Source organism: Erinaceus europaeus, chromosome 19 (assembly GCF_950295315.1).
Source record: "Erinaceus europaeus chromosome 19, mEriEur2.1, whole genome shotgun sequence".
NCBI lineage: Eukaryota > Metazoa > Chordata > Mammalia > Eulipotyphla > Erinaceidae > Erinaceus > Erinaceus europaeus.
Genome location: NC_080180.1, coordinates 36815400 through 36959578, shown reverse-complemented (window position 1 = coordinate 36959578; position 144179 = coordinate 36815400). Strand labels below are relative to the sequence as shown.

Below are 144179 nucleotides of genomic sequence, written 5' to 3'. Positions count from 1 at the left end.
CCTTCCTTCCTTCCTCCCTCCCTCCCTCCCTCCCTCCCTCCCTCCCTCCCTCCTTTCTTTCTTTCTTTCTTTCTTTCTTTCTTTCTTTCTTTCTCTTTCTCTTTCTTCCTTCCTTCCTTTCCCTTCTTCCTTTCATCTGTTGCATTGGTGGAGAGATTGCACATGCATAATTCCACCATTTCTGGGCCATGTTCTTTATTCATTTTCAGTTATATATAGATGGGGGGGGGGGAACAGGCACAAGGGAAGGAATAGAATGAGCGAGAAACATCACAGCTCTGCTTTACCAACCTTGCTGCTATGGTGAGCACATATGGTGCCTGAGTTTGAGCCCTGGCTTTAACTCATACTGAGGGACAAGCCCTGCAGGGTAAGCTGTCTCTCAGCCCCTGGTCTGTGACTTGTAACCACCCTCCTTCTTGTCTCTTCTGAGCTGCCTTCAATTCCAACTGTTTAATCTAGGAAATACCTTGGTTTATTTTTGATCTTGTGTTTTGTTCCAGACACATGTGCTGGGTAAGTTGATGAGGGAGGCCCTGACTCTTTGGGCTGGGCGGGCTGCTATCAACTTCTGCCATGGCTGCCTCCAAGGCGTACTCCTCCCTGTCAGCTGGCATCTGGATCAGGAGATGGCCTCCGCCTTGAAATCTAGAGACGCCCACTTGTAGTGTGTCACAGCTGAGTGCTGGTTTCCACCCCTCCAGATGGCCAAGATGATGTCTCTCAGGTGCCAAGTACTCCCATCCTCTCCCCAAACACCACCACCCCCACACACATGTCCAGTCTGTTTCTCTCCTCCTGTGGTTTCTTCTCACTGTCCTGTCATTCAGCCTGGGAGGAGAAGCAGAAAGACTGTATCTTCTTCATCTGTGATGGTAACTTACAGTCTGGAGTCTTCAGTCAAGGCTCTTGGTTGAAACTGAACCTCCCCAACTTATCTCTGGGGAGGATGGGCCACACCTTCTCTCCATCAGGGAGGGAGCCAGAAAGCGACCTCTTTCTTTTCTAGGCCTCATTTTCCCTATCTGAACCATCGCATCCCAAATAAAGTGCTGTTCTAGGGGTAGAACATTTGAAAAGATCTGAAAAATAAAAGAAAAATCTCACAGTTCTCTCAGCGACAGCTTGTTCTTGTGTAATTTTTATGTAAAAGAATCCACACATACACAGTTATGTGTCCTGCTTTTAAAAAAGATTTAATTATTTTTAAAGATGTATTTATTTATGAGACGTGTGGAAAGAGAGTCAGAACACTACTTTAGCACTTGTGATGCTGGGGCCTCAACTCAGGACTTCAGCTTTATGCCATGTTGAAGAAATTTTCTGATCCAAGACTTCTTGATATTTTCTGTTAGTAGAAATTCTATTGATTTTACCTAAGGCCTCCATATTTATAGAACATTTCTGGTTGATTGTTAATAGGTGTCCAGTAAGTAAGGCTTCAGATGCTGTTTTTTTGCCACAACTCCCCCGAAGGCAGAGGTATGATGAGTGTCAGACAGTTATAAGGACAGCTCATAGGCCTTGAGATTATGCAAATGTATATCTGTAACTCTGACCTCTGGCTACTCCCCTGTAGGATTTTGGGTTTGTGCATAGTAGAGTGGCCTGATATTTCTTGAGGCATCAGAGAATTGCACCTGACTCGTGACATTCAGACAAATTGTAATGAAGGCTTAACACATTCTTTTTTTTTAATTTTTACTTATAAAATAGAAATATTGACAAGACTATAGGATAAGAGAGGTACATTTCCATACAATGCCCACCCTCAGGGCTCCATATACAACCCCCTCCCTTGATAGTTTCTCTATTTTTTTATCCCTCTGGGAATATGGACCCAGGATCATTATGTGGTACAGAGGTGGAGGATCTGACTTTGGTAATTGCTTCTCCGCTGAGTATGAGCATTGGCAGGTCGATTCATACTCCCAGCCTGCCTCTCTTTCCCTAGTGGGGCAGGGATCTGGGGAAGCGGGTCTCCAAGATACATGGTGGGGTCCTCTGCCCAAGGAAGTTGGGTTGACATCATGGTATCAGGTATAATCTGGAACCTGCTGGCTTAACACATTCTTGATGTCTCCCATGCCTTGAAATGTATAGTGGATAAATAGATACTTTTAATGTTCCCCAGTGGCTTGTTTGTTTATTTGTTTGTTTTCCTAGCATACTACTTACTTGTGGCTTATTGTGAGACTGGAAATTGAACTTGGAACCTCTGGTCTTTTTGCATAATTGTTGTGCTGTCTCCTTCCCCTCCCCTCATCCACAGTTTTGTTTTATTATGTAATTTGTGCTTTGACAATTGCTCCTGAATTGTTTTTACCTAAAAGCATCTTTGATCTTCCTCTTCCTTTTGATATGAAACATGATTTTTATTAATATATATGCTACCAAGTGTTTTTGCTGAGCACTGACACATATAACATTCTCCCATTTTGAGGTGTCCAGGTGCTGTCCTTCCAGACTCTTCGGATCAACTATGAAGTGACAGAAGTTATTTTCTCTCCACCCTGGGACATGTTGGATCTCAGGGTTTTGGCATCTGGCTAAGGTTCTTTTACCCATGGATAATCCATAGTGTTAACTCTTGGACCAAATTTTTGTTTGTTTAGATTTACTTTATTTACTTCACAAGAATAGATGGGTAGGAAGAGATGGGGCAATATGGGGGCAGGAGTGACAAGGGGACAGACTAAAGATACTCTCTGATATATTTGGTGCCAGGAATTGAACTCATGCCTGCAAGTCCATAGACCTACCCAAGGGTGACTCTATTCTGGGCTGCTATAGGTCTTGTTTTTAAATAGTTGCCTGCCTTTGTTTTAAAAGTCACACATGGTCATTGCATGCAGAAAACTCAAACAAAGAAAAGAAACATGATTTCTCTTGTTCCCTGGAGGAATAACAAGCATTAACATATATATATATATATATTTTTTTTTTTTCCTCCAGGGTTATCCATGGTGCCTGCACTACAAATCCACTGCTCCTGGAGGCTATTTTTTCCCCTTTTGTTGCACTTGTTGTTTATCATTGGTTTTGTTATTATTATTGTTGTTATTGCTGTCATTTTTGTTGGACAGGACAGAGAGAAATGGAGAGAGGAGGGGAAGACAGAGAGGAGGAAAGATAGACACCTGCAGACCTGCTTCACCACCTATGAAGCGACATACACTGTAGGTAGGGAGCCGGGGGCTTGAACCAGGATCTTTAACGCTGGTTCTTGCGTTTTGTGCCATGTGTAAAATTGTTCAGTTTTCCACATATCAATTCAACTCCCTTTAGGTCTTCTGACATCATGTTCCAGGACCTGAACCCTCTCCCTGAACCCAGAGTCTTTTACTTTGGTGCAATACAATAAACCCTGTCCATGTTCTGCTTTGTGTTTTCTTATTTTTCAACTTATTTATTATTATTATTATTATTATTGACTTAATAATGATCAATAAGATTGTGGGGTAAAGGGTACAATTTATACAATTCCCACCACCGGAATGCCATATCCCATCCCCTCCATTGGAATGCTCCTTCCCTTCCTTCCTTCCTTCCTTCCTTCCTTCTTTCCTTTTTTCCTTCCTTCCTTCCCTCCTTCCTTTTTTCCTTTTTTCTCAGTAGTACTTAAATCAATCTTTAGAGGAAAAAAAAAACCAAAAAAACATATGTCACTGTGTCCACAAGAAGGGCCATTGTTGTTTCTCAATTAATTCAGGGAGTGGGTGATGGCGGAAATAGTGTCTGTTCTAAGAATGATCACTCAAACAAATACTCATATAGTACTCCCTATGTGCCTAGTGCTGTACCAAGAGCTTCATGTACTTTTGAACAGCTTATAACAGACCTCTTAATTAGTTTGACCTTAGATGAAGAAACTGAGGCACAGAATCGCCGAAATTGCTCAGTTGGGAGGGCGTTAGACTGAAGAACTTGAGGCACAGGACAGTTAAATCTCTTACTCAAGCTAGGAGGTGGAGGAGCACGAGTTCTAAACTTGTTAATTCATGTAAGACTTTCTCCTTTCTTCCTTGATCCCTCCCTCCCTTTCCCTCTCTCTTTTTTTCTTTTTTTCTTTCTTATAGAAACAGAGAGACAAAGTGAAAGAAAGACCACAGTACTGAAACTTCCTTCAATGAAGTGGAGGTTGGGCTTGAACCTGGGTCACACATACAGCAGAACAGAATACTATTCAAGTGAGTTATCTGGCTGGCCCTCAGGCTGCTGGGGAAAGGGGTGTATGTTAGGATGTTTGTGAAGCAAGATTTTGGGGTGCCCATGACATCTCATGTGATAGTAATGAATGCCTGTATTTTCCCTACTTATTTATTTATTTATTTATTTATTTTGCCACCAGGATTATTGCTGGGGCTCCATGCCTGCACAGCTGCACTGCTCCTTGCAACAATTTCCTGCCTTTATTCTTCCTTTCTTTCTTTCTTTCTTTCTTTCTTTCTTTCTTTCTTTCTTTCTTCCTTTCTTTCTCTCTTTCCTCCTTCCTTCCTTTCTTTCTTTCCTTCTTTCTTCTTAAAAGTCATTTCTTACTTTTTGATTAATAATGGTTTACAAGATTGTAAGATTACAATTCACACCCACCATCAAAGTTTGATGCCCCCTCCCAACAATAATCACCATAGTTCTCACAGTCTAAGAGACTGTTTCCTTTATTATTTTTTACAAGTTCATGCGTTTCAGTTCTTTAGATTCCACATGTGAGTGAAACAGTCCCATACTTGTTTTTCATTTCTTTTCTTTTTAATTTTTATTTATAAAAAGGAAACACTGACAAAATTGTTTTTCATTTCTTAACTTATTTCATCATTCACAGTCACTTTTAATTTCTTCTTTTTTGTCCCAAAGGACACAATATTATCTTTTTGATTGCAGAGTAGTATACCATAGATACCATATATCCAGTAACTTTTTTTTTTTTTTTTGAATCTAATCATCTGTCAATGGGCATTTAGGCTGCTTCCATTATTTGGCTATTGAGATTAATGAAACTATGAACATAGGGGCGTATATGTTCTGTTGTTGTGTGCCGTGGAGAAGAGAGAGAGGAGGTCCAGAGCGAAGAGGGAACACAAATCTTTATTTGCGCTGGCACCTCAGAGTTGGGTGCTAGAGAAGCAGGTTGGGCCACATGGAGGTAGCGAAAATGGCTGCCTCATGCAGTAACCTTTCCTGTGTCTGAACACTGAAACGGAGCGCTGGCAAGAGAGTGAGGTCAGCTTTCCCGAGAATGGGAAGGGGGAGGAGTAACCATAGCACTCCAGGATAGGATAATAACTCTCGTGAGAATGGGAGGGGGGAGGAGTAACCAAAGCATTTCAACTATGGCGGGGAAATAGACAATGCCCTGAGGGCACAACATGGTGGAACAGGTGCTCCGAGAATGTCCCAACTCTTGCGCAGGAACTAGCAGTAGCCTGAGGGGACAACATGGCAGATGTGACTGCATCTGCACAATTTCCCAGCACTGTCCCATCAAACTACTCATTCTATGTCCTTTGGTTAAATGCCTAAGAGTGGTATCCCTGGATCATAAGGTAATTCCATTTTTACTTGATTAAGGACTCTCCATAGTTTTCCAAAGGGACTGCAATTTGCATTCCCACTACTTGTGTAACAGAGCTCCTTTTCCCCACAACGCTGCCAACACCTGTTATTTCCTGGTTTGCTGATGTAGGCCATTCTCACAGGTGTAAATGTTGGAAATTTAGTGCAGTTTTAATCTGCATTTCTCTAATGAAAAAGGAAGTGGGCATATCTTCATATGCCTGTGGGCCATGTGCATCTCTTCTTCTTCTTTTTTTTTTCAAGACTTCATTTATTCATGAGAAAGCTAGGAGAGAGAGAGAGAAAGAACCAGACATCACTTTGATACTCTGTTGCCGGGTATTGAACTCAAGACCTCATGCTTGAAAGTCCAGTGCTTTATTTCTGCTCCACCCTCCTCCCCAACCACTGTGCATCTCTTCTTTAGACAAGTGTCTTCATTTCTTTGACTCACATACATATATATATATATATTTTTTGAGATGTACAAGTTCTTTATATATATTTACTATCAATAGGTTTTCGGATGTGCAAATATCTTCTCCCAGGGTTAGCCTGGTTATTCTTGTGTAGGTTGTTTTTGATGTGTAGGAGGTTTTTAGTTTCTGGTGGGTTTTGTTTGTTTGCTTTTTTACCAGAACATTGCTCATCTCTGGCATATGATGGTACTGGGCATTGAACTGGACCTATGGTGCCTCAGGCATGAAAGCCTTTTTGCCTAACCTTTACACTATCTCCACAGCCCACTTTTTAGTTTCTGGAATCCCTTTTTTTTTTTTTTTTTTTGCCTCCAGGGTTATTGCTGGGGCTCAGTGCCTGCATCATGGATCCACTACTCCTAGAGGCCATTTTTCCCCCTTTTGTTGTCCTTATTGTTGTAGCCTTGTTGTGGTTATTATTATTGTTATTGTTGATGTCGTTCGTTGTTGGATAGGACAGAGAGAAATGGAGAGATCAGGGGAAGACAGAGAGGGGGAGAGAAGAACAGACACCTGCAGACCTGCTTTACCACCTGTGAGGCGACTCCCCCGCAGGTGGGGAGCTGGGGGCTTGAACTGGGATCCTTATGCCAGTCCTTGCGCTTTGTGCCACATGTGCTCAACCCACTGTGCTACCTCCCAACCCCCTGTAATCCTATTTATTTACTCTTGTTTTCATTTCACATGCCTATGGGGTTGAGTCTCTAAGTACATCTTTGGGGCTGAGTCTCTAAGTACATCTTTGAGGTTAAGGTCCTTCAGTGTTTCACTGATGTGTTTTTTTTTCTTTCTACACATTAAATATTTTAGAAGTTGTGTTCTAAATCTAATATCCATCCAGGTCTTTGATTTTGTTTTGATCTGATTTTGGTGCATGGTATTAAGTAGTGGTCTTGTTTCACTTTTCTACATATGATTATCCAGTTTCCCCAGCACCATTTGTTGAAGTCATTTTCATTGAACAGTTTTTGCCACTTTACCATGTATTCGGTGGCTATGTGTGTGTGGGTCCTCTTTTTAAAAATTTCTCTATTGGGGGATTAATGTTTAACAGTCAACAGTAAATACAATAGATTGTACATGCATAACATTTCTCATTTTTCCACACAACAATACGACCCCCACTAGGTGCTCTGCCATCCTGTTCTAGGACCTGAACTTCCCCCACCTTCACCCACCCACCCCAGAGTCTTTTACTTTGGTGAAATGCAGCAACTCCAGTCCAAGTTCACTTAGTGTTTTCTCTTCTGATCTTGTTTTTCAACTTCTGCCTGTGAATGAGATCATCCCATATTCATCCTTCTGTTTCTGACTTATTTCACTTCACATGATGTCTTCAAGCTCCATCCAAGATGGGCTGAAAATGGTGAAATCACCATTTTTACTCTGAAAATGTCCAATAGTTCTAATTTATCTAGCTCTTCATTTAGCTCCCTCATTTCTTTATGTTTTTTTTTTAACCTAGATATCTGTCAAGTTGAGAGAGTGGGTTGTTTAAGTCTCCTACTATTACTATTACTGTGTTGCTATTAATATATTGCTGGAGATGTTTGATGTATTTAGATGGCCTCTCCTTGTTGATAATCATACTTAGTGCTCAAAGGATTAATCAATCAAGTAGGCCCTCTGTCTTTTACTTCTCTCTCTTTTGAGAGAGACCTACAAGGACAGACAGAGATAAAGAGACACCTGCTGCATTACTCCAGTGCTCATGAAGCTTCCTGCCTGCAGCTGGACACAGGAGCTTGGACCTGGGCTTTCACACATGATTATCTATGCGTTCTACCTGTAGCATACCACCCCACCCCTACTCTCAAGCTTGTGTTTGAAGGGAGGGGATTAGCCTTCAGGCTCTCTGCCTCAAAGTTCAGTTCACCTTGATAAGAGAACAGAGGTGATTATAGAAAACAGGAATCCACAGCTCCTGGCAGCCATTTTTTTCCCCCTTTCTATCTTATTGGATAGAACAGAGATAGAAACTTGCAAAACTGCTTCACTGTTTGTGAAATGTCCTTCTGCAGGTGGGAAGCAGAGGCTCAACCTTGGGTCCTACATGGTGATAAGTATGCATGATCAGATATGCCACCACCCAGCCACTGGAGTCCATTATCTTTTAGAGACATGCACTGTAGATTTGGGAGTTCAATGACACTTATGTTTTGTTTGTTACTAAATAATCCTTGGGTGTAGGGACTCCATTTGGATAGATGGAGTATGAGAGGTGTACAGTTAGTAAGTCCTGAGTTGCATCTGCTAAAGCTGAGCTGTGGGTATAGGGAAATCTCTCCTCTAGTGCATTTGCTTGAAATTAGACTAACACTTAAACAATTTTTTTTACATTTTTATTAACTTTATTTATTTCTTGGATAGAGATAGCCAGAAATCAGGAGGGTAGGGAGAGAGAGAGACATCTACAGCCCTGATTCACCACTCACAAAGCTTGCCCCCTGAAAGTGGGGCCTGAGGCCTTAAACCTGGGTCCTTGTACACTGTTACACATGCACTCAACCAGGTGTGCCACAACCAGCCCATTTAAGTATGTATGTATGTATGTATGTATGTATGTGTCTACTATTGGAGAGAGACAGAAAGAGATTGAGAAGGGTGGGGAGAGGAGATAGAGAGGGAAAGAGACAAATACCTACAACCCTGCTTAACCACTCTTTTTCCTTAGGGGTTTGAACCCGGGTTCTTGTGTACTATAATGTGTGTGCTTAACCAGGCACACCACTGCCTGGCTCCTAGTGCAACTCTCTAAAAATCCCTGGGTGGCCTTGTGAAGTGATGCAGTGACTAAAACTGAAGTCCCAAGTCCCATTCATTGCATCACATATGCCAGCATTGATCTCCAGTTTTCTCTTTCTCTCCTCTTACTCACTCACTCACTCACTCACTCACTTATAAGTAAATACATAAATCCCCCCCCCTTTTTTGCCTCCAGGGTTATTGCTGGTGTTCAGTGCCTGCATCATGAATCCACTGCTCTTGAAGGTCATTTTTTTTCTCCTTTTGTTGCCCTTGTTGTTGTAGCCTTGTTGTGGTTCTTATTGTTGTTGACGTCGTTCATTGTTGGATAGGACAGAGAGAAATGGAGAGAGGAGGGTAAGACAGAGAGGGGGAAAGAAAGACACCTGCAGACCTGCTTCATCACCTGTGAAGCGACTCCCCTGCAGGTGGGGAGCGGGGCTCGAACCGGGTTCCTTACGCTGGTCCTTGCGCTTTGCGCCAAGTGTGCCTAACCCGCTGTGCTACCGCCCTACCCCCCACCCCCGACAAATCCCTTTTAAAAAGAAAAAAAGCTTCCCTGGTTTTCAGTCTGCAGGAATATCCCTCCCAGCTCCACCTCTTGAATCTGTGGAATGAGCTTTATACATTTTTCATGCAAGAACTATCTTGTCAGAAAGAGTTGAGAAGGAGGAAACTGTAGAGTATGGGAGGTAAAAGCCATTAGCCACACAAAATTACATTCCCGGGAAATGTCCAGAACCTAGTAAGCTGGAGGGACCCAAATCAGGCCACAGTTCCCGAGTAAGGTGTGTGTGTGGCACAGAACATTGTCCTCTTCCTGTCATATCCTTGGCATCTGGGAGTGCTGGATCTCTGCTCAGCAGAGTTGGGATGCCGGAAGCTGCCAACTTTCCTTCTTGAGCTCCCCACGCCCACGCCTGCCCCCGTGTTTATAGCCACTGGCCTTGGGCTCAGTTGTACACTTCGCAAAAGGTCACCTACTGCCCAGCTGGCTGAACCAGAGAGTAAGCATCTCTCTTAAAGCAGAGCCTGTCTGCTTTGGTGGCTGACTAAGACAGATCAGGCTACTCCTCTTCATTGCTCCAGTGTCAAACTGCTAGGAAGACTAAGTGTAAGGGGATTTAGTTAATTTACGCCAAAATGGAGTTGACATCCTAAGAGATAGAGTGATGGGAAACAACCCCGCCCCCAGCCTCATCACCACCACCACCCCACGGCTCCCTCCACCCCCCACCCCCCAACCACACCCAAGAGTTGCAGCAGCCCGGACCCAATGACTTTGAACTAGCTGGGGAAGATCCAATACCCTTAGGATCTCAGGCTTCTCTTCCATCCCTTAGGCGCTCAGCAGCTTCCGCCCTGCTTCTACCCTCCCTTTCCTGCCGCCTCCCTCCTTTGAAAGCCAGTGTTAGTCCCTGGAGTTGTTCGTTGTGGTTCATGCAGGATTTGAGGGAATGGAAAATCGAGATCGCCAGCGCTGTAACTACCCCACCCCCCCGCCCTTGGAATGAGAGCACCCCGCCTTGTGAATTTGCTTGTGGTTTCCGGTGTGGGGACAGAGCCGGGTCTCCACTTTCTGATCTGCCCTCACTGTGTGCTGGTGTCCTTCCTGCAGGAGCCTGCGCAGTTGTCCAGACTGCTGCTGACCTTGTCCCGGTCCTGGTGTGGGAGGGAAAAGGAAAGAGGTGGGAGCTGGACACCCAAGGAGTTGGGTTCCCTGTGGATTAGAGAGCAGGAGGGACAGAAAGGCCGAATGGTGTTGGCCAGAACCGCCCCCCCCCCCCCCCCCCCCGGGAGTACTAGGTACAGAGTAATTGGGATCCTCAGTATTGCTTTTCCTCCTATAGTGCAAGCACTTTGGCACAGAGACAGCATGGAAGCTCTCTCTCTGATTCCAACCAAGCCTGAAGATCAGGGGGCAGGTGTGGGAGGGCAGAAGCAGGGTTAGCAACTGCTGTGTGTCCCCACAGAGACCTGAGCCTGGAAAGAGCACCCTAAAAGTGAGGAGAAACCCACACTCCATTCCTGGGTTATCACCATTTATTTTATTTTATTATTTACAATTTTTTATTATCTTTACTGATTGGATAGAAACAGCCAGAAATTGAGAGGAAGGGAGAGACAGAGACAAAGAGACACCTGCAGTCCTGCTTCAGCACTTGTGACACTTCCCCTTGCAGGTGGGCACTGGAGTCTTAAACTCAGGTCCTTGTGCATGGTAACATGTACATTCAACCAGGTATGCCACCACCAGGCCCCATTATTAATTTTTTTACATGGGAAACTCCCCTTTTGTTTTCCTCTCCACCTTCCCCTCCCTTTGCTCTCTACCTCCTTTCCTTCCTTCTTTCTGTCCTGTCCTTTCTTCCTTTCCCCTTGCCCTTGTTTTTTTGTTTGTTTGTTTGCTTGCTTGTTTGTTTGCTTTTTTCCACCAGGGTTATCACTGGGGCTCAGTGCCTTCACCACAGCACTGCTGCACTTTTTTTTTTTTTTTAATTTATTGGGGGATTAATGGTTTACAGCTGACAGTAAAATACAATAGTTTGTATGTAAGTAACATTTCCAGTTTTTCCATATAACAATTCAACCCCCACTAGGTCCTCCTCTGCCGTCATGTTCCAGGACCTGAACCCGCCCCTGCACCACCCCAGAGTCTTTTACTTAGTGCAATACACCTACTCCACTCCAAGTTGTGCTCAATTTTTCTCTTCTGATCTGGTTTTTCTTTTTCTTTCTTTCTTTCTTTTTTTAAATTTCTTTATTGGGGAATTAATGTTTTAAATTCGACAGTAAATACAATAGTTTGTACATGCGTAATATTTCCTAATTTTCCATATAATAATACAACCCTCACTAGGTCCTCTGTCACCCTTCTTGGACCTGTATTCTCCACCCCCCCACCCCCTGCCACAAACACACTACAGAGTCTTTTACTTTGGTGCAGTATGCCAATTCCAGTTCAGGTTCTACTTGTGTTTTCTCCCCTTATCTTGTTTTTCAACTTCTGTCTATGAGTGATAACTGTTCCACCTTTGAGAAAGCCTCCCTCCCCCTGCAGGTGCTCTCAAATGGAGACTGGGAGCTCCAACCCAGGTCCTCATGCCTAGTAGTGCGTGCACTCTACCCCACCTCCCCCATACATATCTATTCTTATTGTTATCCTTAGTCTTTTAAGACTCCTTCTAAATGATGCTGCAGTCATTTATCTTCACCTGTGAGAATGGAGATTCCACTAGCCATGCTGGTGGAAGGAGGGTCTGAGCACCAGCCTACAGTGAAAAGTCCACAGCTTCTAGCTTAGGTGTGAGCATTTCAAAACTGCCCAGGAAGGAATGAGGTTCTCCAATCTACTATACTGGTCAGCCAGAATCTGGGAGAATTCTGTGAACTTCTGCATTTCATCTCCCAAAGCAGTGTTGGCCATTGCATTACACCCTCAGAGAACAGACAAGGAGGCTGAGGGATCTGGAAGCATCTGCTGAAGGGTCTAGTTTGAGGAATCAGAAATTACAAGGCTTCCAGAGATAGAACTAAAGGGACATGCGGGCCACTCTGAAAGCAGGAAAGGCCTGTGATGGTTCTAAAAGGCAGGACTAGGACTAAGGCCTGTGGGCAGGTGCTGAGAGATAGGTTTCTGTCTTATAGAGGCAAGAACTTTCCAGTAATTATGATATTTAAACAAGGGAAGGACTCCATGAAGCCCGTGAGTCAGAACTGGGTGGTGTGGGGGGCCAAGCAGAGGCTGGGAACTCACTTTTAGGAATTCCTGCTTTGGGAGGAGAGAACTTTAAAAGTTTTGTCATTCCCCACTTCCTGCACCGTGAATCCCATATACCACACAGCAGATAAGGGATCATACTAACCACGTTCCCTGACTTCTGAGGAGCATTTAGACGAGTGGTTACTGTGAACATCTTTTTTAAAAAATTTTTTTAAAAATTATTATTTATTGGATAAGAACAGCCAGAAATCAAGAGGGAAGGGGGTGGTAGAGAGGGAGAGAGACAGAGAGACACCTGCAACACTGCTTCACCACTCACAAAGCTTTCCCTCTGCAGGTGGGGACCAGGGACTCAAACCCGCGTCCTTGCACATTGTAATACGTGTGCTCAACCAGATGCGCCACCACCCGGCCCTGTGAACATCTTTTAAGATTATTTTCTGTCTTAGATTTTGTGTATTTGTATTCTTCATAATTTTATGTTTCATTTTCTTTATCTTACTTCTATTCTTGTATCATTTATATATTCTTTTTTATTTTCCTTTTATCTTGCTTTGTTTTATTTTTCTTATATTTGATAGGACAGAGAAAAATTGGGAGAGGAGGGTGAAATAAGAAGGAGAGAGGAAGAAAGACACCTGCAGCACTGTTTCATTGCTCATGAAGCTTCTCTCCTGCAGGTGGGGACAGGGAGCTTGAACCCAGGTCCTTGTGTGTGATAATGTGTGTGCTCAACCAAATGAAACAATACCCAACCCCTATATTCTTTTTTTGTTTGTTTGTTTTTATTTAGAAGGTTTTAATCAAATTCTTGTGTACTAGAGCTTTGGGACATGTGAGAGGAGTTTATGGTCTGGCTATTTATAAAGTCACTAAACTAAAGAAAAATAAAAGAATCCATAATGTCTTATGTAATATGGTATTTCTTTATAGTTTTCTTTTTTTTTCTACAGTCATTATCTTTTGGTCAGGATAACATTTGGGTTGAATGGGGAAAAAAAAATCACTGAAGCTCCTCACAATACAAATAAACACACACACACACACACACACACACACACACACACACACACGCAGAATGGTCAGAATGATTCTGGAAGAATAAATATGTCAGGACAACCAAACAAAAGTTGAGTCAAGAGAAAGAGAAAGAAAGAGAAAGGAGAGAATTTTCCACCATGCTAGAAATGACACATTATAATTACAATAATTAACACAATTCTGGCAAAAGAAGATACTATTATATTGCAATTGAAACAAGTATAGAATTAGGCCTAATTCAATATAATTAATGTCTCCTTTAAAATCAAAGAAAAAAACTTTATTCATGAAATGACTAATACTTTAGGGGAGGGAGAGAAAGTCTCATCTCTATTTTTTTTTCAAAACTAAAACCATGAGCTATTGGTGGAAAGTAAAGGTGAACATCTGTAAAATGTCTAGAAAACTTTTTCTGAAAACATTCTGAAAGCAGAGACAGCAATGAAAAATACTGATATAATTGATTTAAAAAACATCTGTATGTCAGAAATAAAATAAATGAAATAGGCAAAAGGGCAAGTATTGACAACATACGTGAGAGAAGAACTTTCTTTTTAGAAATAAACAGCAAGAGGGCTGGCAAGACAGCTCACTGGGAGGGTTCCTGCTTCGATATGTGTGAGACCCATATTTGATCCTGACTCTCACAGCTCTGGAGGGAGCTTTGGTGCTGTGGTGTCTTTCTCTTTCCATCTTTAAAAGTCGCTCTGGAGTGGCAAAACCCCAAAACAAAAAGAAAAGGAGAAGGAAGGAAAGAAAGAAAGAAAGAAAGAAAGAAAGAAAGAAAGAAAGAAAGAAAGGAGAGAAAGGAAGGAAGGAAGGAAGGAAGGAAGGAAGGAAGGAAGGAAGGAAGGAAGGAAGGAAGGAAACAAGAGAGGCCAGAGCACCAATCCAGCACATGTGGGATCAGGGATGGATCTGCAGAGTCAGGTATGCAAGTCCTATGCTCTTCCTACTTGGCTGTAAAAGTTAATATCTGAATGTAGAAGAAATTCTTACTAATTGGTGAGAAGAGGAATGCCTTAATAGAAGGTAAAATGAAGACCATAAATGGTAAATCAACCCAAAAGAAACTAAAGAATATATAGCAACTGAAACTTGATAATTGATGCAAATTAAAAGCCTTGAGATTTTTTTTCTTTAATCATTTCACGGCTTTTATTTACTTATTTATTTTGCTGCTAGGCCTTATGCCTGCATGATTCTACTGATCTGGATATATCAGTAGAATATATAGGGAGAGATAGAAGAGAAGGAGAGGTAGGGAGAGAAGGAGAGAAGGTAAGAGGAAGACAGAGAGAAGAGGTGAGGAGAGGAGAGGAGAGGAGAGGAGAGGAGAGGAGAGGAGAGGAGAGGAGAGGAGAGGAGAGGAGAGGAGAGGAGAGGAGAGGAGAGGAGGAGTGGAGAGGAGAGAAGAGAAGGAGGGGAGTGGAGAGGAAGGGAAAGGAGAGGGAAAGGGAGGGGTAGGACACATGGCACCACTCTACCATTTCTCACTGATTTCGTGTATGGTTCTCCCATGTGGTGCTGGGGACTAGAACTGGCCTCAGAGGAACATATTTTTGTTTAATGAAAAACAGTACTGGCTTCAGTTTGGAGAAAGAGACACTCCCATAAACTGTGCATTAATTAACTGGTGCAGACTTTTTGATGGGGTATTTGGCAACATGTCTCAAAAGTCTTGAAAATATTCACAATTTTTGGTAAAGGAAGTCCATTTTCTTCCCCCTACAGGAATAATTAGGAATAATAAATAAATAATAATATTTGCCGGGGGGGGGGATGTAGGAATGTTTGCTGAAACAAAATTAGAGACAGTCTAAATGTCAAATCTTAGTGATTGGGTCAATCAGTTTTGACATATCCTATGCAGGCACTGAACATGTAGAGGAGGCTAGGAGAGAGCAAATCTGGTAGAGTGGTGCTTTAGTCTGTGTGAGGTTCTGGATTTGAGCTCCAGTACCACATGGGAGCATCATGACTCAGTGGGAGCTCCATGAATGATATAGTGGCACCACCCTCCCCCTTCCTCTTCTCTTTCTCTGTCTCCATTGCTCTGCAATGAAGAGAATGAAAAAGCCAGTCTGGGAGCAGTAGAATTGCAAATGGGCAAGACCTGGGTGGCAAAACAAGCCCCTAAAATAAGATTCCAACATATGGGAAAATGTTCATATTGTAATCTATTATTACTCTTGAAAGAACTCATTTATTTATTTTGTTTTTGTTGCTTCATTTAAAAAAAAATTTCTTGTTATTTTATTTAATTGATGTAAATCCCCTCCCCCCTGCCTCTATAATTATGGCTGGCACTTTCTCCCCTTGCCTTTCCCTTTATTTAATTTATTTTTTTTTTTAAGTTTTATTTATAAAAGGGAAACACTGACAAAAAACATAATATAAGAGGGGCACAACTCCACACAATTCCCACCACCAGAATTCCATATCCTATCCCCTCCCCTGATAGCTTTCCTATTCTTTATCCCTCTGGGAGTATGGACCCAGGGTCATTATTGGGGTGCAGAAGGTGGAAGGTTTGGCTTCTGTAATTGCTTCCTCGCTGACCATGGGTGTTGACAGGTCAATCCATACTCCCAGCCTGCCTCTCTCTTTCCCTAGTGAGGCAGGGCTCTGGAAAAGCGGGGCTCAAATACACATTGGTGGGGTCATGTGCCCAGGAAAGTCCAGTTGGCATCATGGTGGCATATGAAATTTGGTGGCACCAATGGGTCAGAAATCCTTCCCTTTCCTGAGAATCCCAGGTTGAAAGCTGCTTTTTTTCTGGAGCTCACACCAGGTGTTGTCTCCAAGTTGCCATCTTGGCTCTGCTCTCCTTGGTTCATTTTTAAAAAATTGTTAGTTATGAGTCAAAGAAGTGAGATATTTCCTAGAAGTTAAGGAGCTGGAGTGAAATTGTGGCCCCAGAAAACCTCTCTTCATAAGTTGTTCTCCTGGACACAGCCCCAAGGCATTTATTCAGTTCCTGGCCTGGAGAATTTCTCTTGGACATGGTAAGGGTGTTAAAAGTTTGGTGTTGGTGTGAATAAAGCATCAGAGCTGAGAGTGAGGACAGAGGTATATGGTGGAGCAGGTGATTCTTGGGGCCTCCTCCCCACTGTCAAGTAGCTTCTCTCTCCTTTCTTATTTTATTAGTGATTTAATGATTGATTTACAAAATTAAAAGATAAAAGGGATATAATTTCGTATCATTTCCACCACCAAAGTTCTGTGTCCCTCTCCTTTCCATCATAAACTGCAGTTTGGTCCTTTCTATGTCATACTCACATCTATTGCTACTTCTCAGTGTCCTTCCTTTTTCCCTTTTCTCTCTCAAAATAGAGAAACAGTGGCTGGCTTCCTCTGATGTTTTTCAGATTCGCTTCCCTTTCAGTGATGGTACAAAAACAGATTTATGATGACCAATACTTCAGAGCCTGGCAGAATTGGAGTTCAGAGCCCTCTGGTTATCTTCCCCTATGCTTGACCCTCTGGGAATATGGACCAAAGTTCTTTTTTTGGGGTGTGGAGTACAGAAGGTGAGAGTTCTGGCTCCTGTAATTGCTTCTCTGATGGACAAGGACACTGGCAGGCTGATTCATACCCCCAGCTTTTTTCTATCTTTCCCTATTGGGGGAGGGCTCTGGAAGGGTGTCTCTATTTGTTGAGAGGGACAGGGGGGAGAGAGAGCCTCCATAGTGCCAGGCTTGCTCTAGTGCATTGGGAGCTATGCCCAATCTTGGGTTGCACTCACGACAAAGCAATGCACTATCCAGAAGAGCTATTTTGCCAGTCCAGGTGACTTCTCTTAAATCTCTTCTGGGTCTGGTGCTGTACAAGGGAACTGGCAATAAACCAAATCAGACCCAATGACCATTCCCTCTCTTGTTTACTGTAAACATGCCTTCGGGTTCTGGTGTCCAGAAGTTGGTTAAGAACACCCAGAGCAGGCAGTGAAGGGCAGCTTTTCTGTTGGGAGAGACTCTTTGTTTCTCTTTCTTCCACTCTCCCCTTCTCCTTCCCCTTTCCTTCTGCTCCACAGATAAGTCTGAAGCTAATACGCTTTGGAAGAGAAGTGTCCCTTGAAGAAAAACAAGTACAAAATTATGAAATTCATTTAAGTACAGGGACTCAAAAACGGTTCATATAAGTGAAGGTTCTGAAATTTGAGCTTCAAGAGCATCATAGATATTCCACCAGGTGGTGGGGAGTGTTAGCCGGTCAATGGCACACCTGGTTAAACACACCTAGTACCATTCACAAAAACTGTGTAAGGATTCAGGTTTGAGCCCCTGCTCCCCACCTTCAGCAGGGACACTTTGCAAGCTGTGAATAAAGTCTGCAAGTGTCTATTTCTTTGTCTTTCTCCCCCTCTCTATCACCTCCTCCCCTCTCAATTTCTCTGTCCTATCCAATAAAATGGGAAGAAAAAGAAACCAAATCAGACCCAATGACCATTCCCTCTCTTGTTTACTGTAAACATGCCTTCGGGTTCTGGTGTCCAGAAGTTGGTTAAGAACACCCAGAGCAGGCAGTGAAGGGCAGCTTTTCTGTTGGGAGAGACTCTTTGTTTCTCTTTCTTCCACTCTCCCCTTCTCTTTCCCCTTTCCTTCTGCTCCACAGATAAGTCTGAAGCTAATACGCTTTGGAAGAGAAGTGTCCCTTGAAGAAAAACAAGTACAAAATTATGAAATTCATTTAAGTACAGGGACTCAAAAACGGTTCATATAAGTGAAGGTTCTGAAATTTGAGCTTCAAGAGCATCATAGATATTCCACCAGGTGGTGGGGAGTGTTAGCCGGTCAATGGCACACCTGGTTAAACACACCTAGTACCATTCACAAAAACTGTGTAAGGATTCAGGTTTGAGCCCCTGCTCCCCACCTTCAGCAGGGACACTTTGCAAGCTGTGAAGAAAGTCTGCAAGTGTCTATTTCTTTGTCTTTGTCCCCCTCTCTATCACCTCCTCCCCTCTCAATTTCTCTGTCCTATCCAATAAAATGGGAAGAAAAAGAAAAAATAAGTACATAAAAGGAAAAAAATGGCTCTAGGAGCAGTGGATACATAGTGCCAGCACTGAGCCCCAGTGACTGGGGTGGATGGGTGGGAATCCAACAGCAAAAAACACTTTTAAAAAAAAGAAAATCCACCTGGACCTGTGAAGACGTTCACTTGGACAGAGTGAAACTTTGCCATGTATGCAACCAAGGTTTGAGCCCAGTCCCTACATCATTGAAGGAAGCTTTGGTGATGTGGTCTCTTTTACTCTCTTTGTCTTGCTATTTCTATGGTTGGAGAGAGAGAGAGAGAGAGAGAGAGAGAGAGAGAGAGAGAGAGAGATCTTTAATCCTAAATTGATGTTGCTCACTCATATGAATTCCTTTTTATGTATTTATTTTTTGTTTTATCTGTGTTCCTAATTTATGTGTTCATTGTATGTAGCTTAAGTTTTATAAAAGCGGTAGCCTCCATGGAAGTTTCATGCAGTTTGCTCTTTCTGTGATTGTTGGATAGAACAATTTGGAAATCCATTCAGATTGATAATCATAGTTTTCATTGTTCTCAATTGTTATAGAGTTTTCAGTTTTGTCATGATCAGAATGCATCCATTTCCTGTTGTAATTTTCCAGGTGAAAGGAAAGTGGATTGTAAGCACACATATGCATACTGGAAGACAGGTAAATCAGCATCATTGAGTTGTAAAAGTGGGGGGCGGGGGGGCTGTGTGATGGTGCATCCAATAGTACACACAGGTTACAATGCACCTTTGTGGGTTCAAGTTCCTATCTGTCACAAGTGGTGAAGCAGTGTTGCAGGTCTCTCTCTCTTTCTCTCTCTCTCCTTATTTTGCCCTTCCATCTTGGCTTCTCTCTGTCTCTATTCAATAAACAAGTACATAATAAAATGTTGTTGGTTATTATGCCAGGCCCCTTGCATCGCTTAACGTTGTGGTCTATTTACATACTCATTGTTTTGTCTGAGACCCGCCCTGCCTGCAGGGCATTGGTTTAATCCCCACTGGTTGGATGGAATTTGCACTCTTTTCCTTCTCTCCACCTACTCTCCTACCCACTTCCTTTTCCAGCCAGCCACTTCCACCTCGGAAGATATAAAGGCAGATTCTTTTCTGATCAATAAACACATTGCTTTGTGTTCTGCTCAGCCATGAGAGTTCCTGGTTCCTCTCCCGTGTTGCTGAGTAAGCAACAGCCTAGGCTGGCTCCGGTTGAATTCTCTCCAACCTGGAGAGCACATACCCAGGAAGAAATACCTTCAGGCTAGCCCGGCAAAATGTGTCTTTTTAAGTGGGGAAAAAACCCTAAGTCAGTAAGACCCAGTTTAAAAGGATTTTTAAAAATAAATTGGCATATGAAACAGATGTGCATCAGTAAAGTGCACAGATTACAATGTGCAGGGAACCCCCAGTCTCCACCTGCCAGGGCAGGGGGAGTTTCACAAGCAATGAAGCAATGCTGCAGGTGTCTCACTTTCTCCCCCCCCACCTCTATCTTCTTCTTCCTCCTCGATTTCTCTGTCTCACCCAATTAGTAAACAAATGAACAGATATAGCAAGTAAAAAAAAATCTATAAAAAAATGGTCAGTTTAAAAAGTAAATAAAATCAGCAGGGGATGAAAGACTTTGTAATAATTGAGAGAATTGGCTGTATGTAAGCAACATAAACAAAAGAAAATTTCCACCTTACATTATGAGACCTCTCACATATATATTATTGGGGAGCAAAAGGGCTGGGTTTCTATTTAAAAACTTTCCTGCTCTGCCCTTTCTAAAGTGCATGTTACACTGCTAGATATTATCCATGGTGTTCTCTTTCCTGCTAATCCATGGTGGATTCAGAAAGTAAGTCCTTGGAATCATCTGTAAAATAATTACTTTAAGGGTTCACACTAAGAGGTATCACTACAGTAAAAGAACATACAAATTCTATGACTTATTATTACTATTATTATTATTACTATTACTTTTGGTTTCCAATGGCTTGGTTGATGCTGGCTTCAGATCTAATGGGTGGAACAGGTATCAGGTAGTGAGGAGGGAGTGGCTTCACTTTCTGTTAAAGCAGGGTCTCTATTTAAGCTAAAAGTTGCCTGTGACACAGGGTTTGTGCCACAGAAATGAGTTGCCGAGATATGAAAAAAAAAAGAAAGTTGTGAATAGGGTGAAGGAGATAGCGTAATGGTTGTGCTGAGAGACTCTAATGCCTGAGGTTCCAAAGTCCCAGGTTCAGTTCCTTACACCACCATAAGCCAGAGCTGAGCAGTGCTCTAGTAAAAAAAAAAAAAAAGAAAGAAAGAAAAAAAAAAGAACAAAGAAAAAAAAAGAGAAAGAAAAGAAAAAAGAAAGAGAGAAGAAAGAAAAAAAGAAAGCTCTGAATAATCCCTCATTGATACAGAAACTGGAGTCATACAGTGTCTGGTAGAAGATTTTGTGGTTTATTACAAGCATTTCCCAAGAACAGACAAGACACTATTAATGAAAGCTTTGTAAGTAACAACCTTTCATAACTGAGAACCATGGGTTGCCCTTGGGCGAGGGATGGGGTAGGGGGAAGACATGGGGAGACGTTGTACAAAGCTGGGCTATAATCTCAGGCTCACCCTTTGCCAGTCCAGAAGAGGGGAAGGAAAGGAAAGTACAAACTGAGCCAAGCCATAGAGTTTAAGTTTTACAGATCAGGGATTTTGTCACTGCTGTGTCATTGTTCTTTGCTCTTCTTACCACAGTAACCAGGCAGTAATGCAAATGGATGATTCATGCCCAACTTCCAAGTTTGCACACAGGAAGTTAGGGCTAATTAGATGTTATCATTCCATTTAACTGATGGTATTGACCAGAGCTAATAAAACACACAGAATGGAAGTTGCAGATTCCTCTGAAGGAGCACAGCCACTCTAACCAGCTCACGGCCTGGGCTAATTGCTCCTGCCTTGTGTTCATGCAACATATATCCAGAGAAACACTACAGAAGAAAGATGGCCCATTCATCATAGGTATGGTCCTAGCCTTGACCTTCATTTTTGGCTGATGTGGAATAGATGACAGCTCTCAGTGAATCAGTGTGCTTGCACTGAAGGTTCAAGGAGGATGGAGACTCCAGCAAAAAACATCGGAATCCAGAAGGGAAGGGCTGCCCATGTCTCTTACTCTTCACTTTGTCTTAGTTTTCCCTCAGGAAATGCCTAGTTTCACTCTGCCTGCAGTCTGGCCGTACAAGCCGGCTTAACTGATGCCCATGGCTGAGTGTTATCTGGGGATAGGGCATTGTGCTAGATGGAAGCACTGGCTCTCCTGAAAGGCCTACTTCCTGAGAAGAGAGGGTTCTGTGAGGCCAGAAAAATAGCTCACAAGGATAGTGCACAGCTTTGCCATGTGAGTGAATGCACTGAAGGAAGCATCTGTGGGTGTGTTTCTTAACCCTCATTCTTTGTCTTTCTGTTTTCCTCTTATCTTAAAAAGTCAGTCTGGGGAGTCGGTGGGTTAAGAGTGCAAGGACTGGCGTAAGGATCCTGGTTCGAGCCCCCAGCTCCCCACCTGCAGGGGAGTCGCTTCACAAGAGGTAAAGCAGGTCTGCAGGTGTCTCTCTTTCTCTCCCCCTCCCTGTCTTCCCCTCCTCTCTCCATTTCTCACTGTCCTATCCAACAATGACAACATAAGTAACAACAACAATAATAACTACAACAATAAAACAAGGGCTACAAAAGGGAAAGTAAATAAATATTTAAAAAAAATTTTAAAAGTCAGGCCCCCAGCTCCCCACCTGCAGGGGAGTCACTTCACAGGCGGTGAAACAGGTCTGCAGGTGTCTATCTTTCTCTCCCCCTCTCTGTCTTCCCCTCCTCTCTCCCCATTTCTGTCTGTCCTATCTAACAACAATGACAACAATAATAACTACAAAAACAGCAAGGGCAACAAAAGGGAAAATAAATAAATAAAATTTTTTTTAAAAAAGTCAGTCTGGAGTGGTAAGACCCTGCTAACGACAAAAGAAAAGAAGAAAAGAGTAGAGAGAAAGAGAGAGTTGAGAGTTCTGTGATATATTTTCTTACATTCTTTAAAAAAATCTCTTTATTAGTGATTTAATAATGATTAATAAGATTGTAAGAAAATGGGTATAATTCCACACAGTTCCCACCACCAGAGTTCTGTGTCCTATCCTCTCCATTGGAAGATTCCCTATTCTTTATCCCTCTCTGGGAGTATGGACCAAAACTGTTTATGTGGTGCAAGGAGTTCTGGCTTCTGTAATTGCTTCTTTGCTGGACGTGGACATTTGCAGGTTGATCCATACCCCCAACCTGTTTCTATATTTCCCTAGTTGGGTAGGGCTCTGGAGAGGTGAGATTCCAGAACACATTGTTCTCACCCTCTTGAAGGTAAAGCTTAATCTGAGGTTTGGTTACTAGTCTAAGAGACAGGGAATATCTGTAGTTTTAGGAGGGCATTCTAAGTTTGCCTAAATTCCTAGAGTACTTGGTCTTCAGTACACTCACTTTACAAAGTCTGAAATGGATACTCAGAAGAGTGAAGGAATTCCACATTCCTCCATCTAATCCCACAGCCAGAACTGTAGTTTTCAAGCCTAGTACCCTTTACATGAATTTTCTCTAAGTGGATGCTCTGATATCACTTATTTACATCATCATGTATGTGTGTGTGTGTGTGGGTGGGGGTATATAAGGAAGATGGTGGCAGTAGTAAAATGAAGATTCCTGGGTTCTACCTCAGACTTACTAAATTGAACTCTCTAGGGTGGCACCTGGGAAGCTGTGTTTTGGTACCTTGTAATCTCTAGGCAATCCTACCTGATTTCAAGAACTCTTTGAAGGGTTGCTTCCAAATAATGAGTAGAGGAGCTACCACTTGCAAAGCTGCCATCCAGAGCAGCTGGGGCAGTAGCTCAACTAGCAGAGCATTAGACTTGCATACCTGGGGCTCTTGGTTCAATCCCCAGCGTTGCATGCATGCATCAGAGTGGTGCTCTGCCTTCTTTCTTTTTCTGTCCTTCTCTTTCCCTTATGTGAAACTCTCTCTTTCTTTCACACATAGTAAATAAAGGGAACCCTCAGATAAATAAATAAGTGAATGGACGAATAAATAAATAAATAAATAAATAAGTTTGAGAATCAATAAAGAACATGACATGCCACATACTGCGAGTTGCCAATGGGTCATGCCTTGTCCTCGACTGACTGCAATGTGACAGTGAGCTTAAGGTCTCCAGGCCACTGGAAAAGGATGGCAAAGGACCTAGTGGGGGTTGTATTATTATATGGAAAACTGAGAAATGTTATGCATATACAAACTATTGTGTTTACTGTCAACTGTAAAACATTAATCCTCTAATAAAGGGAAAAATGTTGAAAAAATAAAAAAGATCTCTAGGCCACAACCCCACACAGCAGAGTGTGGTGAATAATCAAAAGTGTGCCAGGGAGACACACAAAGCTCATGTGACTCCCTCAGAAGCCTGGTCTCCACAGGACTCTGGGCTGCATGCACTTGCCATGCAAGGTCACTCCCAGTTTATCTTTTCTTACCCACCACCTCTCTGAAACAACTTGCTTCATCCATCCAAGTGTTCTTCAGAGCCTGAAAGCAGATGGTTTCTGATACAGGGTTGACACACCCTTTTCCTAATCAGCCACAAAGGACCTGGCAAGGCCACAAGAGATAAAAATAGCAGATTCTCCCAGGGAGGAGCCTCTTGGGAGGTAAACTCTGGTATATGACTAAGTGATGGATAGGCCAGACGCTGACATTTCATGCCAGCTCAGGGCCCTTTGCATAGTGTCATATTCTGTGCATTCCCTGGCTCCCCACTTGCAGGGGAGTAGCTTCACAAACAGTGAAGCAGGTCTGTAGGTGTCTATCTTTCTCTCCTCCCTCTGTCTTCCCCTCCTCTCTCCATTTCTCTCTGTCCTGTCCAACAAGAACAACATCAATAACAACAACAATAATAATAAAACAATAAAACAACAATAAAACAACAAGGGCAACTAAAAGTAAATAAATAAATATTAAAAAAGAAATTATAAAAAGGGTGTTAAATTCTCAGGAAATTGTAGTAGAAATCAAAGCCAAAGTCCCCAAGAGAATAGCGGTATGGTGTCCTCCCAACACCAACTGAGGATCTCACACTAAAATGTTGCTCAAAAACAATGTGTTAAACTAATATTCCACCATGATGCATGGCCTTCAGAGTGTGTGGTCCTTCCCACTGGGTGGCATTCATCAATGCTCTGGTGACTGACTTCTTGTTCCAGTGTGAGATACAAACCTCTGGATTCAGAAGCCTGCTTTTTGTTAGCAATCCAAGAATACCTTTACTTTCCTGGAAACTGGCTTCTATTCATCAAACCCAGGAGGATAAATTATGGGATGAGAAGGCCCAACTCCTTGAGAGTTTATAGATGTCATACCACCCCTCTTGGTGGGCAACCTTCATGGAGCCAAAGGGTAGCCCACAGGTGGCATGAGGCCCACACAGCCAGAGGCAGGGAAAAGAGGGATTCAGAGTAATCTTGGCATCAAAATGCACACTGCACCTTCTTGCTCTCTGTCTCACTGGCCAAGCCACTAGGACACAGGGAAGCCATGTGTCCACTTAGTCTTGAGATTAAGGAAATGCTTTGGGTTATTGGTGAGGAGGAGTTCTGAGTGAACACAGCTTGGTACTCCTATGAGAAACTCCTCCCTTTTTCATCTTCTCATGGAACCATCAGAGCCTGAGGTGTCATTTGGGAATAAAGGTGTTTAGCCCCAGAGACCCTGCATATAGCAACAGACACAAAATGACAGAATCGGAAAGAAGTCAGAATAAAAAAAAAAAAATACCTAGATGGACCACCTTTCCATCTCTCTCTCTCTTCCTCCCTCCCTACTTCTCTGTCTCTGAAAAATATATCACCTAGAAGAGTGTTTAGTGTATTTAGACACTCAATATTGAATGAATGAATAAATGAATGAATGAGTGAATGAATGAATATATGAAGAGTCTGACCACCTCCATGGGGACATGTGGGGGCACTGTTATGTTCTGAGTGCCATAGCTAAGTAGTGGCATTGGGAACAGGTTCATGGTAGACTGGAGTCTCACCTCTATGCTGTGCTGTCACGGAGATGACAATTGTCAAAGGTGGGGGGAGGAGGGAGAAATAAGGGTGAAAATTAGGAATCTGGAAAAGTCAGATGATTTCAATCATCATAGAAGAACCAAATGCCCATTACCCTCAGAGCTTGCTTATGTCTTAAGTCTTGAGCACATCACATGTGAGTACCACTGCGTCATGGAAAACTTGAATGCTGAGGTGTCTCTCCCTCTTTCTGTTTCTATTTGTCTGTCTGCTTTTCTATCTGGAAAAATAAAGAGCCTGGGGCAGTGAAGTCACACATGCACAAGGCCCTGAAGACAATAGACAAAAAAAAAAAAATCCATCTTGTCCCCTCAAAGCATGACCTTATTTTTCTTTCTCTTTTAACCATCATATTTCTTTTATTTATTCACTTCTCATTTAGTCATTTTTATCCTTTTAAATGTATTTATTTGTATATGTGGGAGTCAGAGCATCACTATGGCACAAACAACACTGGGGATCAAACTCAGGATCGCATGCTTTAGAGTTTGCTCCCTTATCCATTGTATCACTTCCTATGCGACTATCTTTGTTCTTTTGACCAGATATCTGCTCAGATCTGGCTTATGGTGGTGGTGGGGACTGAACCTGGTACCTCCAGGCCTCAGGCATGAAAAACTGTTGCATAAATTGCTTTGCTAACTTCCTAGCCCTCACCATCATATTTCGTGGAGAGAGACCAGACCTGCTCTGTTCAATATGTGGTCACCAGTTCCATGTAATTATTCACTGTTTTAGCAATAGAGTACATGCCTTGAATGCTTGAGGTCCTGAGTTTGATCCCTGGCACTGCACAGCAAGTATTTTGCATAAACTGGGAATGAATGTGATATCTTACACCAATTTCATTTGCTTCTTTCTGCATTTAAAATTTTTTTTGATGTTTATTTATTTCCTTTTGTTGCCCTTGCTGTGTTGTTTTTATTGTTATAGTTATTACTGTTGTTGTCATTGCTGTTGGATGGGACAGAGAGAAATGGAGAGAGGAGGGGAAGACAGAGAGGGGGAGAGAAAGATAGACACCTGCAGACCTGCTTCACTGCCTGTGAAGTGACTCCCCTGCAGGTGGGGAGCCAGAGTCTTGAACCGGGATCCTTACGCTGGTCCTTGTGCTTTGCACCACCTCCTGCTGCGCTACTGCACAACTCCCTTCTTTCTGCATTTTTAATGTGGCTGCCAGAATATCTTAAATTATAAATATGTGACATGCATTGTCTTCTTATTGGGCCACTCTGGTCTAGATTCTAAGCATTTCTAGACCATATGATATATAAAGCCTAGTGCTCATAACATGAAAGTGAGCTTTGAGTGTGTGAAAGAGTGTGTGTTCTCAAGCCATCATTTATGATCACATTACAAAGGAGGGAACTTGGAGGGTGTGACCCAGGAAATCATGATGGACATGATGACGGTACTTGCTAACTACAGGCAAATTGATCCTGAAAGGACAGTAATGATAAAGTCCATGCTGGTGACAGCTTTATGTCTCTCATAAGTCACAATGACAGTGTCAGAAGCTGTCTGAAGATCTGTCTTCCTTGATGATGTCTTTGAGTCCTCTGGAACTGAATGGAAGCTTGCCCATGGGGGCAACTAGAGTCCAGAGTAGAACAGAAAGGTTGGGGAAATATGGGAGAAGCAGCAGTTACTGGAGGAGTCCTGGATGGTATCAAAGGACCTGGGTCCTGATGCTTGTTCAGTGTGACTTTCTGCAAATCAATATGGGTACCACTGTGTATAATCATAGCACAACACTGTCTCTGGAACTCCAGCTTTTGCTTCCATTTAGTACCTGGGAGGCTTCCAGCAAATTGCCCAAGATTACTAAGCCTCAGTTTTCTCTTTTGTAAAATGGTTTTGTATGGGGCTGGATGGTGATGTACATGTTATCATGTACAAGGATTTGGGTTCAAGAGTCTACTCCCCACCTACATGGTGGATGCTTCACAAATGGTGAAGCAGGTCTGCAGGTGTCTCCCTCACTTGTTCTGTACCTTGCTGTTTCTACTCAATTTCTCTCTGTCCTATCAAATAAAATAATATATATAAAAAAGGAGGGAGTCAGGCGGTAGTACAGCAGGTTAAGCGCACGTGACTCAAAGTGCAAGGACCGGCTTAAGGATCCCGGTTCAAGCCCCTGGCTTCCCACCTTCACAAGCAGTGAAGCAGATCTGCAGGTGTCTATCTTTCTATTCCCCTCTCTGTCTTCCCTTCCTCTCTCCATTTCTCTCTGTCCTATCCTGCAACAACAACATCAATAACAATAATAACTACAGCAATAAAACAACAAGGGCAACAAAAGGGAATAAATAAGTAAACAAATATTTTTAAAAAGGAAAAAATGCCTTCTGGGAGTGGTGAATTCATCATGTAGACGCCTTGCCCCAGCAATAACACTGGCAAAAATAAAATAAATTCATTAGTTAATTAAATGGGTATTAGTAATATCTTATGGAGTGGTAGGGAGCCAGTGACATTCTACCAGTTCAGTGAGTGTTCAATGAGCACTAATAAAAGCCAGAAACTTAAAATCTGAAGAGGGCTTTAAGGACCCAGCTGAATGTCCACCCAGACTCAGCTTCTGCTGTGCACATCGGGGGTGAGTTCATCAACTCCCAGTCTAGATCTCTGTCATATGCATTTTTTTCCTTTTTGTGATGCACGTATTTCCCTTCAATTAGTGCCTTCAGGCTTTATCTACATGGCAATCTGGGCAGAATCCTCTTATTTTAATATTAGTATATTAGTATGCTGTTGCCTGGGTATGCCACAGTTTATTATTTTTTTGATTTATTCACCCACTAAAGGACCCTCAGCTTTGGAATATTTCTAACAGTTTCAATACACAGTGTGTTGAAACCTGCTTGACATCCATCCATCCACCCATTCATTTTACCAGAGCATTGCTCAGATCTGGCTTATGTTGGTATTAGGGCTTGAACCTGGAACTTCAGAGCCTCAGGCATGAAATTCCTTTATACTACCTGTGATTTATATACCAGAGGCCAGCTCTGTCCTTCTCATACAAAGGGATTCGAGTGACGTTACTAAATCCTACTATACTTTCCAAGGCCCTTTGTCATTGTGGTTAAAGTCTTTAGACTTACTTCAATTTGATCTTATTTTTTATTTATATTTTGTTTTTATTGAGAGAGTGTGTGGCTAGAGCACCACCCTGAAACCTTATACGTTGCGGTATTGAATTCAAAGTCTCACTACAACAGGGCCTGTTTTCAACACTGAGTCTCTTCCCTAGCCCTGTATCTTGTTTGTTTTGTTTCAGATGAGTCTAAACTGTGCTCTACTCTGGGGCTACAAACTCTCTTATCTTGACCTGCCACTAATGTATCGGTATAAGAATGCATTGCCATTTATTTTCTTTGGCAGCCATTTTTTTATTGATTCGTTTATTGAGCAGCTTTTATTGGGCACCTCATAAAGACAAGGCAGTTAGGTGTCGTAGTTACTAGAGTCTGAGTTCTGGAGCCAGATTCCTTGGGTCAGAATCCAAGACCCACTTCTTGGTAAGTGCTGTTGGGCATGTTTCTTTTCTTAACTTCTCACTGTACCAGATTCCTTATCTACAAAAGGGGAAGAATAATGGAATCTGCCCGCTGGGTTATTGAGGAATAAATGAATTAGTGCAGGTAAAACATTAGAAGAGCCTGATATCTAATCACTGTATAGGGCACCAGGCCATCTGCTGGGGCACAGCAGGCAGTCAGACCAGTTATGGCTTCTTGTGGTTTGTAGTCTAGTGAAATAGGCAGACACACAAGCTTATTTATTTACTTGCCTCCAGGGTTATTGCTGCTCCTGGAGGCTATTCCTTCCCCTTTTGTTGCCCTTGTTTATTGTTGTTGTTATTGTTGTTGTTGTTATTTCTGTTTTTGTTGTTGGATAGGACAGAGAGAAATAGAGGAGGGGAAGACAGAGAGGGGGAGAGAAAGATAGATACCCGCAGACCTGCTTCACTGCTTGTGACGTGACCCCACCCCCACCCCACCTTGCAGGTGGGGATCCTGGGCTCAAACTGGGATCCTTCCTCCAGTCCTTGTGCTTTGTGCCACATGTGCTTAATCCACTATGCTACCACCCACCCACCCCCACTTGCTTTATTTGTTTACCTTTATGGGTTAGATCACTCTGTATTTTCACTATATGCAAGGCCCTTCCAGTATTTCTTGTAGGGTTGACTCAGTGGTAATGATTACTTTTTGTTTGCCATAAAACTCTTCATTACTTCTTCAAGCCAGCTGGTAACCTACTGAGATAGAATATTCTTGGGTGGAGGTCTTTTCCATTCAAAACTCTGAATATATCCTGCCAGTCTTTTCTATTTTCTAGCCTTTAGAGCTTTTGTTGAGAAATCAGATGATGGACCTACAGGATTTCCCTTGTAAGAGACTGCTTTTTTTCTCACAGCTTTCAGAATTCTCTTTTGTTTTTGATCTTTGCTGTTATAGTTATTATGTGCCTTGGTGAGTTTAGGTGTGGATTGCTTTTTCATAAAGGTGCACATTGAGAGACATATGTGACTAAAGGTCTAGAGAGACATGTCATGCATATGGGGATGCTGTGTGCAGAGAAAATAAGGCAGAAACCCAAATGGGAATTTACAGGGTTAGGGGGCTGGACAGTAGTGCATCAGGTTAACTGCACATAGTACCAAGCTCAAGGACCTGCATAAGGATCCCAATTCGAGCCCCAGCTCCCCACCTGTGTGTGTGGGGGGGAGGGGAGTGTTTCACAAGTGGTGAAGCAGGTCTGCAGGTGTCTATCCTTCTTTTCCCCTCTCTATCTTTCCCTCCCCTCTCAATTTCTCTCTGCCCTATCCAATTTTTTTAAAATGGAGAAAGCAGCATCCAGGAGCAGTGGATTTGTAGTGCAGGCACTGAGCTCCAGTGATAAGCCTGGAGGCAATAAGATAAGATAAAATAAAATAAAATATATGACAGGGCTGAGGCTCCAAATAACACTGGAGCTGTTTCTCTGCTCATTTAAGAAGCCACAGGGGTTTACTGTACAGAAAGTTCTAATCTTTCTCCTAAGTACTCTTTCTTTCTTTCCATTTTTCTTTCTTTCTTTCTTTCTTTCTTTCTTTCTTTCTTTCTTTCCATCTTTCTTTCTTTCTGTCTTTCTTTCTTTCTTTCTTTCTTTCTTTCTTTCTTTCCTTATTAGAGCAGAAAACTTGAACATATGTGATTTCCCTGCTCCAGCCACTTTTTCATGCAAATAGGAAGACAGAGATAAATAGAGGAGAGACTCTAACACTGGAGTTACCTCTGGTGCTATAGTGGCTTCCCAGATGATGCCAGGACTTCAACATGAGCCTCATCATGGCAAGACATGTGCCCTACCTGGTGATTTTGGTACCATAGAGATTTTGGTTTTAAATACATACTTTTAATTTTTTTTAATTTTTAAAATGGAAATATTGACAAGACCATAGAATGAGAGGGTTAAATTTCACACAATTCCCACAACCAGAATTCCCTATCCCAACCCCTCCCTTGATAGCTTTCCTATTCTTTATCCCTCTGGGAGTATGGACCCAGGATCATTATGGGGTGTAGAAGGTGGAAGGTCTGATTTCTGTAATTGCTTCCCCGCTGAACATGGGCATTGGCAGGTTGATTCATACTCCTAGCCTGTCTCTCTCTTCCCTAGTGGGGCAGGAATCTGGGGAGGCGGGGCTCCAGGACACATTGGTGGGGTCATCTGCCCAGGCAAGTTAGGTTGGCATCATGGTAGTATCTGGAACCTGGTGGCTGAAGAAGAGTTAAGATATAAAGCAGAACAAATTGTTGACTAATCATGAACCTAAAGGCAAGAGTATTGTAGATGAAGATTTGGGGTTTTTGTTTTGGCAAAAGCTAGTAGGTCTATTTTAGGTATATTCCAAGGGGCCCATGACTTTAGCTTTTGCCTGAGCCTGACGTCTAATATGCAGGTGGACCCAAGTTATTGTCTGGGGAGATTGTATCATAGTTAGAAAGTGGGCTAGAAAGCTGGATCAGGGGAAAGAGTAAGTCCCAAATATGGGGAAAGTGGATAAATATTGTTGACTGTAAACCCCATCAAGTTGATCTGGGACCTGTATTCAGCACAGGAGCCTATGTAACCTCTGCATCCTTGTAGGTTTGAGCATACTTTTAGTTTCTGTGCTCTAATCATCATCACTGTCTTCAAGAGCACCTCATTTATACACAGTTATATATTTGAGACATTGGAAAGGTGGCAACTGTGCTTCCTGGAGGCACATGATCAAGGAATTCACATTAATGATACCTGTGACTTGGTGTAAAATCCACCTATGGAACTTGGCAGAGGTGGCTGTAAGCTAATGTTCTGTGTTAGGCAAGGCTAACCAGCATGGAGATTTAACGGCTATTGATTTTTGGAGAGCAGATAGTGGAGATAGACTAATGACATCAATAAAGAAGTCTTATCAGCTTCCAGGCTGATTTCAAGGGTGGGTGGTTGAAAAAGCACTGAATGAAAAGGTCTCGGGGTGGACTCTAACTCTACCACCAGCCAATTTTGTGTCCTTGGGCAAGTAAGTCTGCCTCTTGAACTTCTTTTCCCTGTCTATGAGGTGGAACTTAAGTTCTATGTCATCACCGAGGTCTCTTCCAGTTCCTGGACTTTGCAACTCCATGATATTAAGACTGGTCCTCTTAAAATTCTGCCTTTTGCAACAATATGGATGACCCTAGACTAGTAAAGTTAGTAAACTAAACCAGAGACAGAGGCTGCATGATTTCACTCATATATGGCTCATAGAGAAAGGAAACAAAATGAGGAACTAAATAAAACAAAAATATCCCTTGGACCTCTAAGTAAAGGTTACCAGGAAGAAAGGGAATTGTGCCGTAGGTGGACAAAGTGAAGTCAAATTGAACTTTTGGTAGTATTGTGTAGAGATGTTGATTTTCAATGATGAACAACTAAATGCATGTTATGATACATTATTACTTCATGGAAACAAACAAAAAATAGTAGCACCCTAGCTTAGCATCTAGGACATGTACTTTTTAAAAAGTCTCACTTATTTTATGAGACAGACAGAGAAAACACCAGACCACTATATTGATATATCTGGTGCCAGAGATCAGGCCTAGGACATCCTCACACATGCAAGCTCTGTGCTCTACCACTGATCCTCCCAGGGCTCATGAAGAAAGAAAATGCCTCTCAATCTTTCTCTTTCTCTCTTTCTCCCACCCCCATAAACTATCTATGCTTAGATTCTCTGGATCTAGAGTGTAACAGGGTCTAACACGTTGTACAACATGAATGATATTTCTATGCTGTAATGTAGGAATATGGAGCTCTTTTGATGGTAACTCTTACTCTTTTAATAAATATTTGTGACTTTAATTCACAGTCTGCAAGAATGGAGAACACTCAGGCTTAATTTGGAGACATAGTTAGCAGAACCTATGTGCAAAATAGAGGGTGGGGGTGGGTGGCAGGAAGGAGCAATGGCTGAGTGACCGGGATAAGTCCACTTCTCAAGAGAAGAGAAACTTCCTGGAAGACTGAGATGTGAACACCCATTTCAACAGGGGGAGACATGGCGAGCCTTCCCTCAGAAGAGCTGTGTGGGAAGGGGAAGCACATAGGTTTGGGATGGAAAGCAAAGGCTGGCTTTAAGCAGGTTGACCGTATGTCTTAGATTTCCCAGAAAAGCTCTGCCTTCTGTTCTGGTGTAATTATTAACACACCCCTGTTTAGACTTTGGAAGTATCCCAGTTCGAATGATAAATTATATAGTCACTGTAGCTGTAACTAAGGCTGTTGTAGAGGTCAGATCTACACATGGAAAATAGGACCTGAAAGTCAAAGCTAGAGAAGAGTCAAGAATGCCTCTAAGCCAGACAGTGGGCTATCTGGAAAAACAGGAAAAGTCGAAATGCCATCAGAAGGAGCTGTCTCCTGGGAGGAAAGATGATGACTCTGCTTTGGATAGGAAAGATAGAAGTGGAAGTGGTCTACACACCACACAACCCTCTTTTAGTGGGTAAGAAAATGGTGAGGGGGAGACATTACCCAAGCTCAGAATACAGGCCTTCTGACCTCTGCTTTGGAGTTTGTCCCTCTCTAACTATGGGCAAATAGCTGAATAATATATCTTCGGATTCCATATCCTTTGGGACCTATGAATCTGACCTTATTTGGAAATAGGATTCTTGCGGACATACAAGATGAGAATACACTACCACCATGTGGACTTGTAATCCAGCACAACTGCAGACACAGATACAGAGACAGTCAGGTTCATGTGAAGACAAGAGATTGGAGATAAGCATCTACAAGTCAAGAAAAAAAAAAAAGATTACTAGGAACAACCAGAAGCTAGAAAGCAGTGAGGAAATATTTTTTTAGAGCTTTTGGAGAAAACACAGCTTCTTGACTTTGATCTTCTAGAGAACTAGTCTTCCAGAATTGCACGGGAGTCTGTTGTTTTAGGCATCTAACATGTAGTATTTGGTTATGGCAGCCTGGTGGTTTGCTTTCTGAGCTGTAGGCTCAGGTAGTACCTTCAGGAGGTTCTGTGAGGGAGGCATGGAAGACATGGAACTGAAGTGCAGAAGAGGGTGCATCATGGGAAAACCCAGTGAAGGGTGGTAGTGGAAACATGGGCATAGAGAAGAAGAAAGGGAAGAGAAAAAGAAACAAGTCCTGAGGACAGGGTATGTACTGGAAGGAGAGAAGTTGAGGCAGAGAGCTTTTTCAGAAGGGCTGGAGAAACTGAAGGAGGAATTACAAAGGAGGTTGCGGTTAAAAGATTCCTCTTGGCGGTAGCACAGCGGGTTAAGCACATGTGGCACAAAGTGCAAGGACCGGCATAAGGATCGTGGTTCGAGCCCCTGGCTCCCCACATCCAGGGGAGTTGCTTCACAAGTGGTGAAGCAGGTCTGCAGGTATTTATCTTTCTCTCCCCCCCTCTGTCATCCCTTCCTCTCTCCATTTCTCTCTGTCCTATCCAACAATGACAACGTCAACAACAACAACAATAATAACTACAACAACAATAAAAAAACATTCTTTAACAAAAAAAAAGCTTCCTGTTGGCAGGGTCAGTCCATTTTGCAATGGAGATAATTTTGGTGACCTAATCAAGAGTTCCTTTAAAACAGCACGAGGCCTGGTTATCCTTATGTAGCTTGCTTTCGATGTGTAAAAGCTTTTCAGTTTAATGTAGTCCCATTTATTCACTTTTGTTTTCATTTCACATGCCTCTGAGTCTCCAAATATACCTTTGATGTAAAGATCCTGAAATGTCTCACCAATATTTTCTTCTGTCCAGATCTTTGATTCATTTTAATTTGGTGCATAGTGTTAGGTGGTGGTCTGGTTTCACTTTTCTACATGTCCCTGTCCAATTTTCCCAGCATCATTCATTGAAGAGACTTTTTTTTTTTTTTTGCCTCTAGGGTTATCACTGGGCTTGGTGCCAGCACTACAAATCCACTGCTCTTGGGGACTATTTTCCCTCATTTATTAGATAGGACAGAGAGAATTTCACAGGGGATGGGGAGATAGAGAGGGAGCAAAAGATAGACACCTACAGACCTGCTTCACCACTTGTGATGCTCCCCCTTGCAGGTGGGGATCTGGGGCCTTGAACCTGGATCCTTATGTAGGTCCTTGCACTTCATACTATATGCACTTAACCCAGTGCACCATCACCTGGCCCTGAAGAGATCTTTACCCCATTAAACCATTTTGACAATGCTGTTATTTATAGTAGGTGGCTGTATAGGTGTGAGATCATTTGTGATAGGTGTGAGATCATTTGTGAGTTCTCAGTTTATTCAATTGATCTAGGTATTCATCTTTATTCCAGTACTAAGCTATTTTAATTATTGTTGCTTTGTAGTATAAACTATTTATAAGACTTTGTGAGAATTATGTTGGTTATCTTTGGAAGGTGTGAGGGTGTGAACATAGAACTTTGGTGGTGGGTGCAGTGTGCAACTATACCCTGTAATCTTACAATCTTATAACCACTATTAATCACACAAAAATGGAAATAAAATAAAGAAGACCAAGAAGTGGTGCGCCTAGTTGAGTGCACACATCATAATGCAAAAATGCCCAGTCAGGATGGGAGTATGAATCGATCTGTCAACGCCCCAGGTTCAGTGGGGAAGCAATTTCAGAAGCCAGACCTTCCACCTTTTGCATCCCACAATGATCTTGGGTCCATACTCCCAGAGGGATAAAGAATAGAAAATCTATCAGGGGAGGGGGTGGGATACGGAGTTCTGATGGTAGGAATTGTGTGGAGTTGTACCCCTCTTATCCTATGATTTTGTCAATGTTTCCTTTTTATAAAGAAAAACAAAATGAATAAATTTCCCAGTCCTCCACCTGCAAGAGGGAAGCTTCACGGGAGTTGAATCACTGCTGAAGGTATCTCTCTATCTCTCTTTCTATCTCCCTATTTCCCCTTTCCCTCCCAATTTATTGTCATCATATCAAATTAATTAATTAAAAAATAAATTTAAAAGTGCCAGGCTTGAAACCACCATGCAAAGGCCCCAGGAGCAAGTATACTGATGAAGGAGAGATTGTAAGGAGGCCTTATTCTTCCTGGGACTTCAGAATTGAGGGGAGAAATATTCGAGGGCAGGTCATGGTTCATCCAGTAGAGTGCACACTTTACCATGTGTAAAGATGTGGGTTCAAGTTCCCAGATTCTACCTGCAAGGGGGAGGTTTCACAGGTGTTGGAGCAGTGCTGTTATTTCTCCTGTCTCCCTCTTTCTCTGCTTCTCACCCTTTCTCTCTCTCTCTCTCAAAAAAAAAAAAAAAAAGGCTGCCAGGATCAATGGAGTTGTGTAGCCACTGAACCCTTGCAATCACTCTGGTGGCAAAAAATAAAATAAAACAAATAAGGAAATAGGGCAATAGTTTATGGTGAGAAACTTGGAGGAGGGGGTTTAATAGGCAAGGAAAACATGAGATATATTTGTGGAAACAGATCAGAAAAAGGGAACATTACAGATAGTGTTGGTGAGTAGACCACCAATAGGAACATAGAAACATGGCTTACCCTACCTAGAACTTAGTCAATGCTTTGGTGCTACCTACTCTGCCCACCTTGGGACCTTGAGTTGTTTCTCTACAGCATAGGCTGTTGAGTAAGAGTGAGCACAACTGGGTAGAAACAAGGTGGCTTGATGGTGAGTTGATATCATGGGAACATAACAGCAGATGTACTAGGGGCACTGACTTTGGGTGACGGATGGTGGCTTAAGCATCTGTAGGAGTCAGAGGACTGGCTTACAGTTTCATGACAGCAGACATGAGGTAAACCTGGTGGCTAAGTGAACATGATGGGTTTCTAGAAGGTTCTCTTTCCATCTGTTGATTGACACACAGCTCAGACATTTGCCTATCACTGCCCTTGGTAATGTCTGTGTTCTACTGAGTGAGCCACTGACTGTTTCCCCTCATTGCCCTTTGCAAAAGAAAATCTGAAAGAAGAAGAAAGGAAGAGAGGGAGGAAGAGAAGGAACAGAGAGAGAAAGTATGGAAAGGGAAGAGAGGGAAACAAAGGGATAGGAGAAGGGGAAGGGAAAAAAGAAGGGAAAAGGGAAACAGACACTTGTTTTCTTCATCCCTGGCAGCTCTCTTCACTCCTTCCAAACTTGACATGGGGTTTTAGAGACAAGATTTTTACCTCCATTTCTGCTCCTGTCTCATGGGAGACACCCTTAAGTATTCACCACAGACAGCACTTTCAAGAATCACAGTTCTGGGATGGGAGTCCTGCGGTAGCACAGCAGGTTAAGTGCACATGGTGCAAAGCACAAGGACTGGCCTAAGGATCCTGGTTCCAGCCTCCGGCTGCCCACTTGCAGGGGAGTCGCTTCACAGGTGGTGAAGCAGGTCTGCAGGTGCCTATCTTTCTCTCACCCTCTCTGTCTCCCCATCCTCTCTCCATTTCTCTCTGTCCTATCTAACAATGATGACAACAACAACAATAATAATAAAAAACAAGGGCAACAAAAGGGAAAATAAATAAAATTAAAAAAAAAAAAAGAAAAGCCAGGGATTCTGAGTTTAGGACCAGGCATAGGTAGGACAGAGGGACCTCACATACCCAGAGGCCCTCCAAGCCCTCCCTCCCCAAAGCTTGACTTACAGTGAATGAAGCACCACCCACCTCAGCCCTTGGTCCACAACACATGTCATGGTGCCATCACACACCCCATTATACAGGTCCTCCCCTCTGGTGGAGGATGCCAGGATTCCGGATGGAAATTCTGTATAGGGGAAAGTTCTGGATGTAGTGTTAAGTGATCTTGTATGGGTGAGCAGGCAGATGTGAGAACAGGCTAAATTTTTTAAGAGAGAGAGAGAGAGAGAGAGAGAGAGAGAGGAGAGAGAGAGAGAGAGAGAGGAGAGAACAGGCAGCATTGAAACTATTCTTTCACTATAGTGAAGACTGGATTTGAGCCTGAGTCTCACACATGGCAAAGCAATACACTATCCAAGTGAGCTACTTTGCCAGCCCAGGGCACATATTTGAGAGGTCTGGGAGTTGGCAGAACGCCTACAGTTTTGGACTTAAAATCATGATCCAAATTCTGTTCCTGGCACCACATGTGCCAGAGTGATCCTCTGGTTCTTTCTTTTTTCTCATCTTTCTCTCTCACATTAATAAAAAAATAACCTTTTAAAATAATTTAAGAGGGGGGAATGGCAGATAGTTCACCTGGCAGAGTACACACATGTTCTAGGATTTGGGTTCAAGTCCTGGGCTATCCCACCGGAGTGCCTTTGGGGACTGAGGGAAAGGTTAATGAATGGTAGAGTGGTACTTCTTTGTCTCCCTTTATCTCTGTGTATTCTTCTTCCTGTTTGTCTCTCACCTTCTGTATTAAAAAAAAAAAATTGCCACTGGGAATGGTGGAGTCATGTGGGAACCAAGCCTGATCAATAAAAGCCTGATGACAAAAATACACTGAATGGTAAGCATACTAAAAATCAGGATTTGGGAATAAGGGGGCTATCATAATCATTATGTGAAAAGGCCTTTTTGTCTGGGGCTACAAAGTCACAGGCTCAATATCCTGTATAATTATAAGTCAGAGCTGTGTAGAGCTCAGGTTTCTCACTGTGTGTCTTTCTCTCTGTGTCTCTTTTGCACTTATTAAAATAAAAACATTAAAAGGTAGTATTTGAGAGAAACTCTTATACTCCTTCACCCTTAACTCTACTGGTCTCTTTCCTCCCAACATCCCAAAGATATATATACTTCACCATCTGGATGACTTTATTTTATTTTTATTAGAAATATATTAATAATTTGAGCCCACTGTTAAAATTCAATCTGATTGCCAATTTGAGGTCCTAAGTGCTTAGACTGAAGGAACATATACTCAGAGCTATGGTCTGCGCATCAAAAAGTTTGAGATATTCAATCCATTTTTCCCCTCTCATATTAGTGCTTTGTGAGACTGTATAGGAGTGTATATTAACACTATTTCCACCATCAAAGGTCTGTGACCCTCCCCCCTCCCCCTTTATTTTGTTTTTATCAGAGCACTGCTCATCTTTGTCTTATGGTGGTATGGGGGATTGAACCTGAGACTTTGAAGCCTCAGGTAAAACTGAATGACTTTTAATTTAATTCTACTTTGTTTCCAGTTTCATTCACCATGTGTTATTGATGTTGATAATGCTGGCACAGGCCCTTAGCCCCAAGTCAGTTGCTCCTTACCCTACACACTCTGTTACTTCCCCTTTCTAAGTGGAGCTCAACTTCTAGTGGGTGAAGACAGTCTGATGACATCCTCAGAACTTCAACATTCAGGAACTTTACATAAGATCCTGGTGAGGCTTGTGAAGCGACTCCCCTGCAGGTGGGGAGCTGGGGACTCGAACTGGGATCCTTACGCCAGTCCTTGTGCTTTGCACCACCTGCGCTTAACTCACTGCCTGACTCCCTGTTGTTTGGTTTTTCTACATATGATTTTGTTCACATATGTGATATAAATAGCCAAAGCAGGCCGGCAGTCAGCACTTGGATAGTGTACTTGCTTTGTCATGTATACTACCCAGGTTTGAATTCGGCCCTCACCAATCTACAGGAAACTTTGGTGCTTTGGTGTTTTTCTAGCTCTCTATCTTTATTTCTTTTTCAATCTGAAAATGGTCAGCTGGAACTGTGAATTCCCAGTGACAAAAAAAAAAAAAAAAAAAAAAAGAAGAAAGAGTGAAAAAATAAACCACCACCATCACAACAAATTATACACAGAGATACACATCCAAAGCAAGCAAACTAACAAAATACAGTAAGAATAATTCTTAGGGGCAGGGGTAGATAGCATAAAAAAAAAAAAATCCTGGTGAGAACTGGCACGCCATTCTAAGTCCCTACAATTCTCCTTCTTCCTCTGCAGGAGAGGTTCTGCCTCTCCTCCCATGTTCCCATGCTATTCTTTCTTGGTCAACAGTGTGACCAAAATGTTGGGTTATGGTGTCTGGGATGTCACTCCTCTCTAAGCAAGCTATCTAGAAAAGTCTAAGTCCAGGGTTGACTGTTGACTGTTGTATTATGACATCCAGGAATCTCCTTCATTACTGCTTTTTTTTGTTTTGTTTTGTTACTATATACAAGATTGAGAGAAGAATTGGAGAAATCAGTTGGAATCTCAGATCTGTTCTCTGATTTGCATCAGATCCATTGCCAATCTAGCTTCCAGAGGTCCAGGTCACCTACTGGAGTTATAGCACAGAAATCAAGAGGTTGCTACCATCCCTGTTGCTGTGATTTCCTCTCTGGATCCATGAATCTGGTGACTAGAAGCAGCAATTTGGTTATAATAGTAATACTGCCCATGCCAAGTGCTCCTAACCCAAGTTATGGCTTTCTTAGGCAGCAGAGGAAGGTGTTTTTTTTTTTCTCTCTCCCAACTTTCAGATCTCTCCAGTACATCAAACTGGCAGAATGTCACTCACACCTAGTTCCCTAGTTGCAAGAGAATCCAGGAAATGGGGTTTAAATTTTCTGACAGTTGTAGTCCAAGAGGGAGTTTATGATAAGATTTAAGTGCCCGTTTAAGCACATACATTATCATGTGAAGGGACCTAGATTCAAGCACCCAGTCCCCATCTGAAGGTAGAGGAAGTTTCTTCATGAGTGATAAAGTAGTTCTACAAAGTATTTTTCTTCCTCTTTCCTGCCCTAGCTCCCTTTCCCTTCTCAATTTCTTTCTGATTCTATACAATAAAATAAAATACTTTAAAAATTTGAAAAAAAAAAGATTTAAGTGCCACACTATGTATCTATCATTTATAGGAAGGAAAAAAATGCATATTTATACTAAATATTCCAAAGGTTTTCTAACTGGTTCTGGCTTTAATGCTTATTAAAATATTTAAAACCATAGTATGTTTCTGAACTATGGGCATGTTCACGTTTGTCAAGAATCTTCTTAATCAACTCAAAGGTGACTTCTTTATACTAGCCTCACCATTACAATGTTTCTCATCCAATGAGAGATTATATCCTAAACAGAATGGGTCATTCTTACTTCTTAAATTAAAGAGTATAAGGATGACTCAAGTCTGAGGAATAGAATAAAAACAATTCTTATAATCCTGCCACACTCAGCATTTCACACTTTTCATGTGTATATTTACATCTTTGTATACTGGTAAAAAAAAAAAAAACAACCTTTGATTTTTTTTTTTTTTAACCTAACATTACATCATGAAAAGTCCCTATGGTGTTATAACTACAATTTTTAATGACCTTTATATATTTCATTGTACAGCTACCATAATTTAGTCAGTCATTCCTTTCTAAATAAACACATCACCTATTTGTCACTATAAAGAAATGCTTCGAAGAAGAGCTTAAGGCATATTCAGATATTTTTTTGTGTGTGTGTTAACAGATTAGTACATACTGGTTAAAGAGTCCCCCCCCCCCCCAGTGTAGAAAACAGCACTGGATCAGTGTTCTTAAGCCCCCCCCCTTTGGTAAAAGTAGGGGAGTTCTTCTCTAGCAGTAATCAAATACTAGGCTTGTTTCTAGCTATCACCTCCTCACACTCTTCTCAAGCCCTATGCACTATTGGCAGCTACCTACCAAACATGGGGAAACAACTGTGCTTGACCTTGAAGTCTCTATTCACAATGCTCACCTCATTGTCTCTGAAATTCTTGAAAGCTACCTGGGTTGCTATGATGTGACCCTTGGAACCAGGGTGAGGGGCAGAGCATGGGTGTGTACTTTCAGGGTCCCACCTTTCGCTATCTCAAAGTCCAGCTTTCCAGACCAGAACCTTTGCTGGATATGGTATCTGAAGCAGCAGTAGTTGATCAGCTAGAGCCAAATCTTCAGCTTTGGAACATACAGATAGTTTGCTTTCATGGGAACTTACCCAAACAAGTCACTCCCTTTATGTGTGTGTGTGTGTGTGTGTGTGTGTGTGTGTGTGTGTATTTGTTATTTTTATTCCCTCAGTCGGAGCATAATGATCTTAGGTTAAAGTAGACTGCACTTTGTCTAAGGTTGCACTGATCTGTACACACACACACATACACACACACATACACACACACACACACACACATACACACAATCTGAACATGTCTCAAGCTCTTCTTTCTTTATAGTGACAAATGGTGAGTTTATTTAGAAAGGAATGACTGAGTAAATTATGGTGTTTGTACAACTGCAATATATAAAGTTGATTAAAAATTATAGTTACAGAAAAAAAATTGTAGTTATAATACAACACCATAGGAACTGACATGATGTAATGTTAGGTTAAAAAAATCAAGGATTTTACAAACGTTTAAAGATGTAAATATGTACATGAAAAGCATAAAATGCTGGGTGTGAGAGGATTATAAGAATTATTTTTTTATTCTATGCCTCATTTGGGGGTGATTTTAAGAACTAGGAAGCTCGAGTATTAAAAAGACAACAAAGGGGGCCAGGCGGTAGCTCAGTGGGTTAAGTGCACATGGCGTGAAGCTGAAGGATACGGGTTCGAACCTCTGGCTCCCCACCTGCTGGGGGGGGGAGTGTCTTTTCACAAGCGGTGAAGCAAGCCTGCAGGTGTCCTTCTCTCCCTCTATCTTCCCTCCTCTCTCCATTTCTCTCTGTCCTATCCAACAACGACAGCAAAAACAACAATAAACAACAACAACGGTAAACAACAAGGACAACAAAAAGGAAAAATTAGCCTCCAGGAGCAGTGGATTCATCGTGCAGGCACGGAGCCCCGGTGGCAAAAACAAACAAACAACCCCCCCCCCCCAAAAAAAAAAAAAAAAACAACGAAAAATCAGAGATACAATGTTCCCAGACTTCATCCTCAGTGACTGCACCTTACCCGGCTGTAGACCTGTAAAGCTAGGCACAGCACCTGGGTCTCTGCACAAAAGGTGGAGCATCTCTGACGCTGTCCTCCGTTCTATAACTCTGCTTCCAACCCAACCACCATAACTGTCCCCAATGAGTGACACCCTCGCGCGGTAACTTCCCGTTTCCAAGGCCTTAGGAATGCCAAAGGTTGCTGAGCAATTTGCTTGCAACACCCAGGGATCTGGAAGGGTTTTTCCCTGAGCCGCCCTTCCCGATCGCCCTCCAGCTCCCCAGCGTGCGCCCCGGGGGACCCTGCCAGGGGACCGCTCCCCTGCAGCACCCTCCCGGAGGCAGCACAACTTCCCGGGACACCAGGTCGTCTTGGCTCGGCCCAGTCCGGTTGCTTGGAAATGTGCAGCGGACAGTGACGTCACACAGGGAGGCGGGTCCCCCGGGACGCCCACCAATGGCGCGGCGCCGCCGGCCTCCGCTTCTCCCACGATTGGTGTCTCGACCCCTCGGCTCCACCCCAACCCGCCATGGCGTCAGGCGCCGCGGCTCCGGGGAGGTGGGTCCCACTTTAAGAAGTGAAGTTTGTCGCCCCCTCCCCCTCCCCGGCCACCTCCTGCGGCCTCCCGCGCCCCGCCGGCGGGGCGGATGGAGCTGCGCTGCGGCGGAGTGGGGAGCCAGGCGGTGGGGCGCAGAATGGATGGGGACGGCCGAGATGGCGGCGGCTGCAAGGACGCGGGGTCGGAGGACTACGAGAACCTGCCGACCAGCGTCTCCTTATCCACCCACATGACAGCCGGGGCGATGGCCGGGATCCTGGAGCACTCGGTCATGTACCCGATCGACTCGGTGAAGGTGAGGCCGGGAGGCTGGCGGGGCGCAGCGAGCCGAATGGAGCGCGTGCGTTTGCATCCCGCGCCGGGAGCCTCCAGGGCTGTGCTCCGCAACCACGTTCTCCCGGGGCCGCGTCTTCCTGCTGAGCTGGCGGGCGCTGCCAGGACTCCAGGGAGCGCGCCGCGCCGCGCCTTCCGCCTGGGGCGCCTGGGGAGCCCACGAGGTGCTGCTGCGGCGCCCCGCACCGCGCTTCCCGCCGCGTGCCCGGCTCGGTTGCTGGCGCCACGGCGCCGCCCCCAGGGAGGGATCGGAGCAGACCCGCCGGCTCACGCCCGCCTGCCCGCGCGATCCTGGGTTCGGGGCCCCTGCTGGTGGCGGCTCCTGCGGGGGCTCCGGGCCGTCCGCAGCGACCTGCGGGAGCAGGAGAGGGGGTCAGGCTGCCACACGTGCCGGGTTCCCGGGCGCTCGCATTCGCGCTGCCGCTGACAAACGCGCTCTCCAGCCCGCCACGCGCCCTCCCCTGGCGCGCCCATGTGTGCGTGTGTGTGTGTGTGTGTGTGTGTGTGTGTGCGTGTGCGTGCATGTGTGTGCTCACGCTGGTGACTTCCCGAAGGGACTTCTCTTGGCTCTTCACACAGCTCTTAGGAGTACCTGTTCAGCGACTTCCTGCGCGATTCCCCCCTTTCCCAAGGTCTCTGCACCTCTGCCCGGAGTTGGGACAGACCCTTAGCCTTCAGCGATTTTACTGGAAGGGAGGCAGGCCGGCATGCAGAGCCAGTGAGGCGCCACCTCAGTGGCGTGGGCTGTTTCGCAGTCTGCCTGTCACTTTCCTTGGTGGTTTGAGAGATGCACTTCTGACCTCTATCAGCCAGGTGACCCGGGGACAGTGCTGCCAGGCGATCACACTCCCGCTGACACATCTGGAGGCAGAACTGTACTCATTCGCAGCCCTGGGGATCCGCAGGCCAAGGAGCAGTGGTCTGAGTAGCTCATCCAGGCTCATTGGCATCTGTGGTTTGGAAGACTTGGGGAGCAGTTTTCTTGAGGTCTCTCAGAGACACACAGCAGTGTGTTGCAGCAGGTGTTGGTCCCACATGAGCTGTGGTGCAGGCCAGAATGTGGCACTCAGAGCTCAGAGTGCTGGCCTTGCCCTGGGCAGTTCTGTGCCTAGGTGGGCACAGGTGCATTGAGAGAAAGTATTTGCGAGAGTGCTTTCTGGTAAGGCAAGGCCTGTGATGATGTTGTCAGGCCATCACTCCTGTCTTTCCTGCCTGCCAGTAGGGAATGAGAAAAATGTCCCTGCCTGACACCTTTACTGAGGGCTTGGGGGGAGATCTTGTCTGTCAGGTCTCCAGAGCTTCTCCAAGACAGAACCCAATGTTAGTGTAGGAAAGAACCCTCCAGATGTACTACAATTCCTCATGTTTGAAGCTCTTGTCTTCAGTGCCCTGGACAGAATGTGGGGACTGTTAGGAGCAGGGAGCTGTCCTCTGGGCAGGCATCAAGCCCACTGGATTTGGATGTACCCTCAATGAACTAACTACACCACTTCGGAGGCTCTTGGCCCCTTTGCCAAGACTTGGTGGTTCAGAGCTTTGTTTCTGGGTTCTCTTAGAGATTTAGCAATAGTATTTGGTCATGGTGGCTTGAACTGCATTTGACTCTGTAAAGAGCCATTCTACTCATATACTTGAGTGATCTTTGCTGGTTTTCTTTCTGCCCTTTCTCCTGCCCCACGCTGGTATGTTTTCACCCTGACATCTCCTATGTGCTTATTATTCTTTTTCTCTGTCTCTCTGAAATTTTTTGATATTTTATTTATGCACTTAGTGAGAGAGAGAGAGAGAAAGAAGGAGAGAGAGAAGGGGAGACAAGTAATACTTCTCAGCTCTGGTTTATGGTGGTGCTGGGGACTGAACCTGGGACCTTGGAGTCTTAGGCATGAGAGTCATTTTGCATGATCATTATACTATCTCCCCAGCCCTTAGTATTCTTTTCCATAGCCGCTTTTACCTGTGGGCAGGTTAGCACAGTTTGAGGGAGGAGGAGTAGGAGGAGGCAGTCAGACTGTTCTAGACATGTCATCTGCCTCACTGTGGAAATGTAGGCTGACCAGGGAAAATCTGTAAGGTCTTTGGTCCTATGCCCCTGAGGTTCTTCTGGTTCTTAGCATGTGGGTGTGCTGGTAAAGCTCCTGCCATTTATTGCTCTTTTTCAGAAGGGGTACCAAGCATGATCCTTTGTACTTTGGCGACATAAAAAAAATGTGGCAAGGAGAAGGTTAAGTGGTGTGAGCCCCACTGCATGATCCTGTGGAGGCTGTGGCTGAGGCCAGTCTCTGTCATAGTCAGCACAATTGCCTTTGCCCAACATGAGCTGTTGGGTACACAGCCAAGCTTTGGTCACGACGAGACCTTGACTTAGTCCCACTGAGGTTCGCAGGGTGATGGACTCTCTGAGTGATTGAGTCAGGCACCTTGGGTGGGGTTTTCAGTCCTGTCTCTTCCCTTCACACTACAGGTTCACTTCTGTGCCTCCTAAAATGAATGCTGTGGGCCAGTTCAGTGTCTCTCCCCATCTGTAATCCTCTCTGTGAACACGGAATGCGCATTCTCTTTGGTGTTACTTGAGACTTAAATAATTAGCTGAAGCTAAGCCCAGATAGTTCAGACCTTAAGAAGGGGGAAGAAAAAAAGGTGCTCTTTGATTTTTAGGAAGCATGCTTTTAAAGCTCTGCTCTTGCCAACTGACATGATTGTGTTGTTTGGGCCTGCTTTTTGTAGTTTGTCTGTCCTAGCTAGCTAGCTACTGTGGCCCTCAGAGCCCAACATTGGTGCCTTTTATTTTTATTTGTTTGCTACTAGCATTATTGATGAAGTTTGGTTGCCTGCATCATGACTCCACCACTCCTGGAAGCCCCCCTTTTTTATTCTCTACCCCCCCATTCTTATAGACACAAAGAGAAATAGAGAATGTGTGTGTGTGTGTCTGTGTGTGTGTGTAAGAGAGAGAAAGAGAAAGAAAAAGAGACACCTGCAGCACTGCTCCACTGCTTATGAAGCCTCCCCTACTGCAGGTGGGGACCAGGGCCTTGAAAATTGTGTCCTTTCACTTAATAGCACATGCACTCTACCAGGTGTGCCACCACCTGGCCCATACACTGGCAACTTTTAACACTGTGCCTGGTGGACTGTGAGGATCTGGGGTTCTGGGTGCAGAAAGCCAACCTTGCTAGTACTTAAAATGAATATGGAACACACCTTCCCCACCTTGGAGTCAGTTACATGGCTTGCTTTTTTTCAAGTACTGGATTGTGACCTGCTAGTGGGACCAACATTAAAAAAAGAGAGAAGGAAAAAAAAGAGGAAAGAAGTGAACAGGTGAAAATAGAATAAGACATACATTAAGGGCTGTGTGTGGCTCTGTAGAATCTTGGTTGGGGTTTGTGTGTGAGTGATGCCTAAGCCATAAAGGGCCAGGCTCTGTGTACCTTGGGATATAGGCTTTCTTCTCAGTTCCAATCCCTAAGGAGGGAGGGAAGGAGTGAGCCTGGGGCCCTGTAGGCCTGTCACCAAATGGTAACAGTGATGGCCTGTTCCTTTTCCTGCTCGGCCCCTGCCGCAGGTTGCCCTCAAGCCTCTTCCTCGCACTCCAGAGTGGCCAGTGTGGTCACCTAGCTGGTGTGCTTGGGGTGGATGTGAGAACCCCTGATTAGGAGCAAAACTGTGGGGAGCTTGCCAGGTGGGTGGAGGAGGAAATTCCAACCAGATTAGGCACACCGCTCTTAGACTGTGCCTGCCTGCCTGCCTGCCTGCCTGCCTGCCTGAGCCCCATGATGGTGAAGGCAGGGCCAGAAGGAAACAGGAAAGATTCTCTGTTTGTAGTCAGGCTGCAAGGAACTGAGTGCTAGGGGTGTCCAGGGCTTAAAGCTTTAAGGCTCAGCACCCCTGGGAACTAGTCACTAGGCTGAGGGATGGCCCTGGGCTCTACATTGCCAGCCCCCTGCTGGGCTGGGCAGGCTTGGCATCACACAGTTTCTAAGCTTGCACCTGGTAGGCCTAGCATGGGAGGTGGAATGGTAAGAGGGGTGGGCACGGCAGGTGAGAGCAGCTGTCGGAGGCCCTTCTGCTCCCTTCAGTGACTTGGAAATACAACCCAGTGTGGCAGCTGCATTCAGGTGGTGGTGTTCCCCATCCCCCCACCCCCATCTCTGTCCACTGGATTCAGTGAATTTTCTGTCTCTCCTCCCCCATCTTGTCTCTATTGGGGTTGTCCCTCTTCTTCTGGCCTTCAATGCTTCACTAAAAGGAGGAATTGGAAATGGTGTGGGGTCAAAATAAATAACAGAGAGTACTCATGAAGGTTCCTGTTGTTTCTTTATGATTCCTCCCCCCCCCAGCCACCTGACACTTAGAATGGGGGTTTGGTGACAAACAGCATGGGGGGTGGTGGTGCTTGGCAGTAGGGAGCTCATGCAGCCCAAGAGCCAGCACGTGGCTCTTACTAGAGAGGCAACCCTCTTGAAACTGAGTCTCTTTCTCTCAATTCTAATTTTATTTATTTATTTTTCTGTTAGGACTTTGTACCCATATGATTCCCTACTGTTCCTGGTAGGCTTTTTTTTTTTTTTAATTTCATAAAGAGATAAGAGATAGATGGAGAGAGAGAGAGAGAGAGAGAGAGAGGGAGAGATGGAGACTATAGTGCCATTCCACCTTTCATGAAGATACTACTCATGCCATAGTGTAAATTGCTTCCATGTGGTGATTAGCGCTTGAACCCTGGGTCTTTATGCATAGTCAATTGTATAATCTATCAGGTGAGCTGGCTCCTAGAAGTTTCTTCTGACCCTAGGACTAACTTTCTTTCTTTCTTCCTTTCTTCCTTTCTTTCTTTCTTTCTTTCTTCCCTTCTTTCTTTCTTTCTTTCTTTCTTTCTTTCTTTCTTCCCTTCTTTCTTTCTTCCCTTCTTTCTTTCTTTCTTCCCTTCTTTCTTTCTCTCTCTCTCTCTCTCTCTCTGTCTCTGTCTCTTTCTTTTTTTCCTTTCTTTTTTGCCACCAGGGACTACATGACAACTCTGGCACTCCCAGTGGCCGTTTTTCCTCTTATTCTTCCCTTTTACTTCATTGGGCAGAGAGAAATTGAGAAGGGAGGGGAGAGATAGAGAAATAAACCTGCAGCCCTGTTTCATTGCTTGTGAAACTTCCTGCCTATAGGTGGAGACAGGTGCTTTGAACCTGGATCCTTGCACATGGCAACTGAGTTTTGGTTCTTTTCATATCTCCCTTGGTATGAAACCTTTCCTTCTCAAATAATTTCCTTCTTCTTTATTTTTAGTCTGACAGTAGCTGGTATCAGACTCAGCTTCCCAGCTGTGGTGTTTGTAGGTTCATCCTTGGTCTGGGCCTTAAATCCCCCTGTCCCCCTTCCGCAAAGGTCCGCAGCTGACATTTTTCATAGGAGAGATGTAGCTAGTCACTTCCTCTTTCATTTTTGTTTTTTATTACTTCTGGGGCTTTTGTAGCTGCACAATTCCATTAGTCCCAGCAGATTTTTTTTTCTTTTCAATTTGAGATAGAAAGAGACAGAGAAGCAGTCAGTGATGGCTCACCCAGTAGAGCACACACACTGTCATGCACAAGGACATGAGTTCAAATCCCTGGTCCCCACCTTTGGTGGGGGGACATCACGAGTGGTGGGGCAGTTTTGTAGGTATCTCTTTTTATATCTCTCTCTCCTTTTATGTTTCTCTCTCTTTCACTGTTATTAAAACATATATAAAAAGAAAAAAATGACTGTTAGTCCCTTTGGTGCTATCCAAGGCTCCCCTCATGTGGTGCCAGGGTTTGAATCTGGGTCCTGGCACATGATAAAATATGCCCTCTATCATGTGAGTCATCTTCTGACCCCTTCCCCTTCTCTTTATTTATTATTTTTGAAAGGAGTTTTTGGGAGTCGGGCGATAATGCAGTGGGTTAAGCGCAGGTGGCGCAAAGCGCAAGGACCCGCGGGAGGATCCCAGTTCGAGCCCCTGGCTCCCCACCTGCAGGGGAGTCGCTTCATAGGTGGTGAAACAGGTCTGCAGGTGTCTTTCTCTCCTCCTCTCTGTCTTCCCCTCCTCTCTCCATTTCTCTCTGTCCTACCCAACAACAACATCAATAGCAACAATAATAATAACTACAATAATAAAACAAGGGCAACAAAAAGGGAACATATATATATATATATATGAGTTTTTATTTATTCATTATTGAGAAAGATAGGAGGAGAGAGAGAGAAAGAACCAGATCTCACTCGGTTACATGTTCTGCCAGGGATAGAACTCAGGACCTCCTGCTTGAAAGTCCAATACTTGATCTACCACCCCAACTCCTGGACCCTTCTCTTCATTGAACTGTTACCTATGACCCTCTCCTCAAGATCCTCCTGAACTGAGATTTTCATCCTCAAATAACTATTTTGGGGAGACTTGGCTGTTGGTTTTTTACTTACTGGGTGGGCAGGACACTTGGCTTCTCTGAGTTTTCATTCCCTTCTCTGAAAACTCAGGTCTCCATTGTCTTCCTGCCAGCACTCTCCAGACCTGGCCTTCCATGGTGTCCCCATTACAAGCTCCCTCCCTTCCATATATATTTAAGATTTTATTTATTTATTAATGAGAAAGATTGGGGAGAGAGGAGAGAGGAGGGAGGAGGGAGGGGGTGGGGGAGGGGGAGAGGGAGACCGACCCCCAGATATCACTCTGGTACATGTGCTGGCAGGGATTGAACTTGGGACCTAATGCTTGAGGGTCTGATGCTTTATCCACTGTGCCACCTCCTGGACCACACAAGCTCCCTTCCATCTTTACTGAATGTTCCCTCTAACCTCCCTGCCTCATTTTTCCCTGGACTGTCATCTTTCCTGAAGCCCTTCAGATGAAGCCCATTCCTGTCAGAGCCTACCCAGTGCCCCTTTTGGACCCAGTGTGGATTGGGGTGCAGCTTTCACTGCTGCTCAGCCACCCTTCCCACTCCCCTTCCACCTTCTCCAGCACCAGCCCCTCTTCTCTTTGTCATTCACTCCACTCAGCCCTCCTCCTCTTCCTCTTCTTTAGAGAGACAGAGAGAGGAAGAGAGAAAGAGTGAAAGAGACCACAACACCAAAGCCTCCTTCAATGTAGTAGAGGTTGGGCTCGAACCTGGGTCATGCACATGGCAAATAATCACACTATCCAGTCTGTCACTGCCTTCATTGTCAGTACCACCATCATCATTTACCTCATCCCAGCAGGGTTTGACATCTGGCTTGAGAACTGCTTCTCCACATGTCGTGTCATCATCCTGAGCATGTTCTTTGTGGGCCAGCGTTGGACCAACATTGAAAGCCCTCTGTTCTCTGTGTCTCCAGAGTCCATGACCTTTATTTCTCCAGACCTTTCTGCCTCTGGAGTCTTTTTCATTTTCTTTTTCTCCAGCAGGGCTTCATTGGGACTTCATGCCTCTCTGATTCCACCACTCTTGCCCTCCCCCCTCTTTCTTCAGCTAGACAGACAGATAGATAGACAGACAGACAGATAGATAGATAGGAAGAAGTACCACAGCTCTGCTCAGCTGCTTATGAAGCATCCCCTTTGCATGGTCCTTCCATGTGGTGCCAGGGCTCCAGCCTGGGGTTTTTGTGCATTTTACCAGGTGAGCCTTCTGCTTCTGAACTCTAAATTCTGGTGTCTCATAGCCTAGCCCCAGTCATCTTACACTGTGCTGGTCTTTCCCTCTTTCATTTAATTAATTAATTAGTTTTCCCATCAGTGATGAATCCACCACTGCCATGGGCCTTACTTATTTATTTATTTATTGTGTTTTTTTTTTTCTTTTCTTTCTTTTTTTTTTTGCCTCCAGGGTTATTGCTGGGGCTTGGTGCACCACGAATCCACTGCTCCTGGAGGCCATTTTTTCCCTTTTGTTACCCTGGCTGTTTTACCATTGTTGTGGTTATTATTGTTGTTGTTATTGATGTCGTTGTTGTTATTGATGTTGTCGTTGTTGGATAGAACAGAGAGAAATGGAGAGAGGAGGGGAAGACAGGGAGGGGGAGAGAAAGATAGACACCTGCAGACCTGCTTCACCACCTGTGAAGCGACTCCCCTGCAGGTGGAGCGCCGGGGACTGTAACCGGGATCCTTACGCCGGTCCTTGCGCTTTGTGCCACGTTCGCTTAACCTGCTGTGCTACCGCCCGACCCCCTATTTATATTTTTTAACGATAGAAGCAGAAATAGGGAGAGGAGAAAGAGAAGAGGAGAGAGATGCAGACCTGATCTACCGCTTATGAAGCTCCCTCCCTGCAGTTGTCGACCCCACCCGTACCCCCCACCCCCACCCCAGGTCGTTGTGCATGGTAATATGGGTGCGTACTTTCTCTCTTGTACCATTGCCTGGCCACCAGTTTTGTCTCTTCTCTCATGCTCCTTGGCCCAGTGCTGGCTGCCTTATCTGACTTCAACCTTGGAATCATCACTGTAGTTTCTCTTGAACCCTTAGCTTTTCTGCCCTTGGTCCTTCCAACTCCTTTTCTGGACAGCCCTGTGGCCCACTAGACAGCCAGTCCTCTCAGAAGGAGGTCACTCGCTGCCTCTGCGACTGTACCCTGTGCTTCTGGTTCCCTTGCCTCTGGCTCAGCCTCTGGCCCTTACATTCAGTCCACTTCTGTCTCCCCAGCTGCTGCTTCCCAACATCTTTCTCCTCACACCCGCCCACTGCTTCTCACACCAGCCTCACTGGCTGCTATTCCAGTTCATAGAGAAGCCAGGACTCCAAACCAGTCTCACACCAATGTGGTAGCTTTGTGGACCTTTCTCCTGGGTACCATCCCCTCTCCTTTTGGAAAACAGACACATAGCTTGGTTTTACTGATAAGATTTTGTCCTTGAAAGAACAAGTATAGCAAACAGCCTAAGAGTAGCATAGTGGATAATATGATCTCAGACATGAGATCCTGAGTTCTAATCCTGGCACTGAATGTACCAGAGTTATGCTCTTAATTGTCTCTTCCTCTTTCTCTCATTAATTTAAAAATCTTTAAAAAAGAAAGATAGTAGCAAATGTTATAAAACCATCCTTGACACTTGTCCCTACTACCTAGCTTTGTCATTCTCACCACTCTAACCCTAAAGTTGATGGGGGGGGGTGGTTGGTGATAAACATTGAATTAACTTTCCTGGCCCTTCAGCCCTCTGTCCCCTGCAGAAGGCATCTTCAGATTCTGCCTTCACCCTGACCCCTACCTCTTTTCCCCAGAACTCGGGTCTCAGTTCTTCTTGGGCCCCTAGCAGGTTGGTGTTTCTGGTCCAATCTTGCTAGGAGGAGCTTGGCACTGATGTGTGCACTTGGCTGCCTTAGTGTCCAGTGTGGACATCCTGGCTTCCCCTGGGACCTGCCCTTTGACTTGGGCCCCTTAGAAACTTCAAATCCCTCCTCATTTGCTCCTGGAATCTTGCATTTCTTTTTATTTTTAATATAACCCCTATGCATGTGTGATTTCTCCATTCCCAGGCTGCTGCTTCATTCAGCTAGTAGGAGAGGGAGAGATACCACAGTACTAGAGCTTCCTCCAGTGATGTGGAGGGCCTCATGGTGTCAGATCTCAAACCTGAGCTGTGTGCATAGCGAGGCACATGTCCTACCGGGTGAGCTATTTTCCCAGCCCCAGGCCTGTGCTTTTCTGCATCTGCCAGGATGCTTGAACTTACTCTCTTGTACTTCTTTCAATCTACCTTGGTTCAAGAGCCTTGTTCTGTGAGTTCCCAAGGACAGGGACTGAGAATTCTTTTGTGCTTTGGTTGTGCTCCCATTCCAGAAACCATGCCCTGCACATAGTAGGTGCTCATGAAGGTATTTGTTGAGGGTGGGGGAGACAGTAAAATGGTTATGCAAAAAAACTTTCATGCCTGAAGCTCTGAGGTCTCAGGTTCAATCCCTTGCACCGGCATAAGTCTGACTCTGGCAGTACTCTGGTAAAATAAATAAATATAATACAATCAATAATAAAACAATAATGCTAATCAAATACATTAAAAATATTTGGCCTGGGGAAATATCATAATGATTCTGTAGAAGTCTTTCATGCCTGAGGCTCTGAGGTCTCAGGTTCAAGTCACAGCACCATTATAAACCAGAGCCTAGCAATGTGCTCTGGCCTTTTTTTCTCCTCATTAAAATCAGTTAATAACATATCTAAAAAATAAATTTAAAAAAGTTTAAATTTATTTAAAAAGTAGATAAGTGAGCCAGCCGATGGGGCTCGAAAGTCCAGCCCATTCTCCATGATGCAGTAGGGGGCTGTGGCTTTGAACCTGTGTCCTTGTGCTGGGTAACATTTTCTCTTCACCAGGGTGTACTGCCACTGGACCCTGGAGGGGTAAAATTGCTTTAGAACTTGCCATTCTGTAGATGCTACTTTTTAAAATTTTAAATCCTTTTCAGGATTGTACCAGATATGAGATATTTTGCAATTTCTGAAATAGTCAGCATAATGAGTCTAGTTCAGATATAAACATTTCCTCTCATCCCTGCCCCGTGATGAAAACTTCTAAGATTTGCTCTTGGCCTTCAGATAGGCAATCTGACTATGTGAACTGCAGCTACCTTACTACACACTACAACCCCAAACTTGTTTCTTATGACCTCATTCACCCGTTCCATCCACCCCTCTGCCTTTGGCAGCCACCAATCTGTATTTTGCATCTATGAACTTTTCTTCTTTCTTAGATCCCACATATATAAGAGATGACACAATCTTCGTCTCTGACTTAGTTCATTTGGCAAAACGCCCTCAGGTTTGTCTATATTGCAAATGGCAAGATTATCTGCTGCTGCTGTTTTTCCTCCTTCTCCTCCCTTTCCCTCTCCCTGCCCCTCTTTCACTCTCTTTCTGTTTCATCCTCCTCTTTCTTCCTCCTCCCCCTCTTCTTTTAATATTCTTTAGTTCCTTATTATTTTAAAATATTTTATTAGGGAAATAATGATTTATAAGATAGTCATTGTCACATTCTTCTTTTTTTGACATTTTAAAAATTATTTTTATTCATTTCTTGGACAGAAATTGAGAAGAAGGGAGTGGTGGAGAGAGGGAGAGGCAGAGAGACACCAGCAGCACTACCTCATCATTTGCAAAACTTTCCCCTTGCAGGTGGGGACTGGGGGCTCGAACTCAGGTCCTTATGCACCGTAACATATGCGCTCAACCATGTGTGCCACCACCTGGCCCCTTTATTTTCTTTTTAACTCCAGGCTCTAATCAGCTTTGGCTTACAGTGGTGCTGGGGACTGAACCTGAGACCGCTGGTCCTTAAAACATGAAAGTCTATTGTACTACTGTTGGTGCTATTTCCTCAGCCTATTTCCTTCTTTTTTCAAAAAATATTTCATTTCATTTATTTATTTGATAGAGACACAGAAATCAAGAAGGAAGGGGAAGATAGAGAGGGAGAGAGGTAGAGAGATACTTGCAGCACTGGTTCACTGCTTGCTAGGCTTTCCCTCTGCACATTGGGGACTGGGGGCTTGAACCCAGCTCCATGTGCATTCTAACATGTGTACTCAACCAGGTGTGCCACTGCCCAGCCCCTCCCTCCCTTCCTTCCTTCCTTCCTTCCTTCCTTCCTTCCTTCCTTCCTTCCTTCCTTCCTTCTTCTCTTTCTTTCTTTCTCTTTCTTTCTTTCTTTCCTTTTTTTTTTTAATGGCTGAATAATACTTGACCTTCCTTGTGTCTACATACACCCCCCCATACACATATATGCATGCACTACATTTATGGCATCCTCTTTATTCATCCACTGATGGAATCTGAGATCATTTCCATATTGTGGCTTTTGTAAATAATGCTACACAAGGACTCATAAATCTTTTTAAGGTAGTGTTTTCATTTTCTGTGGATAAACAGCCAGAAGATCATATGGTGATGGTAATAAGGATGAAAGCTACAAACTCCAGGTCCCTGCAGAAAGTTGCTATTTCTTATTTGTTTGTGGTTTTTAAAGATGACCATCCTAACAGGTACAAGGTAACATCCCATGGTGGCTTGTGTTTGCTTTTCTCTGATGAGTCTTGGCATTGAGAACCTTCTCCTGTATCTTTTTGCCTTTGAAACAATGTCTGTGCTGATCTTCTGCTCGTGTTTTAATTGGTTAGTGTTTCTTGGTACTGCTATTTTAGCTTTGGATTTATTTATATTTGCTGTTATTTTCAAGTCTGTAATGTATCTTGACCACAAATAAAAGACTTTCTCTGTCCTTTGGTTTGTCTTTTTTTTTTTTTTTTTTTTCTTTCTCTTTTTTGGTGGTAGGACCTCTTCAGTTCACAGTTTTACCTGGATGAAACTGAATTCATCTGGCCACCTTTTTCATCCATTCCACACTTACTGAGCACTAGGTACCATGCTAGACACAAGGTAACAAAAATAAGTCCTGAGCCTGTTCCCCAAGTATGTTCCCTGTAATTAGATCCTGAACTTCAGCCACCAGCCTGCTCCCTCTGAAGAAAACTGACCCAACTTTATTTTCAGATGGGCTCTGAGTCTGGGGTGTCTGGATGCTGAGTGGAAGAACTACCCTCTGAAAGGCCTGGAGCCTGTGGGGGACTCTTTCTGTGCTGCTCAGCACGGACACGTTGAGTTGGCTCTTTGCTCTGCAGATACTGGTGGTCCCCTGGTATATAATATCTCTCCCTCTCTGCCCTCCCCTTTTAGCCCCTTCTCCCCCTCTTCTCCCCTCCTCCACTGAGTGGTTGCTAGTCCTTCTAGAAGCTGAAATGGACTAACAGAAAGTGCCTGTTAAAAACACCCCTTCCCCTCCAAGTGATGCCAGATAGCCTGGAAGGGCTGCTGTCTGCACTACAAAGGTGCAGACTCACTGTAAAGAGAAAACAAAACATGTTGAAATAGAGAAAATCCCAGCTGCTGGGCTGAAGCAAGAGTTGCATAACAGGTTCAGGAAGCGCTTGGCCCTTATGGGTCAAATTGCAGAATTCTTACCATAGGACGTCTGCTGGGTCTGTTGGAGACACAGCCAGAGAGAGGAGGGTGGGGAAAGAAAAGGAGAGAGAGAGATTCAAGCCATGACACCTTGATGTCTGGCTGGCATGACGGAAGTCCCTGGCCCAGGCTTTTCTTGTACTTAGGGTTTCTGCCCCTTAGCATGACCATAAAGGCTTCACTTGAGATAGGTATTGGCGAGAGGTATAGGGGTGTCAGACTAGGGCTGGTGTTGAAGCTCCTAGACAAGGCTTCAGGGGCTACAAAGATAGCTCACCGAGTAGGGTGCCTGCATTGCCATGCATCTTGACCTAGGTTCAAGCCCCAGCACCACATGGAAAGTATTGTGACACCAGAGGAAGCTCCAACACTGGTGTCTATCTGTTTTTGAATAAAAAGACAGTCTAGAAATTATGCATGCCTGTAGCCCTGACTCTCCCATGTCACTTACCCCCCCCCCCCCCAACAAAGAAAAAGAAAGAGAGAAAAAGAAAGGAACCCCACCCCACCCCCCAAACTGGGAGCAGACCTCATGGATCTAAGAACCAGCCCTGTCATTAGCTAGCTTTGAAACCTGAGATGAGTCATCTCTCTGGCTTGGTGGCTGTTTGTCCAACATTGAGCTAATATTATCTGCTTGCCTGCTTCCCTGGGCTGTTGAGAAGCTCATTGTGGCACCTTTTGTCAACATCAGCACACCCAGAAAATATTGTTGTCAGAGTAAGATGCTTATAATTACAGGGGGGTGGGGTGAGGGGCCATGTGGTAGCGCAGCAGGTCAAGCACACATAGTGTGAAGCTCAAGGACCGAAGTAAGATCCCTGTTCAAGCCCCCAGCTCCCCTGCCTGCAGAGGAGTCACTTCACAGGCTGTGAAGCAGGTCGGCAGGTGTCTATCTTTCTCTCCCCATCTCTGTCTTCTCCTCCTCTGTCCATTTCTCTCTGACGTATCCAACAATGATGACATCAATAGCAACAACAACAATAATAATAACTACAACAACAATAAAAAACAACAAGGGCGACAAAAGGGGGAAAAAGCAAATTAAAAAAATAAAGTAATATAAGCTACAGAGAGGGTCTACAGCTGAACTGACAGCTGAACTGCACAGACTCTGGGGCCCAGTGGCCAGGGTAGTGCCCAGATGAATCACTGGATCCTCTCTATCTGTCTTACTTTTCTCACCTGTCAAATGGGGAGAGCAGTACCCAGTTGACTGTTGCTGTGTGAATCCATCATGACACCCTTAGAGTGCTAAGCACAGTGTTAAATGCACAGTGAGCACACATAACTGCTAACATTTCTGAAAGGGCTGACACTTAGATGTATGGCCATGTTGCCGGTCAGGGTTACATTAGTATTCTTCTGTCTATTTATGTTGCTTCTACTCCTCTTCCCTTTGATCCTTTCCTTTCTCCTTGGAAGGTGGGAAACAGCCTGTGTTGTATCTCATTTCATGGAGGAGAAAACTGAACTTCAGGGGAAAAAAGTATCCTGGGGTTCTTTGTGCTCCCTCAAAATGGAAGAGGGAGGAGGGGAATTTGGGAGGAGCAGGTGAGGTGCTATGTGCAGGCTCAGATGTTAACAGCAAGGGGGTCCTAGGGCTTGAGAGAGAAGATGACTAGGACCCAGCTGTCAAAGCGGGGTGGGAGCTAGAATTGGGAGTGCCAGTATGGCAGTAAACCTAGGGCTCTGACTTCTAGGTCGGAGTTTGTTGGCCATGGGCCCCAGCAAGATAGGGCAAGGGGGTGATGACAAATGGCCACTGCAGTTGGACATGGGAGCACATTGCAGCTGCTGTGACTTCTTGTTTTACCAGAGTTGAAGCTGACCTCTGGATTTGAATTTGGATTGACCTATGGAATCCTTTCGAGGGCAGAGCTTATAAATCATGGAATGGTATGAGCTCTACATCATATATCCTTGGTCTGTTGAGTCTGCAAATTTCTCATTTAAAAAAAAATTTTTTTTTTGAGCTTCAGTTATTGTGCGGTACTTATACAATAAAAAGGAGATTTTTATTAATGAGAGAGAGAGGAGAGAGAGGAAGAGGAGGAAGAAGAGGAGGGAACCAGAGCATCACTCTGGCACATGACAAGCCAGGGATTGAATCAGGACCTCATGCTTTTAAATCCAGCACTTTAGCCAGTGCGTCACCTCCCAGGCAGTTTTCTCATTTTTGATGGACCTTCATGTCTGTCATGCCTACTTTCTAAAACTGCTGACGGGATCTAGCAAGGAAATGCAGCCTAATTTGCAGTGAACAACTCTCTCTGCTATTTACAGATACAAAACTCCCCACCGGTGCCAGGCCAGGGTATTTATTATCAGACTGGGACAAGAGGAGTAAAGTTAACTCCTCAGAATGGAAACTGTGGGCTCTGGTTCCAGTGACTGGAGGATTCACTGCAGCTGCATGGCCTTGGTCATGTAACCTCTCTCCTTACATTGCATCTCCCATCTGTTGTTGAAAGCCCACGGTGGCACTCTGTAGCCAGGTGATGAGTATATATTCCAGGGATGCTCAGAAATGCATTTAAAATTTAGGACTGAGTGAAGTCATACCAGGTGGAGTGTACAGATTACTATATGCAGGAACTCTGATTTAAGACTCAGTCCCTACCTGCAGCAGGGGAAAGTCGCAAGCTGTGAAGCGGTGTTACAGTTGTCTTTCTGCCTCTTCCCCTCTTCTCCTCTCTGGCTGTTGGCAGTGGTAGATTCATTGTGCAAGCTCCAGTGATAACTGGTTGCAGGGGAACAAACATTTTATCTATTTATAGGATAGAGACATAGAGAAATTAGAAGGAAGAGGGAATTAGGGAGAGAAATGGAGAGATCACTGCAGCCCTGCTTCAGTGCTAGCAAATTTTTCCCCCTGCAGGTGGGGACTTAGGACTTTAACTTGTGTCCAGGTGTAGCACTGCCTAGCCTCCCCAAAAACTTCTAAAAGATTAAGAGGAGAGAGAGAGAGAGAATGAAAGAGAGAGAGAGTGAGTGAGCGAGTGAGAGAGATCTGGAACATCACTTTGGTAATGTACTCAGGACCTCATGCTTTCAAGTCTGGTGCTGCACCCTAGGCTGTCAGAAATACCTTTCAAATGGACAGTGTAGCATGTTGAGGGTGGCTGCACATGGCTCCTATGATCCAAGCCAGCAAGGACACAGATGACCATTAGGGAGGATAGTCCAATGCCCAGCACAGGCAGGACACATTTGTTCTGGGGGGGCATATATATTTTTTAAATTTCTTTATTGGAGGATTAATGATTTACAGTCAACAGTAAAATACACTAGTTTGTACATGCATAACATTTCTATACAACCCCCATTAAGTCCTCCTCTGCCATCATGTTTCAGGACTTGAACTCTCTACCCCACCCCAGTCTTTTACTTTGGTGCAAAACACCAACTCCAGTCCAAGTTCTGCTTAGAGTTTTCCCTTCTGAATTTGTTTTTCAACTTCTGCCTATGAGTGAGATCATCCCATATTCATACTTTTGCTTCTGACTTATTTCACTTAATATAATATCTTCAAGCTCTAGTCAAAATGGGGTAAAAAAGGTGGATTCATCATGAACCTGAGACTCAGGAATAAGAGACTCTTTGCATAACCATTATGCCATCTACCCCTGTTCACATTTCACAGTTTCCCCTAACCCCAAAGGGATTACTTTGGTGCAATACACCAGACCCAGTCCAAATTCTGTTTTGTGTTTATTGTTCAAGTAATATATATATATAGTAATTGGGTTATATAATATGTATAGAAATAATAATAATAACTACAACAACAATAAAAAAACAAGGCAACAAAAGGGAAAATAAATAAAATTAAAAAAAAAAAAGAAAGGAGAAAAACAAAGAGTCACCTACAGAGGAATTGGATTATAATATATATATATATATATATATATATATATATATTAATTGGAATCATTTCATTGAACATGCTTTTTTTTTTTTATTCCTTGAAATGGATTTTTTTTTTTTAATTAACATGCTTTTAAAATTTAGATGGAAAAGAGTTCTACCAATATTTTCCTCTAAGTATTTGATAGTTTCTGGTCTAACATCCAAGGGGTATTGAAATCCCCTGTTATTATTATTAATATATTGCTGTAGCTCTTTCAGTAGATGTTTGATGTATTTAGATGACTTCTCATTGGGTGCATAGATGTGAATAATTGTTAAATCCTCTTGACTGACTGATCCTCAGAGCATTAAGTAATGTCCATCCCTATATCTTTAAATATTATTTATTTTAAGGTCTGTCATGCCAGATTGAGAATAGCTGTTCCTGCCCTTTTTTGTGGTCCATTGGTTTGTATGGTAGTTTTCCATCCTTTCACGTATTTGTCTTGTTGAGTTAGGTAGGGTTTCTGCAGATAATATATGGTTGTGTTGTATTTTCTGATCCATCTTCCTACTCTGTGCCTTTTAATAGGTGAATTCAGGCTACTGACATTTATTGATATTATAGAATTAAGTATTTTAATGCCATTATTCTAAAATTTTTGAGCGTCCTGATATGTGGCATGTTTATGATGATGTGATTGTTTGTAAGAGACCTTTCAGAACTTCTTGCAGGGCAGGCTTGTGATAGTTTATACCTTCAACTGTTGCTTGTCTGAAAAGGTTTTTATGCTTCCATCTAGTCTGAATGACAGTCTAGCAGGATGTAGTAGTCTTGGTTGAAAGCCTTTCTCATTGAGAGCTCAACATATAACTTGCCATTCTCTTCTGGCCATTAGTGTTTGTGTGGAGAAATCTGCTGCTAATCTTATGGGTTTTTCTCTGTAGGTGACTCTTTGTTTTTCTCCTGCAGTGTTCAAGATCCTTTCTTTTTTTTTTAAAAAAAAATTAATTTTAGTTTATTTATTTTCCCTTTTGTTGTCCTTGTTTTTTTATTGTTGTTATTATTTTGCTGTTATTGATGTTGTCGTTGTTAGATGGGACAGAGAGAAATGGAGAGAGGAGGAGAAGACAGAGAGGGGGAGAAAAAGGCAGACACCTGCAGACCTGTTTCACCACCTGTAAAGTGACACCTCTGCAGGTGGGGAGCCGGGGGCTCAAACTGGGATCCTTCTGCCGGTCCTTGTGCTTTGCACCACATGCGCTGAACCCGCTGCGCTACAGCCTGACTCCCTCAAGATCCTTTCTTTATCCTTATTCCTCTGAAGGGGCACCATCTTATTATTTTTTTTTATTGTTCCCAGGCTTATTACTGGGGCTTGATGTCTATATAATTAATCAATCTACTGTTTCCGGTGACCATTTTTTTCTTTCTTTCTTCTTTTATTGCTATTATATATATTAAATTTTATTTTAATGAGAGATACATAGAGAGAGAAAGAGAGGGAGGGAGGGGGGAGAGATGTCTGTAGCACTGTTTCACTGCTTGTGAAGCTTCCTTCCTATGGGTGGGGACCAGGGGCTTGGACTCAGGTTCTTTAGAATGGTATGTGTGCTCTCAACCTGGTGAGCTACCACCCTACCTGTGTGGCCTCCATTATACAAGTAGTCATTCCTTTCTTTTTTTTTTTAAATTTTTTAAAATTTTTTTATTTAAGAAAGGATTAATTAACAAAACCATAGGGTAGGAGGGGTACAACTCCACACAATTCCCACCGCCCAATCTCCATATCCCACCCCCTCCACAAGTAGTCATTCCTTTCATAGTGAACCTCTCCCCAGAGCGCCAGGCCAGTGACTCATCCTGAAACCCGGGCCTGGCTGCCACCTTGTCTCTCCTGAGTGTTTTCTTGTTTGCTCAGGACTGCAATGGGGGAGGAGGGAAGTGAGAGGAGGCAGGATGTCTTTGTCTCTTGGGTCCTCCTCAAGGAGGGTGGGTGCCAGCCACCTGGGTTGGCTGGGACAAGAACACCACCACTGCCTCAGACTCACTCTTCTAGAGTAGACACTATCCCATGGTGTCACCAGCCTGGATTAAAGGAGCAAGCAGGGTGAGTGAGTGAGTGAGCCTTAGCACATCCAGAGGGACAGGAAGTCTTCCCAAGGCTGGAAGGTGCACCCCCCCACCCCTTTGTGGCTGTGGCTGTGGCTGTGCCTGTGCCTGTTCCTGTGTGTGAGGGGTGGGTTGAGCCTGGGTGCGTCTCTAACTCCACAGAGTGGAGAAAAGCTTTTTCCTTAGTCACTGTCTCCACTGCCTGACTCACACACCATCACTACCTTGCAAGAGCAGAAAGGTGTTTGCAAAATGCAGCTTTATTCCTGGGACCACTCTGAGTGATGAAACTAATTGCAGAGTTGGGCTATGCTGGGAGATACGAGGTTTGACATTTCTGGGGTCTCTTCCCACAGGGTCTCTATCTGGTTGAGAGTTCTTTTTTCTAGTGAAGGTGCTGAATCTGGTCACTGGAGTGGGAACTTTTGGGGGAAGGAAATGAAACTGGCCCCTCTCCTGTGTGTGTGTGTGTGTATGGGGGGGGGTAGCTTGGTATCTGCTGGTAGACTGAAAGATGTAGGTGGTAAATAGAACTGTATGAGATCCTCTTTCCCTCCCTTACAAAATCACAGGACATCCAAAGTGTCTAATCATCATTGCTTGCCCCTGCCAGTCTGATGTTGGGGGTCTGTTCCAATGCTTTTCACCATGGAATCAGCTGAGAACAGAGTGTGTGTGTGTGTGTGTGTGTCTGTGTGTGTTAGTTGGGGGTCACCACCCTGGGTGACCCACCCTCCCCCAATTTATTTGATTTTTCACTTTTTAATTTTTTTTTATTATTGGATAGAGATAGAAATTGGGAAGGGAGTGGGGGAGGAAGAGAGATAGAGAGACACCTGCTGCCTTGCTTCATCACTCATGAAGCTTTTTTCCTGCAGGTAGGAACCAGGGGCTTGAACCCTTCTGCACTGAAATGTGTGCACTTAACCAGATGCACCACTGCCTAGTCCTGATTTTCCCCTTTTATTTGATAGGACAAATAGAAATCAGAGAGGGTGAGATACAGACGGACACACACACACACACACACACACACACACACAGCATTGCCTCACAGCTAGTGAAGCTTCCCTCCTGCGGTTGGGAACTGGGGGGGCTTGAACCTAAGTCCTTGTACTTGTCAATATATGTGCTCAACTGGGTGCACCACCCCCTGACCCCCTAATTTTATTTTAATTAGTTATTTTCGAGAGCACTGCTCAGCTCAGACTTATGATGACTGGTGACTGAACCTGGGATCTTTGATGCCTCTGACATGCAAATCTGTCTGCATAACCATTATAGTATTTCCTTAGTCCTCTCCTCCAGTTTTTATGCTCCCCCCCCCCCCCACACACCTTATTCTGAGATTTTAATTGGCTGGGTAGAAATTCACTGCAGAGCCAAAGATCAGCGAAGGGTGGAATTTAGGAAGCAGGGCAGAGAGCTGTGCTCCCAATAACATCTTAGGTCTTAATCAGTAGACTCAGAATAGTCTGAGTGGCACTGCGGGCAAATGCCAGCTTGAGTGGTGGGCAGAGGAGTGGTTAAAAATTAAATGCAGTCACATGGTTTGTGCAAAGTTAGGGTTTGCCAGAGTGACCTTTACTGACCTGGGTCACTATTTGTAGGGTGACAGGAGGCTTGACAAGCCATGTAGACAACAGCTGTGCTTTCCAAAGTACAGAGGTCCCTTCAGAGTCCCTCACCCAGGAACTTCAGCTCCTCTGTCATTCAGTCCTCCTCCGCCATCCTGTTCTTGCTTTTCAGTTTTTAAAAAACAATTAGCTAATTTATTTATTTAAATTATCTCTAAGGCATCACTGATTTGCACTATTTTTTTTTCCAAGAGAGAGAGAGAGAGAGAGAGAGAGAGAGAGACTGACTTTAGCACTGAAATGTCCGTCAGTGAGTTGCAAGACTGTGCTTGATCCTGGGTTGCACACATGACAAAGCAGCACACTACTCAAGTGAGCCATTTTGCTGGCTCTACTTGTATTCATGAGAGACACACACAGAAAGAATGAAAGTATCACAGTGCCATATGTGATACTGGGGACTGAACCCTGAAACTCATGCTGACATGTCAGATGCTTTACCCACTGTACCACTTTCTGGAGTGTGTGTGTGTGTGTTAATGATTTATTTATTTGAAAGAGAGAAGGAGAGAGAACTAGAATATCACCCTGGTACATGTAGTGTTGGGGATTGAACTCAGGTTCTCATGTTTACAAGTCCGACAGTTCCCTGTGCCACTTGCCAGGCTGCAATTTTTTTTTAAGATGCATCAGTCTGGGAGTCGGGTGCTGGCATAGTGGGTTAAACGCACGTTGCACAAAGCACAAGGACACAGGCGAAAGGATCCCTCTTCGAGCCCCCGGCTCCCCACCTGCAGGGGAGTAGCTTCACAGGCGGTGAAGCAGGTCCGCAGGTGTCTCTCTTTCTCTCCCCCTCCTCTCTCCATTTTTATTTGTCCTATCCAACAATGACATCAATAACCACAACAATGTTAAACAACAAGGGCAACAAAAGGAAAAATAAATAAATATTTAAAAAAAAGATGCATCAGTGTGTATGTGAGAGAGAGAGGAAAAGAGAATCAGAGCATCACCCTGACATATACAGTACAGAGGATTAAACTCAGGACTGTATTACGTTTACTTTTTTTTTTTTGCCACCAGGATTATCTCTGGGATTTGGTGACTGCCTGCACAATGAATCTATTGCTCCTGGCAGCCATTTGAGAGGAATGGGGAAGGTAGAGAGGGAAAGAGAAAGAGATAATTGCAGACCTGCTTCACCGCTCTTGAAGCTTCTCTTTTGCAGGTGGGGTGCAGGGGGTGGGGAGGGTGGCCTCAAGCATGGTGGTGTATGTATTCAACCAGGTGCACCACTGCTTGGCCTCTATATCACTATTTTTTTTTTTTTTGCCTCCAGGGTTGTCACTAGGGCTGGGTGCCTGTTCCTGGAGGCTGTTTTTCCCCTTTTGTTGCCCTTGTTGTTTATCATTGTTGTTATTGTTGCTGTCATTAGATAGGACAGAGAGAAATATATAGAGAAAGGGAAAACCGAGAGGGGCAGAGAAAGACACCTGCAGACCTGCTTCACCGATTGTGAGGTGACCCCCTGAGTGTAGCGGGGTGGGGGGGGGGGAGGGGGGGGGCTCAACCGGGATCCTTGCGCGGGTCCTTGTGCTTCGTGCCATGTGAGCTTAACCCGCTGTGCTGCTGCCTGACCTCTGTATCATTATTTAAAGGCAACTGTATCACTAAACATTTTCCCTGGGGGGCTGGGCAGTAGCATAGCAGGTTGAGCGAACACGGCAAAGCGCAGGGACTGGAATAACGAGCCAAGTTTGAGCCCCCGGCTCCCCACCTGAAGGGGGGTCGGCTCACAGGCAGTGAGGCAGGTCTGGGGTGTCTTTCTCTTCTTCTCTATCTTCCCCTCCTGTCTCCATTTTTCTCTGTCCTATCCAACAACATTGATGGTAAAAATAACAATAATGACAATAACAAGGACAACAAAATGAGAAAAAATGGCCTCTAGGAGCAGTGGATTCGTGGTGCGAGTCCCAGCGATAACCCTGGAGGCAAAAAACAAACAAACAAACAAACAAACAAACAAACAAACAAAATTTCCCTGTCCTGTTCTCCCATGGAGGACTCTCCACTAAAATATGGGGCTCAGCCCCCACCCATCAGTGCCCAGCAGTTTGTATCATAGGCACGGCTGGACTCTCCAGGATTTTCCACTAGTGTTTGAATTAGAGGCCCCTGCATTCACTGCTTCTGGAAACTGAGGCCTATTTTTCCAAGAGGCTGATCTAGTACATGAGTAACCAGCCTTAGCTTCAATGTTGGTGCATTTCCCTGGCACTGGGGTGGGGTCAAGGGGTGTCTTTGTCTTTATTCCCAAGTCCATTTGCTGGGTGGTTGATGGAGGGTGGGTGTGGACTTCCCCCTCTCCCCCCCTTTAGACAGTGTTGCACTGCTACCTAGAAGAGATGGTCAAGTTAGAAGTAAAGACTAGATCTGGTCGAAGTTGTGCCAAAGAAAATTCTCCATCTGGGTGGCCGTACAGTAGTGAGCATATTACTGTGTGCAGTGTCCTGGATTCAGCTACCCACCCCACTTGTAGGGAGGAAGCTTCACAGTTGGTAAAGCACTGCTGCATACATTTTTCTTTTCTCTCATCCCCTATTTCCTCCTTCCCTATCAATTTTCTTCTGTCCCTATAAATCTAAATAATTAACAAAATCGATAAAATTTAAGTGGGTTCGGCAATGGCACATTGGGTTAAGTGCATATAGTACTAAGCACAAGGACCCATGCAAAGATCCCGGTTTGAGCCCCTTGGCTCCCAACCTGCAGGGTGGTCATTTCACAAGCGGCAAAGCAAGTCTGCAGGTATATATTTTTCTCTATCTTCCCCCTCCTCTCTCAATTTATCTCTGTACTATCAAAAAAAAAAAATCAAAAAAATGGTTGCAGGAGCAGTGGATTCATAGTGCAGGTACTGAGCCCCAGCAATAACCCTGGAGACAAAAAGAAAAATAGAAAATAGAAAAGAAAAATAAGAAAATGAAAAAAGAAAAGAAAATTAAAAATCTAAAGTGTATATTGCACCAAGGTAAAGTACTCTGGGTGGAGGGAACTGTTCAGGTCCTGGAACATGATGATGGAGGAGGACCTAGGTGAGGGAAAACTGAGAAATGTTACACTTACAAATTACTATATTTTACTGTCCCCCAATCAAGGAAAAATAAAGTTAACAAAAATCTGAAGTGTATATGAAAAAACACTTTCATGTTATTATTTTGTTTTTTATTTTTAAGTCAGTTTCTTTGCATCTTGGCTTTGCAGATGTTTATGTGAGCAGGGAGGTGAAATGTTTTATTGCAACCTTTGAAAATGACTGTGGGTTTAAGTGTCTCCATAGAGCTTCAGGAATATTGGCTGTAGAAATGGTTTCTCATTGTAAGCATGATATGCCCACAGTAAGGAGTTTATTGACAAGTTGAATAAATTTTAGCTCCTTGGCTTCTTCCTAAATCTTCCAAGTTTCTGGTGGATGTAGAGGTGTGAAACTGTGACTTGGCATTATGGGGTGTCTTTATTTAATTTATTTATTTATTTTCCTTTTTGTTGCCCTTGTGGTTATTATTATTGTTGTTATTGATGTTTGTTGTTGTTGTTGGATAGGACAGAGAAAAATAGAGAGAGGAAGGGAGATAAAAAGGGGGAGAGAAAGATAGACACCTGCAGACCTGCTTCACTGTTTGTGAAGTGACCCATCTGCAGGTGGGGAGCCAGGGGCTCGAACTAGGATCCTTGCCCCAGTCCTTGCGTTTTACACCATGTCTGCTTAACCCGCTGCGCTACCACCCCAACCCTATGGCGTGTCTTATTGGGGCAACTTTGGGGAGACTAATTGCATTCATTCTTGGAATTTGTGTTGAGCTTGCCACTTAAGAATATCCCCCCTCTTTATTGGGAGATTAATGTTTTACAGTCGTCGACAGTAAATACAATAGTTTGTACATGCATAACATTTCTTAGTTTTCCCCATAATAATACAACCCTCACTAGGTCCTCTGCCATTATGTCCCAGGACCTGTACTCTCCCCTGCCCCAACCCCAGAGTCTTTTACTTTGGTGCAATACATCAAAAGAATATTCTTTCAAGCTGCCTCCATGCAGGTGGGGATGGGGATTGAATCAAAGTCTTTGCACATGGTAATGTGTGCTCTCAACTGGGTGCTCCGTTGCCTGACCTGTGTTGTAAAATTTTAAATTCCATGTCACCTCAAGTAGACATATCATTGTGTTGATGTGTTTTGCTATACTTTTCTTGATCTGGTCTCCTTGCATGGAAGTTGTGGTTGCCTTACCTGCCAGGTCTCTACTTGATATCGAACTTGGTGGTGGGGAGGGACAGTTTGGCTATCTTGTCCAAGGAAGTATTTGCTGATCCTGCTTCTCATTTAATGTATGCCAGTGGCATGTGCTTTGACTGGGATAAAATGGCCTGATCCAAGTTAGTGACAGATCCAACCATAGCTTCAACTTTTTATGCCCTGCTTCTAAGAAAATTGCCCAACCCTGAAAAAAAAAAGAATATTTTTTCAGTGAAACTTTCCTAGAGTATCTTTTTCAAAAGGTCTTGGTCTTTCCTGATAAGTGGATCGTATAAGACAGTTTTTGAAATTCCCTTCCAGATCCTACAAACCAAAAGTTACTACAAAGCTGGACTTTTTCTGTTAGAAGCAGCTTTCAATTGAAAACAGATTTCTGATCTCAGAACTGTTACCATTGAAGGAACAAAGGAAACATTTTTTTTCATTAAATTTTTTTTTTTATTGATACTAGAGTTATCATCACTGGACCTGCACAAAAAATCCACCGCTCCCAGTGGACTTTTTTTTTTCTTTATCTTTCTGTTAATGACAGAGGTAAATGGAGAGGGAAGATGGAGGGATCAAGGGAGAAATAAAGATACCTGCAGCACAGCTTCACCACTTGTGAAGCTCCCTTGAGGTAGGGACCGAGGGCTTGAACTGGGGTCCTTACACCTGGTGATGTGTATGCTTTACTGGGTATGCCATCTCCTGACCCCTAAGTGGTACCTTTGAAAGCACAGCCTTGGACACTTGGGTTGTTGCTTGGGTGGTGAGGCTAAGAAATGGAATGAGGAAAAACAGTACAGAACTGGAATCTTTATGTGCAGGTGTGACACACACACACACACACACACACACACACACACACACACACACTATATGTGTTTTAGGGTGAATGCCAGTCAGCTTTAGATGACTAGTGGCCTTGCAGACAGGGAGACTGAGCAAAACACATCCTTCTTCATCTATAAAATGTCCAAATTGGACTAAAACTAAAAGTGTTGACTGAAAGATTTCTAACATCTCCACCCATTTTCATCAGGCAGTATGTAAATAGTTTTGGGGTGTCTTCCTTCTCCTTTGACTTTGAATGTCAGGTTTATCCTCAGATGCACACCTGCTTTGAAAAGGAAGTTAAAAACACCCTTACTGTTGAATTCTACTGAAGGAATAGGGTCAGGAAAAAAGGAGCTAGTTGCTAATACACCATTTGGGGCTCCAGGCAACCCCTCCCCCTAACAGTACTTGCCTAGAAATGACAGTTTATTTAAATGTACTTGGAATCTCCAACTACGTCACTTAGAGACTGCAAACCACTTATTTAGGCAATCTCAGAAATGCTGGACGGCCCTCACCCTACCCTAGAATCATGGAAGAGACTTGCCTCAGATGCTTCTGGAAGGCCCTGTTTATATATCTCTGCCTCCTTCCTGCCTGGGACCTTTTGCAAGTTCACTACCAGGAAGCTGAGTCATCTCAGGGTCAGCTGGCATGGCCAAGGTCTCACCAGCAGTGTTAATGGGGTTAGCCCAGATGGCATCTTAGGGGAATGTGGGTGGGAGAGACAGTATGGGGTGGGGGCTACTGCTGTCACCTTGGGAGGCTGCTTGTGGCTTATCCCCTCTTGGTGATGAACAACCCTGACTCCCTATAGCTTGACCTGTTAGATTTCACAGTGGGAAAGGCACTCTCATTTGAATTCATGTAATTTTTTATTTTAATTTATTTATTTTAGATAGAGAAATTGAGAGGGAGACAGAGAGACACCTACAGCACTGCTTCACTGCTTGTGAAACTTGTCCCCTGCAGGTGAGTACCGGGCTTAAACCAGGATCACCCCCCCTTTTGTTGCCCTTGTTGTTGTAGCCTTGTTGTGGTTTTTATTGTTGTTGTTGATGTCATTCGTTGTTGGATAGGACAGAGAGAAATGGAGAGAGGAGGGGAAGACAGAGAGGGGGAGAGAAAGATAGACACCTGCAGACCTGCCTCACTGCCTGTGAATTGACTCCCCTGCAGGTGGGGATCCTTACGCTGGTCCTTGCACTTTGGGCCTCGTGTGCTTAACCCCCTGCGCTACAGCCCAACCCCCAAAACAGGTTTTTTTGTGTATGCTCAACCAGGTGCACCACCACCTGGCTCCTGTTCATGTCATTTCTTCCCCCAAACCCCCGCCTTCATTCTTCTTTATTCTCAAATCCACAGCAGGGTGTTTGGACCAAATAGACATTTAGCATCATTAGTACAAGGTCTTCCAGTGCTATGATGGTCAGGGCTTGGGGAGGGCTCTAAATTTCTAACCTTTCCAGATGTATTTCCTGGTATACAGGAGGCAAGAGTGACACCAGTCTACTTAGCCCCTTGCCCCAACCCACCTGCCACTACCTGTGCCCCAGCTCCCTGACCCCTCCCAACTTTCAGATCTCTGCTTCACAGTCACAATAAGGACCTGTCCCCAAACCTGTATGCTCCCTCAGAGCCCCCTGCCTTTGATCTCATGGCATCTTCTTTATTTTTGCTGCATGATATTTAGAGTTTGTAAATATCATGCATGATGTTTGGGATGACTTTTGAATTACATCCCCCTCTCCCCCGCCCAGATTGTAAACTTTCCTTAAGCTAAAACCCCTGGCCTGCTTCACTCACCTAGCAGGTATTGGCAAGAATGGAAGCAGAAAGTCCAAGTGCAGTGGGCCTCTTGTTTGAGCACCCAAAAACGGTGGCAATCTGACACTGCTCATGGCCCTAGTACCAGTGTTTACTCCCTACTGCAAACCCTTTCTCAGATTGTTTCCCTTGAAATAGTCTGTCCAGACTCTTTGTCTCTGGAGCAAGAGGTTTTAGTAGTGTGAACTCTTGCACCCAGGATGGAAGGCCCCTATCATTTTCTTTGGCATCCAGGAAAGTTTAAAAGTGACTCCTCAGAAAGCTTCTGAAGTGATTTGCTTATGCAAAAAATTATGTGTGCAGCTGGATCCTGGAACCTGGGAGCTGAGGCTCCTGGAAGTGTCCTTTGGCATCTTATCCTCCTAAAATCCACAGAAAGTCAAGCCTAGTGTTTGGCATTTTTGTCCTCTTTCTCTGTTATTGTCTGGTGTGGCAGGTTTGGGTAGAGAGCTGAATGTCCCTTCCAGCTGTCACCTGGCCCCATCTACATGGACTTCACTCAGCACTGTGGAGATCACTTGATAACAACATTTGGTGAGGAGAGGGAACCTGACTTTAGTAATTTTAGCTAGGAGCACCCTTGAACTCTGGAGCCTGGCTCTGCTTCCCCCTGTGGCAGGCCACTCCCTAGGGTACACAGGTCCCTAACAAGCAAGTGGCACTTGGGGAGGAGAGTGTATGCGGGCTGTCTTCCTCAGTGAAATTGTTCCCCCTCCAAGTCCTTGCCAGTCAGTTACTGAGTATCTGTAGCAGCAAGCTCTGGGAGCTAAGATCAAGAGTGAGTGAGACTAGTGCTTTGACATGGACAGCAGACGGGCCCACAGATACGTCACCTGGTTTCAGTCTTTCTATGTGGAGGAATGAGCCCAAGGAGACTGGTGATCTGGGGACTTGGAAAAAGCCTCTTTCCTCCTGTGGATAATAGTGAACAGTGGGGTATGTTCTAGAAGGTGTGGCCTCTGTGAAAGGCAGGGAAGCCGCTCTTGAACAAGTTGGCAGAATCACATCTGACTACCTGAGGCCCATGCACGGGGCTGGTCCTGGGTAGATTCCACAAGAGCTGCCACCCACAGGGTTCCCGGTGTTCCCTCCACTCCCTGGCACAGTTGGCAGGGCAGTGGCTTGGAGCTACTGGCATTGTTACCCGGTCACTCCCACACAAGCATTTGTCTGGTTTTTGGCAGTTGCCTCCAAGGCTAAGCAGTTGGAGTATTGGCTTCTGGGATAATGGATTTTTTTTGGATGGGGTGGACAGGTCAGCATGTACTGGACAGGGAAGCTCTGTGTCATCAGAGCCAGGGGCCAACATGTGGGAAGGAATGAGGACTGAGGCTCTGTATCTTTTTAAAAATTCATTAACTATTTTTTGCCACTAAGGATATCAATGGGAGACCAGAGAATATGCTAGTGCCCTTGGGGACTAAAGTGACATGCCCCTAGGTGACTTGCTGGGGGTTGATGGGGAGGGAATAGAATCTTTAAAGATTCCTCCCCCCCCATCCCCACTCCAGTTCCCTAACTCCCTATGGCTCCATGTAGCTATTATAGTTTGGGGGTGAGGTGGGGAGGTGTCATATCCTAAGGCTGGCATGACTCTCTTTTACTTTTCCACCCTATGACCTCACTGGGGTGGGCCCTCTGTGCCAGGGAATGTGGCCACGGGACTTGAGCATCATTAAAGGGCTCCAGAAGTGCTCTTGACACTGAGCACATGAGAGCTGCTGGCCGCACTTTCACCTGGACCCTAGTGGTGCAGGTGGAAGGTGACATCAGTGACCCCCCTCCCCTTTACCCTCCAGCTACCCAGGTTTCTAGGTTACCTAGCCAGGATTAATGTAGGCAGCAGGTTCATTCATTTTGCTGCAGCAAATATGGAGTAACAACAGGAATTGTGTCCCCTTGGGGCAAGACCCGCCCCCCTGGGCCTCAGTTTCTCCTCTCTGAGGAGGGGCAGGGGACTATCAGCAGCTCAGAGGGTTGTTCCAGTTAGTGACTCAGGTAGGGGTGCAGTAAGGGGGCAGGCCCTCTCCCAGCCAGGTCACGCCCTGCCATTTCCTTTAGCCTTCCCAGAGACTTCTGGATTCCTGGTTATTAAGAACCCCCTTTCCAGATAAGGAACTGGGTTCAGAAGGATTGAGTAACTTGCCAAAGGTTCAAAGAGAAAGTGATGGAGCAAAGGTGGGGCCCCATAGCCTGTTCTGGATTCTGGGGATGGTTGAGGGGAGGGGTGGGGTGGCTGCCTTACGTTTTCAAGCCTCTGGGCGCACTGGAGGTGGGATTTCATTCCTGTCCCTGCCTCCTGAGGTTGAAGCAGCTGGAGTTCCCAACCCCAAACCACCCCACCCCCCTGTGGCTTCCTGGTAGGATCCTGGGCTTTTCATTGTGTGTTTATAGCCCTGCTCTGCATTCAGACCTGCAAGGAGATCCTTGATTCCAAATAGCCACTTAGGGAACCCACCCATGCCTTCTAGGCAAGATTAAGCTAGAGTTGGTGGGGCTTCTGGAGGAGATTTCAAAGCCCGAAGCCTAAAAGAAGTAGAGAGAGAGAGAGCTCAGCAAGAAGGGACAATGCCTTTTCTTGTGTTCTGCCTGGGTTTGAGTTTGAGCCCTGGCACCACATGTGAGGTGTGCTATGGCTCTGTGTTCTGGTGTCCTTGTTTGCTTACTGTAAGGATGACAAAGCAACCTGGAAATGGTAAAATTATGCATGGGCCCCCAGTTCAACAAAGAAAAAAAAAGAAATGGGAAACTATTCATGTGTCAACAATTGTACTGTAAACCATCAATACCCCAAATAGAAAAAATAAATAGTTACCAATATTAAATTTTTCAGTATACATTTATAAACTAGGTACATGAGCATTGCACACAATATAACATATGTTGAAAATTAGGGAGACTGTAACATGTATATTTTATGAGTGTAAAAGGTTTTGACAAAGGACATTTGGTAGTATTTGTTTGAGGATACGCACACTAGTATAAACAGTTAAGTAGCATAAAGCAAAGTAGAAAAAGAGAGTTGACTTTTGTGTCTTTTTTATCGTGATTTTAAAAATTCTGCTCAGGGGAGTCAGGTGGTGGCGCAATGGGTTAAGCGTACATGGCATGAAGCACAAGGACTGTTGTAAGGATCCTGGTTCAAGCCCCTGGATCCCCACCTTCAGGGGCGTTGCTTTACAGGCCATGAAGCAGGTCTGCAGTTGTCTGTCTTTCTCTTCCCCTCTCTGTCTTCCCCTCTTTTCTCCATTTCTCACTGTCCTAACAATGACAACATCAATAACAATGACAATAATAACTACAACAGCAATAAAAAACAACAAGAGCAACAAAAGGGAAAATAAATAAATAAAAAATTAAAAAAAAAATTCTGCGTGGGAGGTGGTGCAGCGGATAAGGCTTTGGACTCTCAGGCATGAGGTCCCAAGTTCAGTCCCTGGCAGCGCATGCACCAGAGTGATGTCTGGTTCTTTCTCTCATTCCTATCATTTCTCATGAATAAATAAAAAAATTCTGCTCAGTATTTCTGACATGATTTTTCTGTAATTATTACAATTGTAGACACAGGAAATCAAGTCACCTATTAATTAAGATGTTTCTAATCTGTAAAAAAAAAAAAGAAAAGAAAGAGAAACAAAAATGCGTGAACATAGGTGGTTGTTTGGGGAGCTTACAGAAGTCCTCCAAAACTCAGCAGATGTGCTGGGTAGTTGCATACCTGATTGAGCACACACGTTACCATCCATGTACAAGGATCTGGATTCAAACCCCCTGTACCTCACTTGCAGGGGGGAAGCTTCATGAGTGAGTGGTGAAGCAGTGCTGCAGATGTTTATCTCTCTCCTTTTCTGTCTCCCCCTTCCAGCTCAGCTTCTCTCCGTCTCTATCAAATAAATACATGCATACATAAATAGTTTTTTTTTTTAATCAGCAGAGTGAAGCTGGGTATTGGCAGAGTGTTGGCTTGATGCGACTTACTAGGAAGGGGCTCACAGGCCACAGCTCCTTTATGTGTCTGTCTCAGGACTAACGTGAGGAAGGACTTTTGTCAGTTGAGAGAACTGACTTGCTTAGATGTTTCATAACTTCACAAATCGATGCCAGAAAACAGTAAGACCCGCACCCAAAGCAGGATTCTTTTGTCAGGTGTTGACCTAGTGCCAGGGTAGAGGAAACAGTGAGGCTGGGTTGAGACTACCTACAAGGATACCTCCTCCTAAGGGGAAAGGGGCTGGCCAGCACCCTTGGGGCTGAATGTATGCAACTGTGACAGGCTATCTCTGTGTCCTGAGGACATTATGCAATCACCTGACTTGGACTAGAAGATCAGTGCATAGCAAATGGCCTGGCAGAGCTTCATGTCCCAGGGGCTGCCTGAGCATTAGAGAGTTGAAGGAGCTTTCTACTGGAGTTGAAGGAAGGTGACACAGGTGACATCTCCTGCAAGGAATGTGGGTATGTCCTTCAGCTGTGTCCTCAAAAACCAAGCAGGTGATGCAAGATGGGTAAGGGCACCCTGAAGTCAAACAAGGGCCCATTGGGTGCTTCCTGTGCCAAACAGCTGAGGGTAGAGCTGCCAGGCCTGAAGAAAGGAGCAGAGAGTAGAAAGATAGTTCACACCTTGCCATGCACAGGGTACAGTTTCCATCCCAGGCACCATATGGGAGTGCCACAGTACCACCGAGGGACACTCTGATGCTGTGGTCTTTGACTGAAATTAAATGAATGAAAGAAAGTGGGGCCCTGGAAATACTTCACCTGGTAGAGCACACACTGTACCATGCACCAGTACCCAGGCTTAAGTTCCCAAGCACCATGTGAGTACACCATGCAAAGAGGAAGCTTCCTGAGCAGTGAAGCAGTACTGTGTTTTCTCTTCTCCCTTTCTGTCATTCATCCTCTATCAAGACTAATGGAAAGACTCATGGAGGGAGGGAGGGAAGAAGGGAAGGGGTCCTCCAGGAGTAGTGGAATCGGACAGATGCAAAGCCCCAGCAAAAACCTCAGAGGGTGGGGAGGTGGGAAGGAATGAAAGAAAAAAAAAACAATAAACAGTAAGTCAGCCCGGGAGTTGTGAAATCAAGTTTGTGTGAGGTCCCACTGGCAACAGAAAGAGAAGTGTCTGAAGAGGTTTTCAGTGACTGAGTTCTGTGCATACAGCAGGTCTCCTCCTGTTCCTGTCTGTTCATGGGTGTGGGGCTCTGAAGATTCTGCAAGCTCATTCCTTGCCCAGGAAAGAAAGACCTTTGAGAAAGAGGAATGACTGAGTTCTGCCTCTGCTGCCTCTTGTCCTTACTTGTAGGTGGGGCGTCTCAAAGCCAATGATGGAGCCCAGGTTGCTGAGTCAGGGGAGGCTGGGGAGGCCAGCTACCAGCAAGGGATGATAATTCTTCCTGGAAGGCTGCCTGATCATGGGGGTAGTCTGCCCAGTTTTAGTGCACAGTGAGTGTTAGACTATTTTGTCACCTGCCCACAGCCTCAGAGACACCCCCTCCCCCCCTGGAGCCAGTGGTCAGGCCAAAGGACAGAGAACAGGCCCCTCGTGAGCCAGTACTGCTCAGGGTAGGGTAGGGGAACAGTGAGGCTGTGTGACTCTCTGGGATCGAGACAGCCTTGGGGCTGTGTGGACTGGCCAGTTAGGATTTGTGTGACTGTGATATTAGTGTTATCAGTGTGACATCAGGCTGCCCCCTTTTTGAAAAGGGACATTGGGGATGTGCACATTGCTTGGCAAGGTCACAGCAGGGCAGAGCACATCAGAGATGAGAGGAAGGAGCGCACTGGAGCTGCTGTCACCCCTTTTAGCCCACCCCTTTGGCAGGGCCACCTCGTGGTTCAGAACATGACTGTCAGGCTAGGCCGCCTAGTCTCCATTCCTTTCCTGTGTTCTGTGACCATGGAGCAAGTTGTTTGTTCATTGTTCTGAGTCTTGGCTTCCTTGTTTTAGAATGAGGATAATGAACTGTTAGTATCACTATTTCAAATCTCATCTTTTAAAAAAAGTTTCTGGACATTGAATAATCCTTGAACATATGTGATTTCACCTATCTAGAAATATTTTTACAGGTAGAAAGACAAACAGTGAGAAACCACAGTACCAGAGCTTCCTGGGGCCATGGCACCATCCATGTGGTACTGGGGCTTGAATATGAGCCATGTACCTGGCAAGGCAGGCGCCCTACTAGGCGAGCTATCTTTCTGCCCCTGCTCACCACATTACTATAATTTTCTTATATTTTATTTAATTGACAGGAGAGAGAGATAACCAGAGCCTCATTCTGACATGTGCGATGTCAGGAATTGAACTCAGGACCTTATACTTGCAAGTCTGGAGCTCTAGCCATTACACAGCTTCCTGGGCCACGTGGATCATTTTGGGGGCTCAGAGAAATTATCTGGTTTTGCAGAGGGCTGCACAGTCTCTGGATACCAACAGTGGGCTGAGATCCTTAACCTCTTAGAGTGGGGACAAGGGTAGGTGAGAGTGAAATAAGGTTCAGATTCCCCTTCCCAACCCAGTAGTCTTCATTCCTGGTGATGTCATCGTTGCCGCTCATGAAATCCAGCCTGCTTACCTGGCACCTTGGGAGTCCGCCCACCTGTGGAGCAGCAATAGCTTAATCCACTGGGCTCCCTTCATTCCTGTCCCACATCTTGGAATCTGAGTCTATGCCCAAAGTTTGGCGTCCTGCGAAGATAATAGCGGTTTTGAAAACAAAGAAAGACCCAACACTGGCCACCAGCTATAGACCAATTTCTCTCTTATCCATGTGTTACAAACTCCTTGAGAGGCTGCTTCTGTCACATATTTCTCCTCTTACAGAGAAATTCCTATCACCCGCCCAAGCTGGTTTCCGCCCAGGAAGATCTACCTGCGAACAAGCCCTGGCCCTCTCAACTTACATTGAAAATGGATTCCAGAAGAATTTAAAGACGGGTGCTGTCTTTGTTGATCTCACAGCAGCCTATGACACGGTCTGGCACCGTGGTCTCCTAGTCAAGATCTCAAGATGCCTGCCTCCATGGGTGGCCAACACTATATCATTTCTTCTCCAAAACAGAAGATTCCGGGTGCATCTGGGTGACAAGTCTAGCAGATGGAGACCTATCTCAAGTGGCCTCCCCCAGGGCTCTGTTCTGGCTCGTACGCTATTTAATATTTACATCAATGACCTCCCTGAAACTTCTTCAAGGAAGTTCATCTACGCCGATGACATCTGCTGTGCAACTCAGGCATCCAAGTTCGACATCCTCGAGGAAACACTCACAAAAGACATGTCTCTGATATCTGATTAGTGTAAAAAATGGCGACTAATCCCTAGCACTGCAAAAACGGTATCATCTGTTTTCCATCTACACCATGCCTCGGCCTCTCGTGAGCTTAATGTGCAGCTTGGCGATACGAGAATCCGGCATGAAGCCCATCCAGTCTATCTTGGCGTTACTCTCGATCGCACTCTGTCATTTCACAAACATCTCATAAAAACTGCAGCAAAGGTGGGCGCGAGGAATCACATCATTGCAAGACTGGCCAGCTCCTCATGGGGCGCGAGCACTTCCACACTACGATCATCATCTCTGGCATTATGCTATTCCACTGCAGAATACTGTGCCCCAGTATGGTTCCGTAGCCCCCATGCCCACTTGGTCGATTCCAAATTATATTCCTCCATGAGGATCATTTCTGGAACCATCCGTTCCACTCCGGTTCCATGGCTGCCAGTTCTTAGCAACATCGCCCCGCCAGATATTTGTCGGGATGCGGCATCATCTAAGTTCATTTCCCACGTCTATGCTCGACCAGACCTGCCAATATACGCGGACCCTGTCCAACGCTTGACGTCTCGTCACCCAATCTGGTCCCCTATGCTTACACTGAACTTCTCTGTTCCAGACTCTTGGAAACAGAGTTGGCAGTCAGCTGAGGTAAAGAACAAACACCTCATCACAGACCCCTGCAAGCGTCAACCCGGCTTTGACCTAGCACGTTATGATTGGGCCCTCCTCAATCGCTATCGAACAGGCCATGGCCAGTGCGCCACTATGTTCCATCGCTGGGGAGCCAGAGATGACTCGAACTGCCCCTGCGGCTCCAGAAAGACTATGACCCACATAGTCAACGACTGCCACCTCTCCAGATTCAAAGGAGGTCTCGAAACTTTACATCAGGCTCAACCTGATGCTGTTGACTGGCTAAGGAAGAAGGGCAAACGCTAGAAGAAGAATCCACTGGGCGGCCACAAGCTGAATGTTCTGATGGTGTCCTGGCAACACTGGGCCTGAACCAGACCAGACCTAGATTCTTTCACCCCTCCCTCTCCCACCATCGAATTTTCTAGAAAAGGGGAGGAGAGGCTGGAGTTGACTCTTTGGATAAAGGAATGTGGGTGGGAATGGCATCCTGGGAGCCAGACACAAATGAGGTAAACCTTGAGAGCCAGTGACATTTAGTGTCGCCATAACGTGACAGTGGCAACCCCCTCGGGAGGGTTCTTGTTACTTCAGGGGTCAGTCTTGCAGTGCAGCTCCTCCAGGCATCTCAGTTACCCTACACAGTAATACATAACCATGGAGAATGCTTGACTGTACAGTAAATTCTAAAAACCTTGGCAAGCTCTCCAAGGCCTCCCAGAGGCCAGCCCCAGCCTACCTTTCTTCCAGCAAACAGTTATTGATCATCTGTCTCCAGAGCCTGGAGATACCTGTGTCTCAGCCCCCCAGAATTTACCTCCACATCCCTCTACCCTCACCCTAATAATATAGTATATATATATATATATATATATATATATATATAGCCACAATTGTTTCTATTCTATTCCCTGCTCCATTGCCTTAAAAAAAAAGTCGGGAGTTGGGCGGTAGTGCAGCGGGTTAAGTGCACGTGGCGCAAAGTGTAAGGACTGGTGTAAGGATCCTGGTTCGAGCCCCCGTCTCCCCACCTGCAGGGGAGTCGCTTCACAGGCAGTGAAGTAGGTCTGCAGGTGTCTCTCTTTCTCTCCCCGCCTCTGTCTTCCCCTCCTCTTGCCATTTCTCTCTGTCCTATCCAACAATGAAGACAGACAACAATAACTACAACAATAAAACAGCAAGGGCAACAAAAAGGGAATAAATAAATATTTTAAAAAAAAGTCAGGCTATGTGGTGGCACACCTGGTTGAGAGTACACATGTTACCATGCATAAGGACCCAGGTTCACGGCCCTGGTCCCCACCTGCAGTGGGAAGGCTTTGCAAGTAGTGAAAATAAGACTGCAGGTCTCTCCCTCTTTCCCCCTTCCTTCTCAATTTCTTTCTGTTTATCCAAAATAAAAGCAAAAAAAAAAAAATAGACTTAATATCAAAGTGTCACATGCTTGGAGTAAAAGGGAAGAATGTAGCAAGGATTGTGATGACAGTTCCATTTCTGTTTTTAATTATTTATTTATTATTTTGATAGGACAGAGAAATCAGGTGGGAGAGGGAGAGAAAAAGAGAGCCACATGTAGCACAACTTCGCTGCTCCTGAAGCTCCCTCTCTGCAGGTGGGTCGTCAGAGTATGAACCAGGGTCTTTGTGCATAGTAAGGTGTGTGCTTAACTAGGTGCACCACTATCCTGCTCTAAGATTTATTTTATTGATTACATATGAAAGTTAATAAGTAGCAAAATGAGGCCAGGTGGTGGTGCATCTGGTTATGTAGACACAATAAAATGTGCTAGGACCTGGGTTCAAGCCCCTGGTCCTGCAGGAGGGAAACTTCACAAGTGGTGAAATAGAGCTGCAGGTGTCTCTCTTTCTCCCTTTCTATCTCCCCTCCCCTCCTCTTTCAATTTCTCTCTGTCTCTGTCCAATAATAAATAATTTTTTTTAAAAAAAAGCTTAAAGTAGCAAAACTCATATTTTGGATTACCTCCCCCCCCAAAAAAAAAAGAAAAAAAGAAAGTTTCACATGAGACAGAGAGTGGAGAGAGAGAAGCAAGAGAACATTCTGGTACATGCAGTGCTGAGGATTGAACTGGGAACTTCAGGCATAAGAGGCCAGTTGAATCATTTCAGTTGTTCATTTCAGCCAGTTGTAGTCATTCCCTTACGATTCTTAAGCTTTAAGAGGATCCAGTTTTCCAGTTTTCCTCTTGACTAAAATAACATAGAGTATGTTGTGTGTGTGTGTGTGTGTGTGTTTGTGTGTGTGTTGCTAGTTGTGAGAGATATGGAAAGATATGACTGGAAAATGTAAACTTGTAAGCATGCATGTGCTAAAGGAGTTTGTATCTCTCTGATCCTGTTTGATGAGTAGGAATCACATGGAATGGCTACATTTAGGCTACATTTTTTATAATTTCCAGCCATGTTTTTCAGAAATTCAGGATATGGCTCACAGAAACACCTTCAGGAGCCTGCCCTCTGTAGTTAGGACAACAAGGATTCAGGGCCCTCTGAGCTAGACTCTGAGCAGTGCTCTCTCTGTTGCCAAGGCTTGACTGTGTGTGCTTATCTCAACTGTGGTTTGTATTTCTCCATCTGTTGTGTGTACCTCCTGTGGGCTCTGGAAAGTGAAGCAGGCTTTGGAAGCCCTCACTGATGTTCTGCGGCTTTACCTGGAATGCACAGCAGTCCCTCTTGGCCACAGGCTGTAATTCTTGGCATTGGGACTATTCCTCAGCCTCGTGTGCGTACTCTTTGCTCTTCATGCCTATGGATAGAGCAAAAGTACCGTAACATTGTTGCACTCATGCTGTGCTGTCAATGTGGGAGACATGGGCCGGAGGGCTAAAGGGAGAAGCACTGAAGGGCTATGAAAATAGGGTGGGTGGGGCAGGGTGGTGGTGCACCTGGTTGACCACATGTGTTACAATGCTCAAGGACCTGGGTTCGAGCCCATAGTCCCCACACACTGGGAGAAAGCTTTGTGAGCAGTGAAGCAGTTGTTGCAGGTGTTTCTCTCCCCCCCCCACCCCCTTCTCTCTCAATTTCTGGCTGTTTCTATCCAATAAATAAACAAAGATAAAACAAAAATAAATAAATGAAAAGAAGAAAGAAAACAGACTGGGTGTTCAAGTTCCAGGTCCCTGCCTGCAGCAGGGGAAGCTTCATGAGTGGTGAAGCAGTGCTGCAGGTGTCTTTCTGTCTCCCTCTCTATTTCCTCCTTCCCTTTTCAATTGCACTTTGCCCTATCAAATAAAAGAAAAAAAATAAAAGGGGTCAGTGAGAGCACTGAATTTATTATGTAGGCACCGAGCCCCAGGGATAACCTCGGTGACAGTGAAAGAAAGGAAGAAAGAAAGATAGATGGGTGGCTTTGGATTTCACTGTGGTTCAGCTTAGGAAGATGGTGTGCTACTTGGAAACAACAGGCAGGCAGCTGGATTTCTAATTTTGCAGCAGGCAGTGGGCGGCAGATGCTAATAATATTGCCTTTTCCTTAGCACTTTAGAGCCACTAGAACTCTGCCCCTCCCTCTCCCCACACACACCTCTTTCTTTCCCAGGAGAAAGTCTGGATCAGAGGTTCCTGGCTAGTCATTTGGCTGTAGCCTTGGTCCCTGGCTGGGAGCTGTGTCTACCTATTGTCCTGAGGTGCTTGTTTGATTGATTGCACCGTCCCTCACACGCTTGTCTCTCCCAGGGGGACCCATCTACAGCAGAGTAGGAACATAGCAGATAGCAGATGCCCCCATTTTTTTTTTGTTGTTTCATTTTTTTTTTTTTTTTTGTCATAGCCAGGGCTTTACTGCTCTGGACTGCCCTTTTTTCCCCCCTCAGATAAGGAGAGACAGAGACAGTGGGAGAAAGGGAGAGACACCATAGCACTGAAGCGTCCCCCAATGTGGTGGGGACCAGCCAGGGTTGTGTGCAGCACAAAGCAGGCACGCTATCCAGTGGAGCTACCTAGCCATCCCCTAGCAAATGCTGCTGAACAGATGAATAGATTTCACATCTGTCTCCTGGCCCTCAAAGTGCCACATGCACCATCCACCTGGGGAGCTTTTTCTATCACATGCCTTTTTCATTTTCTCTTCTTAAAATTTGGTTATTTTATAGAAATATTTTATTTATTTATTATTTTAATAAAAAGGAGATACAGAGAGAAGGAGAAAGAAAACAGAGCACTGCTCAGCTCTGGCTTATGTTGGTGCTGGATTGAACCTGGGACCACAGAGCCTCAGGCATGAAAGTTCTTTGCAGAACCTTTATGCTGTCTTCCCAGACCTTGCTACTTGCTTTTTTCAGATTTGTGGAGTAGAAGGGTTGGGAATACCCAGGTGGGAGAGAGGCCAGGGACTTGGGCTGGGCTGGACTGGGCTGGCCACTATAGGCTCCAGGGACACCAAGCCAAGCTCAGCTGATCCCTCTTGCTTTTTCTAGTCCTGGCCCAGATCTCTTGTCTCCTTTTCCATGTGATCTCAGGCTGGGCCCCAGTTCCCAGTCTGAAAAGCAGGTGCTGAGTTAGGTGTGCTCTCTGCCCAGGACACTTCAAGCTCCTGTTACATGATCCTGTAAGTGCACCTGGGACAGAAGACACATTTTCCACTCTTGCCTCCCTCCTGCCTTCAGTAAGAGAGAACAGCCAGGCAGGTGTTTCCTATTGTGTCTTGTGATGGGGAGGGTTTGGGCAGGGGCTTTATCCTTTGCCCCATTCTGGCCAAGCTGGGAGTTTATGGAAGCAGATTGAGGCAGATAAAGACTTTGTTTCATTGGCAGGGCATCTACCTAGAGATATTCTAGAGCTGGAAGAGTCTGAGTCAAGCTCATGGTACACAATGAGGAGATCCAGATCACCTCTCCATCCTGACCCTCTGAGAGTGAATGACACTAGCTGTGAAGCAATCTCATAGCAGGCACAGAGGCTGACCCACCTAGCTTTTAGTCCCTTGTCCTCTTGGGCGCCCCCTACTGGTCATATGCTGGGTTTCCCCAGGGGGCATTCTACTACCTGGAGTTCATCTCTCTGTTTAGACTTCTGTTAACAGGGTCTGTCGACGGGTCTGTTTCCTTAGGTGTGTTCTGTGAGGTGTAGCAAAATCATTCATAGAGACCAGGATTCCATTATGATGACAAGAGACATGTGAGAGGTGCCTGGTTCAACAGCCCAATGGATTTCTTTCCTGAAGGACTTCCTATGGCCCCCAGCTATGTGAATGAGCAGGGTAAACTCCCTGGAGGGGCAAATACAGAAGCTAAGAATAGGAATTTAATATCAGGAAGTATGCAGGGCCAAGGAGCTAGATCTTGAGCAGGAACTGAAACTCCTGGACAGGAAGAGTAAGTAGCATGTGAGTCTATCTCCTCTTGTTTTTGTTGTTGTATGTTTAATCTCTTTCAGTTTTTTTGATCATCCTAATTTATTCATATTTCCCTCTCTCCACCCTTCTACCTTTAAAAGTTGTTGTAATATATAAATGACATTAGATTTACTGTCTTAATCTTTTTTTTTTTTTGTGGTTATTATCTAGACTTTACTGCTCTGGGCTGACTTCTTTCTTTCTTTAATTTTTATTTATAAAAAGGAAACACTGAGGAAAAACTATAGGATAAGAGGGGTACAACTCCACACAATTCCTAGCACCAGAACTCTATCCCATCCCCTCCCCTGATAGCTTTCTATTCTTTGACCCACTGGGAGTATGGACCCAGGGTTATTGTGGGATGCAGAAGGCAGAAGGTCTGGCCTCTGTAATTGCTTCCCCATTGACCATGGGCGTTGGCAGGTTGATCCGTACTCCCAGCCTGCCTCTCTCTTGGACCTGTGTTAAAATAAATAGAATTAGCATGGTTCCTTGTAGAAACAGAAAGGAATGCTATTTTAATTTCAGAACTGGTGTTACATTTCGGGCATAGATGAAAAAGCCAGGGCAGGAATATGTTGGCATCATTCCTCTGCCCTTTCTGGGGCAGAGGTGTATTTATAAGCTAAAGGGCAGGCGTTTGCATGATAGAAGGTTTTCTCACCTTTGAAGTAACAATATCTGTGAATCCTAGGTTATCACCTGTGGGAGATAATACAAGAGTGTCTCCTGAATAGCACATACTATCTCCTGGAGCAGAAGGCCCATTTGAGGGGACCAGGAATGCAAACCAAGAGACAAGAAGGCTCCTGGTGTCTGTTTAGTGAGAAGGAACACTCCGGGCTTCTTTTAGAGTTCAAGAGAGCTAGAAGGGGATGGGAGTTGTAACATCGCTATAGGTTGTGCCTAGGGAAATTAAGGAAATTCCCCTGTGTCAAACCCAAACCCTCTTTTGTACCCATTTTCATCCCAACCTTGTATCTCTTCTCCAGCCACATCTCCCATGCTGGCCTTTGGCATCTCTTCAGGAGACACTCCCAAGAAGGGCCGTGGGGGTACAGCCTGGCCAGTCAGGCTCCCCCCTTTCTGCCCCAGGCCCCAAGCATCTTTTAGCACCCCCCCCACCCCGCATGGCCCATACTGTTCTCTCCTCACCTCACATTGGGCCATAATTTCCCCTGTTCTCTGTAGGCTGGTATATGACCCAATGGCAGCTTCCTGTGGGCAGAATAGAGAAATGCAGGTCCCACAGAATCTGAGATACTGGCCCCAAGTATGGCACCATAAGTCCTGTGGGCCCAGAGGGATGATGACTGGCCCCCCCCCCCCATAGGATTTATGTCCCCATCACCAGGACCTATGCTTTAGTAGGTAGTAGACCACCCTCTGAGGATAGACACAGGAAGAAGGTGTACTTGGGCTCACTAATATATGCTCCACTGCCTCAGCCTAGTTTATTATTTTATTTTTGGCAGAGAGAGAGAGAGTGAGAGAGAGAGAGAGAGGGAGAGAGAGAGAACACACAACAGTGAAACTTCCTTCACGGGGGCCAGGCTTGATCCTGGGTCATGAACATGGCAAAGCAGGTAGATACTACCCATGTGAGATATTTTGCCAGCCCTGGCTCACAGCTCATTTGAAAAGGGGGAGGAAAATTTTAAAAAGGGGGGGCTGGGTGGTGGCGCACCTGGCTGAGTGCACGTATTACAATGCAGAAGGACCTGGGTTTGAGCTTCCAGTCCCTACCTGCAGGGGGAAAGCTTTACGAGTGGTGAAGCAGGTTTGCAGGTGTCTCTCTTTCTCTCTCCTCTCTATCCCCCCTCCTCCTCTCAATTTCTGGCTGTCTCTATCCACTAAATAAATAAAGATTAAAAAATTAAAAAAAAAGGGGGGGTGAGTGGCCAGCCACCAATTTCCCATGTGAATCCCGGTGGGCAGACTTCTGGGAGGGACTCTGTACAAGGGAGCCTCCCTATGACTTCACAACAGAGGGGATCCCCCCCAGCTATGGGCTTCCCCTCAGCCACCTCCATCCACTAGAAGCTCCTGGAGGAGTCTTTCATGTCCCCAGTAGGTCCCCAGATGCTGGCTTACCTGGCTCTAACACTCTGGCCCAGTGTGCCTGCTGCCTCCCACTTCTGCCCCACCCCCCACCCCCCACCCCCCCGCTACCCCACCTAAGCAGGACAACTCTCTCACTGCTAAGGGTGGGTGGAGGATGTTACTAGAAAATACTGGAAGTGAGAGGGGCCTCTGCATTGTCAGTCTTCACATCAGCTGAAGAATGGAAGGAAAATCATTTTGAGTGAACGTGGGTTGGTCTTTTGCCCACTTGCATGTTGTTGAACCTTTCCCAGGTGACTGTCAGCATCAGCCACTGTTGTGACACTCTTCTTCACTTTCTACTTAAATACATCAGGGACCAGAGGACCAGAGTGATGAGATGCCAGAGATGGCTCAGAAGGCATCCTCTGAGTCTTATTCTAGGGCTTGTGTGTTTTCTCTCACTGCCATGCACCTGCCAGGTGGGGGCACCTGTTTCTATTCCCAGGACCCAAGGAGGCAGAGACAGCCCTTCCCCAGGGGCCCTCTTCTGGGGGAAGGAATGGGAGAAATCAGCTAGTGTGTGTGAGGGGTTCGGTGGGTGGAGGTGGCTACATGGATGGAGTGGCTGAGTCTGCCTCTGTGGACCGGACCATAGAACAAGATGGCTCGGCTTTTAAGCCTGGTGGTGTTTGCAGTGATGGTGCAGCAGGCTGCCTCTTGTAGAGGAGGACCTGAGGCTCAGAGAGTTGACACTGTTGCCCAGAGTCTCCAGAGGAGCTGGGCTTCTGTGTTCAGCTTGGGTGCTCGACCACCTCATGATAACTACCTTTGTGTGTTGTGTGTGTGTGTGTGTGTGTAGTTGGGACGTCACTCATAATGTATTTTCCCCATGCCTGATCTACTTTAAAAATTGTTTTAAATAATCTTTATTTATTTACTTATTTGATAGAGACAGAAGGAAATCAAGAGGGAAGGGGGTGGATAGAGATGGAAAGAGAAAGAAACGCCTCTAACGTTGCTTCACCTCCTCTGTAGGTGGGGACGAACCCAGGTCCTTGTACATTGTAAAGTGCTTTCAACCAGATGTGCCACCACCCACCCCCTACTGGGCTACTTTTTCAACACACACACACACACACACACACACACACACACACACACACACACACACACCCCTCCAGAGTTTTTCACAAACACCCCTCCAGAGTTTTTCCTGATTCCATAACATCTTGTATGCAGTGCCAGGGCTTGAACCTGGACCTACCCTGGAGCTGTTTCTCTGACTATTGCCTCCTGCATCTTGCTGCTGCTTTTCATCAAGACAGTGGTCAGAACAGTCAGGGCAAAGTACAAAGCTTTATTTACTCTAAAGCCCAAGCAATTTCAAACATCATTTAGAATTTTGTGTTACTGAACCTTTGTCCCACTTCCCTCCAAGCATCATCTGGTTTCTTACGTGCTTTCAGGGTTCACTAGTAGTGCCTTAAGGAGTGAGGAGGGGTTCTTGGTCACTGCTTACTGCTCACGGCTCAGGGGTCCTCTGTGTGGGCACATTCTCTTGCTTCTTTTCTTGGTTTCATTTGCTTATTAATGTGCCCTCCTTTGTCTTTTTTTTTTTTTCATTGCTTCAGGCTGATATTTTTTTTGGGGGGGTTGGTTGGGAGAGATGGAAAGACCCCACAACACTGAAGCCTCCCTCAGTGCATTGGAGTCTGGGTTCAAACCTGGGTTTCCTCCGTGGCAAGACAGGCAGTCTCCCAGGTGAGTTATCTTGCCACCCCACACCTTCTGTTGTTAAGCCGTTTCCAGTTCTTTGTGAAAAGGTGTAGAGTTAAACTCAACATTGGGACACTTGTCCTAGTTTATCATTGGAAAGGGGAAGTGAACACAGGCTGCCAGACAGGGAACCTGGCCCTCTAAGGCTCTGAAGGAAGTTTCAGTGCTGTGGTACCTTTTCTTCTCTCTCTCTCTCTGAAAAAGCCTGAGCTGTGAAGTCTCAGCAGACACACACACACACACACACACACACACACACACACACACACACACGGGGAGGTAGGAGTTAAACAGTGAGTTTTTACTAAAGCAGATTTTAATTTAAAGAATGGTTTTGACAAAGGTAGCTTTCCTTGTTCTTGAAAACATTTATTTTTTCTTTTAAAGATTTACTCATTTTATGATGGAGAGACAGAGGCCAAGGAATCCTTCATCTCTGGTGCATGTGGTGGCCCGGATCAACCCCAGGGCCACATGCCTGCATGTCCTATGCTCTGCTGCTAAGCCACCTACCTATCTTTTCCTTCCTTCCTTTCTTCCTTCCTTCCTTCCTTCCTTCCTCCCTTCCTCCCTCCCTCCCTCCCTCCCTCTTTCTTTCTTTCTTTCTTTCTTTCTTTCTTTCTTTCTTTCTTTCTGTGTTAAAACTGTTTCTTTTTAAGAAATCATGATTTTAGGGGTGGTGCACCTGGTTGAGTACACACATTACCATGTGCAAGGACTCCGTTTCAAGCCTCCAATCCCTACCTGCAAGGCACGAAGCTTCAGGAGTGGTGAAGCAGGGCTGCAGGTCTCTAACTCTTCCCCTCTCTATCTCCCCTTCCCTTGATTTCTTTCTTTCCTATAAAATAAAATAAAAAGAAAGAAAAATATATAAAGGAAGAAATAGCCACCAGGAGTGGTAATTACGGTGATAAGAAAGAAAGAGAGGAAGGACGGAAGGAAAGAAATAAGGAAGGGAGAAAGGAAAGAAGGAAGGGGAGTGAGTGAAGGAGGGTGGGAGGATTTTAATAGTGGTAGTAGTGATGGTGTTTATTGTTGTCATTTCTCGGTCCTTTTGCAGCCAAGTACAAAGCTGGCAGTGGCATGTTCATTTTCCTGGTGGCTTGCTAACTAGCAAAATCTGCAGACCGATAATTTTTTAGATCATTGGTTTTATACTTTGCCTTTGAGTTTGGGGTTGGGGTGGGGTTGTGGGATGTGTTTTGTCAAGGGAGAGGGAGCCCCCACAGGCAGTGCCCCAGGGCTCTTCACCCCAGTTTTTAATCAAAGAAGCCCTCCTTCTGTTTTATAACGTGTGTGCTCTTTTTGGCTTTGAATAAGAAAGAGTATTGCTAACAGAGTTGGAACCCGTCTTCTCTAGGGTGTGTGTGTGTGTGTGTGTGCAAGCTACTTTTATTTATTTATTCATTCATTTATTTCATTTGATAGTATAGAGAGAAAATGGTAGGTAAGAAGATGTTCTAGAGGGAGAGAGAGGTGCCTGCAGCACTACTTGACCCCTTGTGAATTTTCCTCTTTGTAGATGGGGACTGGGAGCTGGAACCCTGGCCCTCACACGTGATAATGTTTGTGCTCAACCAGGTGTGCCACCACCAGACCTTGAAGTACTGCTTTTGCAGGACTGGGCCAGCTTGAACCTCCTAACCAGCAAATATTTTAATAGTTCTTTGTCTGCAAATCAGAGTCCTACAGAGAAGCAGTGTGTGTGTGTGTGTGTGTGTGTGTGTGTGTGTGTGTGTGTGTGTGTGTATGTGTGTGTGTGTGTCCCCACCTGGGTGGGCTGTTTTTTTAGGGAAATAGTTCATGAACTATGGGAAGCGTGCAGGTTCCATGTCTGCAGGAGAAGCTGACTGGCTGTGGACCCAGGAAAGAGCCACTATATCTAGAACTTTCTGCCTCAGGCCCATCAACGGATGTATGTACATCCGTTTTCTTTCTACTCAGACTTTCAGTGATTTTTCAAGGCCCACCCACACTGTTGAGGGTAAGCTGCTTTATTCAGAGCTCACGGATCTAGTAAGTGAGAACACAGGGATGGGGACCAGAGGAAGAACCCACTGGAGAGGGCACATATGTGAGGCTCAGGTTCAAGGTCCAGCACTACATGGCAAATGCTATGGCTCTAGGAGAAGTTCAGTGCTACAGTGTCTTTCCGTCTGTCGGTCAGTGGGTCATTCGGTCGGTCTCTCTTTCTCTCAATCTAAATTGAAACAGTAACCTGGGAGAGATGGAATTTTAGTGCATGTACCAGGCCTATGTGTTGGTCAACAAAAAACAGACTCCAGGGTGGGATCCCTGAAATGGCAATACTTGTTTGACCACATCTCTGAGTTTGTTAATGGTTTCCACATTCTTTGCTTTACTTGTTACTTTTAAAACCAGAACACTGTTTTGCTCTGGCTCATGGTGATGCTAGCATTGAACCTGGGACCTCAGAGCCTCAGGCGTGAGTCTTTTGCTGAACCATTATGCTATCTCCCCAGCCTCTAGCATTGTTTCATGTGATGTTCACAACCCTGGCTGTGGTTCTTTTCTTCTTTTATTTTTACTGAAGCTTAGCCCAGAGAGGTTAAGGGAGTCATCAAGAGTCGCACAACTTGCCAGTGGCAGGGCTGGTCTTCCTGCTCCAAACGCCCCCCCCCCCCCCTTCTTCCCTGTTCCCTTGTGGGGAATGAAATTCAGGAGAATATGCGAGAAGACAACTAAGGTAGAAAATACGTTTTTTTAAATTTTCACCAGAGCACTGCTCAACTCTGGTTTATGGTGGTGTGGGAGATTGAACCTGGTGCTTTGGAGGGGCTTTGGAGCCTCAGGAATGAGAGTCTCTTTGCATAACCATTATGCTATCTGCCCTCCACCCTAAAAATATGATCTTCTTTAAAAAGCTTGTATCACTGTGAAAATGGACTCTTTCATAAAAGGATTTATTTACTTATTTATCTATTTATGAGAAAGAAGGGGAAAGTGAACCAGAACATCACTTCAACATATGCATTGCCCAGTAATGCTCAACCTCATGCTTAAGAATTTAGCACTAGAGGAGTTGGGCAGTAGCACAGGGTTAAGCGCAGTTGGTGCAAAGCACAAGGAGCGGCTTAAGGATTCCGGTTCAAGCCCCCAGCTCCCCACCTGCAGGGGAGTCGCTTCACAGGCGGTGAAGCAGGTCTGCAGGTATCTATCTTTCTCTCCCCATTTCTGTCTTCCCCTCCTCTCTCCATTTTCTCTGTCCTATCCAACAACAAAGACATCAATAACAATAACAATAATAAGTACAACAATAAAACAAGGGCAACAAAAAGGGAAAATTGATAAATAAATATTAAAAGAAAAAAAAGAATTTTTTCATTGTGTCAGAAAAAAATGGATTCTTGTCTATTTTCTTCTCTTCCCATCTCTCTCTCATGTAGAGACAAAGAGGTATAGATAAGAAGAGATTAAAAGTGATCACAGCACCAAAACTTCTCTCAATTCACTGGGGGCCAAGCATGAACCTGGCCCAGGCACATAGCCAAGCAGTGAACTGAAACTGTTTCACCAGCACCAGCCCTCCCCACCCCACCCCACCCCAGTCTACCTTTCCCTCTTCCCCACTCTTGTTAATTCCCTCCCATCTTTTCTTGCTCTCCCCCAGACACGAATGCAGAGTTTGCATCCGGATCCCAAAGCCCAGTACACAAGCATCTACGGAGCCCTCAAGAAGATCATGCGGACTGAAGGCTTCTGGAGACCCTTACGGGGCCTCAACGTGATGATGATGGGTGCGGGGCCGGCCCACGCCATGTATTTTGCCTGCTATGAAAACATGAAAAGGACTTTAAATGCTGTTTTCCACCACCAAGGAAACAGCCACCTAGCCAACGGTATTTTGAAAGCGTTTGTCTGGAGTTAGAAAATTCTCTCGCTCAACAGACCTTTCCCCGGGGCTCTTCCCTGTGGCCCAGCAGCCTGACGCCTTGGTCTCCGCCATGCTTGCTTTTGAATAAGGAACTCTGGAGTGGAGTTGCGTGTGTGTGCGCACACATGCCCAGACACACACCCACACACATGCACACATATGCGCACACACATGTTCTGTTCCCTTCTCCGTTTTCTGAAGCCTGGGGAAAACTCAGTGACAGAGGTGTTTCAGTTGTTATTGTGGGTTCTTTTTTTTTTTTTTCCTTTTTCTTCTTTTTTTTTTTTTTAACATTCAAAAGCAATTAATGATCAGATCTAGGAAAACAGAAACAAAAACTTTTGAATGCTGGATTCCAAAAATACAAACAAAAAAAGCTATCTGGACAGCTTCTTTGAGACTATTTAAAAACTGGTTCAACAGGTCTCTACAACATCAAGATCTAACTAAGCTTTAAAAGGTCAAGAAGTTTTATGGCTGACAGAGGACTTGCTGCAGCAGACTGCCTTTCCCACCATAAGCTCCTGGGCCTTGGGGTGCCACACCCCACTTCTCTTCTCTTTATCTGAGTTGCATTTCTGCCAGCAAGGGTTGAGATAGTTTCTGACAATGGCTCTGAGGGAGAGAGGAGAGTGGGTTGGAGTTGTGGGCAACTCTCCACAGGCCTGTCTTTCCAGGGAGAGGAGTCTGATGTTTTCACCTGAGGGTTGGGTGGGAGGAAGGGACTTGGCTTGTGTTGGTTTTTATTTGGGTCTGGAGTGGGACTGTGGCAAGCAGCATGAGGTATATTCTTTTTAACAAAATTAATTTTCCCACAGAGGTAGATGTGAGCAGTAGCCACTTCTTTCCCACCTCTTTGTTCTGCTTTAGATCTGAAAAGTGGCCCTCTTGTCAGTATACCTCAGCCATATCTGGTCCTGACTGGTTTGCAGACATTTGTTGTGTTTTCTTGAAATTGGCCCCTGGTTGCATTTATGGAGACAGGGATTCAGATAGATTAGATGCCATCTTGAACATGGCCTCCAGGCCCTTGTTTTATTGGAACTGCTTTATGTTAATGTTTTGTTCTTTGCCTCTTTGACCCCTTGAAGGAGGGTTTAACCCACCTCAGTTCAAGTCAGGTTCTGCCCAACACTGTCACTACTTATGGTGTATGTTGTGGGTGCATTTCACCTTTCTGAGGACAAGTGTGGGTGAAGCAGGGAGGGGTATGTGTATGTACTTCTCAAGGCCTTCTCCCCTCCCACCTTCCAGAAGGAATCTCAACTATGGGCAGTGTCACTCATAGGAGGAAGAAACCCAGAACTCAGAGCAAAAGGTCCAGGCTTGATTTTTCAATTCCTGGGTTTTGTTTTTTTTAAGCCTTAGATGGGTCAGCCAGCTAGAGCATCACGACTAGCTTTAGATATCACCAAATGCAAGTCTTCCTAATTTTCTCTCCCCTTGTCCAGTTTTTTCATTGCCTGGGTTTTACCAAGGGCTGTTCTTAAAGATTTCTCTTCTGACTAATTTGTGGCTAATTTGCAATTAGCTAATTTGCAATTAACTAATGAGCTAATTTGCAGATGCAGGTCAGGTAGAAGAAAGAATTGAAATCTAGACCCTGAACAAAAACCATGAAGTGTGACATCTGGGTGTCACCTGTGTGAGCAGGTTAGCCTTCTCCTAGGGCTGAATGCAAGAATTCAAATGAGGTATCTCCAAGCTTTAAACCGTGGTTCACCTGGGCCTCTGTCAACTTCCCTATTTCTGCCCAATATTTCCATGATCCCTTGAGGGATTTGAGAGTCACTGCTCACCGGGGTGAAGTTGGTTGTCAATTTTGATTCTCAGAAAACTTGGTCTAGGGCTTTACCTGAGTGTAGGTTCCAGGAACTGCCTCTGCACACCTCATCCCAGAGGATAATTTTCTGGAGTTTGTTTTGCAGGAATAGCTGGGAGTATGGCCACCCTGCTCCATGATGCGGTAATGAATCCAGCAGAAGGTAATGTCACGTGATCCCAGGGAATGGCAGATGGGGATGTGGAAAAGGCAGTAGGACAAGGCTGGGAGGGTGGGCTTGGGTGGGGGACAGACAGGAGGTTAGGTGAGGGACAGGTGCCTTCTGGTCCTACCAGGCATGGTATTAAAGGTGTGAGAGGGACCATGGCCACTGGTGCTAAGAGGTATACTTCTCTTTCTCTCTCTCTCGCTCTCTCTCTCTCTCTTTCTCTCTCAGTATAATAATTGATTTTTTGGGGAGAGACAGAGAGACTGAGATAGAAAGGGGAGATAATGGTCCTTGTGCACTGTAATGTGCACTCAGCCAGGTATGCCACCACGCAGGCATCCTTGTTTCTCTTTAGCATGCTGCTAAGCGTCTCAAGGGAGCAGGAGGACTGATTCTCAGGTCCCACTCATCAGAATCTCAGAGTAGGGACAGAAAACTGTGTGTGTGTGTGTGTGTGTGTGTGTGTGTGTGTGTGTGTGTTTGTGTGTAATCCATCTAAACAAACACATGCACACCCACCTCTGTTTCTGGCCCCAGAACTAGGCAGATTTAATAAGTGACTCAACAAAGGCCATTTAGAATTTTATTATCTTTATTTATTTGTTTGTTGGATAGAGACAGAAAGTCTCTATCAGAGTCTCTGCCAGAAGTCGAGAAGTAATGGGGAGATAGAGAGCAAGAGAGACAGAGAACAGCCTGCTTTACCACTCGCAAAGCTTTCCCCCTGCAGGTGGGGATTGGAGGCTCGAACCCGAGTCCTTGTGCATTGTAGTGTGCACCAACACCCAGCCCCCCAAAGGCCATTTATGTTAATTTTTTTTAAGAAATGATTTAGTTATTGCAGGCAATTTCAAGCATATACAAATATAGAGAGAATAGTAGTAGCTCCATGTGGCCATCTTCCAGATTCCAAAAGTAATGTTTGGCCATTTTTTAGGTTTGTTTGTTTTTTACCAGGGCACTACTTAGCTCTGAATATTAGTGTTGCCTGATTGAACCTGAGACCTCTCAAATGGAAGTCTTATTTACTGCTGCTACCTCCCGGCCCATTTTATCATTGTTTTTTTTTCCTTTTGAATATTTTCTGAAAGCACCCTCTAACTGAGTAAACATGAGCTCTGTCAGCTTTTTGTATATCCTGGTGTCCTTAGGTGATTCAAGCCTTACTCTTGAGAAAGTTTAGGACCTAATGTCTTGCTGGGTCTTTTCTCTCTTGAGACGTGAAGTTCTCTACCTCTCTTCCCCTGTCTGAAAAAAGTCTCTTGTCAGAGAGAGAATTGGTGGTGCTAACCACTGCACGATTTTAAGCTTGTGTTCTGGGTCTTTCTTCCTCCTCCCGCCCCTCGGTACTGCTCACCTCCAGCTTATAGTGGTACTTGGGATTGAATCACGGTCTTGGCTGGACTCTGCTATTGAACTTGAGCTGATATCATTCTAGGGTCTTCCAAAAGCACTGAGACACAGAAACTCAGAGTGGTCAGTTTTTAGAGAAAGATGTAGAGTGCCAAGAAGAAATGTCAGTCTACATGTTCCAGAGATAGACTGGGGACAGGTGTAGGTTTTTCAGAGGCAGCCAGATCCAGAAGGTGAGACAAGTGAATCTGGTCTGCAGTGGCTACCTGCTTAGAAACCCCATTACGGGGGCTGTGCAGTAGCGCAGCGGGTTAAGTGCACATGGCGCAGTGCTCAAGGACTGCAAGGACCGTCGTAAGGATCCCAGTTAGAGCTCCTGGCTCCCCACTTGCAGGGGGGTTGATTCACAAGCAGTGAAGCAAGTCTACAAGTATCTATCTTTCTCTCCCCCTCTCTGTCTTCCCCTCCTCTCTCCATTTCTCTTTGTCCTATCCAACAATGACAGTAACAACAACAACAACAGTAACTATAAACAAAAAGACAACAAAAGGAAAAAAAAATGACCTCCAGGAGCAGTGGGTTCATAGTGCAGGCACCGAGCCCCAACAATAACCCTGGAGGCAAAAAAAAAAAGAAAAGAGAAAGGAAAGAATTATAGCTGTCTTTCTCCCTCTCTTTCTTCCCCTACCCTGATTTCTGGCTGTCTCTGTCTAATAAATAAATAAAGGTAATAAATAAAAATAAGTAAAATTTAAAAAGAAAAAGAAACACTTTTACCTCAGGCAGGAGAGCCTCAAGACATAGCCACATGCCCACCACTGGTTCCTGCTCCTACGTTTGTAAATAAGATTGCCTAGAGCTGGCCTGTGTTAGCATCTCAGGGCTGGGACTTTATGTGTGCTAGCTCTTTGTGAGTTGTTACCTGTGTGTCTAAACTCATTTGTTTCTCTTTATGGCTTGGCTTCTCATTTTACTCTGACCTGGGGTGGGGCCAAACCCAATCAACCAACTCCTCATCGCCTGTCTACCCCATGGCCCTGGCTACAGTTGTGAAACAGCGCCTACAGATGTACAACTCACCTCACCGCTCGGCCCTCAGCTGCATCTGGACAGTTTGGAGGACTGAGGGCTTAAAGGCCTTCTACCGGAGCTATACCACACAGCTGACCATGAACATTCCCTTCCAGTCCATCCACTTCATCACCTATGAGTTCCTGCAGGAACAGGTGAACCCTCACCGGGGCTACAACCCCCAGTCCCACATCATCTCAGGAGGACTAGCTGGGGCACTAGCTGCAGCTGCCACCACCCCCCTGGACGTGTGCAAGACACTTCTCAATACCCAGGAGAACATGGCCCTCAGTCTGGCCAATATCAGCGGCCGGCTGTCTGGCATGGTCAACGCCTTCCGGACCGTGTACCAGCTCAACGGACTGCCCGGCTACTTCAAGGGCATCCAGGCTCGAGTTATCTACCAGATGCCCTCCACTGCCATCTCCTGGTCTGTCTATGAGTTCTTCAAGTACTTCCTCACCAAGCGAGAACTGGAGAGTCGAACTCCATACTAACGGAACAGGCTGTGGGAAGGGGTTCCAAAATCTTGTCTTTTCAGGAGGCTTTCCCCTACCTGCTCCTTCCCCTCACCCTCATGCCAAAATTACAGGGTGTTTTCAGGGCGGGCCCTCTGCTCTCTGACACCTTAGGGAGAGAGGAGAATGGGATGGGTCAGGGTCAGCCATTTCCAGGGGGCCGTCATGGGACCAGCCCAGGTGGTAGTAGGTGGGCAAAGACTTTGGAAGGGGAGCGAGAAATTGCTTTTTCTCCTCTTCTCCTGAGAGAGTACAAATGTAGCTTTTCAGCTTCACTGTGACAGTCTCCTCCCCAGAACCATAGATCACACAGGAGGAAGGAAAATGTGCAGTGACTGAAGACATTAAAGAAAAAACAATGCCTGTAAAAGTCCCAGTACAATGCATAAAAGAAATGGATAATGTTTATCTTTTATTTTTCTACATAGAAGTTTTTGGATGTGTGTGTATGTGTGTGTGTGTGTGCCAGTGTTATAGTTGGGAATATGAAATTTCTTTTCCTTTCTTTCTTTCTTTCTTTCTTTCTTTCTTTCTTTCTTTCTTTCTTTCTTTTTGTCTTCCATTGGGTTAGGTTAAAAAGGCCGTGAAGTAATCAGTTACTGCATACGGCCTAACATTGTTTTGAAACCCCTGATGGAAGTTCTTACTTGAATGTAAAATAATAAAGTTGGTATTTTGAATTTCTCTTTTCATGGGGGGAGATACAGGTACATTAAAAAAAAAGTCAGAATAATTGTATCTTATTTCCAGTTACTTTTTTTTTCTCCTTTAGTCTACCTTCGTGTGCCTTTTCCCTTCCTTTCTGAGAAAATCCCAGGACTAAGGGTTTTTAGCATTTTCTGAGGTCCAGAACACACACATACTCATCTGGGAGCAGTGGCCCTCAGTAGAATAAGACTGACTTCTTTCAACTACTAAAAGCTGTTTCTCTTCTGTGGGTCAGGGGAATGTACACTCCCTGGATAAGCACTTAAAGCCATTGAGACTCCAACATTTGGCTTCACATCCAGTGGGCAGTTGGGAGAAATCCTACCTTGAACCTAGGACTTCCTTTTGCATTAGCCTTTTGATGCAGGCACTCAGGTATTCTTGACTCTGTGAATGTGTGTGGACAAAATCTTCTAACCTCCTGTTTTCTCTTGTAGTTTCAGACACTGAAAAACTTATCAAGTGTATCTGTGACATTTTTCTGTCCTCCAACCCACCATTTAACTCTTGACATCCGTATATAGTACTAGGACTCAGATCCTCTATCCAGTCCAGTTGCTGAAATTTGACCCTTCCTCAGACATCAAGATTCCCCTCTGGAGCCTTCTTCAGCCTCACTCAGTCTGCTGAATATGCAAGGCTGTGTGACTTTGTTGTCTGAAATAATGTATCCAGGTCAGATTACCACCAAAAGAAAATGCAAGCCTGTTTCCTCTTGCCTCACCCTTCCAGGGGCTGCCAGAACTCTCCGTGGGAAGACACCGTGGCTTCACAGCTTCCTTTCTGAGCCAGTCTTTACAAAGGAATAGGAAGCACGTGTGTGTGTGTGTGTGTGTGTGTGTGTGTGTGTTCTCATTCTAGAAAAGCCTGGCCTGAATGTTGGCCTTGACTCCCTGGCACCTTAACGTCATTCATGCATATGACTGAGGCACTAACCTGGCTGTTCCTGATACTGTCACTTCTTGGGAAGGATATAGGTGACACTGGGTGGTATTCATCTCAGGATCCTGCTCACAGTGCCTCCAAGAACACTCCTTGGTCTGGGGACTGGGGTGCCATGTCAGGTAGCTTCCATTTGTGTCTGTAAATTGGGCTTAGCTCCTGGGCTGGGGCATCTCAGGGCCTGCAGAGTCCCATTTGGCCTACCTAATCTGGTGGAAACCAGTTGCATCCAGTTTATGCCCTCCCCACCCCACCCCCAGAAGTGTTTATATCTGTTGTCCAAACATGTCGTGCCTTCCTTTCAAATCCTGTGAATGGAGGAAAAGAAGCATCTGACTTGACCCCCAAAATGAGTCAACTATACCCCCTTTCATCCATTTGGGAGATGCCCCACTGCTGCAATCTGTTCTTTATTTCTTGGAGAGTTTTGTTTTCAATGTATTCAAGAAAGAAACTGGTCACCTCTCTGGAAAAACACCTTTGGTGGGGAAGGGGGAGAGTGGGAAGCAAATTCTAAGGCTCTGTGGCCCCACAGTGGAAAGATTTATGACTGGGTAGGAAAGGGCACACCACTTGCTCTGCCTCACTGGGTTGTGGAGTGTTTCAGTGAGTCATGTGTTCCATGGATGCTTTGGAGGTTGGGAAGCAATAAATGACTATCAAAGGTTATTCATTTTGTGGAAGTGAGAAGCTTCCCTTCTGTATGATGTCTCTCTTTCTCTCTCTCTCTCTCTCTCTCTTTCTCTGCTGAAGCCTTTACAAGTGCTGCCCTCCAGTGGTCCTCTTGGGCTGTCTCTCCTGTATGTTATGCCAATAGATTTATTTATTTGAGGAGTGATTGTGCCTGTTAACTGCCCACCTGCCAGATGCACAGTGTATGAGACAAGCAAGCCGGTGTGGCTTCAAGGCCTGGAGTCAATATCCTTGTTTTTGCCTCTCAGTTGTTCGCCGGCTCTTTGGGGGAAGGGGTTACGTGTGTTTCTGTGTGTGGCTCTGTCTTCTATGCTGCTACAGTTGTGGCACTGGAGCTGGAGAAATAAAGCTTTGCTCTGATGCCTTGTGGACTCTGTGATGAGGACATAGTGGTATGAAGGGGGTGGAGGGAAGCTCCCTGACTCCTGGGACTTGTGCCTGCTCCAGGCTCATACATTAAGGAGAATGTCACCTTTTAGTCCTCTTGGACAGCCAGCCCAGAAGACACTCAGTCTCATGCCAGGGGAAAGAGCCTCCAGTTGGCTTTGCTCACTGTGCTGGGGACAGTGGGTGTGGCTGGCTGTAGGCACTCTCTGTATATATAGCCTTGGCATTTTTTTTTTTGTTCTTGTTATCAAGCCATTTTTTAAGCATGTGATTAATTGTGGTTTATAGGATTACAGTATAAAGTTTCACAATGCAGCTACCACCAAGGTTCTGTGCCCTCATCCCCCCAATGAGAACACCTATAATTCTCACAAAATCCTAGACTTTATATTAGTTTTAGGTTATTTGCAAGTTCATATGTTTCAGTTCTCTAGAGTCTTCATATGACTGAAAGCACCCACTTGTCTTTCACCTTTTATTTCACTAAGTATAATCACCTCCAGTTCCATCAATTTTGTCCCAAAGGACACAATCTTGCCTTTTTTATTGTAAAGTAGTATTCCATGGAGTATATAACCCATCACATTTTTAGCCTTTCATCTGCCAATGGACATTTAAGCTGCTTCCACTCTAGTTATTGTGAATAATATAGCTATGAATATGGGAGTGCACATGTCCCTTTGAATTAGTGTTTTCATGTCCTTTGGATATATGCCTACAGTAGTATTGCTGGATTATAATGTATTTTTATGTTCTCCAAAGGTCAGCCCTGGCATTTTGCTCATGTTGGTTCTCTCCCTATTTCACCCATCAGTCCCTTTGTGGAAGTTCAGTCAGGGCCTCTCCATGGAAGATCCCAAGGGTGACCTGGGAGTCTCATAAGTTCCCTAAAGGTCTCAACTTTAATCTAGAGAACTAGTCCTTTCCTTGAGGCTGGGGGAGGTCCCCTTGATCTTGACTCTTCAGACGGCCTAAGAGCCTTGGAGTCAGAATGTCTGCTTTATCCCTAGTCCAAGACAGAATGAGTGGCCTAAGTAAGGGGCATCTTTTGGGAGAATGAGTTGCCTTGTGGCCACAAGGGGGTTGCAGGAGATACCCTTTAGGTAAGCTGCAATGAGCTGTGGCTTTCATTTGTAGCTAATGGGCAATTGTTAGGGGGTAGTTTAGAATAAAAGATTGAGTTTACAAGAGGAGGGACAGAACTAGAGCAACATGCTTGGGCACATGCAGTACCTATGATGGGTCCTGGGACTTTGTGCATGCAAGTCCTGTGGTCTACCTGCAGAGCCACTTCCCTGAATTTGAGGATCCTAGGAGTAGAACTTAGCTCTAGAAAAAAGTCATAGCAGTTGGGGCCTGGCAATGGTGCACCTGGTAAAATGCACACGTAGTGTATGAGGACCCAGGTTCAAGCCCCAGGGGAAAACTTCACAGGTTGCAGGTGTTTCCCTCTATCCCTTCCCTCTAAATCTCTCTCTCTCTATATATATGTATACATATATATATATATACATACATATATATATGTGTATATATATATATATATATATATATATATATATATATACACACACACACATATATATATGTAGTAGGGCAGAGATAACCTTGAGACCAGGGGATGGTTGATTTGGTGTCAGTGAAATTGTCCAGAAGAGTGATTATGTGAATGGCAAGGGAGATGCATAGAGATGCATAGAATTAGTGCAGGCCAGGAGAGTGTACAGGGGGTGTCAAGGGGAGCATGGCTGGGGCTTGGGGGTGACCAGGCAGTGTTGGGAAAAGGGCAGGGTCGGGCAGGGGAGGCCTGGGTGGAGTATCATATAAACCCATCTGACCCAGGCTGTGCTCTTGCACATGTACTAACAGCTCTTGGCCACAGAGTGCCCCCTTGAGGTCCCTTTTCCCCTTCTGATTACCCGACTCATTTTATTTTATTTTTATAAAAAGGAAACACTGACAAAACTATAGGATGAAAGGGGTACAACTCCACACAGTTCCCACCACCAGAACTCTGTATCCCATCCCCTCTCCTGATAGCTTTCCCATTCTTTGACCCTCTGGGAGTACGGACCCAAGGTCATTGTGGGATGCAGAGGTGGAAGATATGGCTTCTGTAACTGCTTCCCCGCTGAACATGGGTGTTGACTGGTCAATCCATACTGCCAGCCTCTCTCTCTCTTTCCCTAGTGGGCAAGGGCTCTGAAGAAGCAGAGCTCCAGGACACATTGGTGGGGTTGTCTGTCCAGGGAAGTCTGGTTGGCATCATGCTAGCATCTGAAACCTGATAGCTGAAAAGAGAGTTAACATATAAAGCCAAGCAAATTGTTGACTAATCATGAACCTGAAGGCTGAATAGTGCAGATGAAGGGTTGGGGGGGGGGGGTCTCCATTTTGTAGATAGCTAGTAGGCCTATTTTAGTTATATTCCAAAGGGCCTGTGGCTATACTAGTTTTTCCGAAGGGAGGCTGGACAACATACTCTCTCTTCCACCTGAAGAAGATGGGTCTTGATATTGGGGCAGCTTGGAATGTTCCTACTCATGACCACAGAATACGAGCTCAGGTCTACAGGGTTGCAGAGGTCACATAGGCTCCTAAGCTGAATATGGGCCCAGGATCACATCGAATCGATGGGGTTTACAGTCAATAATATTTATGTACCTTTCCCATATTAGGGAGCTACTCTCTTCCCTGATCCAGCTTTCTGGTCCTTTTTCCAGTCATGACATCATCTCCCCAGACAATAACTTGGATCTCACTGCATATCAGATTTCAGGCTGGGGGAGGGGGGAGAAAAAAACAAAAAACTAGTATAGCCACATGCTCAAGTCTGTTAACACCTTGCCTGTCTCCCTCCCACCTCCATCTCTTTGGACCCCTCCTCTCCTAGGGCTTCACCTCACTGGGCTGGAGTTTTCACATAGAGAAGAAAAGAAAGTACAGCATCAAAGCTTCCTCCAATGTGGTGGTGGTCAGGCTTGAACCTGGGTCATACGTGTGGCATAGCAGGCACACTATCCAGGAGAGGTATTTTGCTGGCCTCCACACATCTTGGAGCTGATGTGTCCTCCTGGATTCAGCTGGTTCCTTTAGGAAGATGATTTCCCAATGTGAGATGTGGTCCCCTGACTTCTAAGCTCCAGACCTAAATGTCCAGGTGACCTTAGAGGTTGCCCAGATCACACCTCTTGACAACTTCCCACATCCCCCAGCAACCTGGACACTTTACCCCCTGCTGACAGGCATAAGCTCCTTTGTGCCCTATTGATGGCAAAACAGGTTCCTCTGTATATACCAGCACCTCACTTAGCGTCATACAAAAGAATAGCAAGTCTTTGTGAACTGGGCAGACTGCCTTTTAGGGTCTTTGACTTTTGTTCCCCTTGGAAGGTACCCCTCCAGCTCACTGTACACCTACTTCCCCACCTCACCTCTCACTCAAGTCCTGCAGCCTTACAGATGACTGTTACTGCTTAATTTGGAAGCTCTACCTACTTCTCTCATCAAATGTGGGCTCGATCCTTTCCTCTCTGGCACCTGGCCGAGGCCTGAGCCCGCCTCACTGCATGTCTGCTGTCTCTGTCCAGATGAATGTGAACACTGGTGAGAGAAGACAGCTGCTTAGTCTTTCAGCTTTGTCCATCTCTCTCCAGTCTGATATTTCCCCTATTCTGCATGAGAGTAACATCACCAGTCTCTGAAAAGCTCTTTAGTCCTGTTGAGTCAGGAATACCTATGGAGAATAACTTCCCTTCCCCAGTGGAGTTCCAGAGCTGGTGCTCAGAGGATCCCTGGTAGGAGCTATGCATCTGATAGTTATCAGAAAGGATCTGATAATAAAGCCCATGAGCCCTAAGAGAAAAAGCAAAATGGAAATACCTGATGAAATGTTTACATTTAATACCAGGAGAAAAATAAGAACCAGGAGAGACTGGTGGGGTCAGAATAGCATGAAGGTGAACAAGAGGTGAAACTTTTTCCAAAGAAGAGGTGTCAGCTCTCAGAAGTGATGTAAAGCAACAATAGCCAATAAAAAATTACAAATAGTCTCAACCTCTTTGTCCTGAGTTTGTCTTCTGATTCCTTTCTAAGTCCCACCAGGTTCAGTTGCCTTCCTTCCCTCCTCACACCACCCCTAAAGCTGACTTAATATTCCACTAACTACTTATTAAGGTGATTAAACAAATAACTCAGTGCATACATCTCTTGGCTGGAAATCTGAAGCTGGAAACGAATTAGCTTTTTCTCAAGAAGTCAAAGGATTTATAGAACACCTGGGGGCATCCTGATAGTTTAGTGGGAAGAGGAAGGGAGGGAGGGAGGAAGGAAAGTAAGCTCCATTAAGAGTGGATGCTGGGAGTCAGGCGGTAGCGCAGTGGGTTAAGTACACATGGCATAAAGCGCAAGGACCGGCACAAGGATCCCGGTGGGATCCCCCAGCTCCCCACCTGCAAGGGAATTGCTTCACAGGTGGTGAAGCAGGTCTGCAGGTGTCTATCTTTCTCTCTCCCTCTCTGTCTTCCCCTCCTCTCTCCATTTCTCTCTGTCCTATCCAACAATGACAACATCAGTAACTACAACAATAAAACAACGAGGTCAACAAAAGGGAATAAATGAATATTTTCTTTTAAAAAAAGAGTGTATGCTACAGAAAGGGGAGGAGACAGTATTAAATTGCTGACTCAATACATCTATGCAATTTGAGAATGATTAATTTCTCTAGACTTGTCTCTTCAAGGTAATATGACTTTGGGAGACTCCATGGGGTCTCTTCTCTGCAGGGGTGGCTATGGGATGCCACTTTACGATTCCAGTTTCCTGTGGACATGGCTACTTTTATGAAGCTCATTGTTCACATTTTCATTTACCTGTGCCACTCATGTCCTCTCACATCCCATAGTGGCAGGGGAAGTGCTACTAGAGCCAAAGCAATGCAACCCATGTCCACTGTCACCTGAAGTTCTCAGGAGAAGAAAGTATAAATCTGGATGATCTTGGCAACGTGTTAGTTTTCAGTCCAAGACAATTGGAGCCTAGCTACCGCCTCTGAGGACCCCCGAGTTTCTGTTGTTGGGGACAACATGTAGAGCAGTGCGGGGCAGAAGCCCGGAGGAGCTCAGAACTTTGCAAAGTGGTGTTGTGGATAACTAGGTTCTCTATTAATGCCACTAGTCCTTTGGGTGGGGCAACTTATTTTAAGGGAAGAGGTGGCTTGAAAAGAAGAAATGGAGAGTAAAGTGTTTCCTGCTTGGGAACGTTGATTCTGGCTGCCTGCTGAATATACTATTTGCTGGTGCCTCCTGCTGGGTCGGACAGGTGACAAGTACATATTCCAGTTCATAATTTGAGTTCAGTGCAACAAGCTCACAGCAAATCTCCGTTTCCCTGATCATGTCTGTTTAAAATTTGGGATAAGATACTGTGCAACATTTAAGCAAAATAACCATGGATACCCATAATGCCTCTTTTTCCTATAGCTCTGGGTCTTTATAAGTATTTTCTGCTCCCCATCCTTACAACAGGGTGATCACTAGGGTTCAGTGCCAGCATTACAAATCCACAGCTCCCCGCAGTCATTCCCCTCATTTTTTTTCTATTTTATTTGATAGGACAGAAATTGAGAGGGATGAGTGAAGCAGAGAGGGAGAGAGAAAGATAAACACGTGCAGACCTGATTTACCACTCATAAGTCCGGGTGGAGTGGGGGCTCAAACGTGGGTCCTTGCTCATGGTAAGTTGTACACTCAATCAGGTGTGTCACTGCCCAGCTCTCTCTTCTTGTGGTTTTGCTGAGCACTGCCTTGTGGTAAACACATTCAATCTGGAAAGTCTGAATAGCAGCAGTGTTCAAGCTTCAATTGCCAGGAAGCTGATGAGACCTCAGTGTTAGCAGCTGCGGAAGCTTCTTGATCATTCATTTGAACTTCAGGAATTTTGTCCATGGTTTTGTTTGTGTCCATAATCCTGACACTCTGTGGTCAGTTCGGTGTTTTTTAAAATAAAAAAAATTATTAGTGATTTAATATTGTTTTACAAAATTACAAGACAACAGGGGTACAACTCCTCACCTTTCCCACCACCAGAGTTCTGTATCCTCATTCCCTCCATTGTAAGTTAGGGGAGTTCTCTTAAGGTTGCAGATATGGGTTAACTACTATTTCTACAACTATCTTTATATTTGCCCTTTTCTTCCCCCCCATCTTCCTTTCCAAGTCACACATAATAGTGATTTGCATCCTCTCTTGTACCTACTTTGCCTTGTTCGAAACTTAATGATTTTCAAGAGCTTTTGGCTTCACTGATTTTCTTTATCATTTTCCCCATTTTTATTAATTTATACTTTAATTTCTTTGGATTTAATTTGCTCTCGTTTTCCTAATTGCCTATGTCCAAAACTTTGAAAACTAGCATTAAATATGTCTTCTTTTTCAATATTTGTACTAGGTCCTATAAATTTCACTATTTGCTGAATACTATAAATCCTAAGTGCTTTCATTTTAATTCTGCTCAAAATATTTTATAATTTACTGGATTTTTTTTTCTTTAGCCCATAATCTTTCTGGAAGTATATTGTGTGATCTACCAACTTTGGGATTTTTCCAAATAGTTGTGTGCTATTGGTTTCTTTCTTTCTTTCTTCTCCTTTTTTTATTTAAAGATTTTATTTATTTATGAGAAAGATAGGAGGAGAGAGAAGAAAGAACCAGACATCACTCTGGCACATGTGCTACCGGGGATCAAATTTGGGACCTCATGCTTGAGAGTCTAAAGCTTTACCACTGCACCACCTCCCGGACCATTGTTGGTTTCTAATTTAAATCTATTCAGGTCTAAGAAGACATAGTATGTATGTCTTATGACATTGTGTGAATTTTATACTTTTAATTTTGTAACATGTGCTTTATATCCAATTCTGGTTAATCTTGGGCAAATGTGTCATGTGAAGTTGTTCTAAGTGAACTGCTATTGTTAGCCAAAGTCTACAGATATTCATGATATCCAGTAGATTGATGGTGTAGTTGAATTTGGTTATGTACTTAACTAATTTTTTTTTGTTAATTGGTATAATTTTTGCTAGTGGGATTATAATCTATACTTGCACCTATACTTGCAGCTCTATCTGTTTTTGCCTTATATACTTTGATGCAGTCACTTACGTTAAAGTTTGTCTTCTCAGAGAATTGATCTCCTTGTCATTATGTGAGGCCCCGCTTTATCCCTGGTAGCATTCCTTGTTCTTGAATTTTACTCTTTCTGGAGGCAATACAACCACTTTTGTTTTCTTTCGACTAATTATAACTCATTTTTAAAAATAGAAACAATTTAAGCAATAGTGGAATTAAATTTTTAATGATTTTATTTATTTATTTATGAGAAAGATAGGAGAGAAAGAACCAGACATCACTCTAGTACATGTGCTGCCAGGGATTGAATTCAGGACGTCCTACTTGAGAGTCCAGTGCTTTATCTACTGCGCCACCTCCCGGACCACTGGAATTGAATTATTTTATTTTCAATCACTACAAAACAGAAATGTGAAAAATTAAAATATATTTTTTAATTTTTTTAAAAAAAATTTGTTAGGGAAAAGAGAAATCAAGAAGGGAAGGAGAAAATGGGAGAGGGAGGCACATGCAATACTACTCCACTGCCTGTGAAGCTTCACCCCTGCAGTTGGGGACCAGGACCTTGACTCCATCTCCTTGTACATAATAATGTGCAAACTCAATCAAGTGTGTCACTTCTTGGTCACAAAAATATTTTTAAATTACTTTATACAATAGCTTATAGTGAAGCATCCATTACCTTGGCATTGACATTTTATTTGTTCACAAAAAGAAGTAGCATTTTACCTCATATCTATGAAAATAATCTGTCACGTCATATTCATTCCTCAGAGACCAAAACTTTCCTGGGTGTTTTCCAAGAGTTAATCAATGCTGGACTTAGGTCAAGGTAGCTGTGAGTTTTTTTTTAAAGATTACAGGAGAGGAACATTCAGAGACTTACAAGTGTGTGTGTGTGTGTGTGTGTGTGTGTGTGTGTGTGTGTGTGTGTGTGTGTGTGTTTATTAAGGATGATGGCTACAGCAGAAGAGTCACATCTTAGAACAAGTAAGAGAAGGATTGGTGTGTACCCAATGAAGTGGAGCTAATTACTTGCAGAATTAAAAATCAGTTAACTTGCCCAGCTAAATCCCTGAATTTCTATTTCTGTCCACAAGATGGCATCTGGATTTCATTCATGTACTTAATCTCTTGCCTCAGGAGCAGAAAGCCCAGTTTTAGCTTCTGAAACCTTAGTGTAATGTCTGTTTTTTCCAACCAAGATTTTATAAAGGAAATTTCATTAAATAACTTATTCTTAAGGCATTTGAGTTAAACTTTTTTGTAGCTGGTAAGTCATATATATGCATCAAGATGTGCTTAGGCCTTTTATAATATATATTTTTATTATTATCTTTATTTGCTTAATAGATAGAGACAGCCAGAAATTGAGAGGACAGAGGAGACAGAGAGGAAGAGAGACATAGAGACCTGCAGCCCTGCTTCACAACTCATGAAGCTTTCCCCATGCAGGTGGGGGCTGGGGCCACTCGAACCTAGGTTCTTGCACACTGTAATATGTGCGCTCAACCAGGTGTGCCACCACCCAGCCCCTTATATTTTTTATTAACCATTGTATTCAATAACCTCCATACTTTGGGAACTTTCCACATGTTTTTCTTGGCCTTATAGTCAAGAATGGAGCCCCAGACTACTTTGACATGCTTGTTCCGTACTTACTATGTTGCTTGTGAGTTGAAGGTACAAATGGGGATTTATTTAAAAGTCTAGTTTCCTTTCCTTTTTAAAAAAGATATTTAAAAATTTATTTTATATTATATAGAGAGCTTTATGAGGGGGAGGGAGGGAGAGAAGAGAGAGAGGGAGAGAGAGAGGGAGGGAGATGGAGGAAGGAAGTGCATCCAGATCACCCATCTTAGTGCTGGGGAGAAAACTAGGAGTCTCAGGCAAACAAATGACCAGTTGAGCCACTCCTGATCACCTACACTCTAGTTGTCTAGCTGGTTACATGCATGAAATAACTGAAGTAAAGGACAAAGTCACAAGGCAAGTTGTTGAGATTCCATCTCCTAATTATGAACAACAAGGGGAGGGACCAGGTCTAATAAACTAGCCATTATGAATCCTGGACAGGGCACAGAAATGGCACCTATAGAACAAATGCAGTGCATGGGGGAAGGGGTCTGGGAAGGGCTTTGTGGAAGAATGGCATGAAGCTGACTCTAATGAGAGCTGCGCATCTGGTGGAGAAAGCCAAGGTGGGGTGTGTGCCTGAGGTGCCAGTACAGAGAGGGGTGTCAGATTAGTAGGAACAGACTCAAGGGCACTAGGAAGACTGGCCTGGGCTGGCACACCTGGTCTATAGGGCCATAAGAGTATTGTAGAGGAACCTATGCTTTCTCCAGGGAGAAGTGAGAGCCACTTTTAGGAACAATAAAAGCATAAGTAGAAGGCACTATGGTAACTGGGAACACACACACACACACACACACACACACACACACACACACACACACACAATTTTTATGGGGCAATACAAAACATGTACTGTTAGGAGTATAGGACCTGAGAGGGAGCTTTCAGAGAAAGATGTGAGCAAGCTGCTGGGTAAACCAAAATTATGCACACATACACACAGACACACACTCTCTCTCTCCTGAGACCAGTTTATTCCACCCTTCCACAATGAGCCCTCTGTTGTTTTTTTTTCCCCACAATTTTCTTTTAATTTTTTTTCTTGAGTGTGATTATAGTGGGTTACAAGACTGTGGGCCATACATCCATACCACACTCACCACCAAAGTTCTGTGTCCCTATGCTCCCAACTTCCAAAAGCAACCACCATAGTTTTCACAAGTCCCAGAAGCCATCTGCTTGCTTCTGCTCCTTTTTTTTTGTATTTGCAAGTTCATATGTATCGTTTCTCTAGATTCCACATGAGTGAGACCATCCATTAGTTGTCTCTCATCTCTTATTTCAATAAGCATAACCACCTCTAATTCTATCCATTTTGTCCCAAAGGACACACTCATTTTTTTTTAATTTCATAGAATATATGTCCTATAACTTCTTTAGTCAGTCATGTGCTTGTGGGTGTTTCAGCTGCTTCCACTCTTCGGCCACTATGAATAATGCAGCTGTAATGATGGGGGTATATGTGTCCCTTTAGATGTTTGTGTGTCCTTTGGGTAAACACCAAGTGCCTCTTTTTGTTTGAGATTTCATTACAGGTGTGGCTTTGCTTCTTTTTGTAATCACTCTGAGCCATGAGATCCTTCCCTGAGCAAACCTTTTCCTGGTGAAATGTGCAGTCTATATTTACTGGCCCAAGAATCATATTTTCTCCTTTCTGGCCCTTGGTCCTGAGGTTGGTGTCACCTTCATTATCATTGTCTCCCCAGCTTCAGCTTCTGGAAATTTTCTCTGTGCTTTGACCCATCTTAACTTGACAATGTCTTTCACCCTGACATTTGGAACACAAGGGAAAGGCTCTACATAGTGTCTTCCTGGGCACACAGTGCCTTCTCTGTTGTATCTGTTTTGTACCTGTGATAGTTTTTCAAAGTAAGTGCTGGGGTGAGGGAACTAGAGCACTGGCAGCAGTTCCCAGAACATTCTAGAAGCATGCTAATCAGATTATACCCATCAGGGCCAGAGTTTTTGTGTCATTTCCCAAGGGTCCAGAAGACTCACATGAGTCTTAGAAGTGTGCCACTGCCTAACTAATTTCCCTCACTCTTCTGGAACCCACTGTGAACCAGTCATCACACCATATCTAACCTACAGGCTTGCTTTCCTGTTGTTATCTTGGGGAACCCAGTGCAGTAGTGAAACTGCTGTTGTTTGTGGATGCTTTCAATTTTGAAAAGGACCTCAGAGCTTGCTCCTCCTGCCAGTTTTAGCAGTACTTTGGGTTCATCACACTGGGTATTTGCATAGTATTCTCTAGATCACAAAGCACCTGTGCACACATTGACTTTTGCATCTTTACAATAATCCCTAAGCTAAGAGGGGGAAGTTATTATTTGCATTTTTTAAATAGCAAGGCTGAGAATTTGGGGGACTTGCCCAAGGTGACATAACTGATTAGTGTTAGAAAGTTCTGCAATCTTGGCTTTTATGCTTCTTGCAGAAGAATTTCTTATCCTTCTGGCAGTGTGGTCTAGTGATTATTATGTCCTGGCTTCTAACTTTCTTTCTAAAATGAGAAAACCAAAACATCAAAAGTAACAATTAAATGTCTCTGAAAGATCATACTGCCTAGCAAATATTCTCTAGTTCTCATAAAGCCATGTGGAAATCACGTCGAGTATGGAATGGAGATACATTACATTGTTTCAGTTGAATGTGGGGCTCAGATTCTAAAAGTAGGAGGGGATCAGGCAGTTTTGAGCCTGAGATCTGTGCTCCAAGGCTGTGGGCACTGGGGAGTCTGGAGAGATGAGCTTGGTTTGAGACATTTATCTCAGTCATTTACAGGGTCTCATTCACTGGCCCTTAGGACACACTACCGTCCTTTGAGATCTGAGAGGGGTATGGGGAAGGGTGGTGGCTAGCAGAGGCAAGACTGGACTAAACTGATTTGTGGACTCTTTTTTTCTCTGTGGATATTTTTTAACTTCTCAATAACAACTTACACTTGCCTTGGGCTTGGTAGCATTTAAAAAAATGTCATTCTTGGACTGGAATTGTTATATCGCACCAAAGTAGGAGACTCTGGGGTTGCGGGGGATGGGGTGGGGGTCGTTCAGGTCCTGGAACATGATGGCAGAGGAGGAACTTGAGGCAATTAGATTGTTATGTGGAAAACTGAGGAGTGTTACACAAGTTCAAACTACTGCATTTTAATGTTGACTATAAACCATCAATCCTTCCAACAAAGAAAAAAAAAGTAATTGTAGTCACTGATCTCTTCCCGTCACAGTGGGAGCCTCCTCAAATAAAATAAACTCTAGGTGCATGCTGACAATATGAGAAAACATTCATACTACAGCCTAAATGTTCTGCCTTGTTTACTAAGTACATGCTTGTTTGTTTGGCATTGCCAGGGCCTTGAACATGTGCAACTTCACTACTGCTAGCTGACAATTTTTAATTTTTTTATTGCCACCAGGATTATCGCTGGAACAAATTGCCTGTATGATGAATCCACCACTCTTTGTGGTCATCCCCCCACCAACCTTTCCCCCTTTTTTCATTTGCTAGGACAGAGATAAATTGAGAGGAAAAGGTGAGCAAAAGATATACCAATAGCACTGCTTCACTGGTCCTGAAGCTTCCCCCCCTGCAGGTAGGTACTATGGGCTTGAAGCCAGATTCCTGCATAAGGTAACATGTATGCACAACTCCATGTGCCACTACCAGGCCTCTCCCCTCACCTCACGCTGACTTTCATCTGTGTGTGTGTGTGTGCAGAGAGAGAGACAGACAGACAGAGGGAGAGATGCCATAGCACTGAAGTTTTTCCTAGTATCACTGTGGTACTCCCCATATGATGACAGGGCTTGAACCTGCAGCTAAATTTGGCAAGATAGGCACCTCACCAAGAGCACTATTTCTCAGGTCATATATATATGTATATATATTTTCCCCAGGGCACTGCTCAGTTCTGGCTTTTAGTGGTGCTGGAGAATGAATTTGGGGCCTTGGAGCTTCAGGCATGAAAATCTTTTTGAATATCAATTATGTTATCTCCCCAAATGCTTTCTATAAGTGAAACCCTCCACCTATGTTGAAAAAGTGGCAGGTACTGGGTAGAACTGGACATAAACAGAAGCAGCTGTGTGTTATGAAAAAAGTGAACCTCTTCTAAGAGAGACTTGGGACTCCCAGGAGAAGTTTTGATATCCTGAGACTAAGTTCAAATTCATGTCTCCCAGAAGTACTGCATTAATAATGGCAGAGTTGATTCTAAGAACCCAGAAGGGTGACTATATTGACCTTAAGATAAACAATAGCAACAGAAACAGCATTGTGTACCAGTAATAAATTAGTCTCTAGTAGTGTGTGTGTGTGTGTGTGTGTGTGTGCCTATATGATGAGAGATGACTAGATTAATTCCTCTACAAAAGGAGACATCAGTTTGTGGAATTAATTACACTGGGCATGCTTTTTAGGGAACTTCCCTAGACATGTATTATGCTCCCTGGTTAATAACAATGAGATTTGCATTCATTGTTTTTTCAGGAAGTTACTGAGCAAAGCCAGGGGCACCTTTCTAGGATGGGTAAAGGCAGAGCTGACTGTGACTTTTTGGAAGACTATTGACCCTGAAACAGAGCTTGGGGAAGTGAGGTCCAAGGAAATGTGACCAGGATGTGCAAACTGACGAGGTGAGCACCTGAGCTAACTGTGGGGCTGCCAGGAAGGAGGCCTTGCACAAAGTTTACCTGGTTTGTTGAACAGGTGTCATCGCTGGCATCCATCACGAAGCACCAGGTTGAAACAAAGGCAGCTTCCTTCTTCTCAGGCTGTGCTGTTTGCACTTGACCTCAGGGTATCCTGAGGCTGGCAGGGAGAGAGGTGGGAAGTGGTGATGATCTGGCTAAATGGGAGCTTTAGCTACAAATACAGTCTCAGCCAGGACAGGTTCCAACACACCAGACTCCCGAAGCCCAGCCTCTCCACATCCTCTTGCCTGAGTCAGGTGACCTTGGGTTTCTCTGGCAGCAGCTCCTGGGGGACTTGTTCTCTTTCTCTTGTGCCACTGGAAAAGCCTATGAGGTAGAGCTTGAAGGAATCATGTTAAGTGAAATAGATCAGGAAGAGAAGAGTGAATATTGGATGATCTCACTCATGGGCAGAACTTGAAAAACATGAACAGAACTTGGACTGGGTTTGGTGTATTGCACCAAAGCAAAGAACTCTGGAGGTGGGTGGGGAGGGAGGAAGAGAATAAGTTGAAGGGAACTTTGGGGTCCTGGTACATGATAATGGACAAGGACCTAGGCTGGGGGTGAGAGTGTTTTGCAGACACCTATCATGGTGAGATGAGAAATTTTATCTATGTGTCAACAAACTGTATGCAAGTTGTTAATCTACCAATAAAAGAAAAAAGAAAAAAAGACGGTTAGAATCACCTATTACTCTTGGTTAGAAATGTGGAAAGACAAAGAGGACATCCTGAAAATTTTCCAGTTGTACATGCTTCCTATTTTATATCTACTTTTATTTATTTTGACCAGGGTTCTGCTCAGCACTGGCTTACATTGGTCTTGGTTATTGGACCTGTGACCTTTGGTGATTCAAACATGAAATACATTTTGCATAACTATTATGCTATCTCTCCAGCCTATGCACCTTGTTTTAAACAAATGATGGGATTCAAAACTCCAGTTTATATAGATAACAGCAAGTATTAGGTGAACTAAGTCTGCTCTGCAAAGTAATTGCCAAATAAATCACCTTTCTTCTTTTTTAAAAAGAAACTTCCTTGGTAAATTTTGAAATATTTAAATTTGTGGGAGTTCAATTTACATTTTCCTTTTAGAAATATGTGTCTTGACTTAAGGGATGTGGCATATGAGTTTACAAAATTAAAATATTGCTAAATTTAAAAAAAGAATTACTTCCCTATTATCTTACAGTTTTGTAGATCAATATTAAATCACTAATAAAAAATAATGATTGGTATTCGATCTGCTTTTTGAGAAATGCAGAGCCATGTAGTCATCACCATGAAAGTACAGAATAGTTCTCATATGCCACCCAATTTCCTTGTGCTGCTTTTTCTTAGTCAGTGCCTTCTTCTACCTCAGTGTCATGGACTTGAAAACTAGTAACATGAGTTGTTTAGGTCAGTGGTCTTTTCTGAGAAATGCATTGTTCAGCTACTTGTCGTTGTGCAAGTGCAACATCAGTACTGGATTTTGTGTGCTTAGAAAAGCCATGGACATATTTTTGGATAGAAAAACAGAAACCTCCTCTCCTCTGTAAACTAGAAATATTTAAGGAGACCACCTAAGGACTGTAACAAGACAGGACTAGAACTACTTTGGGAACCCACCAAATCACCAGAGCATCCAGAGACCACAACTCTGTCCAGACCTCCAGCTCTACCCAGTTTAAAAACTTCTCTAAAGAACAAAGAATATCAAAGATAACCTGAGAACACAATAAGATGAGACTGGGACTACTTTGGGAACCCATTAAGTCACTGGTGAGTTAAAACACCTGTGGCTTGTGGACAGAGAGGAGCCCAAGGAGAGATTCCTGGTGCTAAAGCCCATATCTATTCCCAAGTGGCTGATAACAGTCCAGCAGTTTGCCAGCTGAGGAGCCACTTCCAGTCTGTTCTACCAACAAAAAGACTGCTGACAGGAGGAGAAGACTCCCCTAAGACTCACCAAATGCAACTGAGTGAGTGATTAAGCTAAAAAACCTACTCAGAGGTAAAAAAAAACCCAAAAAAACAACCCTCAGGCTACCATAGCCTAGAGAGAAGAAAAAAGAACAAAAGAGGCTTTAAAAGCCACTATGCTTCAACTCAGGGACTAAGATAACATTGAAACAATTGTTAATTTCCGCAACTGTAAACTCTTTAAGTACCTTATTAGACACAAGTCAATCCAGGCAAGAGTGATCAGTGGACTGAATAGTACAGAGGAAGGACCTCATATGAGGCTATAATAATGGTTAAACTAAGTAGAAACATTGAAGAAATGAACTAGGACAAAATTCCAGCTAAAATCCTCCCATAGGTAGAAGCACAGAAGAATGAGAACAATATCCAGCTGAGGAATTAGTCACAGGAGTGAGGAACAAGTCTGAAAGAATTGTCATCAGAAATGGGTAAATACATGTACCAGAGTGATGTCTGGTTCTTTATCTCTCTCTTATCTTTCTCATTAATAAATAAATAAAATATAAAATAAAGAAATGAGGAAACAACAAATGAGATTCTGAAAGAAAGCACTATCTCGAGGTAATTAGAGACCTGAAAGCTGAACTAGCTGAGCTAAGAGCACAACTAGCAGAACAAGTTAATACAGTATCAGAACAGGGTAACAAAATAGCTGAGCTACAGACAACAACAGAAGGGAGAGAGAATAGAATAAATGAGGCAGAAAACAGAATTAGCAAGATTGAGGACTAATTAGAGACAACTAAGAAAGAAGAGCTCTCAAAAAGAGATTAAGAGACACTAAAAACAACAACAGAGACCTATGGGATGACTTCAAAAGAAATAATATACACATTATAGGCCTACCAGAGGAAGAGAGGGAGGGGGATAAAACATTCTAAGGACATAATAGATGAGAACTTCCCTAGTCTAGACAACATAGAACATAGTTCAAGAAGCCTGGAGAGTTCCAAACAGATTTAACCCAGACCTAAAGACACCAAGACACATCATATTTAGAATGAAAAGCAAGAATGATAAAGAAGCAATCCTGAAGGTTGCAAGAGAGAAACAAAGAGTCACTCACAGAGGAAAACCCATAAGATTAACAGCAGATTTCTCCACACAAACACTACAGGCCAGAAGAGAATGGCAAGATATCTATCAAGTGCTCAATAAGAAAAGCTTTCAACCAAGACTACTGTGTCCTTCTAGACTGTCATTCAGACTAGGTGGAAGCATCAAAACCTCAGACAAGCACAGTTGAAGGAATCAAAACTATCACTAAGCCTGCCCTGAAAGAAGTTCTGAGAAAAAAACCAAAAAACCTTCTGAGATTAAACTGATGCTACCAAGATTTGCAGTAAAGATGCCCTTTAAGGTTGCACTGTTTGAAGTTGCCATAGTTATGACACTGTGAAGCAACAAGAATTTAAGGAACAACTCATCTGTGACCAAATACCATTATGTATTAATATAATATACATGGTGCCTGTATATTATAGGAATTTATTGTAGTCTACTGAGCAATTAGAAATGAAAGGATACTGGATTGTTGCTAGTCCTTGATTCCAAATAAAGCTGCAACATCTGCATACAACTTTTTACATGAATGTACGTTCTTTTTCTCTAGGGCAAATATTTAGGAATGGGGTTGGTGGGTTGTCTGGTCAGTGAATTTTTAGCTTCATAAGATGCTGCCAATAGGCTTTATCATTTTGTATCCCCACTAGCAATGCATAGGAATTCTTATTGCACTAAATAATGTAAATACGTTTTGCCTCAATTTTCATGAACTTATGACAAGAAAAAGTATAGCATTTTTATCCAGGATATTTGAATTCTTGTTGCTTTCTTAAAAAAATAATGATGACTTTAAAAAGATTTCATTAAAAAATAAAACTGATGTTGCATGTGTCAGACTGATAGTCTGGGGGATTCTTGTGCATTGTTGAATGTAGGTTCTGTGAGACGTGCCATCACCTAGCCCCAACTTCTTGTTGGTTTTTTAAGAATTTTTTTATGAAGTTCTAGAGTTCATTTTGATACTTTTTTTTTTTTCCAGTGTGGATAACTTTCTTCAATACTTCTTTTAGAGTATGGTCATACACACTGATGGATTTAGTATGGTAGTGCTATTACATGGCCTCCAATTCACACTCAGGTCTGCTTGACTTTCACAGGCTAACTCTTTTTTTGTTTACTTATAAGAAGGAAACACTGACAAGACCATAGGATAAGAGGGGTACAACTCCACACAGTTCCTACCACCAGAACTCCGTATCCCATCTCCTCCCTTCATAGCTTTTCTATTCTTTAACCCTCTGGGAGTATGGACCCAAGGTCATTGTGGATTGCAGAAGGTGGAAGGTCTGGCTTCTGTAATTGCTTCCCTGATGAATATGGGCATTGGAAGGTTGACCCATACTCCCAGCCTGTTTCTCTCTTTTCCTAGTGGGGTAGGGTTCTGGGGAAGTGGAGCTCTAGGACACATTGGTGGGGTTGTCTGTCCAGGGAAGTCTGGTTGGCATCATGTTAGCATCTGGAACCTGGTAGCTGAAAAGAGAGTTAAAATGCAAAGCCAAACAAATTGTTGACCAATCATGAACCTAAAGGCTGGAATAGTGCAGATGAAGAGTTGGGGAGGGGGTCTCCATTTTGTAGATAGCTAGTAGGCCTATTTTAGTTATATTCCAAAGGGCCTGTGTCTATACTAGTTTTGTTTTTTTCCCCTGAACCTGAAGTCTGATATGCAGGCGAATCCAAGTTATTGTCTGGGGAGATAATGTCATGGCTGGAAAAAGGACCAGAAAGCTGGATCAGGGAATTGCAACAAATTAAAAGACTCTGGGGGAAAGGGTAGATTTTCAGGTCCTCTGGTTGGGGGATTGGCATAGGGACCCAGATCATTGGTGGTGGGAACGGTATAAATTTATAGTCCTATTAACTTATAATCTTATGAATCACTACTTATTCAATATGTCAGGGGAAAAACAGATTGAATCTTGAGCGCTTTAAATGCATAGATTTCAGTTTTGAATATATATTCCTTTAGTCTAAGCACTTAACGTTTCAGATTGGTAAACTGATTGAATTCTGACACTGAGATTAAATTGTTAAAGCATTTCTAAAGTTAACTTTTTTTTTTCAAATACTAAATTGCCTATAATTTTAGACCAGGGAGATGAGAATCAACTGGTCCTGTCAGTATCTAAGATATAGATATTTGTAAATAACATTAAATGACATGAATCATGGTGAGGTCATACATGATACAGTAAATCCTAACCATGGTATTTTCAAAGTAAACCAAGCTCCCAAATGACTTCATTACAATACTGATTACTTATTGCCTTCTCAAACTCTAAGACAGCAAGGAACCTTTCCCATTCTCATTAAAATCCATATTTCACTAGGACTTTGCTTTGTATTTCTTGGTGCTTTTCCTCTTCATCCCGTACCCTGTGATACTACCTCTACTGACCTCAACAAATCCATGCAACCTATGCCACCATGCCACATTTCACTTTGGACTGTATGCAGAGACACCAAGCCTGAGATGTCAACCTTCCAACTGATAATCTGGTAAGACCTTTCCTAACACATGGGACTATCTAGTTCCACTTCAAGTGGTGCACTCCCTAACAAAGTTACAGACCATATATATATAGGCGAGGGTCTAAGGGACAGGGTACATTCCCCCAATAAGTTAGGGAAAACTAAATAACTCAAAATAAAAGTGCTTAATAGTCAGCTGTGATTAGACTTAGACTTAATAAGCTCAGCAAATAAGTAGAAAGAGCTGAAGAAGATACCATAAAGTGTCTAATCAAATATGTACTATTTAGGCCTAGACAGCCCCCTTCCTTACTTCACTTCCCTCACTCAGTAAACTACACAAAAGAACATAAAAGATATCCCCTAATCTCTTCTGACAGCAACAGCATTAATGTCACCCCTTTGGTAATTTTTAGAAATACTTTATACAATTTGCCAAGAGATACACTGGCAAAAGCATACATATCAACTAAAAGACAATTATTGTCCTTTATGACAACCTGTATTAGAATCATCAAATAATTAAAACTTACGGTTAACTTAGATCCCACTGAATACCCATTCAGAATTCTCCCTTGTGCTCTGTGCTTAGCAGACCAGGAAACCCACTTGTCAAATCTCGGATTTGGAATGTACTTATTTCTGCAACTATCTTAGTCTTACCATTAGTGTCATGACAACTACAATATCTATAAAAAGGTCTCTTCTCTTCCATTTCAAATCATGCTTACCTTTTGAGGCCCAAGTAAAGAAGCATTTAAAATAAACAAGATTGAGTGTATACTATACATGAGGTACTTGATGGATCCTCAGGAAAGGCCACTTTGAGATAAATGCCAAGCTAGGTCTCAATTTTGGGAGCAAAGAGAAAGAGACATAAAGAGCACAAAGGCTTAGAACATAAGAATTATATACATGGAGTGACCATGTATAGATTATTGTTCTAATTGGGATTTTCTTTTGAGAGAAAAGGTCATAAGTAATTTAAAAACAAACAGTAATATCAGGTATAAACTGGAACCATTTTTAAGAAAACCAGATGTTGAATGAATCTACTACTTAACAAGGTGCCACATGTGCTTGCAAAACAAGCCGGATGGACTTACATTAAAAGGATGATGGTTAATTGGAGAGTGTAATCTTCAGACTGGAATTCAAATAAGTCTATTCATGGCCATTAGGACTGGCCCTTTCTGGGAAGTAGATCATTTTGGTAATTCCAGGAGCACATCCAGTGAAAATTCTTATCTTTACTCTTTGCTAAAGAACAATCTTCAGTCACTTTAGGGACTACTTGGGGAGAGGGGAGGGAACCCTAGGTTTTCAGACCTGGTTCAACCTACACATTATCTAGACCTTCAGTTCATCAGATTATTTGTTCCTCATCAGAGAACACAAGGAAAAGCCAACAAGTTCTACCTTTGATGGCATTGTCCTTGGTGGGTGGCATGGTGTTATATGGAGCCCAGATTGTGCAGATGGAGAATAAGTTTCCTTTGTGAACCCTGTGGACTTTTCTGCATGGAGCCACCAGGCATGCCCCTTCCGTTCTCCTATGTGTGGTTGTTTTTATTCACAAGGCCTAAGGGCTCACAGCATCACCTGACAATGAGGCCTATTCTGCTAAGGGTGGTCCTTTCCTAGTTTTCCTCATACCTCTGGTCTCTGGAACCACTTTAAGGCCCTGGTATTTAGCCACTTTGCACTCTTACCATGTCACCAGAGGCATCTCTCAGGGTCCCCACTCAAACCATCTGACAGCAGGTGGGCTGTTAGTCCCCTTCTGTCTCCACAGATAATTCCAGCAGCACCACTATTTCAGCAATTTTGACAGATCTCAGTAGCTCACCTCTTTCTCATTGTCAGCAGCCTGCTCTTCCCACATATTTAGCTGAGCCAAGGCTTCCTTGTTCTTGTCCTCAGCTGCCTGATTCACTCTACTTACCCCTTTCTCCAGCCATGCTCTTTGTATAAATGCTTGTGAGAGCCCAAGTTTAAGTACAGGGTCATAAGCAAATGGGCAAGTAGTTTTCACTAGCAGTTGCATTTGGTGAGCTTTAGGGAGTCCTCTCTTCCCTTCAGCAGTCTTTTTGTTGGTAAACAGAGGAAGGTGGCGCCTCAACCAGTAAACTGTCGGACTGTTACCAGCTGCTCCAGAGTAGATACCGGCTTTAGCCCCAGGAGTCTCCTTAGGCGCCTCTCTGTCAATGAGTCACACGTGTTTGCACTCACTGGTGATTTGGTGGCTTCCCAAAGTAGTTCTAGTCCTGTGTGTTGCGGTCTCAAATGATCTCCTTTGATATTCCTAGTTGACCGGGGAGAGGAGAGAAATGCAGCTGCTCTGCTGCTACCTTTTCTGATGTATCAAGCTTTTTATTTTATATGTATGTTGGTCATTTGGATCTCTCCTTTGGTGAAGATTTTGTTTATTTCTTCTCTTCTTGGGATAGGATTGCTTGATTTGTTGTTGTTGCTTATTTGGTGAGCTTTTGTTGGGCAGTACACCAGCTCCCCCCCTGCTTAACACTGTGGTCTATTTACATAATCACTGTTTTACCTGAGAGCCACCCTGCCTACAGGTCATTTGTTTAACCCCCACTGGTTTGCACTCTCTTTTCGCTCTGTCCCCTCTCCTAGTCACACCCTGTTTTCTACCACTAGTTTGCACTCTTTTCGCTCCACCCTCTCTATGTCACATCCTGTTTTCCACCCTACTATTTGCTTCTTGGCAAGTATAAATACAGCTGCTCTTCTGATTAAAAACACATGGAATTGTCTTCTGGCTCCGAGAGTCCCAGAGTCTCTCTCCTGCGATGCTAGCCCAGCATGAGTTCCTGATCCCTCTCCCACACAGCAGCCTAGGTTGGCTCCAGTTGAGTCCTCTCCAACCCAGAGAACACCTGCTCGGGAAGAAGCACCCTCAGGCTATCCTGGCAAGTTTTTTTATATTTTGGTTATTATCTTTTTGTCTGATGTATGGCATATAAAGATCTCGCATTCCATAATGAGACTCCCTGTTTTGGTGGTGCTTCCTTTTAGTATGATTTTCAGTTTGAAGAAGCTTTTCAGTTTGATAGAGTCCCATTAGTTTAATTTTTACTTTGTTTTCTTTGCCATTAATACCAACATATTCCCCCTTTTCTTTTTAACTAAATGACCACAGTATCAGGGGTGTGGGGTGAACAGAAACCTATATCGTACAGGCATTTTCAAAAAAGAAACTGGCACAAACATGGAGAAACATGTAAGCGAGTAACAAGAACCAGTGTGCTGCCAAGGGAAGGCCTGAGGGGGCCATTTTTTGCCTCTGGGCAAAACTTTATCAGCTTAAAAAAATTTCCTGCCTCTGGGGGGCGTACTTGCATTGACGGGCATTTTCTAGCATGGGGGGAGGGTGAGGCCTAGAGTCCCAAGGCATGGCTGCAGTCAGTCTTTGAGAAACCCAGCAGCATAAGGGGAAGCTGCTAGTTTTGTGCAAAGTGTCCGAGGTGTACCAGTGAGTCCGATAGAAGTCCAAAGCAGATGTCCACCAAAGAATTGCCAGGGGGTGAATTGTTGTATGTCTGTCTCGATGGGGAATGTCAGCCATCGGAATTCTGCTTTTCTGTAGAGAACTTGACAGCTGCAATTCACTTACTATGAAACAAACTTGTAGCAGGTTAGAAGTTTATCACAATTGATAACTCTATTACAATTAGAAGTCTTTTTTAGAATGATTTTAAGGTTGTTTAAAGTTTAAACAATAGAATGTGAAAAAGGTAGACATAAGAATCAAGGAAAGAAAACCTCAGGCATGAGAATCATTAGCATAGCCATTGTGTAATCTACCATTTCTAACAGAGAAGGTAATCAAGAGTTTTACATATCAACAAGTCTATTTAACCTTTTGTTACACCCATTCAAGATGGAGACACACCCTAGGTGTGCGCAGGTTTTGTTTAGACCAACTTGGTTAAAATATATTGATATTTAAACTAATTTTTACCTCAGACATTAAATGTAAGTTAATTTTATCTTTATGAGAATTACATTGAAAACCTTTTTCCTTTAACTCTGTCTGGTAAGAATATAGCCTTAAAGTTACATTTTTAACCTTAAAGTTAATGTTACCAAACTTTAAACACACACGTAAACATGGTCTTTAATACACAAGGAGAGAAACCTTTGTTGCGAAGACATGTCATTTTAAACATGAATTTAGATCTGTACTGTCTTAATTGTTGGGGGGGGGTCACGATCCGGAGGTGGCTTCCCGCGCAGCTTCATTCCTGTGCAGCTCCACTTCTAGGAATTGTAGGTTGCAATCTCTGGATGAATCTCTGTGTGTTATAGCTTGTCTGCCTTCAGACCCAAGCTGGAGATCTCAGCCAGGGGGTCCAGTTTCGGCAGGGAGCCCACGGTCTCCGGGTGGTCCGGGATCTGTCCAGACTTCATAGCAGGAGGGCGGGCGGGCCAGCCGTGCAGAAGGTGTGGGCCGAGGTGCCCCGGGGTGGCGGCCATGATAGGCCACTGCGGCCCTGCCCCATGGCCCTGCCATGTCTGCTGCCCTGCTCCCAGCGGCCGAGCAGCGTGGAGGGAGCCGGCGCCCAATGCCCCGTGCCATGCGGCGGAAAGCCGGCTCATGCGGGCTGGCGTTGGGCTCCTGCAGGCTGGCGTTGGGCGGAAACCACAGAGTGGTCCAGAGATAAATGTTCCAGAAACAGCGAAACAGTCTCGTGAAGAAAGGGCAGAGGCCTTTGGAGATCTCTTCACAAGCAGAAGAGAAGGCCATAGTACATAGGTAGCCAAATTGCCTTCACTTATCTGAGAGATGCGCAGGTCAGGCCCACGTGGGCGCCATTTGTTGTTAAAGTTTTGGGGGCGCCAGCAGGCCAGGCTAGCGTCGTGGCGGTAGACAGAGACAGACTCGCGTACACACGGCTGGGCTGAGAAGCTGCAGTTTAATCTTTATTCATGAACAGGCAAATCACCACACCATGTGCTTCCCCCATCATTCTCTCTCTGCCACTGCTGCTGGGACTCTGAACATCCTTAGCATAGGGGGCGGGGAGAAAGAGTGGCAGGAAACTAGCAAGGGCCAAACCATTTCTCTCAGAGGTAGGGGGAAGGGGGCCAAACCAACACGAAGAATACCAACGGAAGAAGTTTTTCAGTTTGATAGAGTCCCATTAGTTTAATTTTTACTTTGTTTTCTTTGCCATTGGGCTTGAGTTATTGGAGATGTCTTTAGAACAAAAAGAGTTCTGTCAATGTTTTCCTCTAAGTATTTGATAGTTTCTGGTCTAGCATCCAAATCTTTGATCCATTTGGAGTTTACTTTTTTTGTGTGGTGATATGTAGTGGTCAAGTTTCATTCTTCTGCATGTTTCCATACATGGTAAGTGAGATAAAGCAAAAAGAGATGTATGAATACCAGATGATTTTCTCATAGGCAGACATTGTGAAACACAGGCAGAAAAGGAAAACACAAAGCAAAACTTGAACTGAGTTTGGTGTATTACACCACAGTAAAGGACTCTGGGGAGGGGAGTGAAAGGCTTGGTGGGTGGGGGCTTTGGAGTCCTGGTGCATGATGGTGGAAAAGAACCTGTTAAGGATAAGAGTGTTTTGCAGACAACCATAATGGGGAGGTGAGATTGTACCCATGTGCCAGCTGTACTGTAAACAATTAACTTCCCAATAAAATAATAAATAAATGAATAAATATAAAAAGTATATGGGCTATCTATCTATCTAACTATCTATTTGTTACTAGATCATTGCTCAGCTCTGTCTTCTGGTGGTGCTGAGGACTGAACTTTAGAGCCTCAGGCACAAAAGTCTTTTGCACAACCATCATGCTATCTCCCCCACACTGGACAGATCACTTTTTACTAGAATCTCAGAACACATCACAATACTTGGAAGAAATCATAGAGTATTAAAGTGGAGGTTTGTTTATTTTTTTAAAGATTTTTAAAATATTTATTTATTCTCTTTTGTTGCCCTTGTTGTTTTATTTTTGTAGTTATTACTATTGTTATTGATGTTGTTGTTGTTGGATAGAACAGGGAGAAATGGGGAGAGGAGGGGGAGACAGGGGGGAGAGAAAGACAGACACCTGAAGATCTGCTTCACCATTTGTGAAGCGACTCCTCTGTAGATTGGGAGCTGGCGGCTCGAACCAGGATCCTTACACTGCTTATTGTGCATTGTGCCACCTGCACTTAACCCGCTGCACTACTGCCCAACTCCCAGAGATTTATTTTTTAACTTTTTATTTATTATTTATTTAATAGATCAAATGGAGAAATTGAGATGGAAGGGGGAGAGAGAGAGAGAAAGAGAGACATCTGCAGCACTGCTTTACCACTCATGAAACTTTCCTCTGCAGGGAGCTTGAACTTGGGTGCTTACACATTGTAACATGTGGGCTCAACTAGCTGTGCACCCCCTGGTCCCAAGGTTTATTTTTAATTATTGTTTTTTAATTTTTATTAATGATTTAATAATGATTAACAAGATCTAAGATAGCAGGGGTACAAATCCATCCATTCTCTTTCTTCTTCTTCTTTTTTTCTTTTGATAAGGCACAGAGAAATGGAGAAGAAAGGGGAGGATAGAGTGGGAGAGAGAACAATAGACACCTGCAGACCTGCTTCACTGCTTGAAAAATGACCCTCCTGCAGGTAGAGAGCCAGGGGCTCAAACTGGGATCCTCATGTGGATCCTTATGCTTCATACTATATGCTCTTAACTTGGTGTGCCACTGCCTGGCCCCTGGACCAAAATTCTTTGTGGTGCAGAAGGTGGGATAAAAAAGAGAAAAAAACAGTTAACACTGTGCAGATTCAGATTTTCTCTGTTTTTCTCACCTGGCCCACATCAATCTTGTGACATTTGTTTTAGCCCACAGAGAAGATAATGGTTTCCAAACAATTAAAGAGTAGAAAGTGGTGGATCCACTCTTTCCTTTCTTTCAGTTTCATTGAGATAAATAGGATATATAACATTATGTATGCTATGTATACAGTGTAATGGTTTGAAAATTAATACAATATAAAATGAGTACCATAATAAAGCCATTGAATAGTTAACACTATCACCACTGCACATAGCTATGATATTTTGTCTATGGTGAAAGTTTTAAAGATGTTCTCATGAACAGTTTTCAAATATATAATCACTGTTGGGATACATGACTTGTCAGAGACTATTTAAAAAAGAGGAAGGCAGGGGGCACATGGGTGTAATTAACAGACTTCATTAGCATAGGGCTTAACAACAGGAACTGTAGACTCATCTCAACTTTGACACCATCTTCCCAGACAATATGTTTAGTCCACCTGCATGTTAGCTGTCAGGCTCAGGCAAAAATTACTGAAGTCATGGGCCCCTTGGAACATATTTTTAATTATTTTATTTAATTCAAGAGATACACAGGAGGGAAGGAGCAAAGGTGGGAGGAAGAGAGGGGAGAGGGGAGAGCAGAGAGAGAGAGAGAGAATTGCACAACTTTGGTTTTTAGTGTTGCTGGGAATTGAACCTGGGACCTTAGTCTCAGGCACAAAACTCCTTCGCACAGCCATTATTCTGTCTCTGCTGCCCTAGAGTGGAAATTTATTGACTGGTGAATCTATTTTAACTGAATTTGAATGACAGGAATAAAATCATCTTTAAGGTGCATGGCATCTGGCTGTCAGAACTAGAACCTATAGGTGTGAATTGGAAGATGCTGACTAACTGCAAATTCTCATGTCTGGAATGAAACAGCCCTCATAACACTTCTCCCAGAGAGAATGGTACCCAGCATAAACATGGCAGCACTCTGCACAGAGTGGGAAGATTTAGTATGTATCCCACACAGATAAAGTGGATATACTGGGGTTCAGATGGTAGCTCACCCAGTAGAGCACACACAGCATCATGCGCACCCACCATCCCCACCTGCAGGAGGTAAACTGAATGAGCAATGTAGCAGTGCTGTAGAGCTGTAGGTGTCCACCTCCTTCTCCTCCTTCTCCTTCTCCTGTCTGTCTCTCAAGCTCTAACAGAAAACAAAGTGCACATTTTGAGAATCTCCCAGCACAAATATGCATGACTGCTTACTTTTCTCAGGCTGTCATTTGTTCTGGGAGAATGGTGAGGATTTGATGTCCCCAAGTCTGGGGTGTGTGTTAGTATCTGCCCAAATGTTCAGGTCCAGGAGTTTGTTTTGGCCATGACTCTGCAGAGGAGTCAAGCTCTACCTAAGCAGGGGTGTGATAAGAACAAAGCTTTGCAAAGCCTCTCCTCACCCAGCTCGCTTGAAGGTGTCATTTCATGACAGTTGATAGGCTGAAAATCCTTGTCGCCCACCTGATCAGTGAGTGTGATTAGGACTGGAACATTCCTCAATGCTTTTCATTCAACAAGTGGGCCACAGGAGCAAAGGGTTCTCTTATCTGGACATTTTCTCATACTTTGGGTATAGTAACTGGAGACACAGTTGGAGGCAAACATTCTATAGGCTTTATTATATTTTTTCTTTCCTTTGGAAATGCTCCATATAGCACTTGGTAGCTCATGATCCTACTTAGTCTTATAAACATTTCAAAAGTGTAGCTTTAGTCTCTTCCCACCTCGACTGTCATTTCTTTTGGAGCAGGGACTCCGGTTTCTCCATGAGTCCTATTTCAAAACAGTACAGTTGTTTTTTTTCCCATTGTGTAGAGAGAAGTAAATTAGCAATAAAGTGGGGGGAAAATAGATGGATTCCAAGTATACATGGCTTTGGGGAAATCAATAATAATTTAGTAACTTATTCTGTACAACAAGCTGCCATCATTTATCTGACCTCATAGAGCACGGTAATATACCAGGCCTTGTCCTGGGCACTTGGATCTTTTCCTAAAACTGCACGTATCTGTTATATTAGTCCATGATCCAGATGAAGGGGGGTCTTATAGAGAAGTATGTGGCCTGGCCAGCCTTTCAAGGGAGTCCAATTTCACTGGGGACATAATATTTGCACATCTGACACAGTTACTAAATAAAGTTCACTGCATAATAATCATCAGATTTTCAGAACTGTCAAAGGTAAGTGGCAAGGGAGATAGCATGGTGGTTATACAAAGAGACTCTCATGTCTGAGGCTCTGAAATCTCAGGTCTGATCTCTGACATCACCATAAGCCATAACTAAGCATCTCTCTGGTTAAACAAAATTTTTATACAGGTTGAGCCATTCTGGAGAGTATATGCAGTATTCTGAGTACCTGAGAGGCTATCCGTTAAAGCATAAAATAATAAGATTACTGACAGTTATGCTCTGATATAGTAATTCCCTAGGGACTTGTTGAAATTTGTATGTTGGACGATTTATTTTCTACACTAGAATCAATAATAGAGTGGTTGAGCTGTACTTTAGTGTTTTCAATCTTCTCTCTCGTAATTGGTTTGTCAATGTACCTTTTCATTTGCTGATGACTATCTACTGTGGCTTCAAAGACAAACTAACTGTAATAGTTTTGGATGTAAAATACCCAACAAGTTAACCCTAAGTTACCTTTTGCATGTCTCTTTTTAGGGAAAATATCCAAATTTTGACTAGATGGTTCAGAATCTACCTCCTCCCCCTTACCTGAGTCTCAATTATATTTTGGACTATGGAGAAATAAAGAGAATGGTGAATCAGATGGGTGAACTATAGCTATATATTAGTCTACTAAACTGGATATCATTGAGTATTAAAGTACTAAGGGCAGGGCTGGCACATGGCTCTCCCAGTAGAATGCACATGATACTATGTGCAAGGACCTGGGTTTGAACCTTGAGCTAGCACATGGATGCACTTGCAAAATGTGGGGTGGGCACACAAAGAGTGGAACAGTGTTATAGTGTCTCTCCTCCTCTGTTTGTCTCTCTCTTCCTCTGTATCTCTCCCTGACTCTCACTGTCTGTTTGAAAAGAAATAAATATGGCCTCCAAGTACAGTGAAGTGACTCATGCAGACTTTGAGCCCCAGTTATAACCCTGATGGGAAAAAATACTATAGGCACAGTTTTTTATAAATAGAAAGTAGATGAACAATTTTGAACAAAGGTTGGGATAAGTGGTAATATGTAGAGACTTTCTGTCTGGAAAGGAAGGAGTCAAATTTTATTGCAAGTATTTTAGTATCTATCATTTCTTTGATGAGGGACATTGAAATTAAGTGAAGCAATTTGTTCATTTCTTCAAATTTACTTGGAACTGAGTCTAAAATGTAGTCACTTGACTCCTAAGTTCAGCTACTGACATAATTGTTGTTACTGGTAAATGAATAACTGCTTCTAAATTGAACTGAAATATATACTGAACTAATATATATATTTCTGCCATATAGAGTGAACTCAGAAGCTATTAATTAAATGAGGAAATTAATCACTCGCTGACTAAATGAATGAACAGTCATTGGATTTTGACAGTCCACAATACTACAAATTTAGGAAAAGCCAGCAGAAAGTACAACTGAAGTCCATCAAAACATTGGATCAAATCTGCACATTTCAGTTCAACTGATGTTCATGGAGGGGCTAATGTGAGTCAGACATTTGGTCAGTTATGGGAGAGGCAAACACCACCCATACATAGCATCCATACTTTAGACAGACTCCAATTCAGACTATGATGTAGCAAGGCTATGACAGGAGAATGCAGGGCCTATACCTGGCACTTAGCCAATCAACAAGAGTTGTTTGACTCAATTTTCTAATCTTTAATGATGTGGCAACCACATGCAGTATCTATTCATGCTGCTCTTTCATACCCATTTCTGATGCTTTTTATTTTAAGTTCCTTACCATCTTAAGCAGTTCTTTCCTCCTATTCCACTTCATCTGCCTTACTTAGTCCAGCTCCCCCTCGCACTCCTGGATTTTACTATTAGAGTGTCAACCCATCCATACCCATTGCTATTTTTGTGCCTTTATTCATCACCTCCTGGGATATTCTGATGAAAAATCAAGTAGATCAGAATTGGAGACTGTGCCCAATTTTGAAGCAACCATGATCATTACATTAAGACTGTCATACTTGTAAGGACTGGGTTATTTTGCCTTTATGATTTTAGATTGGATTCAACACAATGTAAACAAGAAAGTCTCAAATGCCCAAACCAGGCTCACTTATAATATTTCATCATGATGATCCCTATTATTATTTTTTCATTTGTACAAAGTTGTAAAAGCTGGTTTTAAAAATATTTTTAATTACTAACAAAATTAAATCTGTACCCATTTCCAGCCATGACATCGTCTCCCCAGACAATAACTTGGATCCACCTGCATATCAAATGTCAGGCTCAGTAAAAAAAAAAGAAAGAAAGAAAGAAAGGAAGGAAGGAAGGAAGGAAGGAAGGAAGGAAGGAAGAAAGGAAGAAAGAGAAACTAGTATAGTCATGGGCTCTTTGGAATATAACTAAAATAGGACTACTAACTATCTACAAAACAGAGGACCCCCCCAATACTTTATCTGAACTATTCCAGTCCTTAGGCTCATGATTAGTCAACAATTTGTTTGGCTCTATATGTTAATTATTTTTCTGCTACCAGGTTCCGGATGCTAACATGACACTAACCGGACTTCCCTGGATAGACAACACCACCAATGTGTCCTGAAGCCCTGCTTCCCCAGAACATCTCCCCACTAGGGTAAGAGAGAAACAGGCTGGGAGTATGGATCTACCTATTAACGCCCATGTTAAGCAGGGAAGCAGTTACAGAAGCCAGACCTTCCACCTTCTGCACCCCATAATGACCCTGGATCCATACTCCCAAAGGGATAAAGAATAGGAAAGCTATCAGGGGAGGGGAGGGAATATGGAGTTCTGGTGGTGGGAATTGTGTGAAGTTGTACTCCTCTTATCCTATGGTTTTTGTCAATGTTTCCTTTTTATAAGTAAAAATTAAAATAATAATTATAAAAAAAATAAATAAATCTGCACTCATGCCACTGCCAAGTGGTTTTACTATTATAGAATGTTCGGAACTATCGTTATTAATCTAAAAGCAAAAATTCATAAAAAGCCTGGGTCAGAAACTTACTGGATGTGTTGCCCTAGATGCCTTGCTGGCATCAAATCAGGTAAGTCTCACTGCAACCACATGTGGTAGATACTATTATCCCTATTTCAGTGAAAAAATGGACACTCAGAGAAGTTGAAATAATTGGGCAAGGTATCACAGCCAATGAGTTCATATGCTGGAATGAATTTTGGACAGTTCTGACCCTAGATCCAAATCAATTGATTTCTCTCTCTCCCTCTCTCTCTCTGTTTCCATTCCCCATTATTACCACCAGGGTTACTGTTGGGCTTAGTGCCTATATGAGGGTGAATCTGCCACTCCCAGCAGTCATTTCTTTCTTCTTTCTTTTTGATAGAGACTGAGAAAAACTGAGAAGGAACCTATGATGAAGGAGTGAGAAAGACAACCATAGCACTCCTTCACTGTTCATGAAGCTTCCCTGCTGTACATGGAGACTTGTGCATGGTAATGCGTGTGCTCTACTAGGCATGCCACCACTTGGCCTCAATTCTAAACTCAAGAAACTTTTTTCTTCCGACTGGATAACCAATAGGGCTTATTGCCTATATAAATCCATTGTTCTCAGCATCCATTTTTTTTTTTTAAATAGAGAGTAAAAGACAGAGAGGGAAAGAGAGAAATAGAAAGAGAAAAACCTGCAGCACTGTTTCATTGTTCATCAAGTGCTCTCCCACAAGTGAGGAAAGAGGAGCTGAACCTGGGTCCTCAAGGATAGTAATAGGAGTGCTCTACTGGGTGAGCCACTATGAGGCTCCAACTCTTGTAAGTTGTATATGTATAATGCTTACTAGATGCTTGACTTACACTCAGTGGTTATTTGAGTACACATAAATGGTTTATACTAGGTTTTCTAAAACAATGAAATTGGCACAGAGATAGATGCTTCGGGAGCATTTAAGTTGAAGTATCTGTTCTAGATCAGAAATCCTGATCCAGGGAGTCGGGCGGTAGCGCAGTGGGGTAGGCACACATGGCGTGAAGTGCAAGGACTGTTCAAGCCCCCATCACCCCGCCTGCAGGGGAGTCTTTTCACAGGTGGTGAAGCAGGTCTGCAGGTGTTTATCTTTTTCTCCCCCTCTCTATCTTCCCCTTCTCTCTCCATTTCTCTCTGCCCTATCCAACAATGATGACATCAATAACAACAATGATAATTACAACAATAAAACAACAAGGGCAACAAAAGGAAATAAATAAAAATAATAAAAGTTAAAAAAGAAAGAAAGAAAGAAAGAAAGAAATCCTGATCTAGCTTTCTAGTCCTATTCCCAACTCTGACACCATCTTTTAGTCCACCTGCATGTTAGCTGTTAGGCTCAGGCAAAAATTAATAAAGTCACAGGCCCCTTGGAATATACCTAAAATAGACTTCATAGCTTTTTCCAAAATGGAGACCCCAAATCTCATTTGCTATATTCTTACCTTTAGGTTCCTGATTATTAAACAATTTGTCTGCTTTATATCTTTTTTTTTATTGTTGTAGTTATTGATGTTGTTGTTGTTGGATAGGACAGAGAAAAACGGAGAGAAGAGGGGAAGACAGAGGGGGAGAGAAAGACAGACACCTGCAGACCTGCTTCACTGACTGTGAAGTGACTCCCCTGAAGTTGGGGAGCTGGGGGCTCGAACCGGGATCTTTACTGGTCCTTGCACTTTGTGCCACCTACACTTAACCTGCTGCATTACTACCCGACTCCCTGCTTTATATCTTAATGCTTTTAAGCCACCAAGTTACAGTTGCTACCATGATGCCAGCCTGAGTTCCCTGGGCAGATGACCTCACCAGTGAGTCCTGGAACCCCACTTCCCCAGAACCCTACCCAACTAGGGAAAGATAAAAACAGGCTGTGGGTATGGATCAACCTGTCAACACCCATGCCCAGCGGAGAATCAGTTACAGAAGCCAGACCTTCTATCTTCTGCACCTAATAAAGATCTTTGGTTCATACTCTCAGAGAGATAAACAATAGGAAAGCTTCCAATGAATGGGGATGGGATGTGGAACTCAGGTGGTGGAAATTGTGTGGAATTGTACACCTCCTAGCCTATTCTATAATCTTTTCAATCATTATCAAATCACTAATAAATTAAAAAAAAAAGAAATCCTGATTGGTCATCTGCATTGAGTAAACATTACATACTCTACATTATCCATAAGGGACCACAAGCCACAAAGACATGGTACAATCAGATGTTAGCTGATTACACACAGATATGGAGGGAAACCTTTCCCAGTGTGCTTGTAGCTTAACCAAAGCTTCATTTATAAAATCTGACCTCAACGACCCTGGGTCCATGCTCCCAGAGGGATAGAGAATGGGAAAGCTATCAGGGGAGGGGATGGGATATGGAGATTGGGTGGTGGGAATTGTGTGGAGTTGTACCCCTCCTACCCTATGGTTTTGTTAATTTATCCTTTCTTAAATAAAAATAAAATAAAATCTGACCTTGGAACAGACAGATAGTTCTGTGGTGGAGCACAGGACTTGCATAGGCAAGAATCTAGGTTCTCACATATGCCAAAACTGAGCAGTGCTCTTGCTTCTTTCTTGGTCACAAAAAATGCAAAATTGTTCCAATGAGTTAGTTCACCTGGGAGAGTGCTTGCTTGCCATGTGGGAGACCTAGGTTGGCATATGACCCCCACTGCTCTGGAGGAAGCTTCAGGACTATGGTGTCTTTCCCTCTTTTCTTCTATCTTCCTGTCTCTGTCTCTCTTTATCTGATAAAGTTGGTCCTGAGTGATGTAGTCCTGGCAACTAAAATAAAATTAAAATAATTAACAAACCTATTTTCTTAATCTGTTCTTACTGAAAAGAGAAACATCTCACCCAATAGCCTATGGTCCTGCAAATATGTATTTAGGGACACCTGAGGTTGTTCTGTTTACCTAGTCATCACTAATGGCCGCTTTGGATCCATGACAACTTAACGTGTACACATAGCTCTTAGGTCTTTCTCAAGCCATGATACTAGGCCAATAGACCAGAACAGCTTCTTCAGAGAACAGGATTTCCTTGAGTCAGAATCTTGTATCAACCAGAGCTCACAGAGCTTTGAAACTTTCTTCTGAAGTCTTTGTGAAGAGCTCACCTCAAAGCTTCCTGTCAACATCTACCAGGAAATCTTGAATTCCACTAAGATGTGAATATTATTAAACCTGACAACCAATGCTGATTAAAAAAAGAAAGAAAAGAAGGAAGAAAGGAAGGAAGAAAGAAGGAAAACAGGGTCAGTGTGATTACTCCTGGGTAATAAACAGGTATCAGGCAAGGAGAAATCATTTAAAAAGAATTTGTGCAGCCAAAGCAAACATGGTAGGCAGCAAAGTTATGATAGCACTGATTACTACAAAGATAGCATTCCAGTAAGTAATAACCCACTAGAGAATGATTAACTTGACTGCTGCAGTCCACCTCTTACACATTCTACTCCTCTGTGGTCTAACCTCGTGTCAGGAACCTCCTTCCCTTCTCTGCTTTGCCCAAAGGAATCCAGCATAGCTCCCAAAGCCTGGTTTGCTCCTCTTCATTTGGTAGCCCTACTTTCACAAAGTATCATTGATTCAATTCAACAGGTTAAGACCTCAGGCATTCAGAGAACCAAGTGGTGGCCCACCTGGTTGAGTGCACATATTATAATACATAAGGATTGGGGTTCATGCCTCCTGGTTTCCACTTGTGGGGAGAAAGGAGGGGAAGTTTCACACACAGTGAAGCAATATTGTAGATATCTCTCTGTCTTTTTCCCATTCGATCTTCCCCCCTTAATTTCTTGCTATTTCCATCCAATATCTCTATAAACATCTATATATAATCTATACCCATCCAGAGACATTTATTCTAGCACTGCTTTAGAGGTTTGGGGTCCAGGACTGAGGTGTCAGCAGGCCCCTGATCCTCTGCAGTAAGTAGGCAGAGTCCTCTCCAGCAGCCCCCCAGGCCTCTGCTGGGTTGTCAAGCAGGCTAGCCTCAGTCTGGGGAGAGTCTCGAACATTGAGAGTTGGCTGTAAATGCCTGCTCCTCTGTCACAGCTTTCTCTGGGACTCACAAATGAGAGGCTGGAAAATCATAATGAGTTTAGAGAAAATAAGAAATGTCTTATAAGGGAGGTCCTCTCCCATAGGAGAGAGAAAGAGTGGTGGGATGAAGAATCAGAGAAAGAAAGGAGGTGCATGGGGACAAGAGAGAAGGGGGGCTGTGTGTGTGAGAGAGAGAGAGAGAGACAGACAGAGAGAGAGAGAGAGAGAGAGAGAAGAGTGCAAGCAGAATGAAAGGGAGAAGAGAGTGTTGTGGAGAAAGTCAGCAGCTTTCTTTGAGCAAAGGCTGGCTGATAACTACAATGTGAAAAGGTGCTACTATTCTAAATGTGACTCTCAAGTCCTTCCTGGGCACTTTTACCTCAAGATTCCTCTCTCTCTCTCTCTCTCTCTCTCTCTCTCTCTCTCTCTCTCTCCAAACTGTCACTATCTAGCAGTAATGAATACTTGACTGAATGTAAAGGAGGGAGGGATTGAGAAATAGTGTCATTGATATGGAGCAACTGAAGTTGAAAGGCATTCAAAGTTTAGAGGCATAATCTGTTTGCACAGATCAGGAGAGCAAGAAAACTATGGGTAGGCTCTTGGGAACCCTATGATCAATTGGGGTAAGTGGATGGCTTCAGCCCTCAGGGGAGGGATAAAACCCTAATGCGAACAAAAGAAAACAATGTAAAACAAAACAAAACAACAACAAACAAACAGGAAATTGCAAACAGGAGTAGAAGTAACCTGAATGCTTGCTGTCAGAAGAGTGAGAAGTTATGATAAATATATTCAATAAGATACTACTTGGCAATTAGAAAAATATATTGTCACTAAGAATATTTCTTTGTAAAATTACAAAATGAGACTGTGCCCTAGTTAATGCCTAGAAATGATTAATAATAAAATGACTACACGAACTTTCATCAGGATTCATCCCTATATAATTCATCCCAGTTATAATTCCTTGAACTGAGGAAATAGCTAAGCTGTTAGAGCACATAACTTGCATACCTGAGGACTCAGAGGTCACAGGTTCAGTCCCTGCCACCAGTACATGGTATATTCTGATTTATCAATCTCTTTAATAACACACAAGTAATTGTTCAAAATGCATGAAATTGGAAGTGATCATGTTAATGAAATAGGTAAGGAGGTAAAAGACAACTACTGGATGGTTTAAGTCACATATGGAATATACAGGAAATTAAACACATAAATAAACACATAAACTTAAAAATAACGACTAAACTATCTCTAAAACTTTGTGAAATCTATGGTGTGTGTGTGCGCATGCACGTGCACGCGCACGCATGTATGTGAATTCTCTTGGCTGTTTTAAAAAGTAAATCCCAAGTTTTGAAGATTCTAGAAGCCATAGAATTCTTGGTGTAGTACATATTCCAGTCTTCTGCCCACACACTGTATTGTGATTGTGATGAAGTAGGTCTGAGGTAATAAGATGTAGTCTGGAAAAGCTAGTAGAAGGCAAAAGAGACCTTAGAGTATACCCCCTCCCATGCTCACTTTCACACCCCTTCCCTAAGCAAAGCACTTTCCTGTGTGTGCATTTGTTCTTCTGCACATCACAGAGTGAAATAGGTTCTGCGCTAGGTTACTTAGGATATTGATCTTGGGAATATTTTGACTGAGTAGCTCTAGGGCAGGACTTTTTATTTTATTTATAAAAAGGAAACATTGACAAAACCATAGGACAAGAGGGGTACAACTCTACACAATTCCGACCACAAGAACTCTGTATCCTACCACCTCCCCTGATAGCTTTCCTATTCTTTAACTATCTGGGAGTATGGACTCAAGGTCATTGTGGGATGCAGAAGGTGGAAGGTCTGGCTTCTATAATTGCTTCCCCACTGAACATGGGCACTGATAGGTCGCTCCATACTCATAGCCTGCCTCTCTCTGTCCCTAGTGGGGTGGGGTTCTGGGGAATCAGAGCTCCAGGAAACATTGGTAGGGTTATCTGTTCAGGGAAGTCTGTTTGGCATCATGCTAGCATCTGGCTGAAAAGAGAGTTAACATATAAAGCCAAACAAGTTGGTGACTAATCGTGAACCCAAGGGCTGGATTAGTGCAGATGAAGAGCTGGGGTGGGGGTCTTCTATTTTGTATGTAGCTAGTAGGCATATTCTAGTTATAGTCCAAAGGGCCTGTGGCTATACTAGTGTTCCCCCCCCCCCGATCCTGACATCTGATATGCAGGTGGATATAAGTTATTGTCTGGGGAGATGATGTCATGTCTGCATAAAGGACCAGAAAGCTGGATCAGGGAAGTGAGTAGCTCCCATATATGGGAAAGGTGTATAAATATTGTTGACTATAAACCTCATCAAAGTGATCTGATCTGGGGCCCAGAGTCAGCTTCAGAGCCTATATAACCTCTGCATCCCTGTAGATCCAAGTTCACATTCTGTGGTTATGAGTTGGAATGTTCCAAGCTGCCCCAGTGTCAGGACCCATCTTCCGTAGGTGCAGCATAGAGTATGTTGTCCAGCCTCCCTTCGGAGTATGGAACATTCTCTACCGTGGTTGATCCAAGTTGAGGACAAGGTTCTATGGGGGCCCACAGAGGGGCTTATTGTGTTGTTCCTGATAGAGATGGCCAATAACAATGGAGTGAGGGATTTATTTGAGGTCTAGGTCCACCATATCTGTTTGAGAATCTGGACTCCCCTAGTAGGGCCCAAGCTGATGGGGTGGCCTGATAGTGACTAAAGAGTCATCGTTAAAGTATGCCAGTCTCTTAAGGCAGGTCTTGAATCCAGGATGCTAGGAGTCTACATCACACTGTCGCCTGGTTAAGAATGGGGGACCCTCTCCACCCCCTCTCTCCTTGCCTCTCTGAAAAGATATGGACATGTAGGTGATTTTGCAAAAGGAATCCTTTTCCTTGTGTGATGTGTCTAGTGATAGCAGATTGGATTTTAGCCCCTGTTCTGACAGTGCCTTTGATCAATACACTGGCTGTCCATTTGGACAGGACAGGGCAGACCTCATTGCATAGGCCTTTACTTCTCTCTCTCTCTCTCTCTCTCTCTCTGTCTCCCTCTCTCTCCCAGGATCATTCCTGGCTCAGTGTCTACTCAACAAATCCACTGCTCCTGGAGTCCATCCACCCCGCCTTTTGAAAATTTGGTCAGACAGAAGGAAGTTGACGGGGGTTTTCTCACTGCTCGTGATGTTTCCCTTCTACAGGTGGAAACTGGGAGCTTGAACTCAAGTGGTTGTAAATGGTAATGCGTGCCCAACTGGGTGTGCCACTGCCCAGCCCAAGCATTTATCTCTTATACTGCTGCTGGAGCAGATCTGCTTATGAACTGTCAGAGATGCTAGGTCAATCTGTAACTAGTGGTACTTGATGCACATCAAGGCAGCCTTTCTAATTTTCACTTTAAAGACATATGCATCATTTTCAATAGCTTGATTTTTGGATCATGCCAGAGCAGAATGAACTGCTTCCTTCTCTATTTAGAGAAGAGAGCATGCATCCTGATTTCTCAACTTCCAATATACCTTTGCTGAGCCCAAAGATATAAGTAAAGCAAAATATTTTGCTTCTAGAGACTATTTTGCTATATTGCTTCTACAAAAACTACCATGGTCATGGGCCCCTAGTAACATGCCTAGAATACTTTAACAATGACTCCTTAGTCACTATTAGGCCACCCTATAAGTTGGGATCCTAGTCAGGGAGTCCTGAGATTCCCAAACAGACATGGCAGCTCTAGACCTCGACTAGATCCCTCTCTCCATTGTTACTGGCCATCTCTATCAGGAACAACACAATAAACCCCTCTGTGGGCCTCTATAGTACCTTGCCCTCAACTTGGATCAACAATGGCAGAGAATGTTCCATCCTCCAAAGGGAGGCTGGACAACATACCCTGTGCTACACCTGAGAAAGATGGGTTCTGAAATTGGTACATCTTGGAACATTCCTACTCATGACCACAGAATGTGAGATCAGATCTACAGCTCCTAAGCTGAATATGAGCCCCAGGTCAGATCAAATTGATGAGGTTTGTAGTCAGCAATATTTATACACTTTCCCATATATAGGAGATACTCACTTCCCTGATCCTGCTTTATGGTCCTTTTTCCAGTTATGACACCATCTCCCCAGACCAGAAAATTACTTGGATCCACCTGCATATCAGATGTCAGGCTCAGGGGGGTAAAAAAAATAACTAGTATATTTATGGGCTCTTTGGGATATAACTAAAATAGGTCTACTAACTATCTACAAAACAGAGGCACCCCCCCCACACACAACACTTCATCTGAACTATACCAACGCTTAGGTTCATCATTAGTCAACAATTTGTTTGGCTCTATATGTTAACTCTTTTTTCTGCCACCAGGTTCCAGATGCTAACGTGATGCCAGCCAGACTTCTCTGGGCAGATGACCCCACCAATATGTCCTGGAGCCCTGCTTTCCCAGATCCCCACCCTACTAGGGTAAGAGAGAGAGAGGCTAGGAGTATGGATCAACCTGTCAATTCCCATGTTCAGCAGGGAAGCAATAACAGAAGCCACACCTTCAACTTTCTGCACCCCATAATGACCCTGGGTCCATACTCCCAGAGGGATAAAGAATAGGAAATCTTTCAAGAGATGGGATATGGAGTTCTGGTGGTGGGAATTGTGGAGTTGTACCCCTCTTATCCAATGGTTTTTGTCAGTGTTTCCTTTTTATAAATAATTTTTTTTAAAAAAAGAAAGAAAGATGCCTATAATGGACTTCCTAGCTTTATTCCACCCTAAGATCCCTAATCACATTTGCTCTGTTCCTACTTTTTTGGTTTCTATTCATTAATAATTTTTTCTTACTTTATGTCCTGCCACCTTCCAGCCACCAAGTTGTAGACACTATCATTATTTCATCCTGACTTCTTTTGGCAAATGACCTCACCAATGTGTCCTGAAACCTCACCTCTCCAGAGCTCTACCCGACAAGGGAAAGATATAAACAGGCTGGGGGAGAAGTCCAGCAGAGAGGCAATTACAGAATCCAGAACTCCCACCTTTTGCACCCCCAAAACAGTTTTGATCCATACTCCCAGTGGGGGAGAAATGATAAGAGAAAGAAAATAAGTGGGCTCTGAACTCCAGCTCCATCAGGACTTGAAGAGAGAAGAGGAAAAAGTGAGGACATTTGGATGTGGCAATAGGGTCGTGAATGGCTTGGAGGGGAAGAGAGGACTGAACCTGCAAGAAAAAGGGGCCAATTATGTACAAATCTATCCAGATAGTTGTAGAGATGATAGTTAACCCATGACTGCTATCTTAGGAGAAATGCAGTAGCTTGCAATGGAGGGGTTGGGGATTCAGTACTTTGGTGGTGGGAACAGTATGGAATTATACCCCTGTTGACATGTAATTTTGTAAATAAATATTAAATCACTAATAAAATAAAATAAAAGACTATATTGCTTCAGTATTTGGAGTCCTCCACTTTATATAATGTAGGATCTAAATAGTTGAACTCCTTTATTGACTCTTAGTGTGTGCTTATTACTAGTTTGCTCAAATCTTCTGTTTCACATCAAATATTGTTCCTCCTCCATGGGGATTGGACATGAGGGCAAAGAGCCAAGGGTCTGAACGTTCACTAAGCTGCCTGTTTGCCTTGGATGACAGGAGCCGGCATGGTGCGGACTCTGAAAAGCTTGCCTGGCTGCACCTCTGCCCCAGAAGCTTTGTCCTGTCATGTCACTGAAGAGAAATCCAAAATATTTGTTTGTTGACCCAGTGTTGCCGAATTCTTTTCTTTATAGGAATTTAAGGCCAAGATCGGTTGAGCGATGAAGCAGTTAGGAGAAGCAGCCCAGCCAAAGTGAGCTGAGCTGTCCAGGGCATTCTTCATTGGCTATTCACATTCTTCAGTGGGTTTGCTACTGGCTATTCACATAGCTCCTGAAAAAAACCTGTGGCCAAGGACTGAAAAGTTGGATTGTCCAGGATTGGTGGTAGCTTATCCAAGCAGAGTGCACATGCTGGCATGAACAAGCCCCAGTTCACACTTGCTTCAGAAAGGGTGGAGCAGTGCTGCTGGTGTCTTTCTTCCTCCTCAATCTTTCTCTCTCTCTTGTTCTCTCCTTCTCCCTCTGTCTCTCACCCTCTAACCAAAAGGAGGAAGGGGACTAAAAGGAGGAAAAGGGGGAGGGGAGGAAAGGGACAGAGGGAGGGAGGGAGGGAGGGAGGGAGGAAGGAAGGAAGGAAGGAAGGAAGGAAGGAAGGAAGGAAAGAAGGAAGAACAATCAGGAGCAATTAACTTTACATAGGTAAGAGCCTGAGTTTAAGACCTATGGCAATGTGTGAAGTTTGCAGGGTGCAACACCACCCAGCCTTGAGGTTCAAGTTTTTAATACTTGCCTTGATTTCTGTCACTTCTTGCTACACAATAACGCAACTTACTTAAATAAAATAAATTTATTTGAAAGCTACAAGGCTTTCAAAATGAGTCTGTGAAATTTGATGATTTTAGCAATATATCTTCTTTTGTGTTAGGCTAAATTTATGGAGTTAAAGTCCTGCATGTTGAAACTGTGAGGCTAATTTGCAATTTAACTTCTTTCACTTGGTAAATCTATGTAAAGTTAATTGCTTTTTGTTTAGTCTGAAAATATATTTTTTTCAAAAGATCCGGTATTTATTTGGTATTAGCCATTATGTTCTATGGATCAGTAATCATGACTAAGATATAACACATTTGTTATAACACATTTCTTAAGTTGCTTGAAATAGTAAAATGAAGGATTAAACTATTTCTTGAGCCTAACCTAAGTTTTTTTTTCTTTTTTTAAAATTTATTTAATAAAGGATAAATTAACAAAACCATAGGGTAGGAGGGGTACAACTCCACACAATTCCCACCACCCAATCTCCATATACCACCCCCCCCCCTGATAGCTTTCCCATTCTCTATCCCTCTGGGAGCATGGACCCAGGGTCATTGTGGGTTGTAGAAGGTGGAAGGCCTGGCTTCTGTAATTGCTTCCCCACTGAACATGGGCATTGACTGGTTGGTCCATACTCCCAGTCATCCTCTCTCTTTCCCTAGTAGGGTGGGTCTCTGGGGAAGCAGAGCTCCAGGACACATTGGTGGGGTCTTCAGTCCAGGGAAGCCTGGCTGGCATACTGATGACATCTGGAACCTGGTGACTGAAAAGAGAGTTAACATACGAAGCCAAACAAATTATTGAGCAATCATGGACCCAAAGCTTGGAATAGTGGAGAGGAAGTGTTAGGGGGATACTCACTGCAAACTCCAGTGTACTTCTGCTTTCAGGTATATATTTTGCACTGGTTTATGGATACGTGTGAACATATACTATCTCTCTCAGAAATTGATGTATATCTAGGTTTTGGGACTTTGTTAGAAAGTGAACCACCTGGGATGGAATTAGAGTATACTATGAAAGGAAAGGTCTCACCCGAGTAATGAAGCTGAAGGGTTGTCATTCCACACGTGAAGTCTCTGGACACAGTCTGAAGTGAAGCATGTTGAGGTGGCAATAGTTGTGTTTAGTCTGAAAATATTAACCAACTATAATACAGTATTAGCCAAGGTCAGAAACTCTGATAACTCATCCTGATATTTTCTACTAATAAGGGTCCATTTGAATAAAATGCAATAGACCAATATTATAAAATAAGATATAGCTGTGAATGAAGAAGAAAAAAAAACACCCAAGAATGAGGAAATTGCTCTATAGATTGCTAGTGGAGACTTTGCCAATAGTCTACATTTTATAGCAAACATGCCAAATTACAAAGCAAGAAAGAGAAGGGTATGTGTGGCTCCTCACTTTTTGTTTGGCCTATATAAACACTTGGTGTAGATTTTTTCTTGGGTTAAACATCTTTGTGTTCTTGATGATTGGGACATGTCAGTTGCTGTATACAGAAATGTGACAATGTTCAAATTAGGAGTGTGTTGATGCTATTGAAAGCTCTGGTGTGTTAAGCTTGGTGTATTATACCAGCAAAGGACTCCAGGAAAGAGGACAGGGAGATGGGTGGGAGAAGGGAAGGTTTTGAGGTCCTGGTGCATGATAATGGACAAGGATCTAGGTTGGGGGTGAGAGTATTTTGCAAATATCTATCATGGTGAGATGAGAAGTTGTACCCATGTGCCAACAACTGTACTGTAAATCACTTACTTTCCAATAAAAGAAATAAAGAAAGAAGGAAAAGAATAAAGGAAAAAAAGAAGAAAGGAATGCTGGGAAATTGTGCCGATGCAGTCACATCTGCCATGTCCCCTCAGGCTACTGCTAGTTCCCACGAGAGTTGGGACATTCTCGGAGTGCCTGTTCAGCCATGTTGTGCCCTCAGGGCATTGGCTATATCCCCATGATATTTGGAGTGCTTTGGTTACTCCTCCCCCCTCCCATTCTCATGAGAGTCATTATCCTATCCTGGAGTACTATGGTTACTCCTCCCCCTTCCCATTCTCGTGAAAGCTACTCCTATAAAAGCCCTTCTTCTTCCGCACCTCACTCTCTTGCCAGCACTTCACTCTGGTGTTCAGATGCAGGAAAAGTTATTGTGTGAGGCGGCCATTTTCGCTACCTCCACATGGCCCAACCTGCCTCTCTAGCACCCAACTCTGAGGTGCCAGCGCAAATAAAGATTTGTGTTTCCTCTTCGCTCCAGACCCCCTCTCTCTCTTCTCCACGGCCCACGCACAACAACATCTGGCACCTGACGTGTCCCGCACTCACGCCCAGCCTGAGGTCCAGAAAAGCCGCCCAGACACAGGTAAGTGGCAGCCGCCTGACTCTGCAGCCCTGCGTTTCCCCCACCATGGAACTTTTCCCATTTTATGAGGAGGTGTCCCAGACATTCTATCCTTCTCTCATGGGACAGGCTTTCAATCTCAGAGACGCTTTAATTTTCACTACACCATGGGTTCTCATGGCTATATTTACTATTTTCAGGATATGTACAAGGCCTCCTGCCAAAAGGTTAAGTGAGCTTGAGGCTGAGATATGGGAGTTAAAGGATATTTGCTTAAGACTTAAAAACCCTAAGCAATCTGCAGTCAGCCCCAAAACCACTGCCCCTGGAGACA

The 144179-nt window shown here is 43.9% G+C and overlaps 1 protein-coding gene across 3 annotated transcripts; it reads left to right on the top strand.

Annotated features, from left to right (window-relative positions):
- Nucleotides 1-43549: 43549 nt before the first annotated feature.
- SLC25A37 (solute carrier family 25 member 37) lies at nt 43550-100014 on the top strand. 3 transcript variants are annotated; one of them, XM_007536609.3, is made up of 4 exons: nt 43550-43900; nt 92115-92343; nt 94307-94363; nt 96770-100014. In XM_007536609.3, exons 1-4 carry the CDS (start codon nt 43694-43696, stop codon nt 97288-97290), a joined length of 1014 nt encoding a protein of 337 aa, XP_007536671.1. In that variant the 5' UTR covers nt 43550-43693; the 3' UTR covers nt 97291-100014. The 3 variants fall into 3 exon arrangements, with proteins under 3 accessions (XP_007536671.1, XP_060034854.1, XP_060034855.1); XM_060178871.1 differs by lacking the exon at nt 43550-43900 and adding an exon at nt 93633-93696 and having other exon boundaries at nt 92289-92343; XM_060178872.1 differs by lacking the exons at nt 43550-43900; nt 92115-92343 and adding an exon at nt 92370-92838.
- The last annotated feature ends 44165 nt before the right edge of the window (nt 100015-144179 follow it).

What these genes read in the sequence shown, in the direction of transcription:
- SLC25A37 (XM_007536609.3), top strand. Translation starts at nt 43,694, where the DNA reads ATGGAGCTGCGCTGCGGCGGAGTGGGGAGCCAGGCGGTGGGGCGCAGA. An exon ending in ACCCGATCGACTCGGTGAAG is followed by an intron (nt 43,901 to 92,114) that starts GTGAGGCCGGGA and finishes GCTCTCCCCCAG; the next exon opens with ACACGAATGCAGAGTTTGCA. An exon ending in AAACAGCCACCTAGCCAACG is followed by an intron (nt 92,344 to 94,306) that starts GTATTTTGAAAG and finishes TTTGTTTTGCAG; the next exon opens with GAATAGCTGGGAGTATGGCC.